Raw genomic sequence first — 140,705 nt, 5'->3', positions numbered from 1 at the left:
TTTAAAAGGGTTAAACAATTTCGGGAACCATTCATTAGAATAAATAAATCATTTTATTTTGGAGCTACAATGACAACGTTCAAAGGAATTCGTATAAGTAAATCACATTGAAAGACATAAAAAGTATAGATCTATATTGGATTCTGGATAGAAGCTGTGTCAAGTTTGAGATAAGCATTTGTTTGTGTCACCAAAGATACATGCAAAATGGAAATTATTTTGAACAGAACAAGTTTTTGTTCAAACTTCACATTAGTATTCATAAATCGACATTTATGCGGCATTTTCGTGGCGTTACATCATGGTCGAGAAAAGATCTTCTTTATTCAACTTTTCCTCAATATTTCAATGCACAAAAAACAAGGTTCGATAACATTCTTCCAGTGTTCTAAAATGTAAATCATAAATTCGATTCAATGGAACCAAACTGCGTAATTGCACAAAATATGTTCGTCGCAGAAGATGCAGAGCGATTAATTAAGATTAATCAAGATTATTTAACAAACTCCTTCGCGTTTCAGAAACACTTTCAGTGCAAAATCGTTCGTTTAACAGAAGACGTTAATCGATGTGCAACTAAGAGCATTTGCAGAGATTATTTACAGTCCAAGGTTTTTAACCGGAGTGAGAGCGACATTAAGCTTCTTGACTATTTTTCAATTACTCCATCGCAGAGATAATGAAATCCAGGAATTCCGTCACTCTAGTATAAACACCAGGATATCCAGGCAGGCCGCATCCTAAACCGAACGAAACTACTCCAATTTGGAAGAAGTACCGGCGCTGCGGCAACATCAAAGGTCCTCCGCTGTCACCCTACAAAATTATGAAAAATTAATCCTTCTACATTTCACCGAATTATTTTTTTATGAAGTGATTTTATCGAATTTTTAAACGTTGCATGACTAAGTTTGCATTTGCTAAAGTGGAAAGTAATGACTGAGGAAATGTCTGCAAATTTGAAGAAGGTGTGATAAATTTCGTGACTTTACCCGGCAAGCATCCTTTCCACCACCAGCATATCCAGCACACAATACTCGATCATCGATGACAGAGGCATTTCTTCGGGAATATGCATCATTGCAAGCTGCATTACTAACTACCGGTACCAGCACCTCCTTAAGAACTGGGCTAATAACACTGCTGCCTGGCGAGAAAGTCAAATGAAAGAATATTCAAATAATATTTACATTGGAAAATAGCGAACGAATTTATTTACTTGCTTTAACTGATCCCCATCCAGCAATGAACAGATAGGATTTTACGAAATCATTGTTCCGAAGGGAAGGCCTTACTGGGAGACAAATCGGACGGATGTGCTCTGAAAGTAAAAAGACAAAAACGATTCATATATTTTCATTCTTAACGAAACTTCTATTCGTTAATTTCGAACAGAATTTCAATGAACACTTGAAATTTGTATTTCGAGGAAGAATGGATATTTATAGCATTGATACTTACCGGAAAATTCCACATTGTCGTTCAACCAGATAACAGCTATATCGTTGGCGGTCGACGAGGTGCCATATTGGGGATGAATTGTTACTTTGTCAATTCCCAATTGAACAGGTTGAACACCGTCGTCATCGCTGAATAAATCTAGGTCCCCAATGCGGACGGTGTACAAACCATCGGTAATACAGTGGGCGGCAGTCAAAATGTGTCTGGAGGATATCAAGGATCCTCCGCACAGCCATTTTGGTTGAGATGGATTGCTTTTATTCTCGTAGCCTAAGGCTGCTAGCCAGGGCCATGCACCTGAAATATTGTAAACATTGCTAATGTACATTAGATAATTTAGGTGCTGAAATTAAAATTGGGGAGACTCAAGGGGAGTTTTAAGAGATTTGGAAATTTAACAATTGGGAATGTGGGAATTTGGAGATGTGAGAATTTGGGGTGTGAGAATTTGGGGATGTGGGAATTTGGGAATGTGGGAATTTGGGAATTTGGAAATTTGGGGATGTGGAAATTTGGTGATGTGGGAATTTGGGGATGTGGGAATTTGGAGATGTGAGAATTTGGGATGTGAGAATTTGGGAATTAGGGAATTTGGGGATGTGAGAATTTGAGGATGTGGGAATTTGGTGATATGGGAATTTGGGAATGTGGAAATATGGGGACTTGGAAATTTAGGGATGTAGAAACTTGGGGATATGGGAATTTGGGGAGGTAACAATTTGGCAACGTAGAAATTTTGAGATATAGAAAATTAGGGACGTTGGAATTTGGGGATGCAGCAATGTGGAATTGTCGAAATTTATTCCCCAATTAAATTTACACTGTTACGTTGTTGATTCTACCCACAGACAAATTAATCAAAAAACATAAAAGAAAGCGAGATATAATCTACATACCAGGTTCAGCTGGCACAGCAGCACCGCTAACACGCACATCGAACACATAATGTGAGGCATTGCTGAAGCCACAATTCGGTGGTTGCAATAGCCCATACGGACTGTCCCTTATTTCCTTAATATCTTTTGAGTCGTCCTGAGGGCAACACACAATTGAATTCTTGTCGGCGTCATAGCAAGTCGCGTTCGTCAAGTATTCGCTAGCTTCTGGCTGAGTTTTTTGTACATATAATAAATACGGACAGGACAATATGTTAATGCAGACGCCTTGTAGGTTGTTTCGTATGCATGATTCACCTGAAAAGCAGTATTTTTAACTCTAGTATTCATTTAGTGTATTCATTTAACTCCAATATTCACAAATATTTTGTGAATGGTTTATGAATTTAATGAAAGTTGAAGTGAATTGGTCATATTGCTTTCTTTTGTTATTATTTATAAAGTGAACTAATTATACTTGTTTCAAAGAAAATTAATGAAAGAATATAGGACGGTATTTTCTGAAAGTACTGATTATCTTGTTACTATGAATTTCGGGGCCCTTAGTATACTTCATCGAACACGTTTACTTTATACTAATCTTTCAATTGACAATATTTAAACGAATAGGTTGAACATTTTTCAATTTGTTTTTGTTCGGTAATACATAGACATTACAGTTGGAAAAAAATTAACTTTTACAAACCTTCTGCGGATACCTGGGGCACCATGGATGGATACAGAACTGCAATTAACGCCAAACATGGGAACAACATCTTTCCTGTCGCTGGGTTTCTGAAAAGAAAGAAAAGGTTCAGTATCGCATAAAAATATACGAGTATCAAGTTTTACAAATATTTAAAAAAGAATACAAATTGCACTGGTATAATTTATAGGATTATGACTATATGAAAACATCACATTGTCGTATTTGAAGTGAATTTAATTCACGTGTCACATAGAATATTATTCAATAATTATAAAATAATTTAATATACATGAAGCTCTGTTCATACACCAAATCTCACAAATTTCACAGATAATGCACTTTAGAATAATTAATCACAAAACAGGTAATGACTATAAAAATTACAAAGTAGAACACTGTAATTATTGGTATCTCGTCTATAATTTTTCGTAGTAATCTTCGCGTACTACTCTACACGGTGTGACCTTTTCGTTAAACATCGAGCTTCTGAATGAGCTTAACTGAATTATACCTGATTATTCAATAAATTTTTATATACGTGACTATTCAATAAATAGTAAATTTCTGTGGGCCACTAAGTTCACGACAATTCACGCGAACCTGCTTCTGGCACGACTCGCGTCCGATTGAGGATTTCTCATCACGGTGCCCACTATTTAGAAGGGTTAAACAATTTCGGGAACCATTCATTCGAATAAATAAATAATTTTATTTCTGAGCTACAATGACAACGTTTAAAGGTATTCGTATAAGTGAATCACTTGAAAAGACATAACAAGTTTAGATCTACAGGGTGTTACCTGTAATGCTACTCACGATTTTTCTCCCACTTGCAGCCACCTTACGAAAAAATGTTTAGGACAATATTTCCAGGGTGTAAAGTGCACAATAGATATTAGTAAAGCAAATTTTCAAAACAGTTTGTTCTCTTGGCAAAGTCAAGGTCACCTTGGGTTTTTTAAATAGGAACATAAATTTTTTTTTATTCATAGCTTTAGAGGACATCGAGACGAATTCGAAACATATATTACATGGTATTTTTATTAACATATTACTCGATTTACAGAAGTGGAGATGTTAAGTAGTTAGCTTTTGACTTTGGTAGTGTAACCATTATTTGGTTCCAAGGAGATTACTGAATGTAAACACGCGACTAGAATGTAAGAAAAATACACTTTAATTACATGTTCAAAATGTATGCCGTCTTCCATCGCGTAATATTCCGGTCTTTTACTTCACATTTCCACTTCTGTAAATCGAGTAATATGTTAGTAAAAATATCATGTAATATATGTTTTGAATTCGTCTCGATGTCCTCTAAAGCTATGAATAAAAAAAAATGTATGTTCCTATTTAAAAAACCCAAGGTGACCTTGACTTTGCCAAGAGAACAAACTGTTTTGAAAATTTGCTTTACTAATATCTATTGTGCACTTCATACCCTGTTAATATTGTCCTAAACATTTTTTCGTAAGGTGGTTGCAAGTGGGAGAAAAATCGTGAGTAGCGTTACAGGTAACACCCTGTATATTGGATTCTGGATGGAAGCTGTGTCATGTTTGAGACAAACATTTGTGTGTGTCACCAAAGACACATGCAAAATGGAAATTATTTTGAGCAAGACAAGTTTTGTTCGAACATCAAATTAGTATTCATGAATCGACATTCAGGCGGCATTTTCGTGGCGTTACATCATGGTCGAGGAAAGATCTTCTTTATTCAACTTTTCCTCAATATTTCAATGCACAAAAAACAAGGTTCGATAACATTCTTCCAGTGTTATAAAATGTAAATCATAAATTCGATTCAATGGAACCAGACTGCGTAATTGCACAAAATATGTTCGTCGCAGAAGATGCAGAGCGATTAATTAAGATTAATCAAGATTATTTAACAAAGTCGTTCGTGTTTCAGAAGCACTTTCAGTGCAAAATCGTTCGTTTAACAAAAGACTCTAATGGAGGTGGAACTAACGGCATTTACAGAGATTATTTACAGTCCAAGATTTTTATCCAGAGTGAGTGGAACCTTAAGCTTCTTGAATACTTTTCGATTACTGCATCGCAGAGATAATGAAATCCAGGAAATTGGTGACTCTAGTATAAACACCAGGATATCCAGGCAGAGCGCATTCATGACCGTACGAAACCACTCCAATTTGGAAGTAATGCTCGAGTTGCGACAACATCAAAGGTCCTCCGCTGTCACCCTACAAAATTAAGAAGAATTAAACGTTCTAACCGAATTATTTTTTTATGAAGTGATGTTATCGAATTTTTAAATGTCGCATGACAAAGTTTGCATTCGCTAAAATGGAAATTAATGGCTGCGAGGAGGTTTGCGAATATGAAGGTTTTATGAATTTTGTGACTTTACCTGGCACGCATCCTTTCCACCACGAGCATATCCAGCACACAATACTCGATCATCGATGACAGAGGCATTTCTTCGGGAATATGCATCTTTACAAGCCGCATTAGTAACTACTGGTACCTGCGCCTGCATAAGAACCGCGCTAGTAGCACCCTCTGCAGAACAAAACAAATGAAAGAATATTCAAATAAAATTTACATTTGAAAATAGCGAACAATTTTATTTACTTGGTGCAAGTGATCCCCATCCAGCAATGAACGGAAAGGTTCGTACGAAACTATTGTTCCGAAGGGAAGGCCCTACTGGGAGACAAATCGGGCGGACGAAATCTGAAAGTAAAAAGACAAAAACGATTCAGATATTTTCATTCTTAACGAAACTTCTATTCGTTCATTTCGAACAGAATTTCAATGTACACTTGAAATTTTTATTTCGAGGAAGAATGGATATGTATAGCATTGATACTTACCGGAAAATTCCACATCGTCGTTCAACCTGATAACAGCTACATCATTAACGGGCGGATACTTGCTATAGTGAGGATGAACTGTTACGTTGTCAATTCCCAATTGAACAGGTATAACACCGTCTTCATCGCTGTATAAATCTATGTCCCCAATGCGGACGGTGCGTAAATCCTTGCGAATACAGTGCGCGGCAGTCAAAATGTGTCTGGAGGATATCAAGGAACCTCCGCACAGCCATTTTGGTTGCGATGGATTGCTTTTATTCTCGTAGCCTAAGGCTGCTAGCCAAGGCCATACAACTGAAATATTGTAAACACTGTTAATGTACAGTACATATTTTATTTACTAAAATTAAAATTGGGGAGGGTCAAGTTTCAAGAGATTTGGGGACTTGACAATTGGGGGTGTAGGAATTTGGGGATGTAGAAATTTGGAAATGTAGATATTTGGAGATGTAACAATTTGGCAACGTAGAAATTTGGAGATACAGAAATCAGGGGACGTTGGATTTTGAGGATGTAACAATGTGGGATTTTCGAAATTTATTCCCCAATTAAATTTACACTGTTACATTGTTGATCTACCCACAAATAAATTAATCAATAAACATAAGAAAAGTGAGATATGAACTACATACGAGGTGCAGATGGCACACCACCAACAACTGATGCGAGACTGCTGAAGCCACAAACCGGTGGTTCCAATGGCCCATACGGACTGTCCCTTATTTCCTTACTATCTGTTGAGTTGTTCTGAGGGCAACAAACAATTGGATCTTTGCCGGCGTAATAGCAAACAGTGTTCGTCAAGTATTCACTGGCTGTCATGCCTTGAGTTTGTAGTATATTTATTAAAAACGGACAGGACCGTACGTTAATGCAGAAGCCTTGTACATTGTTTCGTGTACATGGTTCACCTGAAAAGCAGTATTTTTAACTCTAGTATTCATTTAACTCTAATATTCATTTAACGTATTCATTTAACTCTAATATTAACAAATATTTTATGAACGGTTTATGAATTTAATGAAAGCCATGAATTAGTCATATTGCCTCCTTTTGTTATTTATAGCATGAACTAATTATACTTGTTTCACCAAAAAATTAATGAAATATGAAAAAATATAGGAAGGTATTTTCTGAAAGTACTGATTATCTTGTTACTATGAATTTCGTGATTCTTAGTATACTTCATCGAACACATTTACTTTATACTAGTCATTCAATTGACAATAAACGAATAAGTTGAACATTTTTCAATTTGTTTTTGTTCGGTATTACATAGATATTACAGTTGGAAAAAATTTCTTTTACTAACCTTCTGCGGATACCTGGGGAACCATGGATGGATATAGAACTGCAATTAACGCCAAACATGGGAACAACATCTTTGCTGTCGCTGGGTTTCTGAAAAGAAAGAGAAGGTTCAGTATCGCATGAAAATATACGAATATCAAGTTTCACAAATATTTAAAAAAAAATACAAATTGCACTGGTATAATTTATAGGATTATGACTATATGAAAACATCACATAGTCGTATTTAAAGTGAATTTAATTCACGTGTCACATGGAATATTATTCAATAATTATAAAATAATTTAATATACATGAAGCTCTGTTCATACACCAAATCTCAGAAATTTCACAGATAATGCACTTTAGAATAATTTATCACAAAACAGGTAATGATTATAAAAATTACAAAGTAGAACACTGTAATTATTGGTATCTCGTCTATAATTTTTCGCAGTAATCTTCGCGTACTACACGACACGGAGTGACCTTTTCGTTAAACGTCGAGTTTCTGAATGAGCTTAACTGAATTATGCCTGATTATTCAATAAATTTATAAATACGTGACTATCCAATAAATAGTCGATTTCTGTGAGCCACTAAGTTCACGACAATTCACGCGAACCTGCTTCTGGCACGACTCGCGTCTGATTGAGGATTTCTCATCACGGTGCCCACTATTTAGGAGGGTTAAACAATTTCGGGACACATTCATTATAATAAATAAATAATTTTATTTCTGAGCTACAATAACAACGTTTAAAGGAATTCGTATAAGTGAATCATTTTAAAAGACATAACAAGTTTAGATCTATATTGGATTCTGGATGGAAGCTGTGTCATGTTTGAGATAAACATTTGTTTATATCACCAAAGATACATGCAAAATGGAAATTATTTTGAGTAAAACAAGTTTTCGTTCAAACTTCACATTGGTATTCATAAATCGACATTTATGCGGCATTTTCGTGGCATTACATCATGGTCGAGAAAAGAGCTACTTTATTCAATTTTTCCTCAATATTTCAATGCACAGAAAGCAAGGTACTTTAACATTCTTCCTGTGTTATAAAATGTAAATCATAAATTCGATTCAATGGAACCAGACTGCGTAACTGCCACAGAATAAGTTCGTCGCAGAAGACACAGTGCGATTAATTAAAATGAAATCGCAGATACATATCGATGAATAACGAAGCAATGAATAAAGTGCAAGTGAAATTAAAAAATTAATCGATATAATTTCTCCTAAATCTAATTGTTTAAATTTTAGTAGAAAGCAATTTGGAAGATAGAAGTTTTATTTGATCTTTGGTCCAGAATGGATCAGATCGCTTATCAAGTAAAATCTGAATTGCACAATAAATGGAACAAGAAAGGAGCATTGCATGTGGTGCATCATAATTGCTGACACTTCTTCAACTCCATCTTTGGTTCGGACCTTTCGAACTAGCGTCATAGATTACTCAATTTTCTAGTTAAAATATTGGGCAGTTGATGGAAAAACCATAGCAGCCATTTCTCTATTCACCAGCATAATTAATCGCCTTTTACATTTCTACTTTACATTTCTACTTCTAGACGTTACGGAAGGGACGTAGGAGAGGAACGTTTTTAGAAATCTGGGCAATACAACGAATAGTGAAGTAATGTGACACGTGGCACGTGGTAATATAATATAAAAATTAATTTTGTTTTATAAAATATACCAAAGAAGTGTCTTTTGACACGATGAGTCCTACACGATGCGTCGTTTAAAAAATAACGCTCGTCCTGTTTCTCAAGAAACATTGTTTGGATATAGATAATTGATACATTGATGACGGCATAAGTGTCATAGATATGCGCCAAACAAGATAGTGTCATCCGGCAATGACATAACTAGTATTGTCTGACTTGTTTTTTAATCCTTCCATTCCACTCGAACTCAACAAAGTTGCTAATATCATTTGAATTATAAAATCTTAAAATACCTGTTGTTAAAAATATGAGAAAGCAAAATCATTTTTCTATAATGGCATATATGTACATATTCGATATATTTACATGTGAATTGTTACACAAGTGGTGCATGATCAAGATACATTCGATTTTGTACAATATTTTGTCAAGTAGGATAAATTATGATATGTTCTAGTACCTAAAGTAATACGGTGCTTGTTAATTACATTGTTTGATTTTATTTAACTACTTTATCATAGTGAAATTGGTCGCTATTATATTGAACTATTATAATGAAGGTCACTATTCTAAATGGATACTATACCATATGTGTATATGTACCGTAAAGATAATACCGAATGGTAAACAATTTTATAACACATGATCATAATCTCCTGTAACAGCGAAACAGAATAAATAATCTTGAAAATCTTTCAAAAATTCTACTGTGAATGATACTACAAATCCAAAAATCAATTTGTAGTTTATAAATTTCCTATTCTATACATAATTTACATTTATTGTAATGAGTATCATGTAGAATGCAAGGAAATAAAAAGTACATATACTAAATATTGCATGGACATTCATGAAAATGTGTATATCTAATACATGAATTAATAATGATCATTTTTGAATTTATGTACACTATTTTAAGAGTGGCCAAGAAATATCAAACTGTTCGTTTTGTCACAGAAATATTTTCTCATTTATATGTGTTTAATAGTGTAGCATATGATGTATATGTCACCTATAGCGAAAAAGAGATTTCCTATACATAATGCTACCTTTACGCTCATATGAATGTCTACTCTTCATATGACATGAAATTATAAATAAATCTGAAAAATGGTTTAAATTATATTTTAATCAAGATTAATTAACAACGTCCTTCGCGTTTCAGAAACACTTTCAGTGCAAAATCGTTCGTTTAACAAAAGACGCGAATCGATGTGCAACTAACAGCATTTACAGAGATTATTTACAGTCCAAGATTTTTATCTAGAGTGGGTGGAACCTTAAGCTTCACGAATACTTTTCGATTACTGCATCGCAGAGATAATGAAATCCAGGAAATCGGTGACTCTAGTGTAAACACCAGGATATCCAGGCAGAGCGCATTTATAACCGTACGAAACCACTCCAATTTGGAAGAAATGCTGGCGCTGCGGCAACATCAAAGGTCCTCCGCTATCGCCCTACAAAATTATAAAGAATTAAACCTTCTACATTTCACCGAATTATTTTTTTATGAAGTGATTTTATCGAATTTTTAAACGTTGCATGACAAAGTTTGCATTCGCTAAAATGGAAATTAATGGCTGCGTAGAGGTTTGCGATTTTAAGGTTTCATGAATTTTGTGACTTTACCTGGCAAGCATCCTTTCCACCACGAGCATATCCAGCACACAATACTCGATCATCGATGACAGCAGCTTGGAATCGAGAATATGCATCTTTACAAGCCGCATTAGTAACTACCGGTACCTGCGCCTCCATAAGAACCGCGCTACTAGCACCCTCTGCAGAACAAGGCAAATGAAAAAATATTCAAATAAAATTTACATTGGAAAATAGCGAACGAATTTATTTACTTGGTGCAAGTGATCCCCATCCAGCAATGAACGGATAGGCTCGTACGAAATTATTGTTCCGAAGGGAAGGCCCTACTGGGAGACAAATCGGGCGGACGTGCTCTGAAAGTAAAAAGGTAAAAACAGTCGAGATATTTTAATTCTTAACGAAACTTCTGTTCGTTCATTTCGAATAGAATTTTACTTCGATCAATGAACACTCACATCGAACACTTGAAATTTTTATTTCCAGGAAAAACTTGAATGGATACTTATAGCATTGATACTTACCGGAAAATTGCACGTCGTTGTTCAACCTGATAATAGCTATATCGTTGACGGTCGAAGAGGTGCTATATTGAGGATGAACTGTTACTTTGTCAATTCCTAGTTGAACAGGTTGAACACCGTCGTTATCGCTGTATAAATCTAGGTCCCCAATGCGGACGGTGTACAAATCATTGCGAATACAGTGGGCGGCAGTCAAAACGTGTCGGGCGGATATCAAGGATCCTCCGCACAGCCATTTTGGTTGCGATGGATTGTTTTTATTCTCGTAGCCTAAGGCTGCTAGCCAGGGCCATGCACCTGAAATATTGTAAACATTGCTGATGTACATTAGATAATTTAAGTGCTGAAATTAAAATTGGAGAGAGTCAAGGGGAGTTTTAAGAGATTTGGAAATTTAACAATTGGGATGTGGGAATTTGGAGATGTAAGAATTTGGGGTGTGAGATGTACATTAGATAATTTAGGTGCTGAAATTAAAATTGGGGAGACTCAAGGGGAGTTTTAAGAAATTTGGAAATTTAACAATTGGGATGTGGGAATTTGGAGATGTGAGAATTTGGAGATGTGAGAATTTGGGGTGTGAGAATTTTGGGATTTGGGAATTTGGGGATGTGGGAATTTGGGAATGTGGAAATTTGAGGATGTGGAAATTTGGGGATGTGGAAATTTGGTGATATGGGAATTTGGGGATGTGGGAATTTGGAGATGTGAGAATTTGGGATGTGAGAATCTGGGAATTTGGGAATTTGAGGATGTGAGAATTTGAGGATGTGGGAATTTGAGGATGTGGGAATTTGGGAATGTGGAAATATAAGGACTTGGAAATTTAGGGATGTAGAAATTTGGGGATGTAACAATCTAGCAACGTAGAAATTTTGAGATATAGAAAATTAGGGACGTTGGAATTTGGGGATGCAGCAATGTGGAATTGTCGAAATTTATTCCCGAATTAAATTTACACTGTTACATTGTTGATTCTACCCATAGATAAATTAATCAAAAAACATAAAAAAAGTGAGATATAATCTACATACCAGGTTCAGCTGGCACACCACCAACAACTCTTTGATGTTGGATGCTGCTGAAGCCACAATCCGGTGGTTGCAATGGTCCATACGGACTGTCCCTTATTTCTTTACTATCTCTTGAGTCGTTCTGAGGGCAACAAACAATTGGATCCCTGTCAGCGTAATAGCAAACAGTGCTCATCAAGTATTCACTGGCTGCTATGCCTTGAGTTTGTAGTATATTTATTAAAAACGGACAGGACCGTATGTTAATGCAGACGCCTTGTAGATTGTTTCGTGTACATGGTTCACCTGAAAAGCAGTATTTTTAACTCTAGTATTCATTTAACTCTAATATTCATTTAGCGTATTCATTTAACTCTAATATTAACAAATATTTTGTGAATTGTTTATGAATTTAATGAAAGCCGTGAATTAGTCATATTGCCTCCTTTTGTTATTTATAGCATGAACTAATTATACTTGTTTCACCAAAAAATTAATGAAGTGTAAAAGAATATAGGAAAGTATTTTCTGAAAGTACTTATTATCTTGTTACTATGAATTTCGTGGCTCGTAGTATACTTCATCGAACACGTTTCCTTTAAACTAGTCTTTCAATTGACAATATTTGAACAAATAAGTTTCACATTTTTCAGTTTGTTTTTGCTCAATCAGTTAACGCGTGCTTATGAAGAGCTATTATAATTTATCAAACCAAGATCATCTTTTCGGAATAACCCATAATTGAGTTAGCACAAGAGCAAATATTGAAAATTCAAGTATACCTGTTCAACATTAAGAAGTATATTCTAGGTCTTGACGTAAATTTAGACAGGAAGTTACTGGTTGAAGAGAAAATCATTACCGTTAGTATCCTCTGATTACACACGATTACGCCTTGAGCAAAAACGAGAATGTTGATTTTCAAGCAACGTTGTTTAATTACGTTTCTTGTTGCAGGCAGCGGTTGGTTTCTTGGAAAAATACTGATATCGTAAATCGAAAGGATATTGCAAACCTTGTTTTTTTATCATCGCTCAAACTTTGCTCGTTATAGTAAAAATAACTATACCGTGATTCTTGGTATTATTAACATTTCAACGGGCAGTATTACATAATACCACATTATTTCTCGCTTTATTTTTATCTATTTCGTGTACTAATTGCTGCTTGTAACTAAGTAATTTTGAAGCCACTCGATAAGAAGATGTCATAGAAGATTAGAAAAATGTGCACGGATAATCATATTTATTTTGACGGAAATTGAATTAAAATAAAAGGTAAATTATATTTTGAAAAAGTGCATATTTGAAGATCATATAGTTTGACTGACAGACGATGATATAAGTCCCACTATATCTCATTGACTAATGAATGTCCAGACATTTAAAAAACAAAATAATACCTCAAGATCCTTCCAATGTCATATAAAAAGAACTATGCATTATAAATTCGATTCGCATAAAACCACACAAACAAATTAAAATTCAATCAAAGAAAAAAATATTGGGATTAACAAAAACTAGCTTTAATAACGAATTAATGAATTCATATTCGAAGACTGCATAATAAGTTAAATGATTGATTCAAGTATACTTGGAATGCAGCGAAATAGGTCAAATTCTGAATAGAACTTTAATGGTATTTGATCTTTGGTTCAGAACGAATTAGATCAATCGTCAACTGAGATCTACAATAACACGAAAGGTTAGAAACGCATGCGATGCATGATAACTGTAATTGCTAACATTTCTTGACCTCCATCTTTGAAGGTTCAGACCTTGATCATGTTCCAACTAGTGTACGTCATAGATTACTCAATTTTCTAGGTAAAAATTAACCAGTCGAAGGGGATTCCGTGATGGTCATTTCTCTATGGACGACCTTCAGAACAGTCTTCGATCAACAATCTATGACTAATTGCTTTTTACTAGTCATTTCGCAAGCACGTGAATCTTCTTTGCACGTTTGGTTATCTTGAACTTTTTGTAGCTATGATGTGGATAGGAAAGTTTTGGGAAGTCCAGTAACCAAATTATTTGGTATATTCGGAATGTAAGATTTGATGATAGCGTGGTAACGAGTGGAAAGTAACGTGTGGTGATATAGCGGTGCTATATGGTGCGATATAGCGAATGGTGACGAATGACAATTTAGGAACGTGTGATCTAAGCTTGTGAATTACCACAGTGAGAAAATTACCAGCTTATGTATAATATAAACATCAAAAACTTGTGTATAATATAAACATCAGTGTAACTAGTACTCAGTTCATAAAGTACCTATACTGGCGAGTATCGGTATTTCCCTGCGTCAGGGGCTCGTGCAGAAAGTTGCAATGTACAGATACTTCGTCTGTCTTTTCTCTTGAGGATTTGACACTAACCGAGCTATGAGTACTTACGACTTCCTTGAGAATTTATCAATTAATCATCTAATCCAATCATCTAAGAATTTATCCAGTTTAAAATGATCACAATTGTTCAACACAATTTTCGCAGAAGACTAGATTTCAGATTCTATGAAATGCACGACGTTTCTTAAGATGAATCGAGATGCTTTTCTGTCAACAACTTCTGTTTACATTATGTAACGCTTAAGTCATGCACCGCGTTTTATCACACATCTCGTGAGCATGATTTCGGAGAAAAGATTTTCTATCGCGTGAATGCTATCAGTCATTCGGAAGAAACTAGAAATCGTCAAATTTTTATGAACCATTCGCTACGACACGTGTTACCGTTTTATTTCGTTTGGCGAAAAATAACCACCAATGTTTTTATAGCGTAATTATCGGATATGCTTTTAGCTTCAAAAAACGGAAATGGTTTGAACACGAAGACTGTTCGTAGATATTACAGTTGGAAAAAAATTTCTTTTACAAACCTTCTGCGGATACCTGGGGAACTATTGATGGATACAGAACTGCAATTAATGCCAAACATGGGAACAACATCTTTCTTGTCGCTGGGTTTCTGAAAAGAAAGAGAAGGTTCAGTATCGCATGAAAATATACGAATATCAAGTTTCACAAATATTTAAAAAAAAATACAAATTGCACTGGTATAATTTATAGGATTATGACTATATGAAAACATCACATAGTCGTATTTAAAGTGAATTTAATTCACGTGTCACATGGAATATTATTCAATAAGTATAAAATAATTTAAAATACATGAAGCTCTGTTCATACACCAAATCTCACAAATTTCACAGATAATGCACTTTAGAATAAATTATCACAAAACAGGTAATGACTATAAAAATTACAAAGTAGAACACTGTAATTATTGGTATCTCGTCTATAATTTTTCGCAGTAATCTTCGCGTACTACACGACACGGAGTGACCTTTTCGTTAAACGTCGAGTTTCTGAATGAGCTTAACTGAATTATACCTGATTATTCAATAAATTTATAGATACGTGACTATTCAATAAATAGTCGATTTCTGTGAGCCACTAAGTCCACGACAATTCGCGCGAACCTTCTTCTGGCACGACTCGCGTCCGACTGAGGATTTCTCATCACGGTGGCCACTTTTAAAAAAAGTTTTACAATTCCGGGAACCATGGTTGACGCACGCGCTATGGATCTTATAACTGCGTTATTAAAAGGTTAAAAATGTATCATTATGTCCTAATTAACAACCTTGTTTAACAATTGTTCCAGTTGCCATATTCGTGTCTTTACGGAATCGTCAATCATCCTCCAATATTATCTATTGACGTGTTATAACTCATTAGTGCATCTAAACGTAAAACTAACCACAGAAATATTTGCTTCTACGCAAACAATGAATTATGCGATGCGTTTTTAACGATCGTTTACGGAAAATTGATGGGATGTTAATTTACAGCGGAATTCAAATCTATTGAATTTTACGATATTATTTAAATAAATGAAGTTTATTACAATTTTGTATGCAGAAAAATTCTCTGTTAAAAGACCCACAATACAAAAGAAAAAGCTTTCAATTATCTCCTTTAGTTTTGGAGATATTTCCAAAAGTATGATTTCAACCCTTAACTTTGAGGGCTGTTATCACCCCTTCAATGTGGACGATGGCCGATATAAAAAAGTACGTGTCAAATATTTTCTTGAGAACTATCTTTTACATAAGTTTCATTGGAATTTCATGCGATATGTTCCCTTGTTACATCCGTTAAAATTTAAGTTCCTCCATTGTTTTAATAGATATTAATTATAATGTTAGGAGTATGTGTATACCTAGATGTTTATACTATTAAATCTCTATGATCCTAGATTCTTATGTTGTTTTTTTTTAATACGCAGATACCTATACTCTTAGATCTACACATTCTAGCTCTACATCTCCAGAACCGTATGTCTACATCTTCAGATCTTTGCTCCAGTGTCCCTAACTTCCTATAACTTTAGATATTTGTAGGTATTCCCAGATTCTTAGATTCCTAGATAGTCTAATATATCTGTACCCTATGTCCTATATTATTATATTCAGGAATACCTAAATACCTGGATTTGTAAATCGCGATATTCCTAGATCTCTAGATCTCCAAATACCTTGATTCCAATTCCAATATTCCAATATCTCAAAAACCTCAAATTCCAATATCCCAAAATCTCAAAAACCCCAAATCCCCATAATCCCAAAATTCCAATACTCCAAAACCCCAATATCCCAAAATCCCAAAAATTCTAAAATCCCAATACCCCAAAACCCCAATATCTCAAAATCCCAAAATCCCCAAAATCCTAAAATCCCAATACCCCAAAATCCCAATACCCTAAAACCCCAATATCTCAAAATCCCAAAATCCCAAAATTCCAATACCCCAAAACCCCAATATCTCAAAATCCCAAAATCCCAATACCCCAAAACCCCAATACCTCAAAATCCCAAAGTCCCAATACCCCAAAACCCCAATACCTCAAAATCCCAAAATCCCAATACCCCAAAACCCCAATATCCCAAAATCCCAAAATCCTAAAATCCCAAAATTGCAATACCCTAAAATCCAAAAATCTCGAATAAAGGAAGAATAATAATTACAAGAAAACGATGATAAACATCGAACATAATAATTATGCAATATTTATTTAATTATCATAGAAAGATAAGAACACAAACTCGTAGAGTAAACACATGTGTACAATTTTCATTTCCATCGTGTTTTCATACAACTGAATCGCGTGTTAAGATATGATTAATGCGGCATGAATTTCTGATTTCACTTATGTACATGCATCGACGCGCTCGGAGATTTTAATGCCTTACATCTTGAATGCAGTGATATCGAACGAGTTCTGGTTCGTTACCTTCGGCATTGAATTCATGGAAATGAATGACACATATTATGTACAGTGTTACGGTCGCTGATCGTCGCCTATTTTTGGTATTCCCCCAATTATTTGATATCCCGGACTCGATTTTCACACAAGGACGAACAAATTGTTAAATACTTCCCGACTGTTGTTAACTATTATCAAATTTCCTGATTATTTAGTGTTGCTATGTGATTGTGCAGGAAATCATACTTATAAATAGCTCTGAATGAAAATTTATTACACTTACAGAGTTTAAGTGCAAGGTCATAGTTATTATAACGAAAAACGTATGTAAGGCAACATTGTTACTAGAAATTTCATAATTTCTATATAATTCATTTTAACCTAAAAAATTCGCGTGTTTATTTTAAGGTTGCAAGATTCCAAAATTCTATAATTGTCTAGTTTCAAATTTTAATAATTTCAATCATTTCTAAATTTCGAAGATTTTGTGTTACAAAATTCTGAAGTTGCAGAATTCTACAAATTTTTAGATTTTAAAGCGCAGAAACCCGAAATTTCCAAGGTCCAATCTTTCGAAATTCCGAAGTCACAAAATTGAGAAACCCCAAAATTTCAGACTAGGACTCCAAAATTAAAAAATTGCAAAATTACAAATTACGTTAACGTAACATTGTCTGTACACTGTCTGGACATTATCACTATACAACAGAACATATGTTAACCGCTGGCATGCGTCAGACGAGATAGTATTATTTGATGATGACATAACATGTTACATCTGACTTGTTTGCCAATTCTTGCACTCTTAATGTATACATCTGCGTTTAAGATACGTCAATACTCTCAAATGCAACATAAATGACAGTGACGTCCATTGAATCCAAGAATCATCGATTAAAAAATAAAGAAAGAAGAGTATATGCAAAAATCATTTATTCGTGGTATAATGTTCATGTACAAGTCATGGTAATGTCTCGTCAAAATTGGAAAGTGGGGGAAAAATTAAAGGAAACTTTTACTTTCACGAAATTCTGTTCGATTACTGCACCGCGGAGATAATGAAATCCAGGAATTCGGTGACTCTGGTGTAGACACCGGCATATTCATTTGTAACTGTACGAAATTACTCCGATTTGATAGAAGAATATTGAAGGCGACAACATCAAAGGTCCTCCACTATCACCTTACAAAATTATGAAGAATTAGAGGAGAACCTTCTCGCTCCGAATTATTTTGTGTGATTAATTCAGATCATTCGAATAATTTAATGTCTGATGTAACTATTTGAATATATGTGCTTCTGGATTTTATCGAGTTTTTAAACGTTGCATGACAAAGTTTCTGTCTGAAAGTTTCAGTTTTGATCAAGATTCTGATAATATTTCCTCGATGTAATTCAAAGCGAATTATACATTATGTGTGACTTTCGATCTTAATTTGTTTTGATGCAAAATAATGATATTTCGTAATAAGGAAAGTAATTCAGGGTGAAGGAATTTCCAATTGCGTGTCACGAACTTGAATTATAATAAATAAATTATGTTATTTTGGAGCTGCTATCAATCACGATGTTTGAAACGATGTTTCAAATTTTAGTAGAAAATATTAGGTATACAAATGAATAATCCAATTTTTCTGCTTCATTCAAGGTTTATTTTAAAAGTCACTAAATTGAATTGTTCAATCAAAGTAGTCGCCATTTCTTTCTATAACTTTAAGCCATCTTTCTGGTAGCTGATGAATTTCATCTCGGAAGAATGTTACGTCTTTAGACGCGATGAAGTCGTCAAGGCATTTTCGGATCTCGTCCACTGATTGGAAGTGCATATCAGATAAGGCGTGTTGCATCGACCGGAATAGGTGATAATCTGACGGAGCAGTGTCCGGTGAATATGCCGGGTGCTGCAAAACATCCTATCCAAGACTCATTATGACATCTTTTGTATTGGAAGCAATATGTGGCCTCGCGTTGTCGTGCAACAGTTTCACTGGTCGTTCTCCTTTGCCAGTATACGGTCGTTTTCTTTCCAATGCTTGACTCAAGCAGATTAATTGTCGCTGGTAGCAATCTGCAGTAACTGTTTCACCTGGTTCTAACAACTCATAGTAGAGCACGCCCTTGATATCCCACCAAATGCATTAATTTTATAACAGCTTAAAATAATTTGGATTATTCATTTGTACACCTAATAATTTGCAAGATAGAAATTTTATTTGATCTTTGGTCCAGAATGAATCAGATCATTTATCAAGTGAGATCTGAATTGCACAACAAATGGAACACGAAAGAAGCAGTGTATGTGATGCATGATAGTTGCTGACACTTCTTGACCTCCATCTTTGGTTCGGACCTTTCGAACTAGCGTCATAGATTGCTTAATTTTCTAGTTAAAATATTGAGCAGCTGATGGAAAATCCATAACAGCCATTTCTCTATTTGCGAGCATGATTAATCGCCTTTTACATTTCTACTTATTTCGCATTCGTGTGAATTTGCACATTCTTCCAAATTATCATAGCAGTGGTTTTACCGCGTTACACTGTTACGGAGAGAAACATTCTTAGAAATCTGGGCAATATAACGAGTAGTGAAGTAATGTGACACGTAGCACGTGGTAATATAATATAAAAATTTATTTTGTTTTATAAAATATACCAAAGAATTGTCTTTTGACACGATGTGTCCTACAAGAGGCGTCGTTTAAAAAAGAACACTTGTCCTGTTTCCTCAGAAACAAATCTTGAGCAAACACTGTAGAAACCATTTCTGGACACAGTAAAGTACTTAATGTTAAACATATGAATAACATTTTGACTGTAGTCATCTTCTGTAACAACGACAACAAAATTAATTCAATTTTGCTGTATTCGATAAGTTTAATGATTTTTACAAGACTTGCGGATATACCTATTTCCGCGATCCTTACTGTTGCCCGATCAAGTACAAACTGAATACTTCTCATTAAAGGTGTTTTACATTAATCTTACAGTTTCTGTAAAGATGGCTGATGCAATCCTAGAGGTATATTCTTAGTTAATAAAATTTACATCAGATGAAACAGAGGAGGAAAATATACTTGTTCTGATGTCGCAAGTTTAGTAAAATACTGGATTTCATGTCAGAAAATTTGTATTGCGAAAGATCGATTAAGGTCACTTCCGAATTGTCTGCAATCGGAATGCATACTATGAAAATTATATCGAATTTTTTAAATAATTAATCAAGACCATATAAACAGAAATTATTAAACAATTACAAAATTATTTATATTATACGATTTTATAATTTTTTAAATTTTAAGTTTCAGAATTTAACAATTTTCGAATTTGAAGGTTCCATATTTGAATCACCTGCTTGCAAACTTAATAAATGGAACCAAACATCTGTGACGGTACTAACAATAAAAAGTAACATTTCTCGTACGATTGGATATAGATAATTGATACTTGGATGACGGTATAAGTATCATTGATATGCGCCAAACAAGATAGTGTCATCCGGCAATGACATAACTAGTATTGTCTGACTTGTTTTTTAATCATTCCACTCCACTCGAACTCAACAAAGTTGCTAATGTCGTTTAAATTATAAAATCCTAAAATACATGTTGTTAAAAATATAAGAAAGCAGAATCATTTTTCTATAATGGCATATATTTACATATTCGATATATTTACATGTGAATTGTTACACAATTGGTGCATGATCAAGATACATTCGATTTTGTACAATATTTTGTCAAGTAGGATAAATTATGTTATGTTCTAGTACCTAAAGTAATACGGTGCTTGTTAATTACATTGTTTGATTTTATTTAACTACTTTATCATAGTGAAATTGGTCACTATTATATTGAACTATTATAATGAAAGTCACTATTATAAATGGATACTATACCATATGTGTATATGTATCGTAAAGATAATACCGAATTGTAAACAATTTTATAACACATGATCATGATCTCCTATAACAGCGAAATAGAATAAATAATCTTGAAAATCTTTCAAAAATTATACTGTGAATGATACTACAAATCCAAAAATCAATTTGTAGTTTGTAAATTTCCTATTCTATACATAACTTACATTTATTGTAATGAGTATCATGTAGAATGCAAGGGAATAAAAAGTACATATACTAAGTATTGCATGGACATTCATGAAAATGTGTATATCTAATACATGAATTAATAATGATCATTCTTGAATTTATGTACACTATTTTAAGAGTGATCAAGAAATATCAAACTGTTCGTTTTATCACAGAAATATTTTCTCATTTATATGTGTTTAATAGTGTAACATATGATGTATATGTCACCTATAGTGAAAAAAAGATTTCCTATACTTAATGCTTCCTTTACGCTCATTTGAATGTCTACTCTTCGTATGACATGAAATTATAAATAAATCTGGAAAATGGTTTGATCTGAAAAGAGAAACAGATTATTAATATTCACTTATACTTCAAAATTTTCAGTGTTTTCTTTCTTTTGCACACAGAAAGCAATCCCTCGTGAAAATGGAACAAAAGCAGAAAAAAATTGAAAATAAATCTTTGGAAATTTACTTGCAAGAAACATTTTCAATATTGCAACTTTCGTCCAAATGGTATTGCGCTTCCAAATCTTCCAGTATTCTTCTAAAAACAAAAAGTCGGATCTGATTACTTTTTATACTAACGTTAGAAAGAGTAGATGTATTGGGAAGTATCTTTTTTATTTAAAGTATTTATTTATTGACATATAAATGAGAAACTGAGGTCTTGTTATTTGTTAAATAAGTTTTCATTATGTAACTGAATGATTAAAATTTTTCGTGCACATTTTACTAGATTATAATTACTTTTGTATTCTTTTACATAATTTTAAATATCACGTTACGACATAATTATAACTAATTATACTATCAATTATTTCAACATACTATAAATTTCTTCTAAAACACTTTGTTACTTTCTGTACTAAAACGGAAGATAAGACTTCACATATAAAAAAAAACCGAACTAATATTTGTTTTATTTATTTTTTATCATCATGCTATCTTTTTATTATGTTATTTCTTTAAAATTATTTTTCGTTACTTATTTCGTTATTATATATAATATAATAAAATGTATACAGTATACATATTACTTGTTGTTTTACATTATTTATATATATTATCCATCCACTGAATAATATCTCCTGAAAAATTAAAATATCAATAGTATTATTATAATACTCTCTAGATTCCATTTTTTAAATCCAAAAGTACAAACAATATTTTCATAAATACTTGCTACATTATCAAATTAATTAGTATATTTACAAATGTTAGAAAAAAGGAAGTATTGTACTCTTATTTACCTGTAATTTTGTATTCCTAATCGTCTTTTTCTAATATAGAACAGTTCAAGTGCTCCTATGATTGCAACCATTGTCATAGAAATAGAAGTAGCTACAACTTAAATTAGAAACAAATATTTATAACGAATACTATAGCAACCATAAGAAATACTGTACAATTTTCACTTACATATCATTCGATAAGCAATAATTGTAACATCCTGTTGATGTTTCTTAAGACACTTAGTTAGATGTGATAAAGTACCATTTACCGGAGGACACTCTAAATCAAGTATCTTACAAAATAAGGGGAATAAATCTAAGTTGTTAAAAGGCTCCAATTTACATTTTGGCATAAATGCAGGACCTTTCGCAAAAAAGAAAGGATGCATTTCTACTGCCCCATTATCATAACCATGAAGACCAAATTCCGAATCACCATTTACTAAAAAATTTATATTTTTAAACGTGTTCGTTTCATTATTCGAAATCGTGTATTATAAACAAATACCTGTAATATTAAATTTCTTCTTATAAAATTCTATAGCATCAAGAAGATTTTGAAATGCATATCCAACTTCAGCAATGACAAATATAGGACCAACACGTGTATTATTTCCATAATGATACTTCTTAGGAATTTCCTCTCTTTTATATACTTTAAAAGTCATTGTTTTCTCTGCAGCTTGTTTTAACGACTGATAAATTATGTCTTCTTTGCCTACACAAAACAAATTATTTGAAATGTGTTTTCTTTAACTGAATACAGCTTTACATATTTAATCAACATACCAGGATTAGGGAAAATATGTAAACCTGGTGAAGTACCAACAAATTTATAGTCCGAACTATTAATATATTTTGTTAAGTCTATTATTCTGTCTAATTTGACAGGTGCCATTCCATGATCACTTAAATGAACAATATTAAGGTCATGTAGACCATGATATTCTATTCTATCATGCAAATACTTTGTTATATTGTCCAATTTTCTAAGAATATTATCAAATTCAGGTCCATTTATTCCAACAAAATGACCATGATAATCTGGTTCTTCAATATATAGTATTCCAAAATTGATTGGACGTATAGGGTGAACAAACCACGATATTAAAGCATCTATTCGATCTTCCCAAGAAATGGTTCTATTAAAATTCTAATAAAATTATGAATTACTAAATTATTACATTTAAAATGTTTATATTTGGAATTTAGTAGTGAAAAGTATAAACCTGCGAAAATGTTGGTGTAATTCCTTGATATTCATAACTACTACCAGGCCACATCATTGTACCACTTCTTCTTTGAGCACCATGTTTCTGATTAACAGTCTATTGTCCATAGGAGTATAAAAATACTTTTGTAAGAAATATTATCACACACATATATATATATAATATTGAAGATTGTTCTTTACATACCCAAATAGGAAGTATGTTATTATTATAATGATATAGATCATAATTTGTCGTGTTTCCTGAAGCAGGGTCATAAAATTCATTGTCTACAACTCCATGTGTTTCTGCATAAAATCCTGTGGCCATTGTATGGTGGTTAGGAAATGTTTTTGTAACGAACACATTCATCATATAATCTACGTATGTGCCCTCATGTTTCAGTTTATTCATAAAAGGCGTTAAATTTCTATTAAAGTAGTCATATCTGTAAAATACAAAAGATCCAATGTTAAGTGAATTTATATCTTCAACATTCCAGAAGAATAAGGTCATGAAACATACCTAAATGCATCATACGATACCACTAATAATTTTGGATGTTGTGACACCATTAATCCATCCTGGACATTAAGTAATATTATAAGCATTAATGTCAACATGCTTGTAGAATACATTACAAATGTATATTGGTCTTTTGACAGGAAGAAATATCTCGATTAATTCGCGTCTATTATACTATTTCGTCCATCGTTTTAAAAATGTCTCGTGATAACCTTTGTCCGATGTAAATTTACAATTAGAATCATCTGATTATCAAAAATTCTCACAGATGTAATACTCCTTTCAATTAAAATATACTACTCTTAAATTCAGGTACATCACATAATACTATCATCGACACGTCTACACATTGTCGGAAATTGTCTCTTTCAAAATACCACCAAATTACACACCCTAAGGATTAGCGAACTACACATTACCAGATGGTAGTTTTTTAAAATTTGCAACTCCGAATTGAAAATTAAAAATCCTTGAATTCCTAAATTTTTAAGTTTGAAATTTCTATATTTTTATATTTTTTAAATGATGTAATGCATGCGTAAAAAAAAATCATTATTACTTTATATTTACATGGAAACGAAAGATGTAAATATATGAGAAAAAGTAATCAATCAAATTTGAGCATTGTCTATTAGGGTTCCCTTTCATGTACATACAGCATATCGAATCACAAGATGTTCTATGTAAACGTATCTTAAAAATACATGCCTAATCAAAATTCTACAAATGTCAAAATAATCTTTTCATGTTTTCTTTTTAAGCGATTGTTAAGTAGTCCAAGAAGAATTGTTATAACTATTACTTCTTTTATAAACACTAATTTTGTAATAGGTTGTAACTTAACTAAGCGATTTTAAAAATGGAAGATTTGCAAAAGTTGGAAGAAGAGGCTAAGGCAAGAGCAACAAAATATGTGTCAAATTTGTTGCAACGTCCAGGTCAATTGGAAAAGATTGATATGTACAAACGTAGAATAACTCGGAAGAAAGCTTCCGTAGAAACTATGCTCAAAACTGCAATGCAAAGTCAATTAGATGGGGTTCGTGTTGGCTTCGAACAACTTCAAAGTTCCTTAAAGAGTATTGCTTCCATAAAAGAGGATTTAGATGATATTGGCAAGTTATTCAGTCAAGTTCCAGAACTCAGTGCAAAATTACAAGCTGTCCAAGAAGAAAACATGCGTCATTCACAATATGTTACTGCTAAAGAGAATTTAAAGCATACATTTACTTTGCCTGAAAGTGTTGAAATGACTAAACAATGGATAAATCAGGGCAATCTTCTGTATGCTCATCAAATCATTATGGATCTTGAAAATTCAAGAGATGACTTGCTTTATGAACTTCATAAACTTCCAAATCAATCACCAGCAGATACTGTTATGTTAAAAGCTTATTTAGAAGATGTTGAAATGCTCTCACAATTGATGGAAAAACAAATTAGATTAGTATTAAGTCGAACATTAAATACAGTGAGAAAAGAACCTACTGTTATTGTAACAGCTTTAAGAATAATAGAGAGAGAAGAGAAGGCAGATCATTTTGCTATCCAAAGACATAAGCAAAGTGGATTCATGCCACCAGGAAGACCTAAGAAATGGAAAGATATGGCAATGAAAGTTTTGGAGAAATCTGTAGCTAACAGAATTGAAGGGACTCATGTTGAAGAAAGAGCAGATAATAAAATGTGGTTGGTTAGATATCTGGAACTCACAAGACTTCTAATTTTAGAAGACTTACGGGTTGTTAAAACTCTTTGTGAACCTTGTTTTCCACCTTGGTATAATATTGTAAGAACTTTTGTTAAAATGTATCATACAAGTTTATCTCTGCATTTAAAGGACATAATTGCTAATGGCTTAGAAGGAAATGAATATGTTTCTTTGTTATCATGGATCATGAATACTTACACTGGACCAGAATTAATGCAACATCCTGAATTAAATATTGATACAAGCGATATTGGTCCTTTATTAAATCCTGAAATTATAAGTGATCTCCAAGAAAAGTATCTAAAAAATATGTGCCAAAATTATGAAGATTGGATGAAGAAAACTTTGGAAACTGAAAAAGTTGATTGGTGGAGTGGTGTACTTCCAGAAGGAAGTACTCAAGAGGCATATTATCACACAGCAGCACCAGTAATTATATTTCAAATGATTGATCAAAATCTCCAAGTTACTAAAACTATTAGTACTGAATTAACAGCCCAAGCTATAGTTTTGTGTATTGAGCAAGTTATTAAATATGGATTTATGTATAGACAAGCAATATTAGAATTTAAAAGCAAACATTTTGAAGATAGAAGTCAAGTACCTTATTTTACACATCATATGATTACAATTGTTAATAATTGTTTACAGTTCACAGAACTTGCACAACAAATGAAACAGCTTTATTGGGTTCCTAATGCTAGTGGAGATGCTACTGTTAAATTTGAAAATTTATTATCAAATTACCAGCAGTTACGAAATGAAGCAGTAGCTATACTACTTGAAGAATCTTTCTTAGATTTGGAATTACAGTTTCAAGATTTAATTACTCCTAAATGGTTATCATCTCCTATTCCAGTAGAAACCATTTGTGTAACCTTGGAAGATTATTTCCAAGATTACAATCATTTGTGTCCAAAGAATTTTGAATATGTGATTACAGAAGCACAAAATCTTATTGCAAAACGTTACATTTCTGCTATGCTGCAGAGGAAAATATCTTTGAAAACATATGATGAATGCTTAACATGTACTTCAAAAATAATGACAGAAGCAGATAAATTGAAGAACTTTTTTGACAGAATAGCGCCGAAAATAGGGAATTTCAATTCTCCTTTTGAAATAATCAAACGTCTTGCCGAAGTTTTACGTTGCGAAGATTCTGAAATTCTTTCGCTTGATTTACATTCCTTAGTTGAAAAATATCCTGACATGACTGAAGATCATTTGGTTAGGTTACTGGGACTTAGAGGTGATATTTCTCGTAGCGAAGCAAGAGAAAAAGTTTCGTATATCTTAGAAGCTCAACGCAATCGTAAAACTTCACAATCTCTTACACATAGTATATTTAAACAAATAGTTATACAGGATAGCTTCCTCAGTTGGAAACCTTGAAATTCAAAAGTAGACTTCAAGGGAGTTGAATTACAAGTTATTTTTCTTTATACCATTATTGAAGATGATATATGCTATAGAAAGGAATTAGTAGATAACTTTATGTGTCACTATTATTTATTTAAACAAAGTTAAATAAGATTTTACTTTTGAATTGAAGACAAGAACAAAACAACTTATGACATAAAAATCTATTTGAACATTCATTATTAAGTGTACTTTTCGATTTGTTATTTATTAACTGTTTGTATATATATCATTGATCCCTGAAATTTTTTTAGACTTACTACTTTGGAAGTAATTAATTATTAATGACTAATTATGATTTAGTAATCTGTCTAATAATTGATTCACTGCCTCAAAAATAGAATTGATTTATGTACTTAATTATTTTAATGAACCATATATATAATTACTCTAATAATAAGAAGAAAAACGAAAAGAAATTAAAAATATCAATTAGAATATAATACGAATAACATAGATAAAGTATATGTACTTTAAGTAATAACAGACATAACAGTGTTATTCATTTAGTCTGAGAAAGAAAATTGTATATTATTTAGTTGAACTGTAAAAAAAATATGTAAACTAATTAAACTTTTAGACTTAACATATATATGTACATGATGTAAATATTTATATTCTATTAATTTATATCAGAATTAAAATTTTGTATACAAATTTTCCATTCGAATTAATAATTACGAAGTTTCTAATGTTCATTTGTGCAATAAAGAGAATGTATATGAAATAAAAAATAAATACTAGTAAAATCAATTTTGTGTTTATATTTATACATTTATAGAATAAATATAATGTATGGTATCTGAAAAATTTGAAACGAAAAATATATTGTGTATGTAGTTACAATGCGTATCAACCAGAGGGATATGCGTCATGACGCAGGTTTCTAGTGTGCGTCATATTCATGTTCCGCTGTGCCAGTAAACTGTGTTCAGTATTTTTACAACGAAACTATTCCCTGTGAAAATCATATTTAAATCGCAGCCATGTGTTCCTTGGAAAGTGATGCTGTAAATGGTAGCATTCAAGTTAGTAATGACGTTGGAGATGCATTCGGATGTTCTAGGTATGTTTATTAGCTTAGAAAAGTACATATCTTAACCATACAATTTCCAAACAATTCCATTATGATATGTCCATTATTTTCCATATTGATACATATTATCTTTTTAGGTCTAGTTTTCCATATAATAGAGTTACATTTATTATTATAACAAGTTGATAACGACTATTTTTTGTTATAAATTTTATTTTTATTATATTTTGTTTTAACAATAAACAATAATAACTATAAAGAACATAAGACAAAGTTGTAATTATACACTTGCACTTTGTTGCTGTTAATACTATAAAACCTCACACAAGTTTTGAATTATTTTAATTATATTGAGTTATTATTTTGTAAATTAAACCCGGATACGAACATGCATGCACTTTTTTTTTCATTTTTCAGAAATAGCGTTAGCCCTCTTATGGGTCCAATACAAACGGCACCCACAGAACGTTACGCTACTCATTACAACATGAATCATGCAAAACGTGGATTAGCTATCATTTTTAATCACGAAGTATTCACTGTTACGCATCTTAAACCAAGATGTGGAACAAATGTGGATTGTGAAAATCTTGTTACTACACTAAAAAATCTTGGTTTTGAAGTAAATGATTTTCATAATTCAGCACATAGAGATATAGTGAAAACTTTGGAAAGAGGTACTTAATAAATGTGTGCTTTGTTAAGTTTAATATTTTAACACATAGATAGAGATGCATTAAACATACTTTAACAGTGGTATTTTCCCTTTGCAGTTGCTGGAATGGATCATTCTCAACACGACTGTCTAATTATAGCTGTTTTAAGCCATGGAGAAATGGGATTACTTTATGCTCATGATACTTCTTACAAGCCTGACTCAATTTGGTCTTACTTTACGGCTGAAAGATGTCCTACACTTGCTGGAAAACCGAAATTATTTTTTATACAAGCCTGTCAAGGGGATAAATTAGATAGTGGAGTAACACTAAAGGATCGTACTGAAACTGATGGTCAACCAGCCTCGACATACCGTATACCATGTCAAGCAGATATTTTAATTGCTTATTCAACAATACCAGGTAAATTTCACGAAATATTGGAAAGAAATTAATTATATTTAATTCATCAAAATCTATGTTAATTATATAGGTTATTATTCATGGAGAAATACCACTCGTGGTTCATGGTTCATGCAAGCATTATGTATGGAATTACGTGAAAACGGTACTCGCTATGATTTGTTAACTTTACTTACTTTTGTTTGTCAAAGAGTTGCTCTTGATTTTGAATCAAATACTCCTGACAATATCACTATGCATCAACAGAAACAAATTCCATGCATTACCTCAATGTTAACTCGTTTAGTAAAATTTACACCTCCAAAGAATGGAATTGTATAGCTGTTTTATATACAGAAAAGTTTATAAAGTGTAATATGAATTACACTATGTAAATTTCTATGAGCATAAGTCACACCATTGTTGGAAATTAGATTGTAATATTTTACTTATGCAGATCCTATTTGGTGTGACTGCAATGTATTGCATTTAAATGACAGCATTTATTTTACACAAATTGCCATTATATTACATAACATGTGCACTACAAGATAATATAGCAATATTACTTATTAGATTATGAAGAAGTCTTACAAATCATATATGTTTTGTAAGGTTTGTACCTACTGTAGAATTTATAAGAATAAGATATTTAAATATAACTTTTAACTATTTTTAAATAATTAGGAAGCTGCATAGAATGAGTGTAATAGTGATCATACAACAATATTATTAAGATAATATTCAGTACATTACAAGTAAGGTACAGAATAAGTACAAATGAAAAGTAAAACTAAGACAAAAAGCGTTATAAATATAGTAAAATTGATTGCCTTTGTGACTGCTGCTTTATGAACAAAATTTTATAAGTAACTTATATACCAACTATACTATTTTAATGTCATATTTAGAAAAAGGTATTTTTTAATTATTGTAATGCAAGCAACTTAAAGAAAATTATATATTTAATGACTACTACATTGTACAAAGTCAGAAGGACAAAACATGTGTCTTTTTGCAATAAGCAATAGTCGTCTTATATAAAGAATGAAATATTTTCAACTTAGTAATAGATAAATATAGCCTGATTAAAGTAGTTGTGATTATATAAGGTGCAATTACAACGAATATTCAAGATTTACCTATCGTTAAAAAAATAAATAAGAATTAAGAAGCGCAATTTGCATACACTTTTGGAATTGCTGATACATGAAATGTTATTTTGTTTCATAGTTTGAAAAATGGCATTGCTAGATAAAGTAGATAAGAATTTAATAAAATTGTCTATTAATATTATCATAAAAATTATTGTATTTGTATTTGAAGTGGCATTATTATGATCTATGGAAACTTCTAAAGTGGTGATACAACAGTCTTTCATAATATGAATATGTAGTCTTCAAATTCCAATTAATGTAATTTTATAGTGTCTAGTATCATTTTTGGTAATTTGACACTACATTTTTATTGCTGTATTTGTACCTGTGTATTGTAATTTGTGTGGAATATTTTCGTTAGAAAATTTAATAATCTTTGCATTACATAAGATATATTGTTCCTTATGATAATGATCTGTAAGATGATTTTTCAACACATTATATTTGATAAAGTAGTTGCTCAACAAGATATGTTATAAAAATCTTTACAATATATATGATATTGTAAATTGTGATACATATGTGCTGATGTATGCTTTACGTGATACAGTGTTTTTTATGCAGTTTTATATGCTATTGTATAATCGAAAGTTTTCTAACGTCTTTACACTATAAATTTTATAAGCCTTTGATATGTATTCTCTAGTTCATATGTTTGCCAAATTTTTGTATACATGAATTTGTGTACAAATTTATGGAATATAATAAAGTTATTATAAGAATATCTTTTGACTACTAATGTGAAACAAAAACACCTATGCTTTATATATCTAGTATAAAATAAAAATTTATTTACAGAAATAATTTATTACGTAATAAAAGTTTATGCAATTCTCTCACGTTTTATTAATGTAGTAAATTTCACAGATATAAAACATTTTGCAGTGTGAACTTATCAGTACAATATTTTTATATGATTTAATTATTTTTACAATGGTCCCTTATTATTACTTAAATAAAAACTTAAAAATATTATCCTTGCGTTACTTGTCCAGGTATATTAATTACTGTTATTTTATTTATAAATTGTTGTGAACATCCTGGAGCTGTATATGGACGGGTTAATTTATATCTGATTCCATTTGAATCCGCATTCAGTGTTGTTGGATTCAATGTTGAAGAAAATGCTTGTAGACTTCTTTGAGGTTTTAAAACTTTAGTGGACTGATCAGTTTCTGATGTATCTTTTATTTCAATAACAGATTCTTCAACATTAAGTGGTGCAGTCTTATTTTTATGCGTAAATATATTTTTTAATTTCTTTCCACTCTTTAAAACACCTATAAGTACATTTCATATATTTTAAATAAATTATATATTGTTATTAAGATGATTATTACGTACCATTTTCTGAAATACTTATTGCTTGAACTCCATCCTAAAATTGTAATTGTAAACGAAATAAAAAAGTTTTTTCAATAAATCTGGTGTTCATAAAAAGTCTTACCTTCTTTGCAATCAATTCTTTGATTGGTTTAAAAGGATTTGAATGAATTGAGAGTTTTGATGGTGTATCAAATGTTGTGGTTTGTACTTCTGTGTTTCTTTCATTCTGAGCATTCTGGAAACCTTTAAGTTTATTGTTTAAAACAATGTAATTTTTTGATATTATGTCCAGCAACCATCTGTATGAATTATTTATTTCTGCTTAATATAAATTTATATCTTTTTAAGATTCTTAAAACTCAATGTCAAGTAAAAAGCTAAAATACATACTTATATCCATTTTTAATACCTATGCTATTATCTTTTAATTGTTCTCCCTTTTCAATGCATGAACATATTTCCACTCGTGTGGGACATTTCATAGTATTAACAGCATGTTCTACATCTAAATGCTCAACAAGATCTAGTTCATCGATAGCCCCATTTACATCCTGTTTGTTTGCAAGCCTATTATAAAATGTATAATGGTATTGCAGTATTCGATAATATAAACAATGTAACATTTAATGATGGAAATTCATGCTGTGTATTGATACACACACACACACATATATGTATACATATATATTTTTTATGCAAACTTAATTGGTGCATAATGTGCATTATGTACTATCCATGTAGCACAGAAAGTTCAGCAAGAGCAATACAGGTCTTATTTGCTGGGATATAAACAATAGACTCCATGTGCTCTACTGGACATTTTATGTTGCATAGACAGTAAATAGTGTTTTGTGTATAAACAAAAATACACAAGCATAAATATATTCAATTCTCTTACAATAATAATGGTTTTCCTGAAATATATTCATGTGTAATTAATTCACCAAATACAACTTTATTTTCTGTAAGACGAGAAATATCACTAGCATCCACCACATATATAAGACCATGTATCTAAAAGATGTAAAATGAAGAAAGAGGGATATTTTAAACAAATATTACGTTGCTGCAGATAAATATGAAAAAGGTTGTACTAAATTTCTACAAAATATAATTATAATGTTTAAGATACTTTTATTAGTACTTACACTGTTATAATATTTTGGCCATAAAGATCTAATTTGGGAACTACCACCAATATCATAAATTTTCACAGTATATGATTTATATTTTAAAGACACAGTACGGAATCCCATTGTTGGTAGTACAGACTTATCTGAATCTAAAAAAATATATATTATAATATTTATTAAGTCAATTGTAATTCTTAATGTAAAATAAAAATTATACTACAATACACACCACCACTGATGCAATTTAAAACAGAAGTTTTTCCCGCATTATCAAGACCCACAATGAGTAAGATAATAGTCCTATAAATAAATTATTTGTTAATTTTTTAGTTTATTCTTAAACGTATTTTTATAATAAATTAATACATTACTTTTCAGTACACCTTTTCCTTTGTAACCTTTTCAATATACTCCGTATACAATTACCCATTATAATAAATTTCTTTTATACCAGGTTCCTAAGTGACATAAATTAAGGCCATTGTTTTCTTATATCATATTGTATTGTACATTTTTGTATTTAAAAATAAATACAATAATAAGAACCAATTAATCGTCATTAGTAATTATACGTCAAATGTATCGACTATGTATAGCCGATTTGACGAGAGAATAGAATCATTTCGCGCAACTCAATTGAACTCAGAGACCTCTCAACCACTTGTGTTGCTCACTTTTCATATCATCTGTAATATACATGGTGGACAAAATATTTTAATCGAGGGAAAAGGTGATAGATGTAGATCATACAAAATAAAAAAATCGCTATGTATACTTGCTAGGTGTTAAGAACCGCGAACGGCAATTAAGACAACATGCGCAGAATGAACAAAAATCGGTGTTGAAAAATTCTATTCTCTTGCTAAATTGACTGATATGTCAAATACGTCAACTGTGCCCACTATAAAATTGAATCGATGAATGTGATAAATATAATTTCATGAAGTTTTATTATAAATGAAATAAAGAGTAGTGTAAAACATATTTATTTATTTCCCCGATGTAAGTGTATATACGTATTTTCATATATATGTATAAATGCTATAATCATTCATTAAAAATATATAACACTCTCGCATTGTTTACATAAAACATGGTATATAACAGTGTTTTACATACAATTAAATTAAATACTCGTTTTATTATAAATATGTATATATATCGGAAACGTGTTTGTAGTTATAACTAAATTTTCCATATAATATTTATAATTATGTAAGTTGTTTGTTGATAACAGATAACATCTGCTTTAGGCAATTTTTTGTTGTTCATTTCTATGCTTTTTTTATAGTTTATGCCTTTTTATATTCTGTCTCCATCTATTTTCAAGGTTTCCAGCCACATGTCTAAGAGGATTATCACAAAATGTGTAAGCGTGAATGAAAGGTTGAAATTCATTTTGTTACAAAATAAGAAAAGTATTACAGAAAACAGAATTCACTAACTTGTGAAATATTCATAATTGACAGATTGACATTAATCCGTTTAACTTATTTTCATTATTCAAAATTACAGAAATAAATACCATAAATTGTGTTACACAATTTAGGCAACATACAATTGATGCACATTATTGACACACCAATATAATTATTACAAATATATATATAGCCCATTGATTAAATTTTCAAGAAAAATGGAAAATATTGATTTAATGTCGAGCAAAGTTGGTTTTATTGGAGGTGGGAATATGGCAAGTGCCATTGGTGCTGGTTTAATTCATAAAGGTAATATATTTGTGTTTTAGTATAGCAACTATAATGCTAATAATTAACTGGAATTATTTTTAATACAATAAACTTTTTGTTACAGGCATTTTAAATCCACACAATGTTTGGGTTTCTGCTCGTACAGACAGAACTTTAGGTTTTTGGATAGATTTAGGTGCTCATGCCACATTAAGAAATGGAGAAGTAGTAGATAATTGTGAAATCATATTTTTAGCTATGAAACCACATATGCTTAATGATGCACTTCAGGGTATACAAGCAACAATAAAAAAGAAAACTGCAGAAAAGCTTTTTATTTCAGTACTTGTAGGAGTTACATTAGAAACATTAATGAATGTAAGAATGATTATTACATAAACACATCACACAAACATGAAGAAAGAATTATTGTAAAATTATTGCAATATTTTCAGAAATTGAAATTAGTTGTAACACATCCTCGTATTATTAGATGTATGCCTAATACTCCAATGATGGTTGCAGAAGGAATAACAGGTAAAACATTTCTTTGAGTAAACAGTATGAACTATATTTTTATAATATTCTTATTATTTCCAGTATATTGTTCTATGAATACAACTGAACAAGATGAAAGTACAGTAGGAGCATTATTTTCATATATTGGAGTAAGTGAAAGTGTTCCTGAATCTCTTATAAATGCCATAAGTGCACTTTCAGGTTCAGGTCCTGCCTATGTAAGTAAAATGTATAGTTTAATTATTATTTATTTGTTTTTTGTATCTTCCAAATATTTTGAATAGCAGTATGATATTGAATCAAATTTTTAGGCATATCTTATTATAGAAGCATTGGCAGATGGTGCTGTAAAAATGGGTGTTCCAAGACCTATGGCAACAAAATTTGCAGCTCAAGTATTAGTAGGAGCTGGTAAAATGGTTCTGGAAACAGGTAGACATCCTGGTCAGTTAAAAGATGAAGTATGTTCTCCAGGAGGTACAACTATTACAGGAATTCATGCTCTGGAATGTGGTCAAGTAAGGTAAGGCATCAAAATGTAATGTCTGTTAATACACTATGTAATATTACTAATTATATTTGTAGAGCATCAATGATGAATGCAATTGAAGCTGCAGTAAAGAAAGCCAATGAATTGACCTCCAAAATAAAGTGAAGGTTAATAAAAAAATATATTAAGGAGAGGGAATAAATATATAATATTTATAATTTAAGGGGAAAATATATGTATATTTTTTTAAATATTTTAGTATTTTACACTATGTTTATTTTAAAAATTTATTTGTGCTGGAAAATATAAACAGTATAAAGAAATAGTTCTATAGCAGTCAAATAGAAAATACAATTTAATTTTCAAATCTTTTTTTTATTATAACAAATTGATCTGAACATATATTTAGTTCCTTTGTATATATCATGTAACACCAGCAAGAGGAGAAAATAAATACTAGTCTTTTATGTCAAATATATTTAATATTTTTTATTCTATAATACATACTTATCTACTTATTTCACTTAACAATATTATATTTTTGAATATTCTACACATCGAGAAGGATCTGTAGGATAATATTCTTGACATTTAGTCATCAATCTTTTTAAAGCTTGAATGTATTTCCTTTGAGTTTCATCATTCATTACATGTGCCACATTTTTAGAGAAGATCTTTTCTCTTCCAGTACGTGCATGAATACCAACCATGGTAACACCAATAGGCCATGGAGAATTTCCAATAGCCATCTGCAAGTATGCATCACTTGCCTGCAATAAATTATACTTTTTTACTCTAAAATAAATATTCCCAATGTATTGTATTAAAATTATTTCATTTACTGGTATTTACCAAAATATAATTGCGTTCAAGTAAATGTTTTACAATATCAGTTAAACTGTCAGTGATATCTTCAGGCAAAGATTTGTTTTTTAATTTTCTAAGGAGAGGTTTTAAGTATTCTCTTGTTTGAGCATAAGTAGCACTAGCCATCTTTCCTCTAGTGCTCATTTTTTCAGCAGTGCTCCTACTATTTAATTGAATACCCCACATTTGCACCAAAAATTGTATAAACTGTGTAATCACATGTAAATCAAAATCCCTGTCACCCTTGTTTAATTTGACAGACATTTTCTGCAGATCTTCATAGGTCACTCCTTCATCAGGTACATGGACATCTCCTTTTCCATCACGATCTTGTGGTTTTGATGAAGCTAATATTTCATTTAGATATGCCTGATCCACTTGTTCCATAGCTTCTTGAAAATCATTCCTAAAACCCTATAGTATAAATTAATATACATTAATATTTACAAGCTATCAGTTTGTATAATAATCTCTTACTAATCCCTTTGTTTCTATGCACAATTTCATACTATAAAATATTATATGTATAAGTAAATACCTTATTTACTTCAGGTTCAAGAATCTCACATTTTCTTAACCTTTTAAACGCTTCTATTTCTGATTCTCCAAATAATAATATTGGTTCATTTCTTTCACGTAATCTTTTAATCACTTCATGTCTAGGTAATGTTGAATGTTCAGAACTATCATCTGTTTCACATTCTTCTTGCTGTTGCCTAATATTAACTTTATCATCTTCATCGTTACTATTTTGTACCTCTTTTACTTCTTGATCTTTTGATATTAGCTCACCTCTTCTAAAATATTTTTTATTGTTTTTCTGTAATATTCATATAGTTTGACACATTATGAAACTAAAATAATATTAACTTACAAAACTATTATAACTTAATTTCAGACATTACCAAAACATTACTTTCTTCTAATTGTTTTCGTTTTTTCATTATTTCTGCCTTGAGAATATCCATCATAAATGGGTATACAGCTAAACGTCTTATTTAAAAATACCCTTTTTATATCGTGTATTTTATCAATGATTAGCTTTTAGACAAAGTAAATTCTAAAATCAAAATTCATAGTCACATTTATGAAAAATGACACAACAATGTAAATAAACAAAACTGTTCAAATATGAATCTTTTAATTGTGTGCTAGCTTAATTGAAATATATGTTTGAAGTTACACAATAAATTATATATGAAAGGACTTTGACATTTCAATAGCTGAAAGTAAACGTTTCAAATTTCAACTTTCTGTCGAGGTTATGTTTGTTTTTGCTAAACATCAGAATCTTTGTGTAGGAGCTGAAGTAAGCTTTAAGCTGCTGTGCGCAGGTACCAGATCATTTCGTAAATGTTTCGCGGGTAAAATGGCGTTATGGAACAAAGTGTTTACAGGATTTGATAAAGAAGAAGAAACTATAAATTTCGGAAAAAGAACAGTAACAGAAAATAATGGCTTTTTATATGAAACTTCTACAGTTGCCACAATACAATGCAGTGGCGAGGTATTTAAATTAGCTTTATTGTAACCAAATTAGTTTCTACACCATAAATGTTTTAACGGTCGTTTCTTTTTTAAATTATCTTGAATACAATTTGTACATTTTCATTCATCTTATGAACATTTATTAATTTATAAATTTTGTGATGATTGACAAGTAAATGAAAATATCATGAATATTTTATAAAAGATATTTGTACTTTTTTTACAAGGTTTCAAAGGAGCCAAGCATTCTTGCATCTGTACAATATTCAAGGGTGTGCATAATAATTGATGAATCAATTACTATATTTAAAGATGAGACCTGCACAGAAATATTACTAAACATTAGTTTTGAGTCAGCAATAACATGTTATTGTATTTCTAACAATGGTTTATTTTTATTTATTGTATTGTCAAATGGAGCCTTATATTGTCTTGATTTAAATAAAGGACAAATTATTTTCACAAAGTAAGTGTATGACCTTACATTACAATGTTATAACAATAATCCCATAGTTATAAAAATATATTTATTTTTATACATAGAAACATCAGTAAAGACGGATATAAAATAATAACTATATATTTACAAAATGAAAATGATGAATTTATCAATATATATCTTGTCGCTAAAAATGGGGCCATTTATAGGTAACTATATTAAATTATATAAATAAATGAAAATATTTAATCAGAATTAATACTTATATTCCAGAGTATCACAATTTAATAGTAAACTTGTTCAATCACTTATATTAAATAACACCAATGTTAATATTAAAATGGAAAATCTTATTAAGGAAATTCAGTGTGAACAGCTATTTAAAGGTTTTTATAATGATCAGGTGTGTACAACTTATGTTTGATAGAATTGCTACTTTTTTTATAAGAACTAATAATTTTAGCATCAATTCTACAGGTAATATATGCTGCTGTAGGTGCAATAAATAATGATATATCAATAGCTATGGTATGTTTAAATAAGTTATTTATGTGGCCCTCTGAACAGTCCACATGTTGCAATTATATTAAAGCAAAGTTTTTTAAAAATCATATGTGAGTATTTATATTAGTTTAAACATATCAGTTGATATACTCAGACTTTACTGATAAATTATTAATTTTAATGATCTTAGGGCTATGTTATGTTTACGTAAAGATTACATATTAAAGATGGTATGTCCTCAAACTTTACTTGGTGTAAATATGAATACTGTGCCTGTATTAGATTTTGCAGTAATTGAAAACAATGATAACAGTTCATCCCAAATTCTTGTTTTAGCAGCATCTGATAGTTGCAATATGCATACTTTGCATGTTTTTTCATTTCCAGGTATATAACATGATCACGAATTATTTTTTTAATACATTTAATTTACACTATTATATAATTACATTGTTTTACTTAGAATTTGATGAAAAGTTTCGAATAACTGTGCCAGCTACAACATATCTTGTTGAAATTATGGATCCTTGTGATGAAACAATTTTGTATTTGGAAGGAGTTAATGATTTGGAAATTGATGCCAAATATATTGATACAGTCAGGGTAAAGACTGTGTCAGAAAGTATTCCTGAATGTCAGTTACAACGTTTGCTAAGAAAGGAACAGTTTGATGCTGCTGAAGCTTTTGCACAAAAGTTTAATTTATCTACAGAACCTATTTATTGTAGGAAAGCATTATTACTTTTATTGCAACTTGAATCTCAGGCAAAAAAAGATTGTGGTTCTGTTCAATTGGATATGCTGCTTAATGTGCTTGACAAAATAGAAAATGTGCAATACATAGTAGAATGTTGTAGTAAAGCACTTATACCTGATTATAAACAAATGAGAAAAATTCATACATATGCACGCTCAAGAGTTACAAAAAATACTGCAGTAAGTAATTGTGAACTGAGTGTACTTGTCATATTCTTTGTACATCTCATATTATACATAATCATATAAATTATAGAAAATGAAGACAGATGAACACCTAAAGCTTCTATATTTGATTAATAATATGTTGCATAAATTAGAGACGTTCCATATGATTTGGGGGTATCAAAAAGATCACCAATATTATGATGATGATATTATGAAAGAATGGATAAAATTTCAACATGCAGATTTTGTAGAACTACACAAATATTATATAAATTTGGTAAAACAGGAAATTTAATATGGATTTAGTATTAGCACATTTTCTATGAAACTAATACCATTTATGTGTGTACAGGGAGAAATGGAAATAGCAACTTTAATTTGGGTTCGGCATCTCCCAGACATAATTAAACATATATCTGCAGAAACTGTAAGAGATATATTTGCAATTATTCCCGAGAATACATCTCCATCTGTCCTTTGGCCATGGTTATCACATTTTGTACCCACATTATTGTCTTGTATTCCTAGTGCAATATCTGAAATTATTTGTTGGGGATGTAGAAAAGTTAAATCATTTGAAAAAACTTATTATTCCGAATGGCCTAACATTGGAATTGATTTTGCAGAAAGATTTATAAAATTGCTCAAATTTGAAGAAAATCATCAGTCTTTATATTCCCACCAAGAATACCTAAACAATGATTCCAATTTGAAACAACTTATTCTTTTAATACAAGCTATGTCTGATATTAAAAAGCTAAAACTTAATTACAGGTAACAACTTTTAATTCTTTTTCAATAAACGAATAGAGTATCTGGCCTAAAATTATATTTAATATTAAAATTTCAGATTAACAATATCTCTTAACTCATATAATGAAGATCCTATGGAAGTATCTTGTATGTTACTGAATAAAGTTCATATAGATATTCTTCCAGAATTTATAAATACATTTTTAAAACAGTACATGTTAAATAACATGTTGCAAAATGATTATGTTTTTACAATGTATATACAGGTATGATTAATTTGAATAAACGAATAAACTTGCTAAACATTATACAATGAAAGTTATAAATAAATTTAATTACAGAAAATTATAAGAAATTCTAGGACTTACTGGTTTGGTGAAGGATCTTTATGGGAAAAAAGAATTATCCTTATCATAGATTTTATACAAAATATAGAGGTATAAGTGTGTAAATCATTCAAATTTTATTTACAAATTTAAGAATACTAAATAAATTTTCAATTTCTGTAGACTAAACTGCAACAAACATTAGAAGTTTTAAAAGCAGCTTCTGTTCCATGGAGTTCATCTATTACAAATTTAGCAGAAACAAGTAGTACTCTTGACCATACTTTAGCATTTCAAATTAGAACAGAATGCAATTATGTTCCAATAAAACTTATATTAAAGAAATATGGCTATGAACACACTGGTATAAATGATGTAAGTAAATTATACTAATGATTAAATAAAACAGTATATATTTTATTACATAGTTTACTAATGTTTATGATGTTTGTCAATATATATTTTTATAAACTTTTCCAGAAATTAATACATCGTATAATAAAAGAAAATCACGATGATATGATTGCTGATATTGAATGCATAACAAAAAACGATTCATTATTAAAGAGGAAAACTTTTTCATGTTGTGTGAATTATTATTTATCTAAGGGGTAAGATAATTTAAGTGAACGTATAAATAATTCTGATTGAAATCATTTAATAGTAAATGTTTTGTAGAAATTTTACCAAAGTAATGGAAATATTAAACTTCTTAGAAACAGATGTTCTGTTATATTGTTGCATACAGATTGTTAATTATGTGATATCTAGTTTGGCATTGAAGGTAATTATTATACTTGAATTTGTTGAAAAGTTTGTATTTTTATATATATATTTATACATTAAATTTGTATTTATTATTTAGATATTACCTGAATCTCTCAAATATTATATCGAAATGTTCGGTTGGGTGAAGTTACAAGTAGAAAAACTCTCAAAAACATGTAAAACTCATTTATATTATTATAGTAATCTTATTAATAATATAGAGGAAGTAAAATCAGTATATTTTTTAAAGAAAGAGTTTCAAATCGATATTACACTTCATGAGTATCAAACAAATAAAAAAGATATATTAGACAAATATATTAAAAAGTCATGTGAAGGTATAAAATAATTTTTCATCATATATATTTTAACAGAAACTTATGTACATCTCTAAATTTTGTATAACAATATTTTAGTGGACATAGAAAAAAATACTGACTCATATATGCTTACATACAAAAATGTTGTTAAGGTTGCAACATTACTAAAATTACAAAAAATTAATGCTATATCTTTATTGTTAGAATGGACAAAAGATATAAATTTATTTAATTATTTTTATAGGTGAGCAACTTTTTATTTATATAAAATCAAAATTTAATTAGTGCAATATAATGTTTTATTTTGAAGTGTTCATTCTAATTTAGATACGAAGAGAAACCATTCCATTTAACGACAGATGAATGTCAATACATATACAAGATATGTTTAACGCTATTACAATATGCTAAAATGGATCTAGATAATTCAATTGTAATTCGAAATTTAAGTTCTTCTACATTGTGTGTTTGTGTAGATGGTATGTAAATATTATTGTAAAACAAAAGATTAAAAGATTAAACTGTAATATTTATTATATGCAGAACATTAATTGTTTAAAAATAATGTTTTAGATGATTTGCAGACAATGTTATTCTTATACAACTGGATAAATTTGTATCAACAGTGTTTTACTGAAAGTGCCATGTACAATTCAAGTTCAGTAGATACAAAACAAAATGAAATATCAAAATCGAGTTGGAAATTATATACAATATATAAAGATTTAGCGATTACTACAGATAAATCGTTATTGCCACTGTTTAGAAATATCATTTCTGTTCAAAGGTTTTATATAACTAAGGATCAGGTAATTTATATGCATTTCTATAATGCATCATACAAATTACCTACAATAATATATTTTTGTACAGTCAATTGCAGAAAATCAGTTAGAGGAATTACTTGTTAGCATAAAAAAATTAAAAATTGAGCATAATGATTATCGTTTGCTACAAATTATAAAGACATTGTATCTCAGTTTTTGTGTTACACCAAACATAAATTCTACATTGTTATCAGAAATTACAAAAGTATATTTTCATCTTTTAACAATATTGTTAAAAAAAATAATATATACACGATTGTTTGACCTTCATTTGGGTCTGTCTTGTTTATTCATGCTGTCTGAATCAAATGCATCGAAATGGATTTTTGACACTCATAAATCGTAAGTAACTTAATTTTTATAAATCAGAAAACTGAATATACTACGGAAATATATTGTTTTAGATTTCAACCAGACTGTACTCAACATTTAAGGATATCAATGCTTGGATATGAATATTTTCGTTTAACGAAGAATGAATCTTCTATGCAAATATTTAAAACCAATAAAATAATGCACTGTTGGGCACAAAAATTATCAAAGTACTCCATCTCGTATAAAGGTAAAAATCATTATGTTACTTAAGTAAATGTTTTACCGTGTCATATATCTAAAATATGTATTTATGTACTTGTAGAGATATTAAGAAGTGATGCTACAACCAAAAGAGAAATATTACAACATATTATGGATTACAATGATGATGATGATAGTATTACCTTTTTGTTACAACATTTCTGCACTGATTTCGGATTCGATATTCAAGACTGTTTGTTACTCTACTTACAAACAGTAATAAAAACATGGAATCCAAAACTGACTACACGCAATTTAAGCGGAAAGGAAGGTAAAAGAGTGATAAAAATATTAAGATGTTAATGTGAATTAAATAATAAGTCGCTTTTAATATTCGTTAATTATATTTTTAGAATTACACATTAATGAAGATGAAGTGAATGAACTGAGAAAAAAATGCAATGCTATTGTTGCTATTATTGAAGATAAAATTGCTTTGAAGAAGTGTCTAAAAACTATTTTCTCACAAGTTAGTAGGAATTCTACTGCTATTATAAATATAATATTTTTAAAATTACACGTTATCATTTCAGATCAATTTTTACTACTATGAAGTACTCATAATTCTTATGGATCTTACAAAATCAAAAAGTGTAGAACATAGAAATTATATATTTTTCTTACAAAATTATACACGTACTGGGTAAATTAATGTGACTTCATTTAATGTTGGCAACGATATATTATTTTTATTATTTGTTCTTTGCATTATGTTATTGTATTTAAACTTTTTAGTCAACCGACGCAATATGAACATGAAGCGTGGATGCATCTTAATCCAGGGTATTCATCTTTACCCCCTATAGCGAAATGGAGATTACCTTTTTTACCTAAAGTTGAATTATGGCAAATTATAAGTAAAAGCTTTTTATTTTTTTATGTCTAGTGAATTCCAAGAATATGTATACAAATTTTTCAGTACTAAATTATTTTTAGCTCCGGAATTGAATTTAAAAACTTATGAGAAATGGCTGGACATAGCCCCTATTCTTAAATTGCAATCTCATATTGTGTGTACATTAGCTATTAAAGGCGAAGTAACGCGTGCCTGGAGAAATAAACGCGAAACAGATAAATGGACTCTTTGTTCAAAAAACAGTAGTTTATTAAATGACATAAAAAAATGTATAGAACGAATGACTGGTCCAGATGTGTTATACTATGGTACAGTGGCACTATATTATGTTGTGAATCATACACCACCAGGTACTTTATGTGAAAGACATAAATCTTACAAAAAACCATTGTAGGGCTCTTAACTGAATTATTGTTCATCTTTACTAGGTGCTGACCAAGTAGCAGCAGTTAACGAATGTTACAAATATGCTCAGTTATCAGCACAAAACTCTACAATTTTCGAAGAGGGAATGCTTGAGGTATCATAGTTTAATTTAATTTTATATAATTCTGAGAAAGTAAGCACATAACATTTAAAATTGATTTATTTTAGAAAATAAAATTCAAATATTTGCGCTTTACATCAGAACACATTTTACACACTCATGGTTTAGGGAAAAAAAATTATTTAGCATTAATTGGTAATCCGTCGAAACTGGTGCGTGAATTATACTCAGATGAAAGTATACCGCAAAGATATCGATGTGTTGTTGATCACAGACCTGATATAAATTCTGCAGTTAATCATATCTGTGAACTGTTTTCAATTAACATAATAAAGCTACGGATCGAATTGCTACAAGAATGGTTACAACCAGATGTTAAATATATGAAATTTAATCAGAGCGTAACAGATACATTTTCTATGTTGGCAAATCCTGAATCAAATTCTAACTGTGATGATAATTTATTAAGGTACAATAATACAGTTTACGCGTTTTTATATACAATATATTTTATAACATATTTTAAAACATCTCATATAATTTTAGAGCATGTTATATTCTTGAATATGGGGACATCGAATTGTCAGCTAACTTTCTTATAAATATATGTTTCGGTGACAAAAATGAGGATTATAGCTCTGAAGCTCGTTACAGAGCTCTTCATGTATTACAGACAATTCTTGATCCTGTTAAGTTAGAAGAGTTAACTAAACGCGATCATCAAACAATTAGGTAACTATTGAATTTTTCTCGTATTAATTCATTAACGTGTTTTAATTACAGTAAATATGTTTGAAAATAATTGTATTTTAGGAATTATATGAAATCGTTGATATACGTAAGTAGGTTGCAATTATTGGGGATAAGTTACACTGTAAATGAATTTGAAACGTGTTCCAAACGTGAACTTGTACAAATTTTATGGAGAACACAAAATTATTCACCACAAGCATTTGTTATTATTTTACAACTGTGTATAGATTTTGAAATATATGAATACCCGTTATGGGATAAAAATTTGACTCAGTTAGCTAAATTATCAATGGTAACTAAATCGTGTTTTTGAACATATAAATGTAATAATTATGTTATGTTTAATCGGCTATATTTTTAGATAAATGAATTAAAGAAAATCTTGTTGCAAGTACGGAATATAAGTGCCATTGTAAATTCGAATGGATATCTATTGGGATGGCAAGCTGTGATTTTAGAACCTTTTAAAAAAATGGATATATGTCCAACTTCTGAACAAATTAATAACTGCATCGAAACTCTACAACTTTTGTATTCATGTCCTGTTGTGCACATGTTGAATTTCAGTGACATTATAAAATATTGCTTTCAATGTCAGCAACCACATTTTGCAATTGCCCTTTTGCCCTTTTTAAATGATGATGATAAGAAAAATGTTTTAGAAGTGAGTAGTCTACTTATTTCATAGTTTCATTAAATTTATGCCAACTTATTATTAATATTAATTCCTTTCTAGAAAAGTAAAAATGGTGGTTTTAACGTTGAAAAAATATTAGAAGATTTAAATAGTTTGTTTCTGGATGGAATACTCTGTGTACCATATGTAAGTATGCTTAATATTCACTGAAGACCTTTTTCTTAATATAATTTTTAATTAAAAAATATCTTTCAGTGCAAAAAAATTATACAAAATACATTAGTAAATACAAAGGTTCAATGAAGTATGAAGTATTGATATAGTTTTTATGTAAGTAATAATCGAATTATTGCCATTATTGTCTACAATTTTTACAAAGTTAGCATTAAATGTGTACAAAAAAATATTTTATACTTACTAAACATTAACAATCTTATCAACCACCAGTCCAAGGATCATCATAATTTTCAATTAATAAAGATTTGTCTTGAATCAATTTTGCTCTGAGTGTATCTGATTCTACAGAAACTGATATTATTTTGCAACGATTTACTACTATCAATTTTGCATTATCTGGACTCTCCTTCTGAATATGATCAATTTCGTCTCCAATTTTAACCTATACATTTAAAAAATATTATATTTTCCATTTCATCACATAAGTATTTACTTTATTATATAAATATTTATACCATATAACTCTTTTTTAAACATTTTCTTCCATTAATACGAATGTTACTTTTATAAAATTCTTGATCAAATTTTCTGAAAGTAAAGAATAAAAATTAGAATGTTAATTATTTGCAGTATTAAGTTTTTTTTTTTATCATAGTTTATTAACATATGAAGGGGTAAAGATCATAGTGTAAAAAGTAGCAAAACCTTTAATTCATAAAACAAGAATTATGTGATTTATGGCACTATGGTTTTTATCCCTTTATATATGAAATACATGATTATTCAAACATGTTCAAAAATGATAACGTACGCGCGTGAAATTCCCAATCCTGCTTTTGTAACAGCATCCAATCGAAGAGAGGGTATATTAGTTTCAATTATTTTAGACTTTGGTGTATATAAAGGATCATCTTCTAATGACAGTTCTTCATCATCCTCTTCTTGTTCCTCTTCATCACGTTTATTCTAATAAACACATAAATTTGATAAACACAAGTATAAGTCATTCATATATACTTTATACGAAGTATTAAATTATCTTACATGTCTTGCAAATTTTCCTTTGCTTTTAAATCTTCTAGGTATAATAAGATTCACATTTTGTGAATGCATGTAGTTTGTACATAAATTATAGCGTTTAAAATTGGCAATTAATGTATCTTGTAATTCATAATGTATTTTCCTATTTGTAAATATATTTCTTTGTATGATATTACAAATTGGTCTGCATAACATTGTTAAAAATAATACGTTATAAACTCTCAATGAAGCAGTTTTTAAAGGTTAGGATTGCCTGTTCGTAATGGAACATTGTCCCAATGTTGGGCAGTCGTGAGATTTTATCTCACGCGAGAGCTTTATGCGCATGCGTCAGCTGACGTCACAGCTTGCTGCCATTGCCGTACCTAGCCGGTACACGCAGTGGTGACTGATGAGGGCACCTTAATGATCCTACATAATTTTTCAAAAATTCTTATAATTGCACTGTAAACTATGAATGTATAGGTTGGGTTAGATTACATTAGGCTGGGTTACGTTAGTTATATATATGACTGTATAAAACTATACAACTATATACATATATTGTGAATTATATAATATAATATAATGGGAATAATATGATGGAATATGGGAGATTATTATATTTAAAATAACACAAAAGCACAATAACTTTTAAAACACTAAATGAATTTATTATTTAAGAAAAACGACTTGGAAGGACCTCTTTGAATAAGTATATTTTATACACGTGAAAATTATAATTTCAGAGAAACAATAACAAAGAAATACATGGATTTTATTTTGTTAACCTGCATAGATCTGATAAAAATCGAGCGGTATCTTTTTCCTTTGCTCTTGCAACAAATATTGGTATTCATATAGCAAATCGGCTGCAAACGTAAAAAATAATAATAATCATAAATAAATTTAATATTACTTTTATTATATATAATCTGTTGTATTATTTAACCCTTTTATTCTCTTTCCTGCAATTTTCTTCAGATTTATTTTTTTTCCTCACTAGGGCCTAATGATACCTTATATTACATCAAAGTGTATACGCTACTGAGGACTTCTAGGGATAGCTTACTGCGCATGCACTGGGATTGCCCAACCAGTGATGAGATATTGGACGGGTTTTTGCGCGCATGCGCGAGAAATGCAGGAACGTACGCAGCGTATGTATTTAGCGGCGCCACTAGATGGCTTTATTACATATTTTCTTACAATTATTTAAGTACCTTTCCTTTCCAACTGCTTCTCCAATATGAAAATATGTATATAATCTAATATTATCCAACCTATACATACATATTTCACAACCAAATTATAAAAATTTTGAAAAATAATGAGGGGTGATTAAGGTACCTCACTTTATTGAAACTTGTACTTTACTGAGACTAAAATTGCTGCGCATGCGCGAAAAAACCCGTCCAATATCTCATCACTGTGCCCAACACTGGTTCCAGTGCATGCGCAGTAAGCTATGCGTAGAAGTCCTCAGTAGCGTATACGCTTTGATGAAATATAATGTATCATTAGACCGTATTGAGGAAAAAAAATAAATCTGAAGAAAATTGCAGGAAAGAGAATAAAAGGGTTAAATAATACCACAGATTTAATATAATAAAAGTAATATTAAATTTATTTATGATTATTATTATTTTTTACGTTTGCAGCCGATTTGTTATATGAATACCAATATTTGTTGCAAGAGCAAAGGAAAAAGATACCGCTCGATTTTTATCGGATCTATGCATGTTAACAAAATAAAATCCATGTATTCCTTTGTTATTGTTTCTCTGATATTATAATTTTCACACGTATAAAATATAGTTATTCAAAGAGGTCCTTCCAAGTCGTTTTTTTAAATAATAAATTCATTTATGTTTTAAAAGTTATTGTGCTTTTGTGTTATTTTAAAAATAATAATCCATATTCCATCATATTATTATAGTTGTATAGTTTTATACAGTCATATATATTACTACTTATATTACTACGCATATTACTACTTTTATCATCATTATCCTTATTATTCCTATTATTATCAATATTATTACGCGTATTACGACTACTATCGTCGCTGGGACTGTAATTATCCTTACTACTCTTATTTTTATCAACATTCTTACGCATATTACTACTTTTATCATCATTATCCTTATCATTCTTATTATTATCAATATTATTACGCATATTACGGCTACTATCGTCGCTGGGACTGTAATTATCCTTACTACTCTTATTTTTATCAACATTCTTACGCATATTACTACTTTTATCATCATTATCCTTATTATTCCTATTATTATCAATATTATTACGCGTATTACGACTACTATCGTCGCTGGGACTGTAATTATCCTTACTACTCTTATTTTTATCAACATTCTTACGCGTATTACTACTTTTATCATCATTATCCTTATCATTCTTAGTATTATCAATATTATTACGCATATTACGACTACTATCGTCGCTGGAACTGTAATTATCCTTACTACTCTTATTTTTATCAACATTCTTACGCATATTACTACCTTTATCATCATTATCCTTATCATTCTTAGTATTATCAATATTATTACGCATATTACGACTACTATCGTCGCTGGAACTGTAATTATCCTTACTACTCTTATTTTTATCAACATTCTTACGCATATTACTACTTTTATCATCATTATCCTTATCATTCTTATTATTATCAATATTATTACGCATATTACGACTACTATCGTCGCTGGGACTGTAATTATCCTTACAACTCCTATTTTTATCAACATTCTTACGCATATTACTACTTTTATCATCATTATCCTTATTATTCCTATTATTATCAATATTATTACGCGCATTACGACTACTATCATCGCTGGGACTGTAATTATCCTTACTACTCTTATTTTTATCAACATTCTTACGCATATTACTACTTTTATCATCATTATCCTTATTATTCCTATTATTATCAATATTATTACGCGTATTACGACTACTATCGTCGCTGGGACTGTAATTATCCTTACTACTCTTATTTTTATCAACATTCTTACGCATATTACTACTTTTATCATCATTATCCTTATTATTCCTATTATTATCAATATTATTACGCGTATTACGACTACTATCGTCGCTGGGACTGTAATTATCCTTACTACTCTTATTTTTATCAACATTCTTACGCATATTACTACTTTTATCATCATTATCCTTATCATTCTTAGTATTATCAATATTATTACGCATATTACGACTACTATCGTCGCTGGAACTGTAATTATCCTTACTACTCTTATTTTTATCAACATTCTTACGCATATTACTACTTTTATCATCATTATCCTTATCATTCTTAGTATTATCAATATTATTACGCATATTACGACTACTATCGTCGCTGGAACTGCAATTATCCTTACTACTCTTATTTTTATCAACATTCTTACGCATATTACTACTTTTATCATCATTATCCTTATTATTCCTATTATTATCAAATTACTACGCGCATTACGACTACTATCGTCGCTGGGACTGTAATTATCCTTACTACTCTTATTTTTATCAACATTCTTACGCATATTACTACTTTTATCATCATTACCCTTATTATTCCTATTATTATCAATATTATTACGCGTATTACGACTACTATCGTCGCTGGGACTGTAATTATCCTTACTACTCTTATTTTTATCAACATTCTTACGCATATTACTACTTTTATCATCATTATCCTTATCATTCTTAGTATTATCAATATTATTACGCATATTACGACTACTATCGTCGCTGGAACTGCAATTATCCTTACTACTCTTATTTTTATCAACATTCTTACGCATATTACTACTTTTATCATCATTATCCTTATTATTCCTATTATTATCAAATTACTACGCGCATTACGACTACTATCATCGCTGGGACTGTAATTATCCTTACTACTCTTATTTTTATCAACATTCTTACGCATATTACTACTTTTATCATCATTATCCTTATTATTCCTATTATTATCAATATTATTACGCGCATTACGACTACTATCATCGCTGGAACTGTAATTATCCTCACTACTCTTATTGTTATTGATATTCGGTCATATTAGGTTAGGTCAGGCCCCAAGGTTAGGTCATATTAGGTTAGGTCAGGACCTAAGGTTAGGTCGTATTAGGTTAGGTCAGGCCCCGAGGTTAGGTCATATTAGGTTAGGTCGCGCCCCAAGGTTAGGTCACATTAGGTTAGGTCAGGCCCTAAGGTTAGGTCATATTAGGTTAGGTCAGGCCCTAAGGTTAGGTCATATTAGGTTAGGTCAGGCCCCGAGGTTAGGTCATATTAGGTTAGGTCGGGCCCCAAGGTTAGGTCATATTAGGTTAGGTCAGAGCCTAAGGTTAGGTCATATTAGGTTAGGTCAGGCCCCGGGGTTAGGTCATATTAGGTTAGGTCAGGCCCCAAGGTTAGGTCAGATTAGGTTAGGTCAGGGTAGGTTAGGTAGGTTAGGTACCCAGACCTAACCTGATATAACCTAACCCTAGGGTCCGACCTAACCTTTTCCAACCTAACCGGTTAGGTTGGATTAGGTTAGGTCTGGGCCCAAGGTTAGGTCGGATTAGGTTAGGTCGGGGTAGGTTAGGTAGGTTAGGTACCCAGACCTAACCTGATATAACCTAACCCTAGGGTCCGACCTAACCTTTTCCAACCTAACCGGTTAGGTTGGATTAGGTTAGGTCTGGGCCCAAGGTTAGGTCGGATTAGGTTAGGTCGGGGTAGGTTAGGTAGGTTAGGTACCCAGACCTAACCTGATATAACCTAACCCTAGGGTCCGACCTAACCTTTTCCAACCTAACCGGTTAGGTTGGATTAGGTTAGGTCTGGGCCCAAGGTTAGGTCAGATTAGGTTAGGTCAGGGTAGGTTAGGTAGGTTAGGTACCCAGACCTAACCGGATATAACCTAACCCTAGGGTCCGACCTAACCTTTTCCAACCTAACCGGTTAGGTTGGATTAGGTTAGGTCTGGGCCCAAGGTTAGGTCAGATTAGGTTAGGTCAGGGTAGGTTAGGTAGGTTAGGTACCCATACATACTTACCTTTAATGCCAAGTCGACAGCGACACATAGGTGCGAAATGGTGGGGAGAGGTCGCGGTTTCTAGCCGTATGTTCTCGCCCACCGAGAGGAGGCGCAGAGTGGACGTTACAAGTTCAGCTGGAGATCGGTGCTACACGCACGGGAGTCTCCCCTAGTTCTTGACGTGCCTCCCGGGTCAAATCTCTTTGGTTGAGGGCATCCATTCCTCACACATGGAACACATTCGCGAGGGGGGGGGAGGGGGGGGGGGGGGAGTCCTTCTTTCACAACAGCGAGCGATGGCCTAGACCAAGGGGACTATGTCGTTCGACGATACGGGAGCCTTGGCGGGTTGCCGCCACCCTCCACCCTTGTGGTGGGGGCGGGAGACAGTTTTAGTGAGTAGGCCGTGGAAACCGTCCCTCTTCTAGGGGCGCCGGAAGCGGGAGTCTCACACTATCTGGGCTATCTTCCCAGGTGTCCGTTACTGGATTTCTGTCTTCCTTAAAAAAAAAAAAAAAAAAAAAAAAAAAAAAAAAGGTAGGTTAGGTACCCAGACCTAACCTGATATAACCTAACCCTAGGGCCCGACCTAACCTTTTCCAACCTAACCGGTTAGGTTGGATTAGGTTAGGTCTGGGCCCAAGGTTAGGTCAGATTAGGTTAGGTCAGGGTAGGTTAGGTAGGTTAGGTACCCAGACCTAACCTGATATAACCTAACCCTAGGGTCCGACCTAACCTTTTCCAACGTAACCCTTGGACCGACATAACCTGATACAACCTAACCGGTTAGGTCGGAATAGGGCAGGGGAGGGTAGGTTATATCGGAAAAGGTAATAGTAATAATAATAGTAATAATAGTTGCAACGATAATAAAAGTAGTAATATGGTAATAGTATTGAAAATAATAAGAATAATAATTATTATTGATAATAATAAGAATAATACGGATAATGATGATAAAAGTAGTAATATGCGTAAGAATATTGAAAAAAATAAGAGTAGTAAGGATAATTACAGTTCCAGCGACGATAGTAGTCGTAATGCGCGTAATAATATTGATAATAATAGGAATAATAAGGATTATGATGATAAAAGTAGTAATATGCGTAATAATATTGATAATAATAAGAATAATACGGATAATGATATTAAAAGTAGTAAAATGCGTAATAATATTGATAATAATAAGAATAATACGGATAATGATGATAAAAGTAGTAATATGCGTAAGAATATTGATAAAAATAAGAGTACTAAGCATAATTACAGTCCCAGCGACGATAGTAGTCGTAATGCGCGTAATAATATTGATAATAATAGGCATAATAAGGATAATGATGATAAAAGTAGTAATATGCGTAAGAATATTGATAAAAATAAGAGTACTAAGCATAATTACAGTTCCAGCGACGATAGTAGTCGTAATATGCGTAATAATATTGATAATACTAAGAATGATAAGGATAATGATGATAAAAGTAGTAATATGCGTAAGAATGTTGATAAAAATAAGAGTAGTAAGGATAATTACAGTCCCAGCGACGATAGTAGTCGTAATGCGCGTAATAATATTGATAATAATAGGAATAATAAGGATAATGATGATAAAAGTAGTAATATGCGTAAGAATATTGATAAAAATAAGAGTACTAAGCATAATTACAGTTCCAGCGACGATAGTAGTCGTAATATGCGTAATAATATTGATGATAATAGGAATAATAAGGATAATGATGATAAAAGTAGTAATATGCGTAAGAATGTTGATAAAAATAAGAATAATAAGGAAAATGATAGTAAAAGTAGTAATATGCGTAATAATAGTGATAATAATAAGAGTAGTAAGGATAATTACAGTTCCTGCGACGATAGTAGTCGTAATATGCGTATTAATATTGATAATAATAAGAATAATAAGGAAAATGATAGTAAAAGTAGTAATATGCGAAATAATATTGATAACAATATAAATAATAAGGATAATGTTCATAGAAGTAGTAATATGTGTAATAATATTCATAATAATAGGAGTAGTAAGGATGATTACAGTTCCAGCGATGATAATAGTCATGATATGCGTAATAATATTAAGGATAATGATAATAAAAGTAGTAATATGCGTAATAATATTGATAATAATATGAATAATAAGGATAATGTTAATAGAAGTAGTGATATGTGTAATAATATTCATAATAATAGGAGTAGTAAGGATAATTACAGTTTCAGCGATGATAATAGTGGTAATATGGGTAATAATATTGATAATAGTAAGAATAATAAGGATAATGATAATAAAAGTAGTAATATGCGAAATAATATTGATAACAATAAGAGTAGTAAGAATAATTGCAGTTCCAGTGATGATAATAATCGTGATATGCGTAATAATATTGATAATAATAAGAATACTAAGCATAATAATAATAGTTGTAATGATAATAAAAGTAGTAATATGGGTAGTGATATCGGTTAAATTGATGATAATAAGAGTAGTAACGATAATAATTATAGTTCCACGATAATAGTAATAGTAACATGGGGAATGATATACGTATGGTCTCCAGACCTAACTTGATACAACCTAACCATAGTCCCTGACCTAACATGATCCGAACTAACCTTAGATCCTGACCTAACCTAATATATCCTAACCGTAGGCCTGACCTAATATAATCCGACCTAACCTTTGGCCTTGACCTAACATAATATAATCTAACTGTAAGCCCGACCTAACCTTAGGCTCTGACCTAACATAAAATAACCTAACCGTATGCTTGACCTAACATAATCCGACCTAACCTTGGACCCTGACCTAACCGAATATAACCTAACCGTAAGCCTGACCTAATCTGTTGATTGTCTGTTATGTTTAAGAATGTAATGAAAAGGATTGTAAATAAGTACATGATTTCTTTTCTTTATTTATTGTAACTTCATAAATACATACAATTTGCAAATATATTTTGTACAATTTTTAATTTATGTAACTCTTTATTGGCTTAATTCTTTGTCGAAGATCGAGGCAGATTGTGTGTATAATTTTGGAACTGAAAAATAAAATTGTTGCACGATTTAATAATATTTTTACGTGAAAGTTAGAACATTAGTAAACAGAAAATGTTACTTATAAAAATAATAAATCGAATCACTATTTATAATGTACAATTGTTGTGACTAAATATATGTGTAATATTAAAAAATGGAACTTACGTTGATTAAATGGAACGCAGAGATCCTTCCTCCACTTCAATGCTGTAAAGACTAGCTCGTCGGTCCAATAGCATGGCTTAAACTACTTTTAAGTAGCGCGCAGATCAGTGTTGGGCAATCCTAGTGCATGCGCAGTAAGCTATCCGTAGATGTCCTCAGTAGCGTATACACTTTGATGTAATATAAGGTATCATTAGGCCCTAGTGAGGAAAAAAAATAAATCTGAAGAAAATTGCAGGAAAGAGAATAAAAGGGTTAAATAATACAACAGATTATATATAATAAAAGTAATATTAAATTTATTTATGATTATTATTATTTTTTACGTTTGCAGCCGATTTGCTATATGAATACCAATATTTGTTGCAAGAGCAAAGGAAAAAGATACCGCTCGATTTTTATCAGATCTATGCAGGTTAACAAAATAAAATCCATGTATTTCTTTGTTATTGTTTCTCTGAAATTATAATTTTCACGTGTATAAAATATACTTATTCAAAGAGGTCCTTCCAAGTCGTTTTTCTTAAATAATAAATTCATTTAGTGTTTTAAAAGTTATTGTGCTTTTGTGTTATTTTAAATATAATAATCTCCCATATTCCATCATATTATTCCCATTATATTATATTATATAATTCACAATATATGTATATAGTTGTATAGTTTTATACAGTCATATATATAACTAACGTAACCCAGCCTAATGTAATCTAACCCAACCTATACATTCATAGTTTACAGTGCAATTATAAGAATTTTTGAAAAATTATGTAGGATCATTAAGGTGCCCTCATCAGTCACCACTGCGTGTACCGGCTAGGTACGGCATTGGCAGCAAGCTGTGACGTCGCTGACGCATGCGCATAAAGCTCTCGCGTGCGATAAAATCTCACGACTGCCCAACACTGGCAGCAAGCTGTGACGTCAGCTGACGCATGCGCATAAAGCTCTCGCGTGAGATAAAATCTCACGACTGCCCAACACTGACTACAGGTCAATGAATGGAATGATTTGAAATGCTCAATAAATTACACATATCTAATATTTTTTAAAAAACATCTTTAATAATTTATTTATGCTTATAATTTACAATTTAGTATATATTTGTAATATTAAAATAATTATATACAACAAAGAATAATAAAATTTCTATTTTTAATAAATCTGTGGGATTAAGATTTTGATTAAAAATACAAATATTTCTATTGTGTAGTTTATTTTAAGAAATTGTTGCTAAAATATACATGAATAAAAATAAATGCTTCCAAGTGTTATGTAAAACATGCATTTATGCAATTACATTTTGAATATTATCAACATTATAATTTGAATTTTTCATTGGAAAAAAAATTATTTAAAATTAATTAAAAAATTGTCATCTTTATATTTAATTTTATATTTGCAGCAAAAGGGAAGGCTCATACAAATTTTTAGGAAAAAGATATTAAGTAAATAATCAACAATTTTTATTTTTAGTATAATGTAAAGTATATTTTAGAAACCTTATAAGAATATTTACTATCTTTTATTATTAAAAATTATTTTTTCTTTCTTTTATAGAGATTACACTTGTGGATATTATTAAATATGAATGAGAAATAATAACAAAACAATTTCTATTCTTGTAATACTCCCTTGTGCTGCTTTATTAGTACAGAAACAATTGATTTTACAGAAATTTTAAGAAAATAGATAAATGTTATAAGTTACTGACAATTAATTTATCTTAGAACATATACATACATTTGTATTCTAATGTACTCTTATTCCTTTTGTTCTGTTTATTCTGTATTACTTAAATTGACAATATCTTAAATTAGATTAATACTTTCATGTTCATTTTATTGTTTTGGTTTGATTGTTTTCTTCTTTTGATAAAGATAATCAGTTATTTATTGATTAGATGTGATCAAATATAAATTTTAACAAAATATTTCATGTACAAATAAAATCAGATTCTTGGTGACTAGAATATTTTTACATTTCATACATTCATTCTTTGTATACTTATATGCCATAATATGTAATAAAATTTTAAGCGTTATATTAAAATTAATATTGAACTTTGGTTTGTAGCATTCTTTACTGTTGCTCTTCTTTCTTATGAAACGAGAGAGAGTGGAAGAGAAAGAAAAAAGAAAGAAAAAAAATATTAAATACTTTTCATTAAATGCACAAGTTGTAAGTAGTGTAATTCATCTTACCAGTATAACTGAATTCAGAGTTGAACTATTAATATGTTCGTCAACTTCGTTCCTATTTACTAAATAAGAAATATCACATGTACACATATAAACATTTCTTTTAAATATTTCAAAATAGCTGCCTGGAGGTACTTATTCTCGCTTAAAATAAAATTACAAACAAATGTTGCTAGAATAAATCGGAAATCTATAATATTTCAACTATGGCGTACAAAAAGAAAATTTCAATTATTAATAACTTTTGGAGTAACAAAGAAAAGGTTTTATTTACATGGTAATACTGCAAAAAGATTCTTATTATATACTATTTAAATATTATTTAGAAGATTGTGCTTCGTTTTATTTATTCTCAATTAATTACGATTGGTAAACTTTAATAGCTATTGTAAAATAAATGCACTACTTACAATAAATGCAAAATCTCTATACAATCAATACACAACAAACCATTGATACTTGTTCATTCTATGTAATAAATGTGCTATTTATGTACGTATGTACATAATATGAAAAATTCCTAATCTTAAAGCTGTTATAGAAGAATAATATTAACATTCTGAATTGTGCACTTTTAAGTATTAAAAAAACATATCGTTTTACAGGAACTACAAATGGTTTATATGTTCTTAACTGAAACGTAAATTTTTAATATTATGTAGCAGAGATACCAAGAACAAATTGCCTAATTAAAAAGTTATTCCAATTACTAAAAAAGTGTAAAAAGTTTACTGCAAACATCTTATAATACACTCTATACTTCAATCATATGATTACTTGTTCTAATGATAAACGTGTACATACTGAAATATTCACGAGAAAATAGAATATGTGTATGTCATCATTTTTTTCGGAGCGTTTGATTGAAATTTAGAGCATGCTATCACTATGCTACAGTATGTACACTTAATAAACGTTAATATGCCTCATTCTTAGTTCACCTTCACTTATACTAGGAATTTTTATCTTTTTAAATATGATGATATATCTTTAATTCGTTTGAAATTCACATGGAGTACAAATACAAACAAATTGTGGGTATTCATATAAATTTGAAAGCATATGGCACGCATACCTATCTTTCTACATTCTAAGCTTTTTCCGAATATAAAAAAATAGCATGTTCGCGAGTGATGGAATATTTGTTAGTCATCATCACACTATCTTTTTTTTATTGAGTCCTTTTATAGAGAGCATGTAATATCTATGAAAATAATGTTTCAATAGTGTAGATTAATGTAAACAAAGTATGTTACAATATCGTAAGAAAAAGTTACAATAATAAATTAGATGTAAGTAATTTGATGTATATAAGAACAAAAGTTGTTCTGTACAATATATTTATTACTCTAAAGCACGTTAACTGTTTTAAATTTGAAAATTCATGTAAATTAATTTTATAAAAATAACAGAAGACTAAAAATATGGTCACCCTTCAAAACAAATTGTGCTATGTTGTTCATTATATAGGCATACTTTGCACCATATGTTTGTCACTGGTAATAAACCTTCCTATATAATTTAATATATACCTTTTTGATTAGTTTTTTCACGATACACTCTCAGTTTCTATGAAAAATAATTTAGAGCCTTTAAACATTAATACAGATTGCACCAGTGCAACAATCGATAAAATTGTATCTGCCACATACAATAACAAAAGCGTTTTCAAAAATAAATGTTTAAATGTTTTTCCGTTAAATTCCTTTTAAAATATCCTTACTTAATTAAGAGTCAAAATAAAATAAATATGAATATACACACAATACATTACAGCATGTTTTGTATTATGCAGTAATAAAAGAATGTTCGAATTCTAGACAATAAAATGTTTCATGTACAACTATTGTTCACATCAAGTGAATATTCTCTGGCAGTATTTTATGCATAAAGTGTACTTCTTTATTAATATGTAAAGAAATATTACAATTATAACATTCATCGAAATTTGTAAAGTAAATACAAAATATGTTTTATCAATGACATTCTTCAATTCCTTCGTATGTTTTTTTTTAATTCTCCAATAAGAGACTGTAATAAAATACATATATTGTCTAGAACTGACATAAAAAATGCTAGCATTATCGATTTGATTTTTTCGTTGCTATGGCACTGTATGTTTAAATAATTCTAGAATGTTATTTTACATTGTATAAAAATTGTTAGTATATTGATTGTAATACCTATCATATGTGTATATTAAATGAATATTTTACTATTATAGGTATAAAAATTTCAAAATCTGGCAGCTCTCTTGATCAAAGCTTCAAAGTATGAGATTCATTTAAATATTAGTTGAAATATTATATTAAAAAAAGTATAAAAAATGACAATAAACATAGGAAAATTATAACTTTATAAAAGTAAGAAACAATAGTACATATATTCTCAATTTCATTAAATACTTTAACCTCTGACTAGTACATTAATATTTAAAATCATCTTAAAAGTGCTACACATACAACACATGCAAATCTGTAATAATTTTTGTCTCATTTAATTTTATCAGTATCAATTATAAAATTATAAAGACGTCATATTTCCATATTATTTAAATTCCTGGTCTTATATCAATTTTGTAGCTTACAGTTATGAGCTGGAAATTGTACTTTATTTATGATTATGATGAATTATAGCTGCCAGAAAAATTCATTAAAATGTTTGGGCTGCTACTTTTTTTCCAAATATTCATATTTTCTTTTTGTTTCTTGTGACAAAATTAACTTCAGTCTGTTAGTTTATATGTGGTTTTACCTACATTGATTAGTTCCCAATTATTTAGCGTTTATAACATAATGCATCTTCTCTGTCTACGTTTCTGAGGCTCTGGTCTTAAAACAGCACGAACTGCTTCATCAAAAACTTGTTTTAAACCACGCTGCGTAAGTGCAGAACATTCCATATATTTTACTGCTCGGATCTATGAGTTATATTTAAAATTACTCATTAATGTATTGTTATGACAACATTATAAAATTACAATTATTGTACAAACAGTTCATCTTGAAAATTGTTCTAACCTTGTTTGCTAGTTTTTGTCCTTGTTCACGTTTTATAGCACTAAGACCTTGTTCAGCTAAGGCGGTAAGTGTCTCACGGTCATCTCGTAAGTCTATTTTAGTTCCAACAAGTATCATTGGAGCATCTGGGCAGTGATGTTTTATCTCTGGATACCATTTACTGGTAACATTTTCAAAAGATGATGGACTTGTTACTGAGAAGCAGATTAAGAAAACATCAGTCTGTGGATATGAAAGTGGACGAAGTCTATCATAATCTTCTTGTCCAGCTGTATCCCAAAGTCCTAGACTAACAGGTATTCCATCCACAACCATGGGTGCCGAGTAATTATCAAACCTATGTAAATGATAAAACTTATCTTCAAGAAATTAAATAATACATAAACAGTCTAAATACAAAAGAATGCTATGAAAATATAACACAAAATAATTACAGAAGTTTATATATAGTTTGATAAAAACACTTGGTTAAAATTCTATAATTAAAATAAGAAACCTTAAGCAAATCACTTGGATCATTTTAGTAGTTCTATATATACACAAATCTTTTCTTTTTGACATAACAAATAATTTGAATATTTATGTTTATATACAATAATACTTACACTGTAGGAACATATTCTCCTGGAAAACTATCTGTTGTATATGATATTAACATGCATGTTTTTCCTACTGTTCCATCTCCTACCACCACACACTTGATCGGTCTACCTGAACTCATACTTCCAAGACTACAGCAACAAATAAATATTATTTTCATATTAAAGAATCCTAATATGGAAAATTTAATAAACCATTTTATGTTTACAACGTTTAGAATAAAAAGAAAATATAAAATATATCTTAATGAAGGAAAAATGATGACATTGCATATTATGTTAATAACGCTTTACTGCTAACACATTTATAGAATAACTGAATGAAAAACCAGTTATATTTACCAGATAATAATACAATCCGTAATTATTGCTTCATAGTTTATCAAATATTACAATAGAGCACTATATAACAAATGTTATAACCAAAGTATGTTTTATGGCAATACAAAGTCTATTATTAAAGCATATAAGTCCAATTGAAATAAACAAAGTAATGCACGTTTTCAATTTAAAGGTTAGTCATAAAAGTATAGGTTCTTAAATGGAAGGGCTTGCCCTTCGAGTCCGGTTTATTTGTTCTTTATGCAAGTGGTAAACAAAGATAATTGCTATCATTTAATCACTCACCAAATATGAACAAATATTCGTACAGACAAGAATCGCCGTTTCTACGCGACTTTGATTGCAAATGTATTGAATTTTCTTTAAAAAATTATTAAACCGGGTGCCATGACGGTATTGCGGTTTTTGGGGACTAAAGCGGACGTAGTCTTAGCTTGGTGACAGATGTTCGACAGCCTTCTTCCTTCCCCTTCTGCCCGAAACAATTATTCAGAAATGATGGATGGCGACATCTGTCGAATTAAAATATTTTTAGTATCGAAACGTTAAATATCGAATATTCGTTCAACGGGAAACCGTGTTCATCAACCGACGAATTTTCGTTCATTCTGCGCGTGTCAATTCCAATTGGTTCGAATATACTTCATAGTTCGAATATACTTCATAGCGTGCATGCGCTTTTCCAACTTTTAACATATATACTTGATGATCTTTTATTTTGTATACTTTTTATACTATTAATTTTTACCACTCTTTGTATATTTTGTCCACCGTGTATATGAATACATAGGGGAAAGCATATGATAAAGGGAGAGCACTAGTGGTGGGGAACCAGCTGAAGTTAGTCGAATTGCGCGATTTGGGTATGATCTCTCTGCACAGAGTATAAATTCATAACAAACTAACGCTTAGATCTATATGCAAGAAACATAACTGTACATAATTACAGAATCTCTAAAGAATACATATTCCCATATTTAATTGGTATTAATATTGAAGAACATTAATAATGAATTAATATTTATACACAGTAAACATTGTTGATATCGATAATTATATACAATAAATAATATCAATATTATCAGTTGTATATAATAAATACTATGGCTGAAGTATCTATTATGAAAAAATAAAATTACAAACTCAGGAAGATGATAGATTTAATATATTCAAGAAATAATGTTTTCATATGGAATGCAGAAGGTAATAACTTTATTGTTTTTAAACACTTCACACATAAATGTATTTTACATTAATGTAAATAGGACGTGAAATATAAATTCTTACTTGTATTTTTTAGACTGGTTGAAGCTTAGAAAAAATCATAGAATAATTGGTGAATTAATAGGCTGTCTTCCAAAAAAACCTAGGCAAGAAGTATTTTCAGGTCTTCCATTACTTTTACAATCAGAGGAAGTATCACTTTTGCTGGAAAAAAATATTGCACGACTTATACAGTATACATGCTTCCAAAATCCACCATCTGATTCATTAAAGCAAGCTTTTGAAGAATATAGGAACAAATTATTTATAGAACAAGAAAAATGTTTAAGAGACGAGAGAAAAAAACAGGTTGTTGGAATGATGGATAAAATTATAGAGGGAAAGAAACGAAAAATACTTGGAATAGATACAAGGAAGAAGAAAGCAAAAAAGCCATTAGATCCAAAAGTACAAGAAACTTTAAATAATATTGAAATAAATAAACAAGATTTATTAGCAGAAGAAATGGCCAGATTACCTAAGTTAGATAAAAGTGAAGCTTTAATTCAAACACATACAGGTAAATCAAGGTGATGATGTAATAAAATATAAAGGAAAAGGATGTACTAGTTTATATGCTTTTAAAATGTATTTGTGCTTCCATAGATTTCATAGCATATGTTTTCAGTGTACCCTTGGGCTAATAAAGATGATATCGAAATAGTAGAATGGAAATATCCTTCTAATTATAAACAAAGACTTCGATATAAAACATACAAAGATTTATGGGAAAAAGGATATTATGTAACAAATGGAGAAAAATTTGGTGGAGATTTTTTGGTATATCCTGGTATATATCATACAACATACTTTATAATCAGTTTAAATATTATTAGAAAATTAAAATCAATATTTGAATTTCTTGTATTTCTTGTAGGAGATCCTATAATGTTTCATTCTCAGTTTATAATTCTATGCAAAGATAAAAATGATGAAATTCCAATAACTGAACTTTCTGCCCAATGTCGAACTGCATGTCATGTTCGAAAAACACAAGTATATGCTTTCTTTTCTGAAGATCAAAATGATATAAGATATCAGTCATTTCAGTGGGCAGAAAATATTACATTTGAAAATATTTGAAAACATTAAAATGTATGAAATTGAATCTATTAAAAGAATAGAACAACAATTCTTCCATTCTTAATTATTATATACCTATATTTTCAATTTATACAATAAATATAGTTATGAAGTTTTATTTAAACAGTATCAACTGCAATAAATCTATCATGTTCTGGTTCAGGTATAACATTAAAGTATTTCTTATATATAGTACTGTCTTCTCTGCCAGCATAGTTCATTATAGCCCATCCATGTTTAAAATTTGGATCAATCTTTTCACAAGTAACCATTACTTTTCCAGCTTCCAGAGCATATAACGTACCATCTCTACCCATACCAACCTGTGCAATAAAATGGAATCAAATTTTAACATTATTTTGTAACTTTCACTATCTAAATAGAAAACATTATAAGCAGGAAATGTGCTGATTATGTAGACTTACATAAAGTCCTGGATGAAATCTGGGCCTAAGTTGAGTGGCTAATATCGTTGACTTTCTAACAAATTCTCCATCCTGTACACGCCATCCTCTATGTTTTGGTCTTCGGTTATCAGGTTTATTTCTTGTACAACCACTTGATTTTTTTGATGCCAATCTTACACAGACTGTTAACAAAAAGTTAACTTATTCAAAACTAACATACATTTTAAAAATATATATAAACAATTTTACAAACCTAAATTACTAGTAGTACTGCCTACAAGAGATTTAGAGTTTTGTAAAGTATGACTAAACAGATGCGTTAAAAGACTCATCTGAAACGTAAATTGTTTAAAAAACTATGACGCCATAAAGATACCAATTAATAATTGTAAATAAATAATAGATACTACATACCGTAAAATATTTCTATTCTCTTCGAATTACTTGAATCACTTGAACTATTCAATAGTTGTGAACGATTGCCAACTTTGATACATATTGAAAATTGTAAATATGTAAAAATGTCAGTCAATAGTAAGAAAATGTATTGTTTATAATTGTATATATTGTATTATACAAAACTATAGGAACAACGATCTTTCTAGAAAAAAAATATATAATAAATGTTCATAAGTTTTCAACCAATAAAAAGTGAATGCATAGTAAGTTAACCAATGAAAAACGAACGTCAAACTTGTCCCAAAAAGGAAGTAACAAGGATAGGCGTCGCTGGTCATCATTGTTAATTACAGCCACACGCGGATTCTCTTGCGAAACTTTGTCGGCAATCGAAATTTCGATCGTCGTACTGTTATAATATCGTGTAAAAGTGAAAAAGATTATTAAAAAATGTCGACAGTAGCCAGTCCTTTGGCTGTTGGTGGTGTACGACAGTCTGGTGCTCCAGTACGAACACAGAATGGTGTGTTGCCAGCACATTTTGTGCAAATTTGGTTATATGTTAATTTAATATTTATTTAAACATAAGTACTCTTTTAAATACAATTCAATACATTAGATTTATGTTCTTTGAAATTGTACTGTAAAAATATCAATTTTTATTTCTACCCATAATATATTAATGTTATCTTTATTTTATAATTTAAGTCAATTAATTAAACTGAAATTTTATTAATTAAATATAATTATGTAAATTGTTTTCTTTAGTCATGGCTGCTTGTGCAATTGCTAATATAGTAAAGAGTTCTTTGGGCCCTGTTGGTTTGGATAAAATGCTCGTAGATGACATTGGTGTATGTAAAATTTTTATTTTAATATTGTAATTATGTAATTAAAATATATATGTTCTTTATACATTTTAAATAATATTGTAGGATGTTACTGTTACTAATGATGGTGCAACGATTTTGCGTTTGCTTGAAGTGGAACATCCAGCTGCAAGAGTATTAGTAGAGTTAGCTCAATTACAAGATGAAGAAGTTGGGGATGGTACTACATCAGTTGTAAGCTTTGTTTTATACATTATTTATATCTGTTTATATGAGAAAATTCTAAACTCTAATGATTTATATTTTCTTGTAAATGGCATAATTAAATCATTTTGTACAGGTAATAGTTGCTGCTGAGTTACTAAAAAATGCTGATGAGCTTGTTAAACAGAAGATTCATCCAACATCTGTAATTAGTGGTTACAGACTTGCTTGCAAGTAAGTGTTTATATAATTATTAAATAATTGATTTTTTTATTGTAAAACATTTTGTATAAACATTTTACTCATGTTTCAGAGAAGCCTGCAAATATATTCAAAAGCATCTAACAGTCAGTGTTGATGAACTTGGAAGAGATTGTTTAGTTAATGTAGCAAAAACATCTATGTCCAGTAAAATTATTGCAGCGTATCCTTATTTTTACTTAACCATATTGTATAGTTGATTTAAAAACTGTAATTCATATGTTACTATCACAATTATTATTTCCTTAATTTATTGATAGTGATGCCGATTTCTTTGGAAATATGGTTGTTGATGCCGCTAATGCGATAAAGGTAAATGACGGAAAAGGAGGCTTTCTTTATCCTGTGAAAGCTGTAAATGTTTTGAAAGCTCATGGAAAAAGTGTCAGAGAGTCTGTAATAGTACAAGGCTATGCATTGAATTGTACTGTAGCTTCTCAAGCAATGCCTAAAAGAATAGTAAACGCAAAAATCGCGTGTCTAGATTTTTCTCTACAAAAGACCAAGATGAAATTAGGTGTTGAAGTCTTGATTACTGATCCTGAAAAATTGGAAGCAGTACGTCAACGGGAAATAGACATTACGAAAGAACGTATTCAAAAAATTCTTGCCGCGGGTACAAACGTTATTCTTGTGTCTGGTGGAATTGATGATCTCTGTTTAAAGGTAAGAATAAAATTGTAAAAATAAAATTACGATATTTTGACCTTATATATTTTTTCAGTATTTCATAGAATCTAAGGCAATGGCGGTTCGTAGATGTAAGAAAGCAGATTTGAAAAGGATTGCAAAAGCTACTGGTGCACAGTTCGTTACTTCTTTAACTAACATGGAAGGAGAAGAAAGTTTTGAGTCTAGTTTTCTTGGAGAAGCTGCTGAAGTAGTACAAGAAATGATATGCGACGATGAACTTATTCTTATTAAAGGGTTAGTTTTATTTTAATCATTTCAAAGAGAAGCATAATTGATTCCAAATGAAATTAAAACTGAATTCATGTTGTTTATGATAGACCAAAAGCAAGGACAGCAAGTTCTCTTATATTACGTGGACCAAATGATTATTACTGTGATGAAATGGAACGATCCGTACATGACGCATTGTGCGCAGTTAAACGAGTTTTGGAAAGTAAAAACGTAGTTGCAGGAGGAGGTTGTGTTGAGGCGGCACTATCGATTTACTTAGAAAACTTTGCTACATCTTTGGTAAGTTGATTTTATATGATGGTACTAGTTCTTGAATTGTATTTGTGCTTGTATACTTTACAGAGCTCTCGAGAACAATTAGCTATCGCTGAATTTGCTAGATCATTACTAGTTATACCGAAAACATTAGCAGTAAATGCGGCGCAGGATGCTACTGATCTCGTTGCTAAATTGCGAGCTTACCACAATTCCAGTCAAACGAAAGCAGATCTTGTAGATTTGAAATGGTAATGAGATTAATACATTATTGCAGAATCTTTATATAAATGTTATAAAAAAATGAATACTAACAACATAATTAACACGATACCAATACGTCTTACAGGGTTGGTTTAGATTTACTTGAAGGTACTATTAAAGATAACAGAAAGGTTGGTGTACTGGAACCAGCCATATCAAAAATAAAATCTTTAAAATTCGCAACGGAAGCAGCAATAACTATTCTTAGAATTGATGATATGATTAAATTGGACCCAGATCGTTCAAAAGATAAATCGTATCGCGACGCAATGGATGCCGGAGAACTGGAGGAGTAAAATTAAAATGCATTTATTCCCCTTTTTTACATGATTCGTTATGTAATAAAAATTAAGTTATTTTTTACTACAAATATCGTTTCATAATTTAATGATAAAAAAAAATATTACAATTTAACATTGATATTGTTGCGTTAAATTTGTATTACAATTAATGCTTTATCATAAATAAATCTGCTGGCAACAAATAAATTAATGCTTTTACACGTAGACATTGTTTATACAATCTTTTTTCCTCTCTTTTTTTTTAGAAAAAATTAGTTTTTATTTATAGTTGGTGTAGATTACAGCAGTCTTTTTTACAATAAAAAGAATGTTTTGTTTCAGGATCTATTTTTGAACTTGTCAGTCAGGCTAATACATCAACCTTATAAATCATTTAAATTTAAAAATCAGAAAATAAGTTTTCTAAGATTAATTTTTCTATTTTTTAATACATGACATGACTTTTATTTAAAGATTACATTTCTACTCTGTATACGTATATCACTTGTCATGTACAAACTCAGTGGACATCATATACATTCACTTATTAGAATATATAAAAAATAATTATTTTTAATATACGATCATATCTTGAAAAGTCGTACTTATTAACGATAACCACTGTTTTTTATATCATATACAGACCACAATCTACGTGAAAGGAATGGACACAATATGGGTACAGGCCTGAATCAGGCTTGACTCTTCATGACTATTTTTCATACTATCGAAATACATATATAAAAACGCATGTTCATTGTAAACATTTACATATAAAATTTTAGTTAAAAATATGATCGTTTACCACAATAGTAAATTTATAAATACTTTATAAAAATTCTACACAAAAAGGAATGTTTCAATCTGATTTGGTTAAGGCGGAAGAATATTCTTCGTTTTCAATCACTTCAATTGCACAAGGTCGTGGAAACCAACCTCGATTCCGAATTTGCTTGTCATTTTCGTTGTTTCTTTTCGTTTCTCCAAATAGCCAATATCTACACAATATTTCATTATTTTGAATATATCACTAAAATAACTAAACAGCTACCTTAAAAGATAATTTGAACATACTTCTTCCACCGAGTTACGACCACAATATCTCCGACTTTGAGTTTAATGCGAGATTCATCAGTACATGGTGGATGACAAAATACACCCCAACCATGTTTTAGGGGTAACCATGATCCGGAAGCTTCTTCTATCACTCTGTAGGTTTTTGCTCTTTTTCGTTTATCTCTTTTTTGTGCTAATTGCTCTCGCTAAAATATAATATATATCGGTTCAAAATCTTTGTTTGAAATATATATTTATTTATAAATAAATAAATAAAACATTACTGTTAATGTATATTGGTCACAGCCTTCAATTACAGGCCAATTTATACCATCACCTACTGGAGTACAATCCCATGTAAGGACTTGTCGTAAATTAAAACGCCATCCTTTTGAATATGGATAAACAAATTTATCTTTAGTTCCAAACCTTCGATAATGTGCTTTTTCTGAAATCCAAGCTTCTATTTCTGTTCTATTTTTAATTATAGCTAGTAGCTACAAAGATTGAAAATAATTAAAATTATATACATTTATATATAAGAATATACATATGAATGTATCTGATCAAATAATCTTACTTGAAAATAAAGTAATGTTCCAACTGCAAGAATAACACCAATTGACAGACCAATACTGAAAATAACTAGTATCAGAATAAACACAGAAGGTGGTGGAAATGACAATGGTTTTAAAAATAATACTGTCATCACCCAAGAAACTAGTGTAAAAGTAGAAACACAACATCCACCAACTGCACTTGCCAAAAATACTGTAAAATGCCCATGATTAAAATGTCCTACACAATTGTTTATCCATGGACAATGGTGATCCATTTTTAGTACACAACGTCCACCTGAAAGTTATAAATTAATTTAATAAGCTATGTTGAACATCAGTTTATTATATGAAATTATTATATGAAATCTCACACTTTCTACAATGATGAGACCTAGGTGCTTTATATCCTTCGCATACAGCACAATATTGCAAATATTGAGTGTCTGTTGCTTTTTCCTATGGACAAATATTTTACATTAACATTATTTTAAAAGATTTAATAGTTTTATTAAGGAATAATTTTAAAGACATATTACTGGCATCCATTTCAAGGGAAGGAATCCAGGCCCTTCATAAATAGCACTTATAAAATGAAAAAGTGTAGATCCACTAAGACAAAAGAAAAGAATGAAATTAACTGTTCCAAAAAAACTTTCTTGTGGCGGCCACCGTTGTCTACTACAGTATATTGTCATTAGGGTAATTATTTTTATAATTCCTAAAACAACATTTAAAAATTAGAAAGCTCTTATTCTGTAAAATATTGAACCTAAATCGAAGGATCTTTGAATTTCGCGGGGTTTTCTAGGAATACGATAAAACAAAATGGAATCAGTTAACTGTCACATGCATTTTTACGATATTTCGACACTTAATTTATCTCTTGTATAGTGATGAAACATAATCAAAATACATTAATATTCAGCTCAAAATGTTATCGCTTCTAAAACTTAAATGTAATAAATACTTTCTTTATTCAGAGTTTGATAAAAACGATTGAAATTGTCTCCGATTCACCTACCAAGAGCAGTAATCGGACCCCAATGGCATATTTTCTTTAACGGATCAACACACATGCCGTCACCATGAAACTGTCCTAAAATATCCTTTAAACTCTCTAAACCAGGTACTTGATATGTCTATTACAATCGAACAATGCCTACGGTTGTTTATTAAATCTGTAAGAGTATATTTTTCTCTGCAACACATTCCGTTACAGCTCATATGTATATGTGGGCATACCAATGGTGGCACCAATGTCGAATATTTATTAAAATTGACGATTTTTTATATTTCATGAAACAAATTCGATGAAAATATAATAACCGATTAGTAATCAATTATTTATTTCTAATTATTAAGAAATATTCAAGTAAATTATATCAGTTTTATTTTACTTTTCTATATAGGAAATTTATCATTGAATTTAAGTTCAGCAAATTATTATCTTTATAAAATAACTACATATCAAGTTATTACAAAATATAATTTCGTGAAATGAATAACATATCATAATTGTCTATGTTTATGTGAATAGTTCTCCCCATCATTTTTGTGATCACATGTTTTATTCGTTCAGCGAAAGATCATGCACAAATTGTGCATTGCGGTTGACTTCAGTAGGCTGCGTTCTATTTGTTTCGACTTCAACAGCTATATATACGGTGACCAAAAATATACAAATAAGTGGGAAGAAGAAATGTTGATGTATAATGTAGAAATGTAAAATAAAATAATCACTAGATATATACATTGAATCTGACTACGAGGATTTTTTGACCAATCAAAGCTAACATGCGCAAAATGAACGAAAACTTGTAGAATAATTATGTTTCCTGTTGAACGAATAAGTTCTTTTTATTCATGAGACAATTCCGCTTATAGGATTACCAACATAAATAAACAAAAATATTTAATACAGTATCCAATATATTTATAATGAAATTTGTATGTACATTTATCAAATTGTTACTGTTTTGTTCATGTGGAACTGTCGGAGGAATCAGAAGCCTGACGACATGCGATCTTTATAACACAAAATAACATCTTCAATACACTTTTAACAAGTGGTTTTCCTATATCATTGATTCATACAAATAATATCAATAATATACCGTGACAGTTAATTTTAAACATCTGTACAAGTGTTAATTTATCATCAAGCATAATGTATTTATATTTTGATTTGATAAAAAATGCAAGAGTTGGGTGTATGTATATTTATTATTTCAATAAGCATAAATATAAGAACGATATATTACACATAAGGTTAATCAATCAGTGAGTATTTGAAACGAGTTGTAAATTTTCCAGGAACATGATCAAGAATTCTTTAAATCACTTATTCCTAAAGCACGTCCATCAATAAGAAATATCAATTTGCTTCAAACAAATTTTTTAAAACATTCTGTAGGTTTGTTGCAAAAAAAAAAGATGTACAAACCTAAGCAACATAATTCAAATTTTTCTGATTCTTCTGACGATGAAATCGAATGTACAGATGATGAAGATGATGACTATGAACAAAATGATAATAGTAGTAGATATAGTAACAAAACTTTAAATAATTCATCACAAAATGTATTATTAGAATCATTTAGTAGTGCACATAATTATCCTTCCTTTACACGAGTGCAAGAACAAAGTTTTCGTAATCGAAGTACAAACCAATCTGCCAATGTTACTACCTCTTCTCCAATTCCAAAACGGCGAAGTCAACCTCATGTAAAATCAGAAACACAGTATTTTAATATATTTTTATATAGCATCATCGCTCTCATCATAATTATCAGTATCATTTACTTTGTTACTCCTACTAAAAATATAAATCAAGAAATAGTTAAGAATACTGAAGTGAAAACTAGAAAAGTACATTTGAGAGAAGTAGATCAGATGCTAGATAAATCAATGCAGATAATTAAAGCACAGTTTTACAATCAGAAACCTAGCATTTGGAATGATATATCAGCTGCAATATACGATGTAGTTTTGTATCCTAAGAAACCTTCGATTATTGTTTTATTTGGAAAAGAAGCAAATACTTTGAACTGCTTAGCACAATTGCTTGGTCAGTTGGGTGGTGTTGTTTTAGGTAACAAAGATTATTTAACATTAACACCAAATGATTTCGCAAATGATGTTGGACAAGTTATTTATAATTTAAAAATACAGATTTTGAAAAAGCCATCAGTAGTGAGTATTATATATATTTTGTTTTCTTATAGTAGCATAATTCATATTTTAAAGTTTTAGCTATTTTAGAAATTAATCATTCACTTGTCTTCTTTCTTTAGATTATACAGGATATATTGAACATTAATACGGAGGCAATAAAAGCATTTCATAATTTTTGTGATAGAGAAACTCCTTTGGTTGAGAATGCCATTTACATTATAACAATGCTTGTAGACGACTACACACTATCTCAAAAGGAATTAGAATTTGTGGAGAAAAGATTAGTTAGAAAATTATCAGGCAAAATAGAGAAGGATATTTTAGATCCACTGATAACTAGAATCACAGATGGGATTATTGTACCAATATTACCAGAATCAAGTACAAGTTTCAATCATTCACATTGTTCTTTTCCTCAGGCACAAATAAATAAATTAGGGGCTGTGATTTCTTAATGAAAGTAAAAGTATGATAAGTTATATATATGTGTATAATGTTTTTAATCGGAAGTGTTATAGTAGGTAGTAATTTATAAATGTATCAAACATTAAATAAACATTTTTGTGTATTAATATTCAACTTTATTTTGTTATGTCAAATGACAGTACAGAAAATCAACATTTTTAGATAAAGATTTCCAATGATGATTTGCTGGTTTCTACAAATTTTCAAAAAATATAACAACAAGATCGATGCCTCTGGCATGATTTCAATTACGTTCATAGATGACGTGTTTATATAGCTATAAAATAAAATATAATGAGTAAGTTCACTTCGTATGTGTCGTATCGCACTTTTATTTTAACGTGTAATATGTCGGTCTACTGTCCACGTAGTTGCGTGTCCTGAATTGCCAATTTACAATGCGTTTATCTCGTAATATCTCACACATGAAATCGCATGCATCGAAGAGAATTTAATATTGTAATACTTATAAATTTCAATACAATTTTGGTTTTATAATTAAATAGTAACAAATAAATTATAAACAAGTACTTTGTATCAAAATTTTATAACTTTTATATAAAACATATATTTATATATATATAATTGAGGAAGATCAGATTGATTAATAGATTTGTAAAAATAAATATCTGCATGATTCTTTTTCGGTAATAAAACTTTAAGGTGTTTTTATTTAAAAGAATAGCGTGCAACAACATAAAATGGCAAAATTACTTCCGATATGCTTACATTCTATTTGAGTAAGCAATATAAATTGGCAACAAATACTTGTAAGTACACACCTTGTTAAAGTATTGTATTAACAAAGTGGTCACTTACATGATTTTTATAATACAGTCCTCCTCTGTCGTAATAATTCACGTCCGTAACTAAAAGTAGGTAATATATATATATATATATATAATTATATATATATTTATATTTATATTTATATTTATATATATATCTTGCATAATGTAGCGTGGTACCGTCAAACCTAAATAATAAATACATTTTATACAGTCACAGACCTTTTATACAGAATGTCCAAAATTGAATGTGCTGTACAATTGCGAATACGATCAATTTGTTTCGTATACGCGAAAAAAAGAAATAAAATAAAAGATTTTCAATTTATTAATACAATTTTGATTTTGACGATTTTGAGATGTAAAATTTAAAAAGAAAACAAAAAATTTGCTTGTTAAAATTTGTATAATTAAACATAACTATTCTTATTTCTCATCAAATATTTTATGTGTATAATATTGTTAACGTAAGTGTAGAAACGTGTAAAAAAATCTTGTAATTTAATAAATTACGATAAACAAAATATTTAAAAAATACGCTTGTGCCGATATTAAATAGAATATTTATATACAGGATGATTTATATAAGTGTGCCACCTATATTACTTATAAATTGTTTGTTATATGAAAACCTAGTTGTATAGTTTTAAAGGAGCAGGCACACAATAAGTAGTTTATTATAGTTTTGCTTTTTTATGGATATACGAAAATTATATTTAATTTTTTAATTGTACTAGGGAAAATTTGATCTTCATTAGTTTTTAGATCCGTAGATACCAATCTTTCATTTAGCGTTCAACGCTTTTTCAATTGCAAGGTCAAATTGTAGTTATTACAATTAAAAAATTAAAGTGACTTTCATACTTTGATTAAAAAACAGTAAAACTACAATCAACTAACTGTTATGTTACATTGCTCCCTTGGTAACACACAACTTTTGTTTCAATCATTTTTTTCATCCAGTCAGTATCGTCGTTAACGTTGGGGCATTGTTTTCATATTGCCAGTTACTAGCAGTAGCACTGTATGTAACACACAGTTTACAAGAAATTCAGGCAGCACACTTAGGTGAATCGCGCTCTGTATAATAAAAAAAATTAGAAATATTGCTGGTCTGGACACAAGCGCTGCTTCGATTGTTAAGGGCACTCTGTATAGAATAGCCTTAAAATTACAAGATACGTATTTACAGTAAAAAAGTTTATAATTGGTCATGTTCCTACCTAATGTAGTAAGGATGTGAGTACCGCGTTGCGTAATGTTGTCCGTGTTGGCTACGTAGTCGCGTACTTCAGTCGTTAGTGTCTTGCCGGTTGTGCAAGTATTTTTCGTAATTCTGAGTCAGTCGTAGGTCGTACAAGGTACAGGTCTATCTCAAGTAAATCGTCCTGATCATTGTTTCCGTACTTATCTACTTAAGCACTAAGATATCTGTTAAATTTTAATCAACTGAACGTGTCATACTAAATACGGCGTATGCACGAATTTGAAAAATAAACCTATTCAAACTGCTATGACCACTCAATAGAAAGCGGCCGTTGCAATTTGTTGATAGGTTTGTTAAACACAGTAATCGCGTTGTAATGAACTTAGAGCGATGCGTATGGTGTAGCTAAAAATAATAAGAGAAAAACCACTAAAAATAACTGCGTATAAACATTTTACTCATCTTTATCGTCGAGCAAAAACCTGATTACTTCGAGATTTTTACTGATATTCTGTTTCCATACAAACGAATTCGAAGTATACGTATAAATATACCATTCTTTTGTATCTGATCGATTTTCCATTTTGAAGATTGTCCTTTTTTTTACGAGAAACAGTCGTACATTCAATGAACGAAACAAGATTGAACCCGGTGGATACATTTGGAGGCTCGATCAAAATTAAAATTCATAGCCTTGAACTGGTAATTGAGATGAATCGGGTGCTCTGAACTGATATTGCTGTCCTTGCGCATCTATGGTAGGAACGACTCGCGCATCCTCTTCTTCCGAACCGAAGTATCGTTCAATCATATTGAAGGCCTTCTCATAGATGTCTATGTTCTGATGCGATTGCAAAAATTCAATTTTGTTTAGGCCTGAAACATTGCGATTCGTTTAATAATCTGGGACGGTAAAATTTTACTATTTTTACTAAGTGCTGGCTACACCCATGTTTCACATTATATTTACCGTAACATTCTTCGATCAACATTGCATAGTGGTTGATACCATTATGCTCGGCAGCATCCTGCTCTCCAAGACGTAAGATATTTTCTAAACCGTTCAATGCGACCTGGACAATCTTAGAATCCATTACTGTTAATAAGTCGCATAACGGTGGAATGCATCCTGCTGAGGCAAGATAACGTATCTGTTCAGGCGTACCACCACTGGTGGCATTCGTAATAGCCCAAGCTGCCTCTTTCCGAGTTTTGAATTCGGCTTTGCCCAAAATATCAATCAAGATAGGGAATATTTTAGCTTCAATAACAGCCTATTAGAAGAAAAAACTTGTTAGCTTTAAGTGATTTTACATATAACATTCCTAATTATATCTAGAAACCTGAATCTGTTGAGGATTTCCGGCTGTGATGTTAGAGATTGTCCAACAAGCTTCCTTGCGAATAGTTTCTCGAGATGAATTCAATAGATGAAACAGGCAATGTAATGCGGAACAATTAAGAACGACCTGCGTTTGTACATCGTCACCTGTAACTATGTTACCCACTGCTCGAAGAGCCGCGCTGATGACGTTTTGCTGTTCATGCCTGAAATACAAAATTTCTTGCTTTTTGTTTGCGCGATTTATAAGTATAATTGAATAATGTGGATTATGTATTTACATAAGCAACTCTACTAGACGTCTACAAACTCCTGCATCGATAACTGCCTGAATCTTATCGTTCGGTCCATCACTTAAGTAAGAAAGAGCCCAACAGGCATCAGCAAGGACGTCAGTATCAGTGTGGTTAAGAAGATGAGCTAAAATTGGTAAACATGGCGCAACTTTCGCAAAATCTGGTGTTGGATTCTTGCCTCGACAAAGATTTGATAATGCCCATACTGCATTGCGTGTCATTGATAAACGTGTTGTTTTCGAAAGAAGTCTAAAGTAAACAACAATTAATTTTATAGCATTCAGATATATATTAAAAACTAGAAATTTAGAATTGCCAAACTACTACAACCAAAACTTACTGAAGCAGAGGAGGGAGAATTCCATTGGCTAATACATGATCTCTACATTCAGGACTATCTCCTGCAATATTGCCCAATGCCCAGACAGCTTGTTCTTGAACGTCCTCGTACTTAGAACCAAGTAATGATATGAAGATGGGTACAGCCCCTGTCTCAATCACTACACGCGTTTGTTGAGACGTTCCACTTGCTATATTTGTTAAAGCCCAAGCTGCTTCAAACTAAAATAGTTACATGTATCGTTTTCGTTATCCTGATTTGCATATAAATTTTTTATCTACTATGAAAATGTTTATTAACCTGTAGAGTACAGTTGTCATTATTATGTAAAAATTCAACGAATCTAGGTACGATTCCCGTTTCTACAACTTCATTTATAGGAGGATTCGGTTCTCTGGATAACATTTTCCTAAAGTTTTGTGTAGCTACCAATTGTTCCTCTGGATCAGGACTGTACAGTTGTTGCACTATTTCAGGTGTTATGGTAGGTACTTGCTGCAGTAAACAAAGTAAAATTAAATATCATTTTTACACCAGTGAATTTATACAATAAATTCAGTTTAAAATTCAAGAACTCAGAAATTACTGCTTGTAGTGCAGGATATATAAATTCATCCGTTGCAACGCTGTCATCCTCAGCTACCATATTAGGAACATTGCGTCTTTTTGAGAACTGTTGTTCTCGCTTCTGTTTCCTTAACTGTACACCTTCTTCCTCCCTGCGTCTTCGTAATTCTTGTGAGTCCAAGCCCACATTTTTGTAACGATATTTATGCGTAGATGTGACTGACATCTAAAAAATGTAAAATTATTATTTAATTAGTGCAAAAGATTGTTTATTAAATATCATAGATAAAACATCTACAATTTTTAATTATAGGCATTTCAAGGTATAGTTAATACACACATTTAATCAAAGTCTAATTTATTACATAATACCTTAAAATTTTTTAGACAAGTAAAAACAAATATAAAACCTACAATTTTGTTGAAAAGAATTAGGACATTCTAAGTATATGTACACATATTTGTATACTTGATCTCAAAAACATTTAAATACTCCTTAAAAACAAAATAACTCTTTTAAAGTTGAATCTATTTGAATTTTTTTAACAATTAAAGAGATCACTTGATATGCTCCTGTTATTTAAAAAAAATTACAACTGATCATAGTAGCAAAGATACAAATGAATTTCATTTTTTTTTTGTTTACTTTAACCAAATACAATTTTTTCAAAATAACAGAATTATTAGTTCAAAATAACTAAAAAGAATTCAACTTGCTTGATTTACCTGTGGAAAAAGTTATTCTGCTTTTAAAGAGTATCCAAATATTTTTGAGACTGATTATACATGTACCTACATATATATATAAAATTATTTTTATCATATTATGAATAATACCAAATCTCATTATTGGTATTAACAATATTTCAATAAAAAAAAGTCTCATCACTTTAGTATTAATATGGTCAAATATGTACATACATGGTATGATGGAAGAAACAGTTACAATGAGAGACAAAAATAACAATTTTGTACCAATATAACAAAGTTACTGAATGATTTCGCTAAAACATGTTCACTTATACGTGAAACAAAGGCGACAGAAAATGTGCAGATTATTTAGTGATCGGTAGGCAAGTCGTCAATGGGGGGTTATAGAAATACCTTGAAATGCTTGACAATAAGCTATTGAGGGTTAGGTATTAATTCAATGACAATGACGGAGACGGGGTGTAGTCTCGCAGATACAATGTATCAAAACGTAATACGATGGAAATTGCATGATGGGAAACCACGATTATTTGTTTACGACGTATTTTATCCTTTGCGGTAGATGCGCTAGATTAGACATTTTGGCATCGACGGGAACAGAAAGAGTGACGTTCGTCTGGAAGCATCTCGAGCTCTCGCGTACGTTGCAATACGAATTCTTGAGTTAGGCTCTTTGACGCGAAGGCGATCGGGCTGTTGTACTTACGGCTACGAACGGGTTTCAGGAGCCAACCGTTAAATGTAAGATTTCATAAAGAATATCGAGTAAGCACCGCCAGACTTTTCACCTCCTCAAACTATGACGACCGATCAGAAAACCTTGATCTGAACTCCAACGCGCAAGGAATCACGGGCCACACTTGCGAAACGCTGATAGGTTCGTTCGAACGGTCATGTTTACAGAGCCGCATTTATATTTTTCGAGGCCCTCGGTGCAACATTGTTTTAATAATGGATTTATTATTTATACGTGCATCGACATATTATATTATTAATTGTGCTCTTGAAAATTTATAAATTGTGGTATTTATAAATTACGAAATTTCAGAATGTGGAAACTCAAATATTTTGGAAGTAAGAAATTTGGGAATTTGAGAATTCGAGAATGTGGCAATTTTGGAATTCGCAAATTTGCTGATTCAGAGATTTACAAATTCAAGAAATAAAAATTTGTGGATTTGGAAATTTGGGTACTTGCAAATTTTGGAATTTTTCTTTAGCAATTCGGATATTTGAACATGTAGAATTTTTTAGAATCAACAATTAACTTTGTAGATTTGGTAAAAAGACGCCTAATATGACTTTCGGTGAATGCGGCCCTGTATATTTATCAACATTCCCAATTTTCACCGAGTTAATTGCAGCGCGCTTGAAAACGTACACAATTTACAGAAATATTATCTAAGATACGATAAAGTTATTGTGAAAGAAAAATCGAACACATACGAGAATGCAATTTATGATAATTTTCCACGAGCTGGTTTTTAACGCGTTCGAAAAATATTCATGTACCGTTTATCGACTTTCTGATTGGTAGAAACTCGGTGTACAAAGGAAGCGTACGAATGGTACGATACGGATGCCTTTGCGAACGCGACGTCATCGAACGAGTTGCGTATGACGTAGCAACCGGAAGTATAGCTTATTTACGAATTTAAACGATGAAAGACGATCGTTTCAGGTGAACATTATGTAAACAGTAAATAAAGAGATAAAAAAAAGTTTCAATATATTTTATTAACCTATTCTTTAACAAAATATGTTTACTTTCATTCTGAAATATTTGAACAAAATATAAATATCATTTAAAATAATTTTATTAACAATCAAGACGTCTAAAAATTTAATTACTTTAATTAAAGATTACAATTAAAAGTTAGGGATAATATCTGGGGTATATAATTTAATTTTTATAATATGTAAGAACTTTATTCAGTATAAATACTACAAATATGTATAATTAAAATAATTTTATTTTTACTACAAATTCACAAGTAATATTACTTGAGATATTATACATAAAATACAATACAATACACTAACAAGTAGGAGATATACATAAGGATTAATTATTGAAATAAAACAATAATTTGCAGTCATAAAGAAAGTTAAAACAAGAACGTTGTTTACAGATATAGCTATAAATTATTGACTCAAGAAAATGGAGTAAGATGGAGAAATAGTTAGCCAATTACAGGTAGCTTTAAAGGTATACTTCGAGCTTCCTTACACCTACCTTTCGCTCAGGTAAAAGAACGAAAACGAACGATGATTAGTAGGTGTGGCGATCATTCACGAGACTCCACCCACCTGTACGCCTATTTCGGCTTAAACCCCGATTTAATGACCCGTGAACAAATTCGGGAGGTTTCCCATTCAGTCGAAACCTGCGAAATGATCAAATAATTTGAAAATGATCTAGCTGTCCAAATCCATTTCCTAATTTTGTCGATTTAAAAATAATAAAACATTCTTAATTATTAAAGCCATATCAAACCCCTTCGTATTTAAAAATATTTCACGAAAAACAAATGTATGTATTTTCGAAGGTGCAATTTCGAGATTTAATTTGGAATTTTGCAAATATAAATAATTTCTTATCACGTATCACAAAGAACGCGAAATTACGAAACTATATTTAGAAAAATGTGTCATCGCTCGATTTTCCGGGGTTTCGGTAAACCCGGGGGTGGGTGAACGGGGGTGTTCACGCAATTGCATCGAGATAATATTTCGCGTGCGTAGGCGAAGATGGCGAGTTAGAGAAGAAACGGAGAGAAAGTATTTAGCGAAGGTAGAAAAAGGGTGGTTGGCGTCGGTGGTGGAAGGCAAAGCTCGAAGGACACAGAGGAGGGTTGAGGGAGCTATCGGGCGTGAATAATGCACGGCGCCGTCCGTTCCTTGGTTCGATTCTGGCTCGGCTGGATGGATTGATAAAGATTAAAGGTAAAGGGAGGTGGCAGGGTCCAGGGGTGTTTTGGAGTTAGGCGACAGAAGTCAGCCAGCGAAACGAATCAGCCGCACGCATGGAGGGGGATGATGTCACATAGGGGCTCCCCCAGCATAAATACATACAGATGCAAGCCGGACTGATGCATCGAGGCTGAACACAGTGACGTAGGTAGATGATTTTCGTCAGAGTTATCTGCAATATATTTTCATCAATATTAATACAATGTATTCTTAATAGGATGGTAGTTATGTCATTTGAATAACTTGTACAAACTTTGTTGTACTTTTTGACGAGGCACTTTGTTGCACTTTTTTATTGTCAAGGTGCAAGTGGATTATATTTACAAACTTAGACGCATCTGACAAACTAATCATACGGCAAGGGTTTAGCAAATTTCATGACATTTTCAAGAATTTAGAAATTGGAGAATCTCTAAATTTCTAGGAATTTAACTTTCGTCACAATATTACTTGTCTCCGTAACACAGAATCATAATTGTATGGCTCGCCCGCATCCATCGAAAATTAAATCGACTTAAACGTCGTCGACGGAGTCATGTGTGACCGACTAAACAGCACTGCCAAAGCGTTTCTTCCTTAATGATCGCGTTATGGTCTCCACGAAAGCAGCATCGTCTCCGCGGGCCAAACGTGTTCGGATGTCCAGGGTCGACGCTTTTATCTCGCGACGAACAAAGGAAATCGTTACGCGAACAACGGAGGATTCTCGTCGGTGGATCGGGAGGCAATATCGAGAGTCACCTACGCGACAGAACGGCCATTTAAAATGAAATACACATCGTTGCCCCCCGTGTAAGTAGCGAACGACGGTGTTTCTCTTCACGGTCTTCTGGAAAATGGAACTCGTAAAGACTTTTTTTAGACCGCTCGCGAGGCGGTCTTTTTTTAAGTTCCTATCATGGAATGCAAGGTACAGTGACGGATTGGACTGCTTCCTTTTGGAAATAACATTTTTAGTGCTACTTCTGCGAAATCTTCTACTTTTCGGCTTTTGAGTTCACTTTCCCGCCCGTTTGAAAACGCGGCACAAAATGGCGCTGGGGATGCGCGATGGGAGGTATTTTATGTCTCTGAGTTTTTTAGAAATGGTATTCTGAAAAGGAATTCGAATTCTTTTTAGTGTGAAAGTTATATGAATTTTTGTTGTGGAAAAGGATTTTTTAGATTTGTGTGAAATTGTATTGTATGTTCTTTATAAGATTATATTTAAAGATTATATTTAAAAGATTATATTTAAAATTATAATTTATGTACATATTAATATATACATTCTACAATTAAGTTGTGGAATAATGGTATAGAACTTAACCCAATTGTAGGAAAATTAAAAGAATTTCTGAAATGAAACAATAAAATAGTAGACTGGAACTGTAGAAATTTATATTATTATTTTATGACTTGCTTATGAATGTTTTTGTAGATATACATTTTAATAATTGTGCAACAATGAAACAGTATAATAGTAGAGTATAGTATGATCAAATAATATATTGTAAATACAATAAAATAAAATAGTAGAACAAGTAAATAGTAAAATATTGAAACAATGAATGACACTGAATGATAATGATAAGATAATGAAATAGTGGATCGTAGAATATTAAGATAGAAAGATGATAAAATAGCAAAATGGTAAAATTGTAAAATTATAACATTGAAAAATTGTAACACTGAAAAATTGTAACACTGAAAAATTGTATCATTGAAAAATTTTAACACTGAAAAATTGTAACACTGAAAAATTATAACACTGAAAAATTGTAACACTGAAAAATTGTATCATTGAAAAATTGTAACACTGCAAAATTGTAACATTGAAAAATTATAACACTAAAAAATTGTAACATTGAAAAATTGTAACATTGAAAAATGTCATCATTGAAAAATTGTAACACTGCAAAATTGTAACATTGAAAAATTATAACACTGAAAATATGTAACATTGAAAAATTGTACTATTGAAAAATTATAACATTGAAAAATTGTAACACTGAAAAATTGTAACATTGAAAAATTGTAAAATTGTAAAATTGTAAAATTACAAACTTATAAAATTGTAAAATGATAAAATGGCAAAGTAATAAAACAGTAGAACAGCAATAGTAAAAAATACACGTACAAGATTTATTTCTGTACAATTAGTATCTACGCCACTGGGAACAGCTCGACAGGGATGACTCACACGATCTCTCTCGCAGCCTCCTTTGCACGGGTCCCGTATGGTAGCCATGCACAATGGAGAATAGTAAACGCAGTAAAGGTAACTCTTAGAAAGAACAGGGTCGATGGTGCAGGGCTAACTTCCCCCTGTGAACGAGTACCCGCGGGTCACGTGCCACGATTTTCACCCCCGTACGACCGATTGCTAGTCTGAGCGGATCTCTGGATCACAGTTGCGATATACCAGTGCAATTTCGTATGTTGGGGATATCGACCTTCTTCTATAAAACCTAACATTTTCGTTCTCTATTCTATTTCATTTAGACATTTCATTCACTGTTTATCTACAGTTTAACTACTCCATTAAATCCTAGTCTGTAGATTCGAGTAAAATTTCAGTTTATTAATTTTAGAGGTTAGATTTACAAGGTCACCATAAGATCACATGTAATTTACTATTAAACGAAAAGTATCAAGTATAAAGTTTCAGAGGCTACAACAAACATGGAGACAAAGTTCTCTTATTATAAGGGTTGGTGCAAGAACTTAAGCTTTGAACTATAATACTAAATGAAAAGTATAAAGGTTACACAAGGTTGCAAATAAATGAGAGGTGAAACTTTTATGATAGGTCGATGTTGCAATTCCTAAAATTCTACCAAATAACCAGAAATTTGAGGAATATCAGTGACAATTAAAATAGTAGAGTATTGATCGATTTTCCAGAAGAATGTATCAGTCGAGATTAGGGAACGATCCGACCGAAAATGACTCAGTCGAGAAAGTAGCCTACGACTTCAAGGTCCACGGACGATTTATCGTGAGCGTGCGATATCTGTGTTCTCCAAGAAAGACCGTTCAAGGTACGGTACGGCTCAGGGTTCGTTACCGATTGAATGCGTCAATTCACATAAATGCTGGCGCGCAGAAGAGCCAGAGGAGAATTAACTGGCTAGGGGATCGGTGGAATTGACTTTATCACGGATCTAAATTCGGCAGCGGGCTCTTCTCGTGACTCACAATTACCGTGGATCGAAATATGTGGGCACACGTGGTACCTGGTCAAAGGTTACCGCTTCGACGACGACTTCGTGCCACCTTCGTTGAATCGTCGCCACGTAGGTGAAACTCGTATACTTCTTAACGAGCATGCGGGTTCAACGCTGGAAATTCCGCTCGATTTAACCGTAATTGTTTAATTGAAGATACTCCCAGAGACGCTGGTCGAGCTAATTGCTGACGTGAACGGCTCTCCCTCATGGTATAACTTCAAAAAGCCGCGCGAAACTCTCTAATAGGTTTTGATATTATTTTTAGATGAAATTTTATGTACAAACGTGTTAGTAATTGATGTTAAAATGGGGGTGGTGATATTGGAATAGTTTTTGACATAGTTATGTGTATTTGTTTATTGAATACAGAATTTTTTATAATAGTTAAATATTTGTTGATGGTAAATGAAACTTGCAAGTTCTTAAGTTCTCATATTCCTAACTTTCTATGTTGTCAAATTCTTAAATTGTCAAATTTTCGTAATCCAAATTCCTGGACTCTCGAATTCTCAGAACTTTTTATTCCCCAAATTTACAAATTTCTAAATTTTAAAATTTATATATTCATAAATTCTCAAATCTCCTAATCTCCAAATCTTCAAATCTCTAAATCTCCAAATCTCCATATCTCCAAATTATTAAATCTCCAAATCCTCAAATTTCCAAATCTTTAAAATCACTAAATTCCCTAGTTCTCAAGTCCCTAAATTCCCCAAATCGCAAAAATTCCCAAGCTTCCCAAATTCCTAGAGTTCTCCAAATTCTCCAAATTCTCCAAATTCCCAAATTCTCAAATTCCAAAATTCCAAAATTCCCAATTTCCCAAATTCCATAAATTCCCAAATCCCTACAATTCCCCCAATCCCCAAAATTCCTAAAATTTCCAAGATTCCCAAAATTCCCCAAATTTCCAAGATTCCCCAAATTCCCAAAATTCCCAAATTCCCAAAATCCCCAAATTCCCAAAATCCCCAAATTCCCAAAATCCCCATATTCCCAAAATTCCCAAATTCCCAAATTCCCAAAATTCCCAAATTCCCAAAAGTCCCAAAATTCACAAATTTCTCCAAATTCTCCACATTCCTAAAATTTCCAAAATTCATAAATTTTCCAAAACCCCCAAAATTCCCAAAATTCAACTTTTCCCATGCATTCATGTCCGTTTTGGTTAATCATCGATTCATTTGTTTTCGAAACGGAATATCACGGATGAGGTGTACGGAGCAACGTTTAATACGCAGCCGATGATAATTTTTTATTTATGATACATACATCGTGAGCGAGACTCACCTTCGCTTACTTCAATCCGTTGATAACGCTATCGTTTTCTACTTTATATTTCCTCGGTCGGCCACAACATCCTTTCATCTGTTCTCTTATTTTAACCAGGCAACTCGATCTTACATCACGACTTCGTTTTGTTTTTATCGTTCCTAGAAAGATGCTTTTATATTGCGGGGCTTCTAATTCGCTTGCCGACGAGGTGAACGTTTAATTATGTAATTAATGAATTATTTCTTGTGTAATTCGTAAACGTTCACGATTTTAATGTTACCTTTTTGATGATATGATGGTAATATGATACTGATGATTATTAATATAGTCACTGATAATACTATATTTTTAATAATATGGTTAACAACTTGGTTTAGATTATTTATTGTTCAGATAATTTATGTTATAGTTTATGAGAAATATTATTTCTATTATGATTAATTATTAAATATTTTAGTTAGTTTTTCATTTAGTGATTAAAATATTTTTGGTTTGAAAGTTGCTCAAAATCGAACATTTTATTAAATGTCGTATTATATAAATAAAAGTACTTGAACATTTCTCGTCTTACAACTTATTAATCTTTTTTTATTAATTCTTTCCTGAAGTATAGAAGTAGTAAAAATAAAAAGAGCACGGAAAATCGATAGAATTCGTGTACTCGTTTTGGTTACAAAATATCAAAAGGTACACACCACCCTCCACGTACTTAAGTTTCCCGACAGATATTGATTTTCGCGGGGTCAAACGCGGGCCAATGGTGAATTCGAATACAAGCTTACACAAGCCCATTCGTCGTGCGTATTTATCGTTCTGCTTGAATGTATCACGAAAATTCATCCATTCGTGAGTCAACGCAAGAGGCATTTCAATTACTCTGATTGTTACATACAAATTGTTGCAGCATTTAAGATATTTACGACACTGCATCTTGGCATTCACTATAGTCAGAATAATCTCTTAGATACTGTATCTTGGTATTCAAGTTTCGTACTCTTCGAGACAATTTTATAAACCTTTAATTTTGTCGAAATTCCAGTGTCGGTACAGTGATAATATCCACCTTTGATTAATAGAATATATTTTTGATAGATAGAACCGATTGATAGAATATATTTTTATAACCTAAACTGTAATTCAAACTTAACTTTTTTAACGTAGGCTTCAATGTTTAATTTCCAGAATGAAAGTTTTAATTTGTTTGTATTTTTTGTGGTACAAACTATTCGTTAACAATTAACGAATACATAAAATTGGAAGAATAAAATGCGAACTATAGTTAAAAAAATCTTCATAAAATTATATCGTAGAATATATAAGTTAGTATTAAATATGCATGTATCAATGTATCAATCATAAAGTGACTTAAGCACTCGATGAAGTTCGATACACGTTAAAGTAGACTCTCGTTATATCGCCACGAAGACAATACTAACGAAGACAGTACTCAACAACATAATTAGCCAAAAATTTCTCTGATACTGTAACCATATGATATTAAAAGAACATCCCTGTTTGCTATAATATAATTTACTAAGAAACCCTTTCAGTTAATAAAAAAAGCGAAGGTCACAAGAGGCAGATAAAAAGAAGACGTCCGAAACAGTAATTGAGCGTACCTGTAGTCAGGTTCGTCTGGGTAAAAGGTGGTCAGAGGGGTAGTAAAGGGCGAGTAGAACGGCGGGAGGGTGGTCGATGCTCTCCCAGTCAAATACGGGGAAAAAAATACAGGGCAACCGAATGAATGAATGGCTTCCAATCTGTTCCATCCCTTTGTTGAAGCGGCTCGTGCCGCGTGTGCAAATCCACCCTCCTCCCCGGCGACGTTTCCCCGCTCGTTCCCCGTTTCATCCCTCGCGCACACGCCTCACACCTGAGCACAATGGGGACCAGATTTCACCCTCGTGCACCACCTTCCCATCAAGCGTGTTTAAATACTGACGTGCGCCGTAATATGTGAGTCTGAACGTGTTTCGTCTTTCTCTTCGCAAAGAGAAACGGAGATGGAGTTCACCCTCTCCCGGTACTCGCTCGTGCACCCCCTATAACGTTCATCTCCCTTTTCCTTCGCTCATCCGACTCGATCCTGATTTCACGTGACCGTAAACTATCGAATGTGTGTCGGAATATGACTTTTTAGCGACACTGATATCCTTGGTCATCAGGGTTGCTGCGGTTAGTTTATGTGTTTTTTAAAAAAATTATTACAAATGTTAGTAAAGCTGTGTTAGTAAAATTTTATTTTATGTAATTGATTTTTTAGTGTATACGAGATATTATTATTGGTTATTATTATTTTTATCATTGGTCAAGATATTTGTTTAAACGTTACTGATCATCTGTGACTCTGCTTGTTCTTTCAAAGCACGGATATTTTTCTCTGAATTTTTTTACACTAAATTTTTATTTAAACTGAAAGTGACATTTGCAATCGTTCAGCAAGACACACTGTGTACTATACATGTTTTCTTCTATATAATCTATACATGTTACCTTTATAAAAATAATAATATAATATTGTGAGAATCAATCCTTGTATTTTATATTGGTAACAATTTATACCAGATGAGAAACTCAAATACACTTTATACTATCTTTTTAACGAGATATCCTCCCTGTTAATTAAAAAATTATGAATTAATTATGATCGTCTCAGCAACATACAGAAACGAAATTATGCAGCAAACGTCCGGCTAAAATTACGTTGCATCCCTGCACTTAAATCGTTCCCATTGTACCTCAATTAAAATCAATCAATTTATACATCTTAACAATAACTCACGGCTGCTTTCGATTCAACACGATTGAACGAACAAACATGTCCAATACGTAGCATGCGGTATACTTTAATCGAAACTTTTCCATTGCAAAATTAGTTAAATAATTATCATGTATGAGTATCAAACCAAAAGAGATGATCTAAGGATTTGGGGAGCCAGAGATTTGGGGATGTAGGAATTTAGGGAATTAGAAATCAAGGAGCTTGAGGATTAAGGGACTCAGAAACCACATTTGAGGATCTAGGGATTTGAAGACTCAAGGATTCGGAAATTTGGGAATTAGCAAGGAATCTGAGGATCAATTTTGCTAATCAACAAAATCAACTGAATTATTAATAATCCGCGAATCTAGAATCATAATTCTGATTTTGGTGCGGTCGAACGATCACGTAGTAACACGTGCACATCACCCTCGTTAACAATTGACTTAACACGATCAGTTCGGGAGCAAGAGATAAAACGCAAATCCAATGGTGTCGATTGTTCGCGAAATACGGTAGTAATTAAAAGAGAAAGAAGAATAGAAACCCTCGAAGGATCGCTTCGATTTTGGCTGGATGCAGCCTCGATTCGGGTAAGTGAACGAGCGCGCATATTAAAAGCCTTTTAACGTAACCGACTGTATTCGGGGTTGAAATCCCGTCTGGTTTCACCCTCCTGGCACAGTCCGAGTGGTTATGCTACGTGCGCCGATTCGTATGTACCTACGTGTTTAGAGAACACGTGGGTGCAACCGAGAAAGAGACACAGGGGGTGGGAGGGGTTGGACAAGGACGAAGAAAGCAGAGATAGGGTGAATAGGGGGTAGGTTATGTTCTTTCCGCCTGCATAGCCATCTATTCAAGTTATTGCATTACTGGCTTAGCTTTGCTACCCCGTGGCTCGTGCACGATGCACACGTAGCCACCCCATCGTCCATATCCAATATCCATCGACACTGTGGCTGCATTTTGCAGCGCTCACCTTCCCAGAACGCGTAACCGCAATCCCTTTAACCTTTTGTTTCCGGATTCGACGGAAACTGGCTACTGCGACCGATTTGCAAACTGGAATCGAATGATTAATGTATGCTCTCGATTTCAAGGTTCGCAACGGTATTGCGTATTGTCAATACATTGAGCAAGAGCAGAATTGAGGGAGCCTACCTTATTTGGATTCTTGATCGGTGTGGATCATTGATGGAAATTGTTTACTTTTACTGATAATGTGAAACTTGCAAGTTTTTATATTTTCATGTATCTATATTAGCAGGTTCTCAAAAATTTTAATTTAATGTTTTAAGTTAGCAAACTTCCAAATTTCATAGTTTCTAAATATCAAGTTTTCAAACTTTCAAATTGTAAATTCTTAAATCCTCGAGTGCTCAAATTGACAAATCCCCAAATCACCATATCCGTAAATTTAGAAATACGCAAATTCCCAAATTTACAAATCTCTAAATCTTCAGATCACCAAATCTTAAAGTCCTCAAATCACCAAATCCTCAAATCACCAAATCTTAAAATCCTCAAATCCCCAAGTCTTCGAATTTACAAATACGCAAATTCCTAAATTTACAAATCTCTAAATCTTCAGATCACCAAATCTTCAAATCCTCAAATCACCAAATCCTCAAATCCTCAAATCCTCAAATCACCAAATCCCCAAATCCTCAAATCCTCAAATCCTCAAATCATCAAATCCCCAATTCCCAAATCTTGAAATCCTCAAATCCCCAAGTCCTCGAATTCCCAAATCTCCAAATCCTCAAAAACCCAAATTCCCAAATCCCTAAATATCCAAATCCCTAAATCTCGAATCCAGAAATCCTAAAATTTGCTCTAACCATTTCAGTTCGACCAACGGGACTAGCACCGTACATCATGCAATTTATTATCAAAGTCAATTTGACAAACAGCGTGCCGTCGAAAAATCAGAGAGTTCGTTGAGAAACAACCGGGTCTGGTGAAATATCTGTCGGTCGATGGTGCGACACAAATCATTCTTGCAAATAGTATACTGTTCGCGAATGCGCATGCACGCGCTTGCATTTCATTACGCGGAACGCGACGAGCATGTTGCACACCTGAGACACGTGTCGTTCTGCGTTGTTGATGAGTAGACTACGAATATTTATGCAAATATTCCTTTCTGTGGGACATAGATACGTTATTTCTGTCACATTAGGTATTTTTTATTTTGCATGATCAAACTTTTGGATTCATAATTAATTAGATTTCTAAATCGCTAGATATCTTTGAATTTCCAAATACTCGAGTTTCCAAATCTCTATATTCTCAAATTTCTAGATCTTGAAACTGTTAGATCTCCAATTACCTAAATCCTAAAATTTCTGGATTCCGAAGTCCCTAGATCTCTGGATCCTTAAGTCTCAATTAGCTTCGTCCCATATCACTAAGTCCCAGTTACCTTCATCCTCATATCACTAAGTCCCAGTTACCTTCATCCCCATATCCCTAAATTCCAGTTACCTTCATCCCCATATCCCTAAATTCCAATTATCTTCATCCCCATATCCCTAAGTCCCAGTTACCTTCATCCCCATATCTCTAAGTCCCAGTTACCTTCATCCCCATATCTCTAAGTCCCAGTTACCTTCATCTCCATATCTCTAGATCCTCAACTCCTACATCCCCATATCTCTAAGTCCTAGTTACCTTCATCTCCATATCTCTAGATCCCCAACTCCTACATCCCCATATCTCTAGATCCCCAACTCCTACATCCCCATATCTCCAGATCCCCAACTTCTACATCCCCAAATCTCTAGATCCCCAACTCCTACATCCCCATATCTCTAGATCCCCAACTCCTATATCCCCACATCTCTAGATCCCCAATTTCTACATATCTCTAGATCCCCAATTCCTTGACCTCCAAATCTTACATTCCAAATCTCAGACCACAACATCCCTAGACTCTCACATCCTTACATTTCCAAATACCTATACACTGCAACATTTAGTCGACCATGTTCCTTGATCCCCATATTCCTACATAAAGTAAAAGCAACAGAGGTATCTAAAAATTTCCATAAAGTGTCCATAAAAATTGTCCAACAGTATTGAAACTAATCGGTGATGAAGCTAGTGGAAAATGTGCATTAGATAAATTGCGATAGTTGTAATCGGCATTACGTAGTAGAACGGTTCGGTTATTGAATGTTATATGTGGGAGGAAATGTGTAGAATATTATCAGCGTGGAAAAGCGATACAGTGCATGGCGTCACGAAATTCTGGTTTATCGCGATACGCACAGTCGCGATTTGTCACGTATCAACGAAAAATCTATTCTGCAACGGCTGTCGAACGCGATAAAACACGACCGGTGTCCATTGTAACACGGCTAATGGCCAGATTTATGGTCACTTCGCACCTCGTTTACGGGCCTTTCCAATTACCAGCATTTCAAGCACCTTCAACCACTGTAAAATCCCATGGCGTTACGATTCACAACACGTGGAACGTTTCTCCATTTCTCTCGTTTCTTTCGTTGCTTTTTTTCGTGAGAACAAGTTTAACAATTTATCTACCGAATAAAGTTGCGTTTGTTTCTGCAAGTCTGTTGTTTTTCGCAAAAATTTTTGACGGTATGCAAAATTAGTTCGTGCATTGCATGACCCAACTTATTTGTTCGTAACACCGGTGTTAAAACGTCGTGGCTCCCGTACAACGGAATTAGCACGTGCGAAACACATTTCGTTTGGCCACGTTGAAAGTGGGAATGACCTGGATAAGCTTGACGTGTTCGTAGAACGTCGATAGGAATACCTACAACACAACGTCTATATAATTTTATCGAAATTCAAAAAATCTATGAATTCCATTAAAACAATATTTATTTTCATCTTTACACACTTCCCTTCTATTACTTTACTTTCGTAGTCTTATTTGTTCGAGAATTTTTCAATAGATAGCGCAAGACGCACCTGTTGTGTCATTAATCACATCGTACAGCTATGACGCACCTGTTGCGTCTGTTACCACATTGTACAGACAAGACACATATGTTGTGTCATTAGTTACATCGTGCAAGTAATAAGGATGTGTAAGGTGCGTCATTGATTACATTATATAACCCAAGACACACTGGTACGTTATTGATTACATCGCATAACACAAGACGCACACAGTGCGTCGTCGAATTTGTTCCATAACAGAAGACGCACGTGATGTGTCATTGATTATGTCGCATAACTCAAGACACTTATGGTGCGTCACTGATTTAATCATATATCATAAGACGCATTTGGTGCGTTACTGATTACATGTATAATACAAGACGCACGAGGTGCGTCGTCAATTACATTCGATAACACAAGACGCACATGATGTGTCAATGATTAGGTCGCATTACTCAAGATGCTTATAGTGAGTCATTTATTTAACCACATATCATAAGACGCATATGGTGCGTCACTTATTACATGTATAACACAAGACACATTTCGTGCGTCGTCGATTACATTCGGTAACATAAGATGCATATGATGTGTCATTGATTACTTTGCATAACACAAGATACTTATAATGAGCATTTATTTAACTACATATCATAAGACGCATATGGTGCGTCACTTATTACATGTATAACGCAAGACACACGAGGTGTGTCATCGATTACGTCGCATAACTGAAGACGATTATGGTGCGTCATTTATTTAACCACATATCATAAGACGCATATGGTGCGTCATTTATTTAACTCCACATCATAAGACGCACACGGTGCGTCACTAATTATATGAATGTTCATAAACCAAAATGAAATCGGAAAATAGTCATACCAACCTATCCCTCGTGACCGAATCCCGACATCAGAGATGTGAAATTGCCAATTGCGAATGCAATGGGTTTCTCTGTGTTCTTGCCGCGATTCAAACGACGGACACGGACAATTCCCTCGTTGATTCTCCGTTCCTTCGGTGGATCAGTGGCGAACAGGGACGACATTAGACGGCCAATGAAGAGGAGACAGTCACACACACACACGTACACACGTACACACGGGAGGTGGGAGCGGGATTTCCTCGTGGGAACTGGCGTACACTCGACCACCACGCATAGTCGAATTTATTGATGAGTCACGCGTACGATCTCGTCGCCACGTTTTTGCAGAATCGTAGGTAGGGGAATCGAAGGCGGACAGCCCTTTGCACGTATGTACCTAGCCCGTAAAATCTGGCCCGCATAAGGGCACCAAGAGGAAGGTGCACGTTCGCTGGGCCCCCGGGCTGTCGCCCATATGGCGACCATCGTTATTGCCGCGACGAGACATAGGTAAACTGGCCGTGAGCGCACTTTTGTGCTTTTTGTCCCGGACAGAGGGACCACACCGTGTCCCACGTTCCACCTTCCCTATGGAACACGATCTTCTGCCTGTTCAATTTTCTACCAGTCTTTTTGAATTTCGTCTGAATGTACCAAACTTTTGTTTCAGGTTAACTATTTTCATTACATGTTAAATATTTTCAAGGTGATATAGAGTTTGATAAGTTATGCATAGATATGTAGTGTAGAAATAGATGAGATACTATGTGCTGTAGCTTTTCCTTAGGGGATGCTAGGTCTCTCCCTGAGGGTACATCACTGAAGGACATTCTATCCACATCAAAGTTTCTAAATACTTCCATTGTTTAACAATTTTTATTCCCAAAAACTGAAGTGAATCTTATCAAAATCATTTGGATCATCCAAGTTGCCTCAATCAACATCCTCAATTTTTAACGACTAACCCTCATACAAAGAACGCGCACAAAGACTTGAAATAACGTAGCAATCAATAATCACGTGAACTAATACACTTTATCGTAACGATACAAAGGTCCCCGACATTTTTAACGTGGATAAGTCACGGCTAGAATGTCCAAGCACGAACAATGTTAAGCACCGAGCCTATAACGCTTATAAATGTATACGGCAGGGGTCAAACGAGCAAATATTTGTTACGTTCGTATTTCTGTTTGCCATGAAAGTGGTCGTTTGCAAACTAAGACAAACACGAGCTACCGTTTCTTTTTTCCACTGGGCCTAATCAACAGATACCGGAAGTGTATTTACTCTTAATCAGAGAGCTCGTCGATTATATCCGGCCAGTAAACAATGGAACCTCTTAAAAAGGTGACCTACCTTCGAGAAGTTAAATAAAGACTGCTTACAAGACGCGAGTCCTTAATCGCGATGATTCACGAATCTAACAGGGAACAAAGGTACTTGGAGCAGCACGGGAATTAGGTTATTTAAGTTTCGTGGGGCAACAACTTCGTAGAATTGTTTGTTAGCCGGAATTCATTAGCCTTGAGAGCGGTAATTTTGGTCAAATGGGCCCTACGTTATTATTTAATAACTGATTTTTATTGGGTTGATACTTGAAATTTTATGGAACGAGACTTTGCATGATGATCATTTAGGACGCGATCATTTTTAATTCATTATTATTCCAAGTTCTGCAAAAATTCTAAAGTATTATAACAAAATTTCGATTGTCTCATACATCGTACCTAACCTAAAATTAATTCCATGCTAACCTCGATTAACACAACCCAAATTTTTGACAAAATTAAAGATACTCAATAATGCAATATAAAATTACAGTAACAGAAAAGAAGCTTTTGTTCGATCGAAGTCGTTCTCGTTTCCAATTCGAAAGAACGAACTACCGTCACCGGTGCAATTTGAAACGGGTCGACGGCAATTAGATCAACTTTCATACGGTTGCCTTTTCGTTGCAACGTGTCCAGGTTATACACTGTATAACCTGTCGACCCATAAACAGTGACATATTAACAACTCGAGGTCGGTTCACGCCCATGGGTCTCCGTCTTGTAGCTTTTATTTCATCCCCTTTTACCAGTTGTTTCATAAAGTTTCGATCGACTACTCCGTAATGCGAGATATGAAATTTTTTGCTGTAGATCGTTTCTGGACGTGTTAGAAAAAAAGTTATTCCGATGAGATGGAGGCTATGTTACCTCCAACGTAATTTAATCATGGCTCAAAGTAATCCTATTTTTGAACATGAAAATTTTTCAGTCTTTACAGCTGAACAGGAATTTTGTTCAAGTTAAATATGTTTGGAAAGAAGTTATTGATCTACCAAAATGTAATATGGAAGACATCAATCTAATACCCAAAGGTGTTCATATAATAATGCATTCGAATTTTGGTCAAGTTAAATGCGTTCACAAAGAAGTTATAGATCTAGCAAAATGTAATATGGAAGACATCTATCTAATACTCAAAGGTGTTCATATAATAATTCATTTGAATTTTGTTCAAGTTAAATGCGTTCACAAAGAAGTTATACATCTAGCAAAATATAATATGGAAGACATCGATCTAATACCCAAAGGTGTTTATATAATAATGCATTCGAATTTTGTTCAAGTTAAATGCGTTCACAAAGAAGTTATAGATCTAGCAAAATGTAATATGGAAGACATCTATCTAATACCCAAAGGTGTTCATATAATAATGCATTCGAATTTTGTTCAAGTTAAATGCGTTCACAAAGAAGTTATACATCTAGCAAAATATAATATGGAAGACATCAATCTAATACCCAAAGGTGTTTATATAATAATGCATTCGAATTTTGGTCAAGTTAAATACGTTCACAAAGAAGTTATAGATCTAGCAAAATATAATATGGAAGACATTAATCTAATACCCAAAGGTGTTCATATAATAATGCATTCGAATCTAGAAAAATATAATCTGAAAAATATCAATCTAATACCAAAGATGTTTATATAATAACGCATTCAAGTTAAATACATTTCCAAGTAAAAAAATATAAGAAGAAGCATAACAAATCTATCAAGAAGTTTCAGTTACAGCGCGTTAACGAGGAACGCAGAAAGGAGGAAAAAACTCCGAGACAGAAAGGTACAAAATGGTGATCGTGTCTCCGGTATGCGAGAGAGTTTATTTTTTCTCGGTTGACGAATTCGAAGGAGGAAACGGAGCTCGGAGCGGAATAAAGAAGAGAAAAATATGCACGAAAGACTCCATACCATGGCAGTTTCGTATACCTGATTAATCGCGATCGGGAAGTTTGTCGAAGAGAAATGGTGGACCAGGGTACCCGGAGGAGACGAGAAGAGACGAAGAACGAACGAGGGTGAGAAGAGCGTTAGAATGAAAGAGAATGGGAGAAGAGAGCGCACAAGTGGCGCACACATGGTGCACAGTTGTTCGAGAGGTCAGGTTTTTGTCCACGAGCCTTCAGTTTTACAGATCCGGCCGAGTTTCTGTATGTCTCTATACCTATATACAGGATGATCCACGTAACCTGAGATTTCCATTACGATCATTTTACTATTGTTAACTATATTTCTACTTAAATGTACTACCAGTAATTTTTACTCAGTCAAAATAATTTTTACTTAGTCAAAGTAAAAATATTTTAAGCTTAAAAATGGAAGTCCATATTTAGACTCCGACCTTCTAAAATTTATTTATTTAGGTACCGTACAGTTTTGAGGGCTCCAAAAAATATATCCAATACTTTAAGACCGTATACCTTTGAAATGTATATAAATATCAGGGCCTATATTCTTGATACGAGGAACTTTATATTGAGAGCATTGTTAAATAAGCAAGATTGTTTCCTGTCAAGTTAGACAAACCTCACATTTTAAGGCTAAATTATTATCGAATTTATTTTCAAATATTATTTTAAAAAAGAATAAATCAATTCAATGTCCTAAAAGTCTGCTACTTTTAAGTTAACTAAAATAGCCTAAAAACTTGGATTTATTTTAAGAAGTGTACATAAAAGTATTAAGAAATATGGAATATACACGGTGAAATTTTCTGGAGCTAAAATTCTGTAAATAGTTCTATGAATCAAACTGTACACAAGTAAGTACATACATGCAATCGACCCATTCGTTCTGACAAATTGTCGAACCTTGGCGTTTGCGTTCGTCTTGAATAGGTGGCCGGGCTAAAGGTTGTAAGATATGGTGAAATTCGAGCGGAGGAAAAAACGCACGTTTTCCAGGAGAAACGATAAAGAGACGATAACTCTCTTCTAGCGAATAACAAGGGATTTTTACAAATAAACAATGGCATTTAGAAAATGAATTAAATTAAAAGTAGTTTAGAATTTTGGGAAAAATTGACTTTGAGACCTTCAGATATTTTGAACTTGGAACCTTGAAACTCTGCACCCTTTGGAACTTTGAACCTTGAAACTTTGCACCCTTTGAAACTTTGAACCTTGAAACTTTTACAACACAGAAACTTCAGAATTATGACTATTGAAAAATGAATGCTAAAAAACATTTCGGGAAGTCTCCATAAAAGTTCGGGAAGCGACTGCAACATAAAATGGCGTTCGAAGACTATGAATCACAGAGCATCCAATCGGTCGCAATGAACTCATCGATGTGTCGAAGAGAAAAGCAAAGAAACAGGGCAACGCATCAGTCATCCGTGAAAAACGGTAGCACAAAGGCGCGTGCTATCTAAGCAAGAAGAAAACGTAACCTTTGGTAAAACACGATTGACTGCCGGTCTCTAGAACAATAACCAAACAAAGCAACGACGACTGGTTTCCATCGAACGACTCTACGTCGCGCAACTTCTTCTCCTTTCGTTTCGAATGAGAAGATAAAAATCCGAGTCGTTTTTCATAGGGAGAGGTAAGTCGTTAAAAAAGGAGCCAAGAAAAGAGTTACACCAAATTCTATAGAGGAGCGGACAGGAGAAAAAGTCTGGACCTCGCCTGACATTTATTATCCCTATCTACGTTGATTAATATATAGTTCGAGATAAAAGCCTTCGAACTTGATTACGCTCGTGGTAAAAAGGTATCAATATCTTTTTAGAAGAGATAAGTCTGATAAACCGTACCCTTATTTCGTGGAGTGTATTCAAAGATGGAGGACGTTTTGTGGAGTAGATAGGACTCTTATTGTCTCATTTTATTTTTCAAATTTTTCAAAGTAACAATATTCTGGAAGTCTCAAACTTCAAAGGGAAGTCAAAGTATCGCATACTTCAAAGTCCCAGAATTTTAACATTCTAGAGTTCCAACACTCTAAAGACCTGAAAGTCCCAAAGTCTCAAGATTGAGACATTTCAGTCTCCCAAGATCCACGTGAAAATTGCAACGACCCAAATTTCTCAAGCTTAAAAATTCCAACGTCCCAAAATTCTCAAACTTAAAAATTCCAATGTCCCAAATTTCTCAAGTTTCTCAAATTCCAACGTCCCGAAGTTCTCAAACTTAAAAATTCCAACGTCACAAATTTCTCAAGTTTCTCAAATTCCAACGTCCCAAATTTCTCAAGCTTCAAAATTCTAACGTCCCAAATTTCTCAAGTTTCTCAAATTCCAACGTCCCGAAGCTCTCAAACTTAAAAATTCCAACATCCCAAATTTCTCAAGTTTCTCAAATTCCAACGTCCCGAAGTTCTCAAACTTAAAAATTCCAACGTCCCAAATTTCTCAAGTTTCTCAAATTCCAACGTCCCAAATTTCTCAAGCTTCAAAATTCCAACGTCCCAAATTTTTCAAGTTTCTCAAATTCCAACGTCCCAAATTTCTCAAGCTTCAAAATTCCAACGTCCCAAATTTCTCAAGTTTCTCAAATTCCAACGTCCCGAAGTTCTCAAACTTAAAAATTCCAACATCCCAAATTTCTCAAGTTTCTCAAATTCCAACGTCCCGAAGTTCTCAAGCTTCAAAATTCCAACGTCCCAAATTTCTCAAGCTTCTCAAATTCCAACGTCCCGAAATTCTCAAACTTAAAAATTCCAAAGTCCCAAATTTCTCAAGTTTCTCAAATTCCAACGTCCCAAAGTTCCACCGTCCCAAAGTCCCAAACTTCTAATGGCGTCCTAGTATACTAAAGCGTTCCACAAGATGCTCCCCAACTACAAAAGAAAGTATAGCAGAAATTGATTAAAGCAAAAAATTTCTCTCTATTCACCCATCTGCAATAAAATCGACAAACAAGGAAAGTCCTAAATTTCTAGAGGTCGAATCTTTTCTCCGTAATGTTTTTCTCGTATCTCAAAAGGCGAAAGGCGATCGACGGAACTCGAAACGTGGCACGCGGCTACGTTATCTGTGCGCATACATCGGGAACCTCTTGTACCTACGCCCGGTGATTCACTGTGCTATTGTCTGATCCGCGAGGGAGGAAGAAGACAGAGACGGAAAAAACCAGGGTGAAAAGATAGGCAAGAACGCGTGCAAGCAATCGGTAGAGTTCGTAGTTTAGCCGGGACTTCGCTACGCTGAAGATAAAGAAACGCGGTTGCGAATCACGCCGCGGTGGCGCCTAATGGGCGGCAACAAAAAGGGACACGGTGTGGTCACCACACAGAGCACCGGCATCAGGGAATTCCCCTCCGTAGGAGACGCTGTACTCCCCACCACGCGCCGCTTTCGACTCCCACTCGATTATCGTCGGCCGAGTTCGGACACGCTCGGTGATCTCCGCGTCATTGCTGGACCCGCCACACCGGAGATCGCGCAGTGCCGTATGCACTGGGAATCCCCCTTTACATTTACCACTTTATCAGTTTCTTTTCATTCAAAATTCAAATAAATCCACTCTCCATTAAATTTATGTACTTTCAAAATTTAATTTCAATCTTAAGAAATTAACTTAAAAATTGATTACACTTTCAGTAAATTACAGTTGCAGTTTATGCTCATAGTCAAATATAAGTACAACAGGTACATTTGAATGATTTCATCGCAATTTAAGTACACACCCTAAGAAAAATTTTAATGAATCTTTCACTTTCATATGTTATAAATCACCTCTATTTGTATACTTCTAAATAATGTATCCAATAAAAAATTTTGAAAAATACAGTACTCAAAAATATTTGTTAAACAGTTATCTTGAATAGGTCTTCATAAAGAAATTAAGAGGTAAATTTTTTGGAACGACGGATGAATGTAAAAATTGTTGAGTTTAAAATAAGGAAGTTTCTGTTGAGATGCTGGTACAATGAGGAGGTTCAACTGGTAAGATACCAAGAAATTCAACACCTCGAGATGATGAGACCTTTGGGAGAGAGGGTCGACAACTATTGCCTCTAATTGCCAACATTTGTTGAATGGAGGTGGTCCGGCTATGCTTTCGCTGGTATATAACTCCGATTTTAAACGATCCTATCGCTACGCTTTTCGTTTAACGCTTGTACATAAGAAAATAGTGGACAATGATCATACCATTGTAGTATCAATAATAAAATATATCTACACGATATTTTGGATACCATTTAATAAGTCAATGCCTTAGCATTTTGGCAATATTATGCTTTGACTTTATTGTTTAATTTTATCTTGTTTTATTTCCATCCACGTGTTGATTGCAACTTACTAATAATTTTGCAACGTAGATTATGAGAAATTTCCTTTTGAATGCAAAAAAGAGTACAACTGACGCGTGAGCATAAGCTGGAAGATGTGGAAGATCTCGGGAATGAGAAGAATTTATTTAATGACTAAATACGGTTAATTCAAGAAAAAAAGCAGAAAACTGAAACAAGCTGCATTGAAAATATTCCTAAGGCCATATCAATCGTCAGTTCGAGCGCGAAAGTATACGCGAAACGTATACGTTTATTCTTCCATGTGACTCAGGACTGAAATAGACATATGACCATCTCACAAATTAATTTCGCGGACAATTCTCTCCTCGTATGTGAATCAACGTTTATACTTATCAGGCAAGATTCAGCTAGGCCTCTTTTGCTCCTTTTCAAAGACAGCTTGGGTGACATTAAATAATCGCCCGACTGTTTGTAACTTGATATGCACTTTCGAACGCGTGACAGATGACTCGTAATAATTTATCGCGCTTCGAACATCAATTGATTGCCCCTTCAGATAGTAAATTCTTACGAGAACGAGACTAGGCTTTGGAACATGTGAATTCTTTACGGTGCACTAGCGAGTCTACGTGTATAGCTTCAGGTACTCCTTCGATCACATATTAACGGATCGATTCCTAACGAGATCGAAATCGACGTATGTACGTACGTATGTATAGTAGCTGGCTCTAAATAATCGTCAGATGCGTGTCGCTTAAGCGATGCAACGTGCTCCCGTCTCTTTCGGACATTGTTTCGAAGCGGTCCTTCCCTTTCATTCAGTAATTCGCAGGCAGCTGCACACTAATAATAGTATCGGACACTGCCGCCACCGCTTGCCGTCTCTGCTTTCGTCGCGTCTGTACGTACAACATTAGCCGTCAATATCGTCGGAAACGACGATAAACCTACCTTGCCTCTCCGCGCTAGGTTAACTCATTTTCCCGCACCTCCTCTTTCTCGCTGTTCCACGATTATCCGAATCACGAACAAAACCACGGAGTTTAAGCTCGAACACCCGACGGTGAACTACAACTTCTGTTATCGATGGATATCACTAAATTGTAATGCAAATCTAGTTACTCTTCAAATTAGGTTACGTTTGAAGTTGAAGCAAGAATCAATATATTTGAACTTCAGAAACAAACATAACTGCGTAAACAAACCTTAGAATTGCAACCAAACACTACTTGACTAACCCTGACCTAAGTTAAATGGGGACTAAGAATTTAATTACTAACCTAACTTCATAACCAAATCTGACATAACCAATAACCTAACACATCTGCATAACCAAACCTGAGTCTGATATCCAAACTTAACTACTTGACTAAACCCTGAACTAAACCTGATCTGAGTTAACCTAACTGAGCAATAGGAACCTAATTACCTAACCTAACGTCATAACCAAACCTGACATAACCAATAACCTAACACATCTGCATAACCAAACCCGAATCTGATAACCAAACATAACTACTTGACCTAACCCTGATCTGAGTTAACCTAACTGAGTAATAAGAACCCAATTACCTAACCTAACTTCATAGCTAAACTTAACATAACCAATAACCTAACATATCTGCATAACCAAACCTGAATCTGATAATCAAACTCAACTACTTGACCAAACCCTAAGTTTACCTAACACGAGACAACCTAATCAACCTAACCTTAGTCTAATAATATGACGTAACCTTTACCTAATAACCTAATTGTAACTTAAGAACCTAATTCTCATTCAGTAACCTAAATTTCATTGTGAAATAGTCATTTCTCTTTCTATACTCGTTTTGAATAAACAGAAATTGAAATTACACGTGACCATACATGAATGGTAATCAAAATAAGTTTATCAGCAGTGCCTTGACTAAAGGTGACGATGCCAACGAATCACCTATCCGGCGATAATACTAGCGTCATCGTATTTTCGCAATTCTAGATCTGTTTATCGTTATTACTATTCCTGTTAGGGAAGATGAACGAATGGAAAGTTTTGCCGATATCGATAGGTCGTCGACGATAGGTTGAATCGAGAATAAGAGCTTCTTGTCTACTTTGAAACGTATTACATGTACCTCACGTCGGTGAAAAGTCAAGGAAATCAACGCGACGATAACCGCACGCGCCAACCGGAGGAACGATATCGCGTTTCCCCTCCGAGACCGAGGTATTCGGATCATGGTGTATTGCAAAATACCTCGTGACGTCTTTAAACGCCACAAAACTGAAACATCGTGTTTATCGAACTTGTTAAAATTGGCTTACGCCTCTGTGTATAGTCATTGTAGCACTCTTGTAAAATTAATTTTTATCGGTGCTGTAATTGGTGAACAAGTAATAATAATTATTAATCATATTTGAACGAGGTTGTAAATATGAGATGGTCCTAATTTGTGTAAATCGTGCCATGTATAATTGTTATTAAACTAATATAGGAACTATAGGAACTTTATGCTCTATCCAGATAGAACCATGATTCTATCCAGATAGAATCATAGAACCATCGAGAATATTTGTAACTGCATGACACCGTGAACTTCCATAGAACCTAATGAAACTAATCGCAATTTTTCCATGACCCTGCCAACCCTTAAAACCCAAATCGCCCGCGGCGGTTCCCAGAACACGTGAATAGGAAGCTCACTAGAAGCAACAACAATATCTCCGTAGCGTGCATCCTTCCTTTCGTCAGATAAATAACGAGGCAATCGCATCCGTGAGCCAATGAGCCAAAAGATACCGGGTTTCCGTTTCACGAATGCGTCACGATAAGAAACTCCGCCGCGATCCATAAACCCTGTCCGTTATTGCTGAAAACAACGGGATGCAACGGTCTCCCCTATTGGAACATCTCCGTGCAATCGATACCGCGGGGCGCCCGTTTGGCCAGCTACGCTCCTGACCTTGATTGCGGCCAACGCACACGCCGAGATGCGACGCAGGTAGGGGATGTGGCGACGACACGGGTAGACGAATATATAGTACGCACGAATCGCTCGAGGATAACATCTCGTAGCCCAGGGAAGTAGACCTACGAGGAGACGGGAGCCAACAGGAGGATAGAGAGAGAAAGGGGATAACTTGAAGAGGGGGGGTTTCCAGCGTGTCCGTCATAACGCGTAGAGGGGGAGATCAGGTTGGAACGGTTACGGGGCGAAGCAGAGTGGAGAACAGAGGTGGTGGGGGCGGTCGAACAAGGTAAGGGAGACGAAGAGAGAGAGAAGAAGCATGGGGGCGGTGGCTGCTCCGCTACGGCCGCCATCACCATCCGTCCCATCCTATAGTAAACTCCGAAGCAGCAGTCCCCAATCTGTCTCCATGTGTGTTAGTTAGGACCGTGTTTTACCGGTGCTTGCTACTCCAAGCTGGTAGTAACACCGACATTTCTGCCTTGCCCGCTCTCTGCGATGCCCTAGCATCGGCTCCCGATACCGTCGCACTTCCCTCGTTCCTTTCTTCTCTCCGTCTTTTTCCCGCTATTCTTTCCCTCCTTTAAGTGTGCGCGCGTGTGTTTCGCCTCTGTGCGTGCGATATAAAAAAAAAAAAAAAACGCGTACGCGAATGAAAAGAAAAGGAGAAGGTGGCGGAGGAGGAAGAGGCGGCAGAAGAAGAGCAGCGTGTCGCTTCCTGCACGGCTCGTTTCCAAGGATATAACCGGTGCACCGACGTTCCTTTCTTTTATCCCAATTTGCGAGAGTGTATTGTATAGTGTATATAATTAGTTGGGAAGTAGCCAGTGCACGCCGTATTGTAAATCTGTTCCTCGATATACATCTGTGCGCGCCTCGTCGGGCCGATTCTTCAAGAAACGTAACCGAGGAGACGAGGATTCCTCGAATCATGCGGAATTGAAAGAAAATTTGATACAAGATGTACCTACTTTTCGTGCGAGTTCTTCGAGTCCTTGAAAAGTTGTGACCGTCAGCCTCCGGAGCACACGGCGTCGAAAATCCAACGAGTTTCGGACGCGTCCCACCCAATTGGTCCTCTCGAATCATCGTCGTGGAATCGTCAGTTATCGAGACGAGGGGAACGAAGGAACGGACGAGCTATCCGTGGACCTGAGCGCTGCCGCCCGCTGGAATTTCTCCTGTCGTCGTCTGCACATAACCTCTCTCTCCTCCTTCCCTCGAGCACTTTTTCGCCGCCTCTCTCTCTGCTTCTAATCTCTCTCCTTCTCTGTCCTCCCCCGTTCAACGCCTGGCTCGTTCCTCTATTCCACGTCGAAGAGAATAAACGTGATCAACATTCCCGTGTTTCGTTGAACTCGTTGTGCGTTGAACCGCTTTTCATGATCGCCGCGACAAGTGCTAGTAAAATTGTTCGCCGACGCGTGGATATCCGGAGTGGAGAGTCGTTTCGAAGGGGCCACAGTGTGACGCTCGATCCTGCTGCACCTGAGCCGGTTGTCATCGAAGGTTAACCTAAAAGAGGAGGACGGATGATCGCGCACCGACACGTTGCTGCACGCGAATTACCTCGTCCTGGACGCATTCGCTGTTGCACGAACGAGCGTTGAAGAAGTTACTTCGTATCTATGCACCCAGACGACGCGAGAACAGGCGGTTATCGTTGCTTCGTACCGGCGGCGTATTTATCGAACAATCCAGCGGAGAAACGGACAGCAGGATTGCAACCATGCGTCGCTGTACCTTGAAACGTCACAGATCACGCTGGACGAACTCTTGAGTGGAATCGCGGACGAACCGAGGCCAACCAAACATTCAACCTGGCGGAATCGTCGGAAAGACGCAAGACGTACCTCGGGGAGCTCTGGCTTGCGCTCACGCGAATATGAACATGACTCTCGTCCGAAATACGTTCAAAGGTAAGTCGTTTTTCGTGCACCTTCTTCCCGCCCTTTAACCTGTGACTGGTACGGTATTGCCCAAAAAGTATGTTAGTTTTTAAACAAGGTACGAGCACTCATTGTTACCTTTTACATTGATCATAAATTTCGACCATGAATGTCCACGATGAATAGTCACATTTTGAAACATTTGAAAGATGACAATGAGTTCGGACATTGTAAAGAAAACTCTGTATGTCGGAGTATATCTAAATGTATAAAATATAACAAAAGAATTCACATTTCTGTCACCATAGTTCCAATAACACTGTACCAGTCAATTACGATGGTATTTAAAAAGTTTCTACTTAAAATGTATAAGTGAAACATTGATACGCGCATCGTAAATTGATCGTAGTATTACGTTAGAAAATGTAACAGCGTGTTATGACGACGTTGACGTTGCGTTGTTACTTCATTGACTTTCTCGTGGCTGATAGTTTACCTGCTTAAGAATTCGTGAAGTCGAAAGCTCTTTACACGTGATTTCTGCGTGTGCTTCGTAAATACGCCTGTTTATTCGCGCGCGCGCGTGCGCGCCAGAAAGAGACAGAAAACACAACCGAATGCGCGTTGTATTTAACACATGCGTTCGTTCGCGCATGCGCACGCGTGCCATGAAAATATCACCTATTTTTTGACGAAACGACGTGTAAAATTGGTTCGCAAATACGAACGTTCGAATAAAACGGTATCAAAAGAATCGATATATTTTTTCGTTCCACTCAAAACAGTTTCCACAAAATGCGTTGTAATTTATTTTTACCGCGATATCGTTGGCGGTACACGTGTTGTTTCTGGAAAGAGTAAAACGAACACAGCGTACGTACTGTACGTAGTTTGTTACCGATTGTTATGTAATTTATTTAAAAATTACGAGTCAGATTTAGCGTAGTTTAAAGCACGACTTCCGAAACAGTGATCCTATAAAAAGTTCTTTACGCGTCATCAAAGAGAACGCATTTGACGCCAAATTTCGTCGCGTGTACATACGTCTTAACCTTAACACTCGACAGAATTCGTTTTTCTTTTTACTTCCCATTCGTGGGATTTCGTAGTGTCGCGTTGATTCGTGAACAGTTTTTTTCTTTTTATCACCGAGAACGTAGCGTCACCTAACGATTCTGATCACTTTTCGTGATTCACGGATGATACAGTTTGTTCAACCGAAACTGAACTTTAGACCTGACACGCACCACTTTTGTGGCGCGGATGCGGGAAAAGACTTCAGATACGACTCTCAGTGCGTTACGGTTGTTTCGTTTGTCCAGCGTTTTCGTGTTTCACGAACGATTATTAAGATACCGTTTTTTGTTATAACCTCTTTATTTCATTCTAAAGATTATCTTCCTTAAACCGCACTTAATTTAAAGTTTACTCGAAACGACTGTGATCCCAATTCGGTCGAAAATCATTTGTTAAAATACATCAATCATAGAGTCTTAATTTGAACCATGTTAGTGGCTTACTGCCAATCGTTTGAAAGGTGCAACGAAGTTTCACCTTCTTCGCAAACGGTGGCCAATTTTACGCGGGTTCACAAACGATATCAATAATCGTAACAGTCTCGTTTCCTTCGTTAGGAACGTAACACGACACTGGCGAGGCCAAGATCAGTGGTGCGCGTTCTTTCGCGAAACAAACGGGTCGACGATTATTGAACAATCTCGGATCGGAGTCGTGCCCCGCGCGAAAATATTTACCAATTCAGCGCACGGAAATCCGTGGCTCTATTTTTGACGGAGAACACTGACAGTCGTGTCCACAGGAGAATTGCCGTTTCAACGGCAGCCATTCAATCGATTCGGTGCTTCGGATGAATCGTTGCTAGTAACACAGACCACTGAGTACTTCTCCACGATCTCGACTTTCGAGTAAATATTTATACGTACCGGACGGACAAACGGTCTACAAATTATTTTCTTAGGTCTCGAAAACGAACTGATTTTGTTTGGTGATTTGAAAGAATTTTCTGTATGTACTTTGATTTTCTTCACGTTGACTTGTCACGATGACGTGATAGATTTAAAATTTTTTATTAGGCATTTTCAACTTTAGTGATCTAGAAATTCAGATATTTAGAATTTGTAAACTTCCAACCCCAATTTTCAAGTTTGCAGTGGCAATCTAACGCAAGGTTGTACTAACTTAGCTTGGGTGTAAGTCATATATCATACACTACGTGTTATATCACCACGTGTTAGATGACCGTATGTTAAATTATGTTAGATCGCTAATTGCATGTTATATGGTTACGTATTATATCGTTGCTCTATCTATATTGCTGTAAGTTATATGACACCGCTATCTATATTGCCGGGTGCTATATCTTGCGCTTGGTATATCGCCACGTGTTCTACTGTTTCGTGTCCTATATCACTGCAAATTATATTATTACTCTTTCTATATCGCCGTGCGCTACATCGGTGCTCTTCTTATATCGCCGTGCGTTATATTGTTGCGCTCATTATATCGCCACGCGCTATATTACTGTGCTCTCTATACTGTTATGTGTTAGATTATTTCACGTTATATCGCCACGTGCCATATCACCACTTGTTATATCGCCACGTGCTATATCACCACTTATTATATCGCCACGTGCTATATCGACACTTGTTATATCGCCACGTGCTATACCGCCATTTGTTATATTGCTACGTGCTACGTTACTATTTGTTATATCACCATTTGTTATATCGCCACATGCTATACCGCCATTTGTTATATTGCCACATGCTACGTCACTACTTGTTATATCGCCACGCATTGTATGTAAGAGAATTATTCATACGTGTAAAAGACCGTACAAGAATGGCAATATAACGAGTGTCCATTGAAAACCTTAAATTTGGCAAAAAAAAGGTGAACGACGCATACGTGTATTTTGATATATGGCACGTTTTTGTCGAAATTCACGCGTCTGGAAATAAAACGGATAGCCAAACGCTGTTCGAGCCTGCCCCGTCGAATTCCACGGTTCGTTTTCGCGAGATTCTTTTGTTCGTTCGAGCACACCAAGAGAGTACATTGTTCTTGCCAGGAGAGATAAGCTTCCCTATATTCCGCGGCCGAGATGAATGACGCTACTGTATCGGCGGTTGCGCATCGTATGCAGTTCACTAAGTCATCCGCCCGCGTATATTCCCATTTTTCTTCGTCTCTCGTTCTCTCTCTCCGCCGTTCTCTCTGCTTCCGTTATCTTCCGTTGCGGCCAGTTATCGCCGTGCCGTCTGTTTCTGTATTTTTCAGCGAAACGCGGACAAATAATCGTGTTGCACGCGCGAACGACCGGCATGATTGCAAAACTGTCCAGTATCCGTCGCGAACAATGGAAACCCCGGGATCGCGTTTGTTTCTGCGTTGTCTGGTTTTATCAGAACGACAAGGTGTCGCTGGTTCGAGACGCTTTAACGCGTTCACCGACACTGTGCAAATGGCCCTATTTAATTCGACATATTTCGTTATTTATTTATTTAGAATCATTTGCCTATTTCAGCTCTTTATTTTCCACTTCCCCAAATTATTATTGCGTTATGTTCATTGTTTAATATATTTTTGTTCCGAATTATTTGGTTACATCGAGGAGGAGGTATCTACCAAGTACCATATGACGTAGATATTTATCAGTGGAAGTATCTTGGGGATGTAGGTATATGGGGACATACTTGAGGATGTAGGAACTTGGAGATGTAGGTAATTACGCAGGTATTTGAGGATGTGGATAATTGGGTACTTAGATGCTTGAGAACATAGGTACTTCAAGGTGCAGGTAATTGGGAAGGTATGCAGTTTGGTACTTAGGTACTTGAGAATATAGGTATTCCAGAACATAAGTACTTGAGAGTATAAGTATTTGGGAGTATAGGTATTTGAGAATATTGGTGCTTGAGAGTAATGGTACTTGAGAGTATTGGTACTTGAGAGTATTGGTACTTGAGAGTATTGATACTTGAGGGTATTGGTATTTGAGAGTGTTGGAATTTGAGAGTATTGATACTTGAGAGTATTGGTACTTGAGAGTGTTAGAATTTGAGAGTATAGGTACTTGAGAGTATTGGTACTTGAGAGTATTGGTACTTGAGGGTATTGGTACTTGGGAGTATTGGTACTTGAGAGTGTTGGAATTTGAGAGTATTGATACTTGAGAGTATTGGTACTTGAGAGTGTTAGAATTTGAGAGTATAGGTACTTGAGAGTATTGGTACTTGAGAGTATTGGTACTTGAGAGTGTTGGTACTTGAGAGTGTTGGAATTTGAGAGTATTGATACTTGAGAGTATTGGTACTTGAGAGTGTTAGAATTTGAGAGTATAGGTACTTGAGAGTATTGGTACTTGAGAGTGTTGGTACTTGAGAGTGTTGGAATTTGAGAGTATTGATACTTGAGAGTATTGGTACTTGAGGGTATTGGTACTTGAGAGTAATGGTACTTGGCAGTATTAGTACTTAAGAGTATTAGTACTTGAGAGCATTAGTACTTGAGAGTATTAGTACTTGAGAGTATCAATACTTGAGAGTATTAATACTTGAGAATATTATTACCTGAGAGTATTAATACTTGAGAAGCATATGTACTTATCGCAAATCCTTGCGACATATGTAGGTACTTGAAATGTACTTGCAACACATACTTCAGTACATACGTACCCACAATCAAAGATACTTGAGACACACATATTTTGTAACAAAAGTATTTGTGAACAAACGTACCTGAAGACCACATTCATCACTGCATCTAGACATCTAGTAGTCTAAAAATCTCTCCATGCAAATACGTCCCAATACACACATGCTTCCATTGTAACACTCACATACACAAACTCTAATCGAAAACAGACTCGAGCAACCACAGTAATTACATAACCTATGAAATCAAAGGCTTTAACGTGTAAATTATTCGTAACCTTAACGAGAATTTCAATATGCCTACACATGTTCATTTTTACCGCGGTATTAACCACCTTTGAGATATTGAAACAGCTTCACGATATTTTAGCACAGAGATCTCGTTTAATTAAGATCACGATGTTCTAATTTTGGCTTAATTACGGAGACGCTCAAACTATACAAATATCTTTAAGCGTTGCATGCTTATTGTTAGATACGCGGACTGGGTCTTCGTTTGCAAACTTCTCAAACACGGTGTACACGACAAAAGAGTAATTAACTCTATTCGATGGCACGAGGTCGGTCGTTGAAGCTGTATTTACTCGGACGTTGGGGCTTGTACCTTGACGAGTTCCACGTTTTAAATTAACTTCTGTTTTTCTTATTTTCTCGGTCTCTTTGTGGAATCACCGTAACAACTTCCGCAAGTAAATTTGCAATAAATTGAATAAAAAAAAAACCGTTCAGAATGTCTCTCTCAGGGAGTTTCACAAGTTTAACAGTTCACAAGTTTAAAATAAGTAAACTTGTTTTAAAAGTTTTGGTAAAACGATTTATTTCTGTTCAAATTTTAGACAAATTATTAATTAAACAATTTTTATTGAGCCATTTTAAGTTTTAAATTTTATGTCTTTTTTGGGCCATTTTAAGTATTAAATTTGAGGTTTTATTGGGTCATTTTAAGTTTTAAATTTTAGGTTTTATTGGGTCATTTTAAGTTTTAAATTTTAGGTTTTATTGCGCCATTTTAAGTTTCAAATTTTAAGTTTTTTTTTGAGCCATTTTAAGTTTTAAATTTTATGTTTTATTGGGTCATTTTAAGTTTTAAATTTTAGGTTTTATTGCGCCATTTTAAGTTTTAAATTTTAAGTTTTACTGGGCTATTTTAAGTTTCAAATTTTAAGATTTTTTTGGGCCATTTTAAGTTTCAAATTTTAAGTTTTATTGGGCCATTTTAAGTTTCAAATTTTAAGATTTTTTTGGGCCATTTTAAGTTTCAAATTTTAAGTTTTATTGGGCCATTTTAAGTTTTAAATTTTAAGTTTTTTCTTGAGCCATTTTAAGTTTTAAATTTTAAGTTCTCTTTGGGCCATTTTAAGTTTTCAATTTTAGGTTTTATCGCACCATTTTAAGTTTTCAATTTTAAGTTTTATTGCGCCATTTTAAGGTATAAATTTTAAGTTTCATTGCGCTATTTTGTTGAAACCTTTGAGCATGTTGTATTGTTGAAATACAATTCTGTTTGCGAATGAAACGCAAATCGGCGATAGAGCTGTTACGTTCGATTTCGTGGAAATCGTGGATCACGGGCAGGCGGCTCGACTCGAATTCATTCACGCTATTACAATGTACAACGATAATAAAACGTGACGCAATTATTGTTTTCTTTTTTCGATATGGAAGTAACATTATCGTCTCACCCACATTTGCATTGCGGACGTTCGTTCGCGACGCTCTTTTTAGAAGCGTGCTTATGTGTTGGTAATATATATCTGATACGACAAAACACTATGAAATTAATCTCTAAAAATATCGTTTTTGAGACAACATTAACATTAGCTAGTATTATCTAATTATTATTAACAATTTTTTGTGTTACTATAATAAATCATAGACTTATCTTTTAGTCAAATAATTTAATTAAATCATATATTGTTAATTAAGTTATGTTAGGACAATTTAAAAATTTGGACAATTTACTTCTTTACTTAAATAATTTATTCTGTCATAATTTATGTAAGCTTGTGTTTCAATATCACTATGATGTTTCAGAATCACTATGTTCTTTGTTAGGTTGTTAATTAAAACAGCATTTTTTATTTTGATTTCAATCAACATTAAAACATATGCACTTTTAAATTAAAAATAAAATAGAAAAAGACAAAAGTAGCAAATAAGTATATCAATTATTTATCTCATTTATTAGAAATGAAATATAAAATCAAGTTTTTTTTTTGATTTTAAACAACATGAAAATTTTGTACTTCTAAATTAAAAATAAAATAGAATAAGACGAAAGTAGTAAATAAGTATATCAACTGTTCATCTCGTTTATTACAAATGAAATATAAGAACAAATCCTTCATTTCTTCCGCATTCATTAATCTTCCAAAGAATAATTATTCCACCCCAGTTGTATTCGATAAACCATTGTTTTCAGTCAAAGAAACTTAATTCCTGAAAATTATTCACGACTCAAATTACACGATTCCAAATGCTCTTCCGGTTCCATTACAAATTCCGTCATGCCATCAGCAAGTTCCCCTAACGTTAAACCCAACAAGGTCTTCAAAAGATTTCATCGATATTTTTCCCCGTTTCAATCGGATCCGCTGAACAAATGCCCTCAATACCTCGGATGAATAATTGCTAACCGCTAATGGAGTGGTTTTTATCGACTCCAATTGTAGAAGCATTAGCCAGATCATTCGTTGGCTCGTTTTTACCTTCAAATTGCGCCGATTGTTCGGAAGCTTGTTTTTCGAACATTTCTAATGTTTTGTTATTGGATGTCTTAATTTATTTTATTGTCTTCACATTTTTTGATTTTTAAATTCTTTTGTTGGATGTTTTTTTGTCTTCTGGGGTCAAATTTTTAGATTCTTCAGGTTTTTGGATTTTTATATTTGTGACTTTGTGGATTTGTGAATGGAGGAAGATTGAAATCATTAAAGTTCCACATAATCGAATTGGAAGGTTTCCAAACTCTCAAATCTCCAAAATTCTCATATTCCTAAATTCTCAACTTTCTAACTCCCTAACCTCTAATTCCTCAAATTCCTAAATTCTCTATTTTCCAACTCTCTAAATTCCCAAATTCTCAAATTTGTAACTCCCTAACTTCCAACTCTGTAATTCCCAAATCCTCAATTTTCCAACCCTCTAAATTCCCAAATTCACAAATTTCCAATTCCCTAAGTCCCAACTCCCCAAATTCTCAAATTCTCAATTTTCCAACCCTCTAAATTCCCAAATTCTCAAATTTCCAACTCCCTAACTCCCAACTCCCCAAATTTTCAAATTCTCAAATTTCCAACTCCCTAACTCCCAAATTCTCAAATTTCCAACCCTCTAAATGCCCAAGTTCTCAAATTTCCAACTCTCTAACTCCCAACTCCCCAAATTCCCAAATTCTCAAATGTCCAACCCTCTAAATTCCCAAATTCTCAAATTTTCAACTCCCTAACTCCCAACTCTCTAAATTCCCAAATCCTCAATTATACAACTACTCAACTCCCCAAATTCCCAAATTTCCAACCTACAAAATTGCCAATATTCCTAAATTCCATATTTCCACATATCCAATCCATGAATCTCCCAATTTTCCAACACCCCAGCTCTCCAAATTTCCAAAACCCCAAACCTCTAAAACCCCCAAAAATCCCAACAAAAATAATACCAACGCAAGATATTACACATAAATATTACATCGAATAATTAATAACGTTCTATGACAACCGTGTGATCGATCAATCGATCATAAGGTTAACAGAGGCTCGTCACCGATTCGAGCAATCCCCCGCCATAATTTCTCAACGATTTTCGAACGTTTCTCTCGAATTAATCGACGAAATTGTTGATACGACCGATTGGTCGACATTTAGCCTGTGGCCAATTGGTACGCCCGTTCCATCGATTGGCTGGTACGTATACGCACATAATGCTGTGGAATAACGATGCCATCGTTTGCGTTCAATCAGGAGCTATGTCGAGGATTTACCGCCATAGAACTACTCGGTTTACCAATGTGTCTGATCTTTGACGCGTCTCGCTGTAAATATTAGTCACAAGCTATTGCGATGTACAGGTTCCAAAGATTGTTAACTGCTCTTAATAAATGCAATTACAAAAACAAAATATGGACATCATTTTTATGAGACTTTACCTAACATCTTCCTCTCGTTATTATAAAGTAATCGAAGTTACTTTCTCAAATGTAACAAAAGAAGGTTTAACATATGTGGGGGTAAATGACTCAAAATTACATAATCTTCATAGCTCAAGATTACATAATACAAGAAGACAGATCTGTGAATACGATTGGAGGTGTCACCGTTTAAACAAATCTAAAATTGAGCACATGGCAGATTTGTATGGGTGGAAAGAATCGCAGCAACGAGATGAAAATTGTCGAGATCGGAACGATCTTAAGGGGAGGCCGTAATCGTATCAGTTCTGATCTAAACACGCTGGCCGACGACGCGTTAAACAGACTAATCGAGGCGAGCAACGCGTACAAATCGTTTGTGGTCGGTACGTGGCGCAAAAGCGTCGTGTCGCTAGGAAAGTCGTCCAGAAGTGGTTTTAACGTTATGGAAGATGGCGGCCGCGCCCTATCAGGCTCAATGACCTCTCCGACAAATCGTTTACTTCGCACGCGGCGGCGTCGGCGGCGTCAGTGGGATCGCCGCCACCGCGCCGCATCTTCGGCGCCGTGCGAACGCGCCTTTATGACCCGATCCACGTTGTCCGATTCACGCGACCGTCCTCTTTCCCTTTTGTCCGACGTCTACGTGCGTGCTGTTCACCCACTGTTATCGATTATCGATATCTTATTGATATTTAATTATACGTGAATGTACGTTGGATTGTTACGAATAGTACTGACGTAGGTGTACTGACGGATGTACTTGTGATTGATGTAGATGCACTGAAGTACTCACGTCTGTCATAGGTGGATGCACTCATGTCTGAGGTGCATAGGTGTATTCATGACTTAGGTACTTGGATGTACTGATAGCTATGATATGTGGATGTACTCATGTTTGAGGTGCATAGGTGGATTCATATCTGAGGTACATAGATGTACTCATGACTGAGGTACTTAGATTTACTCATGTCTGGGATATGTGGATGTGCTCATGTCTGAGATACATAGGTGTATTCACGTCTGAGGTACATAGATATACTCATGACTGAAGTACTTAGATTTACTCATATCTGGGATATGTGGATGTGCTCATGTCTGAGATACATAGGTGTATTCACGTCTGAGATACATAGATATACTTATGACTGCGATATGTGGATATACTCATGATTAAGGTACATATGTGGGTATACTCATGATTGAGGTATATATGTGGATATACTCATGTCTGAGGTATATATGAAGATACACTTATGACTGAGGTACATATGTGGTTGTACTCATGATTGAGGTACATATGTAGATATACTCATGTCTGAGGTACATATGAAGATATACTCATGACTGAGGTACATATGTAGATGTACTCATGACTGAGGTACATATGTAAATATACTCTTGTCTGAGGTGCATGAATATATTATGACTGAGGTCCATATGTAGATATACTCATGTCTGAGGTACATGAACATATTATGACTGAGGTACATATGTAGATATACTCATGTTTGAGGTGCATGAATATATTATGACTGAGGTACATATGTAGATATACTCATGTCTGAGGTACATGAACATATTATGACTGAGGTACATATGTAGATATACTCATGTTTGAGGTACATGAACATATTATGACTGAGGTACATATGTAGATATACTCATATCTGAGATACACGAACATATTATGACTGAGGTACATATGTAGTTGTACTCATGATTGAGGTACATATGTAGATATACTCATGACTGAGGTACATATGTAGATATACTCATGACTGGTACATATGTAGATATACTCATGTCTGAGGTGCATGAACGTATTATGACTGAGGTACATATGTAAATATACTCATGATTGAACTCCATATGTACATATACTCTTAACTGAGATACATAGACATATCCACGTCTCCAATGCAAAACCATACTCACGATTGAAGTACATGAATCTACTCATCTCTATTTAACACTAGACTTATGGACCGGTCAAAATGATGGATTAGGGCTACATTTTATTATTGACATTTGTTAGGTCAGGCTAGGTGTATCATATCTGAACAAATCCTCCTAGAATCCGACCAACATGTTTTTTGTAGAAGCCATAGAACCGTGGGTCCATTTTTCCCCCCATTCCCTATCCCTTCACGTCACGCTTGTTCATGGGTCCGCCCACTATAAATTCTCAGGTTGTTCAAGCTTTACAGTTTCAAGCAGATAAACACACTCGAATCTCTTGGTATTCACTAACAATTCTGCCATAATTAATTTGGGGTTGCCTTTGAAATTTTCATTTGAAGTATTACTGAAGTATTGATGATTATAAAGATCTTGAAATACAGGCATGTAAGGTTGTAGTGATCTAAGAATCTGACTTGTTAGGGATACAAGGTTATAATGGTATAAGGATGCAGCAATAAAAGTTGTGGTATTCCAGGGATTTTCCAATGTAAAATTTAGGGATATAGGAGTGAAGGAATACCTGAGTAGGTATGGGTAGGTATAATGTGTAGAAATGTAGAGGTATGGATCTGATGTATGGATCTACCTATGTACGCATCCAGGTATTCAGGTACATATGTAGCACAGTAATATAAAAAGGTCCATAGACATAAAGATCTATAAAACATCGAAGAATACAGGAATCTAAGGATCAAGGATTACGTGGATCAAAAGAAATAAAAATCTAACGCCACACAGAATCATAATGATATTGAAGAGATGTTGAGACCTAAGATTACAGGGATCCCGATATAAGCTTGATTCATAAAATAACATTTAGATACAGACGAAAAACGTAGGATGAAGGACAAATAGTCCATAATAATACTTCACATTCCACCGGTGCTACCGATTTAACACGATATCCCAGTTAATAATCGGCCGGCAACAAAAATAATTTCACCGCACAAAGAACACAAAGAGCGTGGATGTTGCAAACATAAGAAAAATAAGCCGTTGATACTTTCCGGTTTGCAGCGTTCCTGCTTTTCAACAGCGAACTTTTCTACCTTTCAACGACGGCGCATTCCGCTTTTCAGCGAGGAAAAGAGAGGCTGAACACGCGAATAAAAATAAAATACGCCGCGGGTCGCCACGTTGGAATCGCCGATTTACGAGTTAGACCGCGCGATAAAAGCCGCATTACTGAAAAAACGTTTCGATATCGTCATACTTCGATGGCGCCGTTATCTTGCCTATATCGACTTCTATCAACAAACATTTAACAAAAATGCAACAATAAACTGTGCCACAAAATGGCACATCGAAGATTAAACAAATGAAATTGCTGCACATATCTTCCGATGGCTACAATACGTTCCACTTCTTAATAGGATGCATTAAAGATGTCATCGACGATTGTGTCGACTATTGCGCAGTCGATATCGAACTCATTAAAGTCGTACAAAGTAAAAATTATTCGATATCTCTTGTAAAGAAAATCCACGATCTCACGGAGCCGAATGGATCTCAGATTGCGTGATATTAGTTACAATTTGCTATGCCAGTTTCTGCATTCCACTGACGTCATTGGTGGCGCATCCTCTTCCCTCGAGGACGGCTGCTGAAAAGATACGCATCTGCACGTGGTCTCGATTGCTTCGATGTTCCTTGCTTGTTCGAGATAATATCCATTCTCCATTTGAATCGGGTTCGTCATGAATAACCGGGAAAACAGGTGAAACGATTTGTACCTGCGAGATTCAAGTGTAATTATTATTATTACATCTGTTCGGTTTCAAAGTTCTATCTAGGGAGTTTTTCGGATCCAGAGAATTTTACGGATTTAGGGAATTTTTCTGATATAAGGATATAGGGAACAGTGTATATGCAAATCTAGGGAATTAATCGGATCTAGGGAATTTTTCTGATATAGGGATATAGGGAACAGTGTATATGGAAATCTAGGAAATTTTTCTAATATAGGGATATAGGGAACAGTGTATATGAAAATCTAGGAAATTTGTAGGATATAGGAATATAGGGAACGGTGTATATGGAAATCTAGGGGATTCTTAGATCTAGGGATACGTGGAACTACGTGTGAGGCAATCTAGGAAATTTTTTAGTTTTCACGAAATAAGGGTGTTTGGGTATTTAGGGATTTTCTTAGATCTAAGGGCACCAGATAGAGGATTTGGAAATCTAGGGAATTTTTGGTACTCGAAGATACATAATTCTTTGCTCTATAGTAGGTGATACTAGTGGATCTAGGGAATTTTTAGATATGAAACTTGAACATTTCTGCATCTAGGTATTTTTGGTATTCTGTGATGCTATATCTAGGGATATGGACCTAGAAAAGATTTATATATAGTTAATAATGGACCTAAGTAACTTATGATATAGATGTGTGATACTCTAGGGAATTTCTAGATTTCATGAACGTGAGATCTAGGGAATTTTCAGCCTGAGTTATACAATGTTTAAAGATCCAGGAATCTGAGATATACCTCAGAAAATTGATCTCACAAGATCTAGTAACATTTCCATCTAATACCATTACCACACCTTATATTGCCGGTTCACAATGTTCAAGGCAATACATAAAACGTCAAAAACGAAAGATGCAATGAAATATAAAATTATACGTAGATTATCGCTGTGTAAACGATAGACATAGGGTTAAAAGCTTTCTGTGCAACCGCGAACAGATATCGATTGCACGCCATTCATCTTCAGCGATGAATGATTAAAAAGAGTGTGTTAACCTCGCCGACGAACGCATTTTCCGTTCGATAACAGTGGTCAGCGAGAATAATAATTCGATCGAAAGATCGGGATTTCGTAACGTGCTGTACGCGCAACGTGATCGAACGTGGACGTTTATCGTGGCAACGGTCACGGGATTTGTCGGATGCTTTTTAAAAGCGTCGCCAAACGCGAAAGCAACACAGCCAACATCCTCGAACGGTAGGAAAGGTCACGGCTCTGACCCATTTCGACGTTTTATCGGTCTACAATGCGAGCAAAGTTCGCTTCTCGCGTTGGTACACGGTCCGTGAGCTTTGTTGTAACAGATTATACAGGATGGCACAAAATCGGCGATACAACGAAAGTCCATTTATGTGGACATGCTGTGACGAGGAGGTAACAGGGATCATTGAGTTTGCTGTTAAATTTGGAAATTTAGGAGATTGGTAATTTGGGAATTTGGGGATATTGGAGTATAGGGTTATGGAGATGTGGAGATGTGGGATATGGGGGGTTAGAGGGTTAGAAATATGGGAATTTGGGGATTGAAGGCTAGGTGAAGAGGAAGAGGTATTTGGGGATTTTGAAGTATAGGAAATTAGGAATTTAGGAGTATAGGGATTTAGGGATTTATGGATTTAGGGATTTAGGGATTTAGGAGTATAGAGGTGTAGGGGTATAGGGGTATGGGATATAAGGGTATAGGCATGTAGAGATATAGGGACGCATTGGTATAGGGACATATAGGTATAGGGTCGTAGAGATATAGGGACGTAGAGGTATAGGGATATAAGGGTATAGGCATGTAGAGATATAGGGATGTAGAGGTATAGGCATGTGGAGGTATAGGCATGTGGAGATATAGTCATGTGGAGGTATAAGCATGTGGAGGTATAGGCATGTGAAGGTATAGGCATGTGGAGGTATGGACATGTGGAGGTATGGGTATGTGGAGATATAGGCATATGGAAGTATAGGCATGTGGAAGTATAGGCATGTGGAAGTATAGGCATGTGGAGGGATAGACATGTGGAGATATAGTCATATGGAGGTATAGGCATGTAGAGTTATAGAGATGTGGAGATATAGTCATGTGGAGGTATAAGCATGTGGAGGTATAAGCATGTGGAGGTATAAGCATGTGGAGGTATAAGCATGTGGAGGTATAGGCATGTGGACGTATAGGCATGTGGAAGTATAGGCATGTAGAGGTATAAAGATGTAGGGGTACAGGGGTGTAGAGGTACAGAGATGTAGGAGTATAGAGATGTAGAAGTATAGACATGTAGAGGTATAGAGATGTAAGGATATATGAATATATGAAGACCCAGACATTTGAAACTACCTATACCCCCAATCTTAAACTCCCCAAATGTCAAGCTTCCAAACATAGATCCATCTTTCGAAAACACCATAACTCAAGAATCGGGTCAATTTACGACCCCCCAGAAATAGAAAGAACCATTGAAAAAATAATACTCGGATCGGTGATCTTCTTGGCGAGGAATGCGCGAACATGATCGATCCCCCGTGCTGGCGAAAGTGTTCGATGAAGATGACTCACGGCGAAATTTTTATCTTGGCCGGCGATTTGCCAAATATCGTATCTTCGAGAGCTTTCTTTCGAATTAAACGTTATCCTTCCTCGGTATTTCCCGGTCTTTCGCGTTGGTTAACGCGCAGTCACCGAACAAGAAAATCCGTTTAACTACGGTTAGCCATGAGACCACATAGTTCGAACAACTGTGTACATACACGATGGTGTGCTGGTTTGTATCGATTGCTCGTTAGTTGAACGGTGGTTATACGGTGTTTTAGCAACAGCTTGCGACAGGATGAATTTAAATTCTGAACGGTGTGTTATAACGATCGGTTGATTAATTGCCCTGCGCGATTTATCAGCTACCGTGCACGATATCAGCTTGGCCAGAATCACCTTGCGGCGGTTGGTCAAACCACAGATACTCTTCCGGGAAACTGCATGTTAAGTAAATTCCGATCAACTGGATTAAATAATGCGCATATGCTGGCGGATAATTTCTGATCTTTCTAACGTTACATTTTGACCTATCACATTTTATTGCACGTTTTTAATTTTTATTGGGTACTCTATTTGAGAGTCAAGCGTCATGTTCTTAAATTTCTAGGTACTTCTAGATATCTAGTAATATTCTAGTTATGTTCCTAGGTTGCTATTTTTCTAGATTCCTAGATTCCCATATTCTGTCCCCAAATCTAGGGAATATCTGGGAGCTTATTGAGACAGATTTGAATCTAGGGAATTTTTATATGAAAAGATGTATGAATTCGTGGATTTCTCTGCTCGGCTGTGGTACTAGTGGATCTAGGGAATTTTTGTTTTTCTGGTTATCTGTATTCTCAGATTTATATAACATTTCTCTGTGTCTCTATGAGCCTCAATTTTTATATTCCTGGATTCCTATATTCCCAGATTTCCATTATATCAGATTCCTATATGCTTAGGTCTCAATATCCCTAGATTATACTTCTATGATTCTAGGTCTTTTTTATATCTCTAGATACTTGTATTTCCAAATTTCTCTACTCCTAGATTCTGGTATCATCAAATTGCTACATTCTCAAATTACTATCAGGCCCACATAGAGATAAGCATGTCTCTGCATCCCAATGTCCCTATACTTCTTCGAAATGTCCCTATACTTCTTCAAAATGTCCCTTAACTCCTTCGAAATGTCCCTATATCCTACAAAACAAAACCGAATAGAAGCGCACAAAAGCAGAAAAAGTCCATTCGGTTACACCCGTTGAAAAGCGTTAAAACGCATCTGCACCCCTGACGAGTACACACACCCTGATGGTCTGTTATCGCGGACACCGATAGGCTACGGAGAGAGAGAGAAAAAAAGGGATGAAAATAAAAAAAACGAACGAAAAGCGAGAGAAGAAATAACGGTGTGCACGTGTGGCTCGTTGTGTTTCAGGTTGCAGCGAGGACGAGGCAGCAGGTGTCGTGAACGCGGAGGTGGGCGGAGGTTGCGCAGCCGGGCCGCCAACCACAGGAAGTGCTGGTGGAGGTGGTAGCGGGACAGGTAGCGAGGTTGATGGTGGTGGTGGTGGCGGAGGCGGCAGTGGTGGTGCAGGAACAGGAACAGGAGGTGGTGGTGGCCGTGGTAGCAACGGTGAGGGCGGATCAACGAAGCAGGGTGGCGAGAGGTGTCCCCAGTGTGGTATCCTCTGTCGGGACGTCCACGTGCTTCAGCTCCATCTCGAGGACACGCACAAGAACCCGTACGCCATCGACAAGAACGATCTCAACGCTCAATTCCCCCAAGTGGTGAGTGAAACTAACGTCAAGGACGAGAGGACTCCATTGTTCCTTGTGTATTATCGATCATGCGCGACCGGCTTGCGGATTCTCCTGCACCCCTTCTCCTACCTTCTCTCTCTCTCTCTTCGTGTACTCTTCATACGAGATGTTTGCTCTTGTCTGTATGATGTGTTCTTCCTCTTCTTTTTCCTTTTCTTCTGTTTGCTCGATGTTTTCGGGGATGATTAGGGAATAGAAGGGTGTGGATCAAGGTAGAAGGGGTAGATGTGGCAAGTTTTGTTATTCTTTTTACATTTTTTACCTTTGATTATTTTCGACATTGGCGAATAGGGTTGAAGGTATATTCTTTTGGGATACGAAGAGAATTTTTATGGATAAATTTTCTGCAATTTTTGGGAAGTTAGATTAATTAATTTTCCACTGGATATTTTTCTGGGGATGATTAAAAAATAGGGTCAAATGAAGTCTTTCAGATTTAACATAAAACTTGATGCATAGAAAACAAGTCTTTCTGAGACTTGTAATGTCAAATTATTTTACTTGGGTTAAAAGATGAAGAGGAACATGTTTATTTAAATTTATATTAGAAGAACTAAATTACCCTTCGTACATATGAATATCAACACCCACTCTTCATGTCTTATTTTATTTTTAACACAAACATATCCAACATCGTTAACATAAAAATTTAAGTATTATTTTCAGTCAGTCCTGTAACTGAATAGCAAGAACTGAAATGTTAATTAAAATTTAATATACCTTCTCTTCTAATCTTCAAAGCTCTTAATTGCCATAATTGGTAAAAAATATAAATTCATAGTTTCGATCAAACCTCTATTACTTTATGAAGAATAAACTTTCTACTCAGTTAAAGGATTAAAGTTTTAATTAGCAATTGACGAGATTAACAATGAATTTTTGCAGTCCTGCAAGGTGTGCAGCAAGACTTTTGCTAACGTCTACCGACTCCAGAGGCACATGATCAGCCATGATGAAAGTGCCGTGCTTCGTAAGTTTAAGTGTCCCCATTGCGAGAAAGCCTTCAAGTTTAAGCATCACCTCAAGGTACTACGAGTGCACCCTTATTTTTCATTTCTCATTCGTACATCGTTCTTTCCGTTCATTGGTTTCCTTTTCACGGTTTCTCACACAGCACTGCTCGATATAATTTCTCCCGTAACCGCGTATTTATTTCGGATAAAAATGTATTTGAGTTCTCTTCTGATACGTTCGCTGCGTGTTCGATTATACTTGCTGATTCCCTCACTGAGGAACGCCGCAGCTAACGTGTTAGAAACGTAGAATGCATCGGAAAACAAAATTCTTTAAATTACTTCTTTTACTTTAAGTTGTTAGATCTGTAGGTATCTTGCTGTTATAAGTGTATACATGCAATGAAATTATTAAACTAATAATTATTGTTAAATATTTTCGTTCAATTGTAGAGTCCAATACAAATTTAACAAAGTAGTGCATATTTTTATTCATAAATCAGATGTTCTTACAAAACATTTAATCTTTATGTTGCAGCCTTTCAATGAAGGTTACTAGATTTTTATGGCTAATAAAAATAAAACATTGCAAATATACACTTATCCAAATGTGGTATCTGAAGCAGATTATTTCAATAACAGATTGTTTTGCTTCTTGATTCTATTGCCTTGGTTATACAAGAGTGAGTTTACTTAGATCAATAATTTTTGAACACCTCCACTCAAGAGGGTGACCTTGAAAATATTAAAAAATAATAAAAATTAAAAATGATTATCTTTCTCTATACATCTGTTCCAAAGATAATTTGCTTTAGAACCTATAAATGTACGACATATTACCCGAATTTCCCTCTAATTTCATTATCTCTTTACTGTCTTCAGGAGCACCTTCGCATTCACAGCGGTGAAAAGCCATTCCAATGCAACAATTGCGGCAAACGTTTCTCTCATTCGGGCTCGTACTCGAGTCACACGACGTCGAAGAAGTGCCTGATAGTGAACTTAAAGAAATCCAGGCACTCGAACGTGAGCAATGTAGATCGTGGCTCGAAAAAAGTGCAACAACCCCTGCCACCGGGACGTCGCGAGGTCGATCTGCTCGCGGCGAATAATAACACTTTCCTCCCTATTCTGCCGAAGCTTTCACCCTCGGATTACCAGGAAATACAACGAGAAGGAGCGGGTGAGGGTCGATAACGCCATTTTATTTCATCGCGATGACCGCGTGTCCATTTTGTTGCGGCTCGAATCGGTTACTCGATCTCTGGGGCAAATGTTTATGAACTTTTTTTTTCTTTCATTCGCAGTACGTTCGTTTTACATAATTATGCCAATTGAATGTTCATATTCTGTCAAATATTTTACTGTAAATATTTAATGTAACTTTTTTAGAAAATAATGTATGTGCACTTTATATTGTACTCCATTTTGTATACTTTATATTGTACTCCATTTTGTATACTTTATATTGTACTCCATTTTGTATGCTTTATATTGTTCTCCATTTTGTGCACTTTATACTGCTCTTCATTATATTTCAATTGTATAAATTACATCCTAATTTTTGTACATTGTATTCTATATAGATATGTGGTATCTATACATTGTATTTTTTATACATATTTTATATACATATTTTAGAGAAGAATTATTTAAAAGCGTATAATGTAAGAGCGTAATTTTGAAAGATTAACAGTAAGGTTAATCCTAGAATTCTGTAAGAATAATGTATTCGATTAGAGAATAATATGTTTTACTTCTGTTAAAAACCGATAGTACAGTTTTTATAAAAATTAACAAAAATTTGGTCTAGTAAAATTTAGCAATAGAGAACATTAGTAAAATGAGAAGATAAAAGTGACAGTAGTTTTACGAAGTAATTTGAGCAAGTAATAAAAGAAGGTTTGTTACAGGTATTTACGATATGCCGACCCTCTTGCCTCAGATGATGGGTTTCGGTAGTTACTTCCTGCAAACGTCCTTGGGCAAGATCTTAAATCAGCTACATTCCAAAAGATTGGACGAAGTAGCCGAGCAATTCGAGTCCCACCGAGAGCTTATAAGTCCATCCACGGCGGATTCCGAGGGCACAGAGGGCACGGAGGGCAAAGAATCCCCGGCGCCGACCGATCCTCAGGGTCTGGACGCTGTCCGACGGATTTTGGAAACGGTTAACACCTCCGTCACCAAACAACTGCTGGAAGCGAACGTGCGGAAGCTGTCTACCTCACCTGCCATGATGAAGAGGGAGTTCGACGAGGATTATCAAGTAAGTATCTTTTATCAGGTAAAAGTTTGATCAATTCTTGTTAAAATATGGTGAATTTTATGTCCATCTGCGAACATATTTTGTGTTCACTTTACGTCAGAAATCTTGAGGAGGTAGAATGAAATTTAGAAGAACAGGCTCCGGGAATTACTGCACTGCCATAAATTATATGTTTCTGTTGACCACATGCGTTTCAAACGCCTTCGTCCTTCAACTTAGATTGACGTGTCGTAAAATCATTAGGCAACGCGTGTACCTCTAGCAGATGTAGTCTTACAAAGGTTGAAACTTTCTTTTTGTTCCTCTGAAATATTCAAGGATGTCTCATATGTTCCTACTTAAAGAAATAATCTGAAAATATAACTCAATTAGAAGAGGAACTTAGTCCACGAGGTTTAGTTTAATATTGTACATATTTTCAATTTAAATTTATGATACATACATATGTATTAACAATTTATATTGTTGTTCACTCTGTCAGATATTACAATTTAATCTATAGTGTATATGAATTATATTTTGGAAAAAGGTACTGTTTGCAGGATCGTTAAATTAAGGGAATAAAAACAAATGTAGAATGAAGTGATTAATCGTTAACAAATATAATTGTGCAGGATCAAGATAGCAGAATGTCCAGCGAGATGGTACAGTATCCGGACTGGTCAACGATGGATCAATATGATTCGCAGAGCGAGGGTTTAGCGGCGAAGCTTGAGGACGTAAATCAACCGACCGCGAAATCAGGCTACAAAAGAAAAGCAGAGGACAGCTCGGAAGTGGACTCGGAAGACGAGGAAGATGGAACGCAAACGCACAACGATAATGGAAGGAGAGTTAGAGCTAGGTCGTTGATAGACGACGAGCAATTGGCTGTTCTCAAGGGTTACTATGCCATTAATCCTCGGCCCAAAAAGGAGGAGATCATCATGATCGCGAACTACATCAACTTCCCTACTCGTGTCGTACAGGTAAACATTACTGATAAAGAACTAAAGAACTCAGAGGATCATTCTTCGTATAAATTTCTTATCCAGACACGGACAATATATTTAATTTTGTCTGAGTTCTCCTAAGTCGACACAAATTTAAATGTTACCGAAAGAAATAATTTCAGGTTTGGTTCCAAAATTCCCGAGCGAGAGACAGACGAGAATCGAAGATACCACCTCTGGTACCGTTGGCTTACTCCACCAGTCAGATCACGATCGAACAACCACTCGATTTGTCGAAGAAAGAGGTACTCACGCAGTCAACGTTTAAAGAGAACGACATTGCCTCGGTCAAACACGCGTCGTCACCACCCGCCGAACTGAAGAACGATCATCCAGTAACGAATAACTCCTACACGGATGATCTGGAGGATTCACCGCTCGTCATAGACGAAGAGACCACCGATTCCGTGGAAACTAAACCTTCGGTCCCTGCTAGCACGGGGGAGAACGGTGCAAAGGTAGCTAACCCTTTCCACATCCAGTTTTACAAAGAATACGTTTATGATGTGGTGTCTATAACATAGTCATTTGTTATAGTATGCTGTCATTTTACAAAATCAACCTTATGCGAACATAAAGAGTGAAAGTGAAAACGTCAGTCAACCAGAGGCCCCGCCAGCGGCGGAAATCGAGCAGGGTGTTTACTTCTGTGATCGATGTGACAAAACATTTTCCAAGCACAGTTCCCTAGCAAGACACAAATACGAACATTCCGGTAAATATCTGGATCAATCACTATGGTCATCTCTGCTTGCTCTTGTATTCCAAATTGCGGATACAATTTTTGTATTTAATTTTTCACGTAGAGTCAGCTCTTTTTCGGTTGCACCACGATTGCTCCACTTTCACATCGTTTTCCAAGAGAACTGTCGAGTTCTGACCTGTGAGATATTTTAGCCTTTTGACGATTCGATAATAAATCTAACCTTGAGTTCAAGGTTGAGGTCAAGGATTCTAGATACTAAAAACTAGAAAAAGTTATTGAAGTGACCTGACAGTTCGCATGTTTTAACTATAGATATTTTTAAAATTGTTGAATTTGAAAATTTGTACCGACTCTGGAAATAAGTTGGGTCATTGTTGGGTACATTTGCTCCGTAACTTTTACTGTTTCCTCTTAGTTCTACATTGCACCCTCCATCTCTCATTATTTCATCACAAAGAATATTTATAAAAAAATTCTGTAAATTTCTGCAGGGCAAAGGCCGTACAAATGCGTGGAGTGCCCCAGGGCGTTCAAGCACAAGCACCATCTGACCGAACACAAGCGACTGCACAGCGGGGAAAAGCCCTTCCAATGCTCCAAGTGCCTCAAGCGCTTCTCTCACTCGGGCTCGTACAGCCAACACATGAATCATCGTTACTCTTACTGCAAACCGTATAGAGAATAGGTGGTATTCTGCTAGTTCAAACGGAATCTCCTTCGCTGGTTTAGTTAAGTACGTACGGTCCTTTTTTCCTTCCGCGCGGGACTCGGCACTTAAGTTCGAGGAAAAAAGAAGAAAACGATAATATATACACGTATCTATACCTCGCGATGACGCGCGAGAACGCGCTGGAAGAACGAAGATCTAGCGACGAATCTCGCGCGATGAACACCTTGCGGAATCTGTTTCGACTGCGCTGCGTGAAACGTAAGCGGTTAGAATCTTACGAAAGAAAGAAAACGCACAGGAAAGATAAAAGAAAGGATTGAACTAGGAGCGTCGTCCAAGTGTCACGAGCGTGTTTCTTCTGAAGTTCTTGCATTGATAGAAGGATAAAAAGGAACATAAGAAGGAAAGCAGAAAAGTATAAAAGAATCCGCGTCGATTTTTCGGTCGACGCAGTTGTGAATATAAAACGAAAGAAATAAAAAAAATAGAAACCAAACAATACGCAACGGTACCAAAAATGCATAATGCAATAATCTATTATATATTATATATAATATACATAATATTTTAGTATTTTTATTAACAAGATTATTATATATACCATGACAATAATAAGGAAACTAATTAACGTACAAATTTGTTAGCCACGTTTGCACGGGGAACGCGATACTCGGTCGCGGACGCGCAAACAAAATGGCGAAGGGATGCAACGCGAATACACGTAACGAAGAGTTCCATAGAACTTGAAGAAGTTGCGCGTGAAACATCCGATGTAAGATATTCTATACACGATGAGATAGTCGTGTGTCAAAAGGACAGGAACAATTTTCTCTATATTTTTGATCGAATTTGTCCTCAACAATAGCCAGTTTATTGGAAAGAAGAAGAAAATGGGAATGACGTATTGTTTCCTCTTTTAATCCGAAATTCTCAGCTAGTTGTATGTTAAGTGTCTCGGTTTAGTCAACAGTTTTGGAGCGTTAACATTGATATTAATCAAAAAAGCATCGAACAAGATGTATGTACACTCGGGTACATTCGCATTTCGCGATTTCTGATTTAACTGTTGGGAATGGAAATTAGAATCTATAGCTCTCCAGACCCCCTCGAGTCGTTTTTGAAACTCGGGACGAGGTCGGGCCTTATTTGTCGGTAATCGATGCCATAACGACTATCTTTCGATCGTTTTGTACTTACTTTCAATTCCCAGTCATCGTATCGTTCACACCGTGTAACATATTCATCAATTCCAGGGATTTCAGTTGAAATTTCGTAACTATAATTTGAAATAGTGACTAAAGCTTTACAATACACTGCAATCGTATGGCCCCGTAACGTCGTTTGTAAAGACCAGTGACGTAACTAGGTAAAGATTGGAGATTGAAGATTAAAGTCTGAGTTTGTAAATTTACAAATTTGTGCATTGTCAAATCTTCTCATTTCTAGTTACCCAAATTTCTAAATCTGTAAAGTTCTAAGGTTTTAATTTCAAATTGTCAAACGTCAAATGTAAAAACTTAGTAGAGGTAAAAGTTCTAGTTACGTCAACGGAAAAAGAAAAAAGTGCAAGTCCTAGGAAAAGAAGCAAGGTATGCCTCAGACATTCCGTTCCGTGCCCCTCTTAATTTCTTCATACGAATCATTCTCATCATGGTGAAGCATCAACCATGGCCTCTCGTACTTTCTGTCGAGCTCACTCATAGACAGCTATGAGAACGAGCTGATCTTCGATGCACGAAAGAAACAATGGCATCGAGAACCTCGCAATAAGAAAGAAAAAAAAAATCCCTTCACCAAGAATGCGGGCCCCGATCGTAAACTCATAAGTATATTAAATGCTTCCAATACTGTACTATTAAAGATGAAAAATTATTATTACAACATTTTTATGATTTTATTCATTCGGACGCGTAGGTAAGCGATATATATATATTATATATTATATATATATATATATATATAATCTACAGATCGATAATACTCGAGAATGTATTTTATAACGATTTATGCCTCTTTTTATTTACACGTACCACGAGTGACAAGTGATATATATTATTATTATAAATATATATATTGTTATTGATAAAAAGAAAAATGAAGAAAACAATTGAAGAAAGGAAACGACGACTTAATACGGGGATACACGAGCAAGGTGTATATTTAAATAAATAAAAGAAGTCGTGTCAAATAGTAGTATCGTGTTCGGCCAAGCGGTACGCCACCGTGTTGCATTTCCTCCGCGTCTAGAAGCTCCGGTTATCCGCGACAGGCATCGTGTCCGTACTACGAAAAATGAAAAAAAGGAATCCAAGATATGATGCTTATAATACTCATTTATTATATAGTGTTAATAGTTAAGAAATATATTTTTATATTATTATAATATTACGACACGATATATTATATATACACGACGATAATATACTAATTCGATCGCCCCGGTTCAACGTGGGACCGGCGGCGAGTCTGTTCCTCGGCTGGTACAGATTAACGCGAGAATATTCTATTTTTATTTTCTAGTTTCGAAACTCGATCGTAACGATTCAACGTTCCTCTGTAATCGCTTTGCTATTCGTCTACGTTATTTCTTCTCGTTACGTTTATATTCTCTTCTTTCTTTAACGTTCTTTCATGGGGGAGAGTTCAGAACCGTCACTACACAGCGCCCGACACAAAAATACGTTACCATAATAATCTACATAAACTCATACAATTTCCACGTACAAATTCGCAGATTTTTAGATTTTTAAACTCTCAATTTTGAAATTTGCGAATTCAATTTTTACGTTTGAGAATTTGTATTTGAGAATATTTTTCTGGTTTAAATTTGCGAGTTTGAAAATTAGAAAGTTTGTGAATGTATCGAATTGAATTTTTTAAATTTGAAGTTGAAGTTTGTAAAGGACTCTCCCCTAATATTTTTCTTTCTCTTTTTCACCCGGCATTCCTCGAGTATTTTTTTACACGGTTTTTATGAGCATTTGTTCGATTGTTTATTTTTTTGTTGTGATCTCTAACAGCCTCGATTCTGTACTTTCGAATACTTTCACGACCAACGGGTTTAATGACATCAGGAAGGAAAAGCAGGAAACTTACGAAGACAATATTACATACGTATAAGTGACTAAATGAAGAATAAAAAAATTATATATATAAATGAATATAAATATATATAAATATATGAATATAAATATAGATGACTAAAGATAGAGATATTTGCTCTGATTCGAAGAGTATTCGCAACCTGCTCGCCTCGATGTAATGTATATACGTATTATTAAAAATAACAAAACACGACTACAAGTGTAATTTTGCCAGCTTCCGCGCATCGGCATCGGTTATGTCTCCGTTACTTCCTATTATAACTAACAAGAAAAAAATAAATAAGCGAAATGGATACTCGTAAAAAAAAAGAGAAAAAGAACACGAAACAAACGTAACACGAGAAAGTGAGGAGAGAAATACGAGGAAAAAAAAAGTAAAAAAAAGTTGTTAATAATTGTTAATGCAACGATTTAAAGATGAGCACCGTACGATGCCTTCCGTGAACGACCGAGCTTGCCTAGTTTACCGAGATTAACATAGAAATTCATTGATTCGATCTCGAGGTGAATTCTCTCGTCGAAAGTAATGTTACTCCCGTGATGTTTCTCCTTGCATTATATTTTCTCCAGATCGAAATTCTACAAAATTCAACCACGATAAAAATGTATTTTATTTTATTCGAGGCGAGAAGCACACGAGAGTAATCGAACATAGTTCGCTTTAAAAAGCTGTACTCGACGAACACACTGGTGTGGTTATGCTATTTGAGCTTTCCATGACAACCGTTTTACGTGAAACACCAGAATCCGTGGTTGTGTGTGCGTGTCAAGCGTATGTATGTGTGCACAGAGAAAAAAATACTCGGAAGTAAAAAAACGACGAAGAAAAAAAATTTACGGCAGGACAATAATACTGTTTCGTTTAGAGGTTTTTAGAGAGCGTAAGCATTACACAATAGTATATATAATAATTCTATATATACATTGTAAGTGTGGAAAACAGAATAAATTTGCTAAATTAACGGTCTGCACAGGTGCGCACACATGCACGAACCGGTGTGTATGTGCGTACACGGCAGACAGCATATGTATGTACATAGGTAATACATTCGTAAGGTTACATTTTAGTCGCCAGGAATAGCGATGCGGATGTTATTGTAACAGCGAAGCGTAATATACGGTAGATGAGAGAGAGGGAGAGGAAAAATTGTAAACCGGAAGGTAAAGCTACGTAGTGGACGCAGTGCCTTCTCCGAATACAATTTTATATTTTACCTTTGTAATTAAGCTTTGCTAGGACGTTCTGCGCTAAGAGATCTTGGAAGTTTGGACATTAGACAAAGTTCATTAGTATTGCAAATGGGGCGCTTTTGAAGGCCCTAGAAATTTTCAAATTTTCATATTCAGGAATTCTCAAGAACTTACCAAATTGAAATTTTGTGAATCTTCAAAATGATACAATTTCCAAATTGTCAGATGACTAAATTCCCATGCTACTAAATTTCTAAATTTCCCCATTTCTAAATTCTTTAAATTAAAAAATTTGAAAGTTGTACATCTAAATTTCTCAGTGTGGAAACTTGTGAATTTAAAAATTTAAACAGTATTATATAAACTCTGTAAATTATATAAACAGTGAACCCCAAAATTTAAAGCAAGTCTGAACGTCCAACGCATAGTACATGTTTTTGTAAACACACATTTTAAATTACGATTTAAAAAATTGTCATGTTTCTGCAGAACCACTTAACATTTACAACTCTGATTAAACATTTAATTTATTACGAAAACGATAAGAAATAATTGTAACGATAAGAAATGTATTAAAATGAATTCGAAAATGATTCGGGGAAGGAAGGAGTTCTAGATCGGTAATAAATGTTATAAAAAGTATATTTAACGAGAACGATCTCCTTTCGTAAGTTCGATCGTTGTTAATGGGCATTCAATATATAGAGAAAGAAAGAGTAAGGAAAAGTAAAACTATAAAGAAAGGTTTATGCGAATAAGAATGAACACTGCGGACACTACGTGGCTCGGATCAGTGAATTCGGCTCGTACGGGAATAAAAGCCGAAGCTGTTGAACACTGCGGAAAGAAGCAGCAGAAAAGAGATGAAATTAAAATAATGTATTGTGACGAAGTTCCATCCATAAATAAAATAAATGAAAATATTATACAGTTAGGCCGACTTTTCCGCCAGTTCGTGCCTTTTTTCTGCAGGGAGAGAGAGTGCAGTTTTGGAAACGATCTGAATGTATGCTGTAATGTTACCGCCTGCTGCTAACGGAAAAGGGAGAGCAAGAAAGAATATTTGGTTAGCTGATTTTGATGTATATACGGTACCGAAAATAATAATTGAAAATAAACAGGCGGGCAGAGGGAAAGGATGATAATTACGCGAAGAAATCTGAAAGATTATGTTTGAGATAACAAAGCGTGTGTCCTGTAATGCGATTATGATCCTCGAACATTACGAGCACACCGATTGTTTCGGTTAGTGTAACGGGTTAAGAAAAAGCGATGAAACGAAGGGAAAGAAAAGAGGTGCGAGATTATAATAAAGCGTGAGCAGTTCATCCGAGTGACTGAATGTGGAGAGAATGAGGAGGAATGTGTGCATGACTGAGGTTGAATGTGAGAGAGAAAGTGGGAGAGAGTGAGAGAATTCTAGCAATTGTTGAACGTTCATTAAATTGTCCTCGTTTCACGATGTAATAAAGGCTATTTTACTTTGATATCAGTCTTGAATTACTTTGCACCTGTCACTTAAAAAGACAAGGTGTATTAAACCATTCATGCTACTGTTTGTTAAACATTCTTTTAAAATTGACTGAAACTATGTCTGATTAAGGTAATTAATTAAAAGCAATATTTTATCACGAAGAAATTATTTTAAGAAGTTGAAAATATTTCCAAAGTTTCTTCCTACATATTTTTTATAAGTTCGCGCTCTTTTAGTAAATGACCACTGTTGCTATCTGGCGATCAAACACGGAGCTATTGAAATAGAAAATTAAGCTTAGGAAAATTATTTTCGAACCCATAGAATATATTGTACACAGCATAAAATTAATATTAACAAATACAGAGCATGTTAATCAATAAAATCAATGTTAATTAATTAAAAAAAAAATTTTACTAGTGGCGCCATCTCTCCGGCGAACAGGGTGAACTACACACTTTTGAAACTCTACTTTCATTAGTTCCCACTCGCCGCCGTTAGATGTCGCCACATGCCCCATTTTAAAAAAATCCTTTAATATCGATTTTTTAATATCCTCCATTTTTATTATGTACTTATTAATATTTATTTTATACTATTTACAACATATTCAAAATGAAAAATATTCTTAACAATTTAACTGTGGAGGTGGAATTCAAATAAAAAATTGCCTGTTTAAAAATATGAAGCAAATCAATTTTTTATTCAATAAAATTTATACACCAATGCAATATCTTCATAATTGAATAACAGATTTAAAATTTCATCTTCAAGCAATTACATACTGTACACAGACAAACTAAAAGTTTAGTTTAAGGGGAGTTTCAAACACTGTATATCTACAGCATCCCCTTTGTACCTATTTAACTGGCTCAATAAATGTAGTTTTGGTTGCTTACAGTGAGTAGTATGCAATTCGTATGAAGTACATATGTTCAACAATATAGGTTCTTGTAAGCTTTTAACAGGATTTCTTGTAATCATACTCTCATATAAACGTACCGCAGCTTTTAGCTGGCCAGTGTATAATAGACAGACAGCTATGTTGTTAATCAAAGCGATATTAGATGGATCCAGTGCCTCTGCAGCTTGAAAATAGTTGTATGCCTCTGGGAAAGAATTTTGAGCTACTGCCATTAATCCTCTGTCCATTAGCTCTCTAACAGTTAGGTCACTGTCTTGCTTTTGTGGATTGATTAGTAATTTCTCTGCTGCCGATATATCTCCCAGAAACAGATGTAGTCTACCTATACTAGCTTTCAAAGCATCCATTTGTTCAGGTGTCCAGTTTGTAGAGTTGCATAATTTCTCTAAGACTTCTATAGCTAGTATATAATTTTTCATACTAACTGCACAGTTAGTAATAGATATAAGAACTCTGGATCTCCTGCCTTTCCATAGCCGTATCGCATCCTCTTGTTCTGAGGCATTGATTTTAACACGTGATCCATCTCCATTGAATCCAGCATTAAAATTATTTATAATCTGATTCACAGTAGCTAAAATCTTAAACAGATTATCTAATGCTTGCTTTGGTTTTCCACAGTATTGTGGAATTTCTGCTAAAAGCAATCTAAAAGAAAAGGAAGCCATAGAACCTGGTCTAGTACCATAGAGTTCAGGATAAAACGTGAAGTACATATCAGGCTTATCCAAGTTGCCAAACGGTTTGGATTCATTTTCTAAAATATCAATTTGCTTTAGTTTAGTTAACAAAGCTAGTCTTGTGTACCACAGTTGCAAAGAATGAGGAGTGTGTTTGCTAGGTTGATTTATTTTACCATATCCTTGAGCATACACAGCTAATAACCTTCCTGTTAAATTAATTGCTGCCTTATAACAACCGGCTTGAATTAATTGTCGTAAGCCTCGTTCATCTTGTGTTACATCAGAAGCGGTAAGTACATTTCTGGCTACATTTTCATCTTCACCTAGGAACCGCATGGCAGCATTCTTTATTAAGTTAGGCATATCACCTTGAATAGCGAGTCCTGGCATTGTTAGGTTATCTCTATCGACGAAACTCGTTCCAGCAGTAGACGTAGCGATATTTCGCAGCACTTTTCTCGTTTGTTCCGAAGGTATCCAAGTATCTCTGTGCATGTCGTTTGCTCCACTGTGATCAGGTCGATCGTTACCAAGTAACGAACTGCCTTTTAAGAATTCACTCGAATCATCCGCTAACAATTCAAATTCTGCCATTCTGCTTCCAGAATCTCCTTGTACGTCAAAGAAATCTTTTTTAGGTGAAACAATCTCGTCGAATATTGTACGAGATGCATTTTCAAAATAACGACTAATATCGGCCTCCTTCTCTTTCATAACCTTTTCAGTGCTATCAGATTTCTGTTGATTCGAGGTATCACTTCTCTCTGCCATTCTACATTTAACTACCTTATACTTAACTAAAAATTATATGTTTATTTACGAAATTTAATAAGTGTCACATGTTAAATTAAAGAGGAACAAACATCAGCTGTCAAAATCAGATGGAAACATTCTGCCATAAAATATGTACGTATAATGTGTTGTTCATTTTACGAGAAAAGAACAAACATTTGTTTGTTTTATTAGCTCTTTTAAGGAGCACTAGGTGGCAGTGGTGATAGCATTTTAAAAGCGCGCGTAGATATGCATTAGAAACATGTAAAATTACGATTTGCACAATATTCAAAGTTTATTATATTAATTAATTTATAATGATAGAAGAGTAGTTTATAAATAAATACATAATAAATGGTTAAGTTAATCGTGCAATACAACGGTAAATAAATTGTGTTATATGATGGAAGAATCGGTTCAGCTGTAAAATAAAAATTAAACTAGTTTACATAAGTAAAAAACAATAATTAAAAATAAATAAAATAGATATAACTAGTTATTTCGATATACAATAATGTAGGAGTATAAATACTACAAGGTCGTACATGAGCTGCCTATATCAATTCTACTGCGCATGCAAGGTGCAATATTTCGGCACTTTGGCGACGTAGTATGGTTCCTGAAGCATTTAGAAACAAATTTCTATTAGGGTTTTATGCGTTTTGATGCCTAACAAAGCCTGGAAATCAATTTTTGTCGAAATTGGTAAAAAAAAAAAAAAAAACGGTATAGGTGGCGCCACCTAGCGGCGAGCGGCGGAACTACAAAAAACTAAAATTTCGATTTTCTCCGAAATTGGGCAATTTTACGTATTTCTGAGGGCCAGAAACTGTTCTGTAACCTCTCTGGAATCGATATAAGGCCACAAGAACCTCCTGAGAGCGCTAGAAAAGAAAATAAAAAAATATGCCAAAACATGGACTAAAAAATTGGCGTCCATCTAGCGGTAAAAGTTGGAACTACAAAAATATAAAAATGTGATTTTCTCGAAAAATAGCGAACTTAGAGTACTTCTGAGGCTCAGAAAGTGTTATGTGATTGCATTAGAAGCAAAATAAAGAAATAAAAGTTTCCTGAAAGCTTTAATATAGAAAATAAAAAAAATGACATTTTATGGTGAAAATTTGTGGCGCCATCTAGCGGCGAAACCGCGAACTAAACTGAAAAAACGTATGACCGAACACGCAGTAAAGGGGTCATATAAAAACTGATTTTCTAGGCTTAATAGGCAAAAAAATGAATAACTTATTCAACAAAAATTGCTTTAAAATGTCTAAAGAAGCATACTAGGACGTCAAAGTTGCGAAATATTACTTTTTATATTTTTCCTTAACGCGTGTACGGACATACGTTTTTTCAGTTTAGTTCGCAGTTTCGCCGCTAGATGGCGCCACAAATTTTCTCCATAAAATGATACTTCTTAAATTTTCTTTATTAAAGCTTTCAGGAAACCTTCATTGCTTTATTTTGCTTCTAATGCCATCACATAACACTTCCTGAGCCTCAAAAGTATTCTAAGTTCGCTAATTTTCGAGAAAATCACATTTTTTTATTTTTGTAGTTCCAACTTTCACCGCTAGATGGACGCCAATTTTTTAGTCCATGTTTTGATCTATTTTTTTCTTTTCTTTTCTAGCGCTTTCAGGAGGTTCTTGTGGCATTATATAAATTCTAGAGAGGTTACAGAACAATTTCTGACCCTCAGAAATACGTAAAATTGCCTAATTTCGGAGAAAATCGAAATTTTAGTTTTTCGTAGTTCCGCCGCTCGCCGCTCCGTTTTTTACCGAATTCGACAAAAATTGATTTCCTGCCTTTATTAGGCATCAAAACGCATCAAACCCTAATAGAAATTTGTTTCTAAATGCCTCAGGAATCGTACTACGTCGCCAAAGTGCCAAAATATTCATTTTGTTATTTGCCTTTTATGCGTGTTCGAACCCTCATTTTTTAGGTTCAATTCACCCGTTTCGCCGCTAAATGGCCATATCTCTAATTCCCCATAACTCAAATTCCTCCAACCTCTTCAAATTCCCCCAAATTTCTACATTTCTCAAATTCCAAAAATTTTCAATGTAAAAATAAATATACAACAATTACCAATTGTCAGTGTATTAAAAAGATTGAAAAAATATAATTTTCAAGAGAAAAAAAAATAAAGCCACACTTTCTCGCAGTCGGTAGGACTCGAACCTACGCTCCCAGAGGGAATCTGATTTCTAGTCAGACGCCTTAACCACTCGGCCACGACTGCTACGGGCTTATCAGTTGCTTTCTTGCTACTTTGTGATAAGTATCGATTATAAATGTGTATTAATGTAGTTTAATGTGTATATTTTTAACTAAATTATAGATAATTTTAATTTATGTAATTGAATAAGCACATTTATAGTGGTATACAAGCTTGAAGTTCATATATTTATTGAGCGAACGAGCCAAAGGCGAGCGGAGAATTTGGGATTTGGAGAATTTGGGATTTGGGGAATTTGGGATTTGGGGAATTTGGGATTTGGGGAATTTGGGATTTCGGGAATTTGGGAATTGGGGAATTTGGGAATTGGGGGACGTGGAAATTGGGGGATTTGGGAATTTGGGAATTTGGAAATTGGGGAACGTGGGAATTTGGGGACGTGGGAATTGGGGGACGTGGGAATTGGGGGACGTGGGAATTGGGGGATTTGGGAATTGGGGAACGTGGGAATTGGGGGACGTGGGTATTGGGGGACGTGGGAATTTGGGGATTTGGGAATTTGGAAATTTGGGAATTGGGCAACGTGGGAATTGGGCAACGTGGGAATTGGGGGACGTGGGAATTGGGGGACGTGGGAATTGTGAGACGTGGGAATTGGGTGACGTGGGAATGGGGGGACGTGGGAATTGGGGGATTTGGGAATTTGGGATTTGGGGAATTTGGGATTTGGGGAATTTGGGATTTGGGGAATTTGGGATTTCGGGAATTTGGGAATTGGGGGACGTGGAAATTGGGGGATTTGGGAATTTGGGAATTTGGGAATTGGGGAACGTGGGAATTGGTGGACGTGGGAATTGGAGGACGTGGGAATTGGGGGACGTGGGAATTGGGGGATTTGGAAATTGGGGAACGTGGGAATTGGGGGATTTGGGAATTGGGGGATTTGGGAATTGGGGAACGTGGGAATTGGGGGACGTGGGTATTGGGGGACGTGGGAATTGGGTGACGTGGGAATGGGGGGACGTGGGAATTGGGGGATTTGGGAATTTGGGATTTGGGGAATTTGGGATTTGGGAAATTTGGGATTTGGGGAATTTGGGATTTGAGGAATTTGACTAACTTATAAATCTTGAGATATGTCATTAAAAAACTTCAAAAATGTAACACCCACTTCAATCGTCTGATAGATCCACAATTTCGAACGAGTCTAGTTCCCGCGCAAATCTAGTTGATCCGAGTTCGTTCTGCTTCCGACGCTGTTATCATCGCGAACCTTATCAACGACAAAGTACGCATCGCATGACCTCTGACGCAAGCATAATGTACAATCTTCTCCGTAGAACACCGTTTAACCAATGGAGTCTTGCGAAACGATTTACAATTTGCATAACTTCTAAAGCAGGAAGCTATGAGACGACAAAGTAACATTTTCGCGCGATGAAGCTACTCTGTTCGACCAAGAAAGTGTCGCGAAATTAACGAGGGATCAAATTGCAATGTGTCATCGTTCCTCGACAAGACTCGCAGATAGTAACGAATAAGGTTAACGAACTTCCCTTATCAGTCCGAGCCTCCTACGATTATTTAATTATCGTTTCACGATGATTGAAATTGTTTGTGGGATGCGATCGGTGGAATCAGTTTTTACGGAGATTATCGGTGGCCCAATTTGCACGGACAATCGCTTTGAATCCCTTGCTTCAACAAGTTCGTATCGGATGATGTCATGCTGAGAATAGTTACACGAACAATATTAGTTAATAAAATAAAAATATGAAGAATGTAATTGGTGCGTTGTTAACTTTGTTAAAGAGTG

The 140,705-nt window shown here is 33.7% G+C and overlaps 20 protein-coding genes, 1 long non-coding RNA gene and 1 other non-coding gene across 34 annotated transcripts in view; 8 read left to right on the top strand and 14 right to left on the bottom strand.

Moving 5' to 3' along the window:
• The window catches only part of LOC100878556 (venom protease-like), a 3,030-nt gene extending 2,992 nt beyond the window's left edge, over positions 1-38 (bottom strand). The window contains exon 1 of the mRNA XM_012284549.2: positions 1-38. This exon is cut by the window's left edge and continues 55 nt beyond it. The gene's annotated coding sequence lies outside the window, so the exon portion shown is untranslated.
• On the bottom strand, positions 35-3,677 carry LOC143264792 (venom protease-like). 2 transcript variants are annotated; one of them, XM_076533554.1, is made up of 7 exons: positions 3,557-3,677; positions 3,043-3,131; positions 2,358-2,654; positions 1,462-1,758; positions 1,220-1,321; positions 993-1,147; positions 35-816 (listed from the first exon to the last, which is right to left on the bottom strand). In XM_076533554.1, the coding sequence occupies exons 2-7, from the start codon at positions 3,110-3,112 to the stop codon at positions 661-663; spliced, it is 1,077 nt and encodes a 358-aa protein (XP_076389669.1). In that variant the 5' UTR covers positions 3,113-3,131; positions 3,557-3,677; the 3' UTR covers positions 35-660. The 2 variants fall into 2 exon arrangements, with proteins under 2 accessions (XP_076389669.1, XP_076389670.1); XM_076533555.1 differs by having other exon boundaries at positions 3,335-3,619.
• A 995-nt stretch (positions 3,678-4,672) lies between these two features.
• On the bottom strand, positions 4,673-15,531 carry LOC100880976 (transmembrane protease serine 9-like). Its single transcript, XM_076533461.1, has 15 exons — positions 15,397-15,531; positions 14,883-14,971; positions 12,021-12,305; positions 10,987-11,283; positions 10,717-10,818; positions 10,493-10,644; positions 10,169-10,320; positions 7,590-7,600; positions 7,513-7,519; positions 7,203-7,291; positions 6,523-6,801; positions 5,888-6,184; positions 5,646-5,747; positions 5,422-5,573; positions 4,673-5,254 (listed from the first exon to the last, which is right to left on the bottom strand). The coding sequence occupies exons 2-15, from the start codon at positions 14,950-14,952 to the stop codon at positions 5,099-5,101; spliced, it is 2,151 nt and encodes a 716-aa protein (XP_076389576.1). The 5' UTR covers positions 14,953-14,971; positions 15,397-15,531; the 3' UTR covers positions 4,673-5,098.
• Positions 15,532-20,905: 5,374 nt separating this feature from the next.
• On the bottom strand, positions 20,906-24,829 carry LOC100880863 (ectonucleotide pyrophosphatase/phosphodiesterase family member 5). 4 transcript variants are annotated; one of them, XR_013038730.1, is made up of 9 exons: positions 24,342-24,825; positions 24,024-24,264; positions 23,835-23,933; positions 23,395-23,758; positions 23,114-23,323; positions 22,793-23,047; positions 22,624-22,720; positions 22,202-22,461; positions 20,906-21,917 (listed from the first exon to the last, which is right to left on the bottom strand). XR_013038730.1 is itself a non-coding variant. In XM_003702987.3 (9 exons), the coding sequence occupies exons 1-9, from the start codon at positions 24,452-24,454 to the stop codon at positions 21,593-21,595; spliced, it is 1,563 nt and encodes a 520-aa protein (XP_003703035.2). In that variant the 5' UTR covers positions 24,455-24,829; the 3' UTR covers positions 20,906-21,592. The 4 variants fall into 4 exon arrangements, 3 of the variants coding, with proteins under 3 accessions (XP_003703035.2, XP_076389667.1, XP_076389668.1); XM_003702987.3 differs by lacking the exon at positions 22,202-22,461 and having other exon boundaries at positions 20,906-21,704; positions 21,846-21,917; positions 24,342-24,829; XM_076533553.1 differs by having other exon boundaries at positions 21,846-21,917; positions 22,423-22,461; positions 24,342-24,826.
• A 189-nt stretch (positions 24,830-25,018) lies between these two features.
• On the top strand, positions 25,019-28,540 carry Sec6 (Exocyst complex component Sec6). 2 transcript variants are annotated; one of them, XM_012284546.2, is made up of 2 exons: positions 25,019-26,481; positions 26,704-28,540. In XM_012284546.2, the coding sequence occupies exons 1-2, from the start codon at positions 25,201-25,203 to the stop codon at positions 27,445-27,447; spliced, it is 2,025 nt and encodes a 674-aa protein (XP_012139936.1). In that variant the 5' UTR covers positions 25,019-25,200; the 3' UTR covers positions 27,448-28,540. The 2 variants fall into 2 exon arrangements, with proteins under 2 accessions (XP_012139936.1, XP_003703033.1); XM_003702985.3 differs by having other exon boundaries at positions 25,020-28,540.
• Positions 28,327-34,761, top strand: LOC100880752 (caspase-1). Its single transcript, XM_003702986.3, has 7 exons — positions 28,327-28,540; positions 28,928-29,187; positions 29,284-29,589; positions 29,660-29,909; positions 34,390-34,399; positions 34,476-34,602; positions 34,700-34,761. The coding sequence occupies exons 1-7, from the start codon at positions 28,461-28,463 to the stop codon at positions 34,759-34,761; spliced, it is 1,095 nt and encodes a 364-aa protein (XP_003703034.2). The 5' UTR covers positions 28,327-28,460.
• On the bottom strand, positions 31,548-33,799 carry LOC100878106 (ADP-ribosylation factor-like protein 13B). The gene is made up of 8 exons (XM_003702964.3): positions 33,556-33,799; positions 33,414-33,484; positions 33,200-33,333; positions 32,950-33,065; positions 32,442-32,618; positions 32,173-32,350; positions 32,070-32,103; positions 31,548-32,005 (listed from the first exon to the last, which is right to left on the bottom strand). The coding sequence occupies exons 1-8, from the start codon at positions 33,612-33,614 to the stop codon at positions 31,698-31,700; spliced, it is 1,077 nt and encodes a 358-aa protein (XP_003703012.1). The 5' UTR covers positions 33,615-33,799; the 3' UTR covers positions 31,548-31,697.
• A 17-nt stretch (positions 34,762-34,778) lies between the features above and the next one.
• On the top strand, positions 34,779-36,652 carry P5cr (Pyrroline 5-carboyxlate reductase). Its single transcript, XM_003702983.3, has 6 exons — positions 34,779-34,911; positions 34,997-35,250; positions 35,328-35,409; positions 35,473-35,609; positions 35,703-35,914; positions 35,977-36,652. Exons 1-6 carry the CDS (start codon positions 34,821-34,823, stop codon positions 36,044-36,046), a joined length of 846 nt encoding a protein of 281 aa, XP_003703031.1. The 5' UTR covers positions 34,779-34,820; the 3' UTR covers positions 36,047-36,652.
• Positions 36,344-37,794, bottom strand: Prp18 (pre-mRNA processing factor 18). Its single transcript, XM_003702963.3, has 4 exons — positions 37,654-37,794; positions 37,287-37,568; positions 36,734-37,162; positions 36,344-36,651 (listed from the first exon to the last, which is right to left on the bottom strand). The coding sequence occupies exons 1-4, from the start codon at positions 37,717-37,719 to the stop codon at positions 36,415-36,417; spliced, it is 1,014 nt and encodes a 337-aa protein (XP_003703011.1). The 5' UTR covers positions 37,720-37,794; the 3' UTR covers positions 36,344-36,414.
• On the bottom strand, positions 37,654-47,939 carry LOC143264793 (mitochondrial transcription rescue factor 1). The gene is made up of 4 exons (XM_076533559.1): positions 47,628-47,939; positions 47,395-47,549; positions 47,099-47,171; positions 37,654-47,025 (listed from the first exon to the last, which is right to left on the bottom strand). The coding sequence occupies exons 1-4, from the start codon at positions 47,817-47,819 to the stop codon at positions 46,843-46,845; spliced, it is 603 nt and encodes a 200-aa protein (XP_076389674.1). The 5' UTR covers positions 47,820-47,939; the 3' UTR covers positions 37,654-46,842.
• rod (kinetochore component rough deal) lies at positions 38,013-46,902 on the top strand. Of its 2 annotated transcripts, XM_012284534.2 has the most exons (32): positions 38,013-38,255; positions 38,464-38,702; positions 38,780-38,884; positions 38,949-39,078; positions 39,153-39,289; positions 39,370-39,566; positions 39,643-40,115; positions 40,192-40,380; positions 40,456-40,877; positions 40,954-41,122; positions 41,198-41,293; positions 41,366-41,557; positions 41,663-41,793; positions 41,861-41,966; positions 42,048-42,288; positions 42,367-42,514; positions 42,598-42,749; positions 42,844-43,079; positions 43,144-43,439; positions 43,502-43,659; positions 43,735-43,944; positions 44,027-44,142; positions 44,207-44,316; positions 44,409-44,530; positions 44,610-44,879; positions 44,958-45,049; positions 45,124-45,485; positions 45,563-45,748; positions 45,830-46,061; positions 46,131-46,433; positions 46,506-46,592; positions 46,662-46,902. In XM_012284534.2, exons 1-32 carry the CDS (start codon positions 38,013-38,015, stop codon positions 46,707-46,709), a joined length of 6,198 nt encoding a protein of 2,065 aa, XP_012139924.2. In that variant the 3' UTR covers positions 46,710-46,902. The 2 variants fall into 2 exon arrangements, with proteins under 2 accessions (XP_012139924.2, XP_012139927.2); XM_012284537.2 differs by lacking the exons at positions 45,830-46,061; positions 46,506-46,592; positions 46,662-46,902 and having other exon boundaries at positions 46,131-46,263.
• A 7,637-nt stretch (positions 47,940-55,576) lies between the features above and the next one.
• Positions 55,577-62,491, bottom strand: Mtl (Rac family small GTPase Mtl). 4 transcript variants are annotated; one of them, XR_013038843.1, is made up of 6 exons: positions 62,326-62,491; positions 61,705-61,830; positions 61,100-61,436; positions 60,838-60,999; positions 55,879-56,100; positions 55,577-55,715 (listed from the first exon to the last, which is right to left on the bottom strand). XR_013038843.1 is itself a non-coding variant. In XM_003702982.3 (4 exons), exons 2-4 carry the CDS (start codon positions 61,818-61,820, stop codon positions 60,865-60,867), a joined length of 588 nt encoding a protein of 195 aa, XP_003703030.1. In that variant the 5' UTR covers positions 61,821-61,830; positions 62,326-62,489; the 3' UTR covers positions 57,492-60,864. The 4 variants fall into 4 exon arrangements, 2 of the variants coding, with proteins under 2 accessions (XP_003703030.1, XP_012139923.1); XR_013038842.1 differs by having other exon boundaries at positions 55,879-56,078; XM_003702982.3 differs by lacking the exons at positions 55,577-55,715; positions 55,879-56,100 and having other exon boundaries at positions 57,492-60,999; positions 62,326-62,489.
• Positions 62,492-62,765: 274 nt separating this feature from the next.
• On the top strand, positions 62,766-64,435 carry Tsen34 (tRNA splicing endonuclease subunit 34). The gene is made up of 5 exons (XM_076533907.1): positions 62,766-62,903; positions 62,990-63,243; positions 63,341-63,823; positions 63,932-64,093; positions 64,181-64,435. Exons 2-5 carry the CDS (start codon positions 63,192-63,194, stop codon positions 64,384-64,386), a joined length of 903 nt encoding a protein of 300 aa, XP_076390022.1. The 5' UTR covers positions 62,766-62,903; positions 62,990-63,191; the 3' UTR covers positions 64,387-64,435.
• mRpL27 (mitochondrial ribosomal protein L27) lies at positions 64,436-65,361 on the bottom strand. Its single transcript, XM_003702980.3, has 4 exons — positions 65,208-65,361; positions 65,047-65,125; positions 64,812-64,975; positions 64,436-64,709 (listed from the first exon to the last, which is right to left on the bottom strand). Exons 2-4 carry the CDS (start codon positions 65,123-65,125, stop codon positions 64,506-64,508), a joined length of 447 nt encoding a protein of 148 aa, XP_003703028.1. The 5' UTR covers positions 65,208-65,361; the 3' UTR covers positions 64,436-64,505.
• A 142-nt stretch (positions 65,362-65,503) lies between these two features.
• CCT1 (chaperonin containing TCP1 subunit 1) lies at positions 65,504-68,436 on the top strand. Its single transcript, XM_003702979.3, has 10 exons — positions 65,504-65,715; positions 65,961-66,046; positions 66,128-66,256; positions 66,363-66,460; positions 66,540-66,650; positions 66,748-67,153; positions 67,212-67,414; positions 67,498-67,690; positions 67,754-67,917; positions 68,016-68,436. The coding sequence occupies exons 1-10, from the start codon at positions 65,643-65,645 to the stop codon at positions 68,224-68,226; spliced, it is 1,674 nt and encodes a 557-aa protein (XP_003703027.1). The 5' UTR covers positions 65,504-65,642; the 3' UTR covers positions 68,227-68,436.
• A 4-nt stretch (positions 68,437-68,440) lies between these two features.
• LOC100879893 (palmitoyltransferase ZDHHC6) lies at positions 68,441-70,989 on the bottom strand. Of its 2 annotated transcripts, none has more exons than XM_076533906.1 (7): positions 70,849-70,989; positions 70,364-70,436; positions 70,199-70,283; positions 69,848-70,122; positions 69,552-69,764; positions 69,286-69,473; positions 68,441-69,209 (listed from the first exon to the last, which is right to left on the bottom strand). In XM_076533906.1, exons 1-7 carry the CDS (start codon positions 70,875-70,877, stop codon positions 69,071-69,073), a joined length of 1,002 nt encoding a protein of 333 aa, XP_076390021.1. In that variant the 5' UTR covers positions 70,878-70,989; the 3' UTR covers positions 68,441-69,070. The 2 variants fall into 2 exon arrangements, with proteins under 2 accessions (XP_076390021.1, XP_003703026.1); XM_003702978.3 differs by having other exon boundaries at positions 70,364-70,545; positions 70,849-70,987.
• Positions 70,814-73,575, top strand: TORIP (Torsin interacting protein). The gene is made up of 4 exons (XM_003702960.3): positions 70,814-70,953; positions 71,407-72,037; positions 72,141-73,019; positions 73,121-73,575. The coding sequence occupies exons 2-4, from the start codon at positions 72,023-72,025 to the stop codon at positions 73,454-73,456; spliced, it is 1,230 nt and encodes a 409-aa protein (XP_003703008.2). The 5' UTR covers positions 70,814-70,953; positions 71,407-72,022; the 3' UTR covers positions 73,457-73,575.
• Positions 73,576-75,897: 2,322 nt separating this feature from the next.
• Positions 75,898-79,579, bottom strand: Kap-alpha1 (karyopherin alpha1). 2 transcript variants are annotated; one of them, XM_003702976.3, is made up of 8 exons: positions 79,424-79,579; positions 78,026-78,232; positions 77,740-77,934; positions 77,440-77,660; positions 77,085-77,348; positions 76,805-77,009; positions 76,432-76,735; positions 75,898-76,337 (listed from the first exon to the last, which is right to left on the bottom strand). In XM_003702976.3, the coding sequence occupies exons 2-8, from the start codon at positions 78,230-78,232 to the stop codon at positions 76,141-76,143; spliced, it is 1,593 nt and encodes a 530-aa protein (XP_003703024.1). In that variant the 5' UTR covers positions 79,424-79,579; the 3' UTR covers positions 75,898-76,140. The 2 variants fall into 2 exon arrangements, with proteins under 2 accessions (XP_003703024.1, XP_012139922.1); XM_012284532.2 differs by lacking the exon at positions 79,424-79,579 and adding an exon at positions 79,256-79,400.
• A 1,093-nt stretch (positions 79,580-80,672) lies between these two features.
• Positions 80,673-106,255, bottom strand: LOC105662413 (uncharacterized). 2 transcript variants are annotated; one of them, XR_013038848.1, is made up of 3 exons: positions 106,241-106,255; positions 105,185-106,177; positions 80,673-81,862 (listed from the first exon to the last, which is right to left on the bottom strand). It is a non-coding gene; the product is annotated as an uncharacterized LOC105662413 (long non-coding RNA). The 2 variants fall into 2 exon arrangements; XR_013038849.1 differs by lacking the exon at positions 106,241-106,255 and having other exon boundaries at positions 80,673-81,104; positions 81,793-81,862; positions 105,185-105,325.
• On the top strand, positions 105,999-134,329 carry zfh1 (Zn finger homeodomain 1). Its single transcript, XM_012284531.2, has 9 exons — positions 105,999-106,132; positions 122,572-122,924; positions 123,843-123,983; positions 124,793-125,093; positions 125,824-126,179; positions 126,794-127,147; positions 127,294-127,629; positions 127,709-127,886; positions 128,369-134,329. The coding sequence occupies exons 1-9, from the start codon at positions 106,099-106,101 to the stop codon at positions 128,560-128,562; spliced, it is 2,247 nt and encodes a 748-aa protein (XP_012139921.1). The 5' UTR covers positions 105,999-106,098; the 3' UTR covers positions 128,563-134,329.
• A 661-nt stretch (positions 134,330-134,990) lies between these two features.
• LOC100879452 (trafficking protein particle complex subunit 12) lies at positions 134,991-136,869 on the bottom strand. The gene has a single exon (XM_003702974.3). It carries the CDS (start codon positions 136,693-136,695, stop codon positions 135,124-135,126), a length of 1,572 nt encoding a protein of 523 aa, XP_003703022.2. The 5' UTR covers positions 136,696-136,869; the 3' UTR covers positions 134,991-135,123.
• A 2,001-nt stretch (positions 136,870-138,870) lies between these two features.
• TRNAS-AGA (transfer RNA serine (anticodon AGA)) lies at positions 138,871-138,952 on the bottom strand. The gene has a single exon. It is a non-coding gene; the product is annotated as a tRNA-Ser (tRNA).
• Between the last annotated feature and the right edge of the window lie 1,753 nt (positions 138,953-140,705).

This window comes from Megachile rotundata, chromosome 7 (genome assembly GCF_050947335.1).
Source record: "Megachile rotundata isolate GNS110a chromosome 7, iyMegRotu1, whole genome shotgun sequence".
Classification (NCBI taxonomy): domain Eukaryota; kingdom Metazoa; phylum Arthropoda; class Insecta; order Hymenoptera; family Megachilidae; genus Megachile; species Megachile rotundata.
Note: the sequence above shows the minus strand (reverse complement) of the source record. Positions and strands in the feature narration are given on the sequence as shown.

Coding starts and splice junctions, on each gene's coding strand:
- LOC143264792 (XM_076533554.1), bottom strand. CDS start 3,112: ATGTTGTTCCCATGTTTGGCGTTAATTGCAGTTCTGTATCCATCCATG. Junction 1,322..1,461: donor CGACAATGTGGAATTTTCCG/GTAAGTATCAAT, acceptor TTTTACTTTCAG/AGCACATCCGTCCGATTTGT. Junction 1,148..1,219: donor ATGGGGATCAGTTAAAGCAA/GTAAATAAATTC, acceptor CTTTCTCGCCAG/GCAGCAGTGTTATTAGCCCA.
- LOC100880976 (XM_076533461.1), bottom strand. CDS start 14,952: ATGTTGTTCCCATGTTTGGCATTAATTGCAGTTCTGTATCCATCAATA. Junction 10,819..10,986: donor CAACGACGTGCAATTTTCCG/GTAAGTATCAAT, acceptor TTTTACTTTCAG/AGCACGTCCGCCCGATTTGT. Junction 5,748..5,887: donor CGACGATGTGGAATTTTCCG/GTAAGTATCAAT, acceptor TTTTACTTTCAG/ATTTCGTCCGCCCGATTTGT.
- LOC100880863 (XM_003702987.3), bottom strand. CDS start 24,454: ATGTATTCTACAAGCATGTTGACATTAATGCTTATAATATTACTTAAT. Junction 23,324..23,394: donor ACATATTTTCCCTAATCCTG/GTATGTTGATTA, acceptor TGTTTTGTGTAG/GCAAAGAAGACATAATTTAT. Junction 21,918..22,623: donor TTAGGAATACAAAATTACAG/GTAAATAAGAGT, acceptor TTTTGTTTTTAG/AAGAATACTGGAAGATTTGG.
- Sec6 (XM_003702985.3), top strand. CDS start 25,201: ATGGAAGATTTGCAAAAGTTGGAAGAAGAGGCTAAGGCAAGAGCAACA.
- LOC100880752 (XM_003702986.3), top strand. CDS start 28,461: ATGTGTTCCTTGGAAAGTGATGCTGTAAATGGTAGCATTCAAGTTAGT. Junction 28,541..28,927: donor GATGCATTCGGATGTTCTAG/GTATGTTTATTA, acceptor TTCATTTTTCAG/AAATAGCGTTAGCCCTCTTA. Junction 29,590..29,659: donor TGCTTATTCAACAATACCAG/GTAAATTTCACG, acceptor TTAATTATATAG/GTTATTATTCATGGAGAAAT.
- LOC100878106 (XM_003702964.3), bottom strand. CDS start 33,614: ATGGGTAATTGTATACGGAGTATATTGAAAAGGTTACAAAGGAAAAGG. Junction 33,485..33,555: donor AGGAAAAGGTGTACTGAAAA/GTAATGTATTAA, acceptor ATTTATTTATAG/GACTATTATCTTACTCATTG. Junction 32,351..32,441: donor GGTATTAAAAATGGATATAA/GTATGTATTTTA, acceptor TAATTCATACAG/ATGGTTGCTGGACATAATAT.
- P5cr (XM_003702983.3), top strand. CDS start 34,821: ATGGAAAATATTGATTTAATGTCGAGCAAAGTTGGTTTTATTGGAGGT. Junction 35,410..35,472: donor GGTTGCAGAAGGAATAACAG/GTAAAACATTTC, acceptor TATTATTTCCAG/TATATTGTTCTATGAATACA. Junction 35,610..35,702: donor CAGGTTCAGGTCCTGCCTAT/GTAAGTAAAATG, acceptor TCAAATTTTTAG/GCATATCTTATTATAGAAGC.
- Prp18 (XM_003702963.3), bottom strand. CDS start 37,719: ATGATGGATATTCTCAAGGCAGAAATAATGAAAAAACGAAAACAATTA. Junction 37,163..37,286: donor TTGAACCTGAAGTAAATAAG/GTATTTACTTAT, acceptor TTTATACTATAG/GGTTTTAGGAATGATTTTCA. Junction 36,652..36,733: donor TTGAACGCAATTATATTTTG/GTAAATACCAGT, acceptor AATTTATTGCAG/GCAAGTGATGCATACTTGCA.
- rod (XM_012284534.2), top strand. CDS start 38,013: ATGTTTGTTTTTGCTAAACATCAGAATCTTTGTGTAGGAGCTGAAGTA. Junction 44,531..44,609: donor TGAATTATGGCAAATTATAA/GTAAAAGCTTTT, acceptor AATTATTTTTAG/CTCCGGAATTGAATTTAAAA. Junction 46,434..46,505: donor ATAAGAAAAATGTTTTAGAA/GTGAGTAGTCTA, acceptor ATTCCTTTCTAG/AAAAGTAAAAATGGTGGTTT.
- LOC143264793 (XM_076533559.1), bottom strand. CDS start 47,819: ATGTTATGCAGACCAATTTGTAATATCATACAAAGAAATATATTTACA. Junction 47,550..47,627: donor AAGGAAAATTTGCAAGACAT/GTAAGATAATTT, acceptor TGTGTTTATTAG/AATAAACGTGATGAAGAGGA. Junction 47,026..47,098: donor GTTTAAAAAAGAGTTATATG/GTATAAATATTT, acceptor TTAAATGTATAG/GTTAAAATTGGAGACGAAAT.
- Mtl (XM_003702982.3), bottom strand. CDS start 61,820: ATGAGTTCAGGTAGACCGATCAAGTGTGTGGTGGTAGGAGATGGAACA. Junction 61,437..61,704: donor GGAGAATATGTTCCTACAGT/GTAAGTATTATT, acceptor TCATTTACATAG/GTTTGATAATTACTCGGCAC. Junction 61,000..61,099: donor GACAAAAACTAGCAAACAAG/GTTAGAACAATT, acceptor TATAACTCATAG/ATCCGAGCAGTAAAATATAT.
- Tsen34 (XM_076533907.1), top strand. CDS start 63,192: ATGATAGATTTAATATATTCAAGAAATAATGTTTTCATATGGAATGCA. Junction 63,244..63,340: donor TTTCATATGGAATGCAGAAG/GTAATAACTTTA, acceptor TGTATTTTTTAG/ACTGGTTGAAGCTTAGAAAA. Junction 63,824..63,931: donor TTTAATTCAAACACATACAG/GTAAATCAAGGT, acceptor ATATGTTTTCAG/TGTACCCTTGGGCTAATAAA.
- mRpL27 (XM_003702980.3), bottom strand. CDS start 65,125: ATGAGTCTTTTAACGCATCTGTTTAGTCATACTTTACAAAACTCTAAA. Junction 64,976..65,046: donor CAGTACTACTAGTAATTTAG/GTTTGTAAAATT, acceptor TTTTGTTAACAG/TCTGTGTAAGATTGGCATCA. Junction 64,710..64,811: donor GATTTCATCCAGGACTTTAT/GTAAGTCTACAT, acceptor TTTATTGCACAG/GTTGGTATGGGTAGAGATGG.
- CCT1 (XM_003702979.3), top strand. CDS start 65,643: ATGTCGACAGTAGCCAGTCCTTTGGCTGTTGGTGGTGTACGACAGTCT. Junction 65,716..65,960: donor TCCAGTACGAACACAGAATG/GTGTGTTGCCAG, acceptor TGTTTTCTTTAG/TCATGGCTGCTTGTGCAATT. Junction 66,461..66,539: donor GGTTACAGACTTGCTTGCAA/GTAAGTGTTTAT, acceptor CTCATGTTTCAG/AGAAGCCTGCAAATATATTC.
- LOC100879893 (XM_003702978.3), bottom strand. CDS start 70,903: ATGTGTGTTGATCCGTTAAAGAAAATATGCCATTGGGGTCCGATTACT. Junction 69,765..69,847: donor GAACATTACTTTATTTTCAA/GTAAGATTATTT, acceptor CAATCTTTGTAG/CTACTAGCTATAATTAAAAA. Junction 69,210..69,285: donor GTCGTAACTCGGTGGAAGAA/GTATGTTCAAAT, acceptor AATATTGTGTAG/ATATTGGCTATTTGGAGAAA.
- TORIP (XM_003702960.3), top strand. Junction 73,020..73,120: donor TTTTGAAAAAGCCATCAGTA/GTGAGTATTATA, acceptor TTCTTTCTTTAG/ATTATACAGGATATATTGAA.
- Kap-alpha1 (XM_012284532.2), bottom strand. CDS start 79,297: ATGTCTAATCTAGCGCATCTACCGCAAAGGATAAAATACGTC. Junction 77,935..78,025: donor TATATCCTGCACTACAAGCA/GTAATTTCTGAG, acceptor TGTTTACTGCAG/CAAGTACCTACCATAACACC. Junction 77,349..77,439: donor ATTCTCCCTCCTCTGCTTCA/GTAAGTTTTGGT, acceptor TGTTTACTTTAG/ACTTCTTTCGAAAACAACAC.
- zfh1 (XM_012284531.2), top strand. CDS start 106,099: ATGAACATGACTCTCGTCCGAAATACGTTCAAAG. Junction 106,133..122,571: donor CGTCCGAAATACGTTCAAAG/GTAAGTCGTTTT, acceptor GTTGTGTTTCAG/GTTGCAGCGAGGACGAGGCA. Junction 122,925..123,842: donor ACGCTCAATTCCCCCAAGTG/GTGAGTGAAACT, acceptor GAATTTTTGCAG/TCCTGCAAGGTGTGCAGCAA.
- LOC100879452 (XM_003702974.3), bottom strand. CDS start 136,695: ATGGCAGAGAGAAGTGATACCTCGAATCAACAGAAATCTGATAGCACT.